We start from the raw sequence: 144,179 nt of genomic DNA, 5'->3' as shown, positions 1-144,179 counted from the left end.
CGTTTTTACCATAATGCTGTTTAAAGAGTAGATATACTACTATACAATGATACAATTTTCAGTGATAAACCTACCCTTACAACTGTTTTGTTAATAACTCTGTCAATCCGACTGTCCGAAGGAAGGGATACAAAAATGCGGAAGTATAATCTGCATTTTTCACGAAAACCCTGGAGCAAACGCATCATCCGGCAGACTTTTGCGGACACTTTAAGGTTTCAGGTTTCAATGTCCTAGTTCTAGGCTCCATTGGTATCTATCAGGACTGAAAAATCTCACATATAGCATATATTCCCAGCCTCTTTAGTCATCAGCTTTAACAAAGGCACAATGTTACTGTGTCTATCATCAACTACAAATCTAAAGGTAAAAATGCTAAAGGCACACCTGACAGGTGAGATGAGAGTGCAGATGAGCTCCAAACACTGGCTTTTGCACACATACAAACGACAGGTTAGCAGCAAGGCTTCTGACTGAAACCTCACCTCAAAAAGAGCAAAGGATTCCTCCAAAACAGGGAAATTATTTACTTGACAGAGCCCAAGATCTAAATAATTTTAATTCATTATTTACAAAAATTGTAAACAGAACAGAACTTTATTTAAAAGAAAAACTTTTGTCAATGATTGAAACATTATTGGGTTATTTTGGGAAAGATGTCCTGCATTTGTTCCACCCACATGCCCGTAGACAAACATCATAGTGAGGGTGGTAGATGAGCGCTTGCCCTTGTGTTTGTGTCCACACATAAGTGTGCTTGACTTACTTGAGAAGGTTCTCTGCTCCAGCTCTCATCCTCATCTGTTTGATGATTTGCTGGTTGAGAAGCGCTCTTTTATTCTGCAGTTTACTGCGGCCAGTCTGAGCAAATGGATTACATCCCTGTCAGAGAAAGAGATGGAGAGAAAAAGATTAACAACAACTTACATGGCTCTTGGGGCGAGGACTCCCTATTGACAGCTAATATAAAATGAATTTATTGGCTGTTTTTATACACTGTGAATATTTCACAGTCTTATAAACCACAACTGCAATGCATTCCATAATTCCTATAAAAGATAAACACACAAGCACATGCTAGCTGACTCATACACCTTGTCATGTCAGTAAGGTGTGGCATACACAGTACATGCTGTAAGGAGATCAATTTCCTACCCAGACATGCCTATAGAGAGTATCTATCTGTCATAAATGTGATAGCTGAGGGAGGAGGTCTGATTTATAGGAGGCTGGTATCAGTCTAGATGGATAAAAACACAAACTGGTTACTGCTCTTATCGTGACAAACATTCTATGAGATCCTACTGTGAAAATGTAATGTCTTTCTGAAAATACATAAACTAGCTATGACTGAGCACAGGAAAGAGCACCACCTTTCAATGGTGAAGTGATCTAACTTTTTATTTCATTATAGCCCAGTCCTAATGTATTAAGTTATACAAAACTGACTGACCGCTTGATGCATAGCTACTGATACTGACTGCTGTTTGTGTGAACAGCAGATATAGTTTATTTCAATCTTACGGTAATTTATGGTAGTTTAATGTTTAAAAGCGGCTACTGACATTCACACAGTCACTGTTTAGGATCGACAACTATACTAAAAGTGTGGTCACATTTTCCATTGTTAGCAAAATGTCACGTTCATAATCCAGTACCTTCAATAGAAATCTATGTGATCAGGAATTTCGAGTGAGGGCGAAAAATTTCCCAGCATAGATTTCACATCGGGTTCAAGTGGGTCATATGAAGTAGCCATGGAATGCTGTTTGGTTTGAAGGTGACCTCTGTTGAGTGGAGCTTCATGCATTGCTATACTATTAGAAATGGACAATGGACTGTTTGCTCACAAAATTTCACCCAAATCTCACTAATGTGACTCTTGAATTATGTTACAAAAACAGGTTGAATACCATCTGTAACCAAAGTCAATACCATTTTCTATTATTGTCATTATCTGAAAGTCTTATTTGACCATTTTTTTAATAATGATTACTATCGAGGTTTATCTATCAAATCTTAATTAGCAGACTTTGGCGTTACAATGCTTTATTTATAAGTGCAGATGAGTACAGCTCTGGTGGAAGAGAGACATTAAATGCATCTAAAAGTGTCAGATAACACACAGCTCATATCTCCGTCTCTACGAGTTACCAAAACCCCAAATGAAAAAAAAGAAAGAAAAAAAGAAAGCGCAACACACGTGAGATACGAACATGTGCAGTGCAGGCGTGCCTCTCGTATTGCATGACATGACAGACTAGCTGCCCCGTGAGGATTTGTTCGCACAATATAGGTTGGCCGAAATGCACAGGAAATTTAAGCTAGTCAATTTAATTATATAATTTGGTTGTCACATCTGACTAAATGTGAATGTAGCAACCTCAAACAAGAAAACCATAGTCTGCTGCAGTGTAAACGCTGTCTCTCAATAAATGCAACAGTGGTTGTCAAAGGGACCAGAGACGTGACCTCTGCACATTCTAGAATACTGACCAGGGCAATGTTTAGCGAAGCAGATCCAAAGAGCTGCCAGCACAACTGCGTTACACAATCACACAGCAATTACCCTGGACTAACAGTGCAGGCAGAGCAGAAACAAGGACCTAATCAACCAGGGCACAAATGAGACAGAAAACAGGGCCTCAACTGAGTTGTATAAGTGTTCAACATTTTGCAACTGTTATATATGGTGGGGTACCCGCACATATATGAGACTACGGTAACAAATGTTAATTTCTATTCTCAGCCTTGAGAATAGCCAATGACTATTCTGTCTCAAAGTTGGACTACACAGTAAACATTAAAGAATTAGGCAACAGGGAGTATACCATTCTGATGATTTTTTTCATTTTAGTTTAAGACGCACTCTTTCCTTCTTACTCATAGCTGATCGGTCACTTTACGTAATGCTATGAGATGTTCAGAAGCCATGTTATACTAATCCTAAATCACAGAACAGCTTCTCTTGCCTATGCCAGGACATGAGATGGGAGCATCTGTGTTTCATTAATGTTTGTGGTTTGGCTATCCACTGTCACTGGGCAGATGCAACACTAATAGGAGAAAACTGGGGGGAAAAATGCTGAATCTGCGATTCAGTTTCTCTAAGCAGTGCAGCCCAAGCAGGATCAGCTCAGGAGGAAATGGACCAAAACCACATCACCGGTCTGAACCAGCTCCCACCTGGTAACAGCCTGAAACCTTCTCGCTGCAGACGGCGACCACACTCATTTTCAAAAATTCATGTAATAAATGAAAATGAGAACATAGGAAATGTACTAAACAAACAAAAAACTGCATTTCCTCTAAAATCCAATCAGCTTTGCATTACCTAACCATATCTGCCCACACTGATTCAGAAAACCCAGTCTGTGATCCATTTAGCTTTTTTTTTTACTTCCCATTCGTGTGAAAGCGCCTTCAGACAAACATTCAGAGAGAAACTGTAGAAACCAGTCACTATGCAGGCCAGTTTTACATCAACCACTTTAATATCAATAAGAAGCCCTGAACAACAAAGCCCAATTGATACACTCTCAACACAAAGAGAGGTGAGCTCAACAGAGTTACACAATTTAACAATAGACCTCTTCAGCTGCCATTCACATTAACAAAACTAAATTCCATCCAGAGTCTATGATAAATGTCAGAAACCTGTCAAACATTAGGCTACTCTTCCAAAAGTCAACAAACACATATAGATGTACACACAAGATAATCAGAAGTATTGATATGTGTGAAGAGTAATATCGAATACTGTATAGGCCGCTGTCGGTAGCCTAAAAGAGGCCTAGAAATAGGGTTTCGTTCCACCAAGTGGAGCACTAATTTTTCTTTTGCTCAATATGTTCTACGTTAATAAAAGGTATCCAAGCAAAAAGTTCTCCACGCATTATCCTGCAGTTAATGAGAAATTGTAATTTATTGGCGCACTATATTGACTGCGTATTGAGACATATAAAACTGTTGAGCTAGATTTTCAACCAATCAGCATCGAAAATGTAAGTAGGTCACAGCCGAAATCAAGCCAATATCACTACGCACATGTAAACACGGAGGAGGACGTAAGCAGCGCATCTTCATCTGATAGCGGCGATCAAGCTCGATTAACACCCGTAAAGTGTATTCTTCATGTCGGAAAAGATGGTGGGAAAGGTCTGCAGCCCTTTACTGAAGTCCGATGGGAAAAAATCAAGCATAGGAATGGCTCAAAACGTCGGACACTACGGAGCTAACGTTAGCTATTGCTAATAAACATGTTGCCCTCCTGGACAAACCGGTCTCTGATGTCCCAACAACTACGGGTTTCACCTGGCCTGCTATCGGCGTTTTATAGACGCTTGACTTGTGTACATGTGCGTGATGGGTAGATTTAGGGGTCGGGTTAGTGCGTGTGTGTGTGTGTGTGAAAGAGAGAGAGAGAGAGAGAGAGAGAGAGAGAGAGAGAGAGAGATAGGCCGCTGTCGGTAGCCTAAAAGAGGCCTAGAAATAGTGTTTCGTTCCACCAAGTGGGGCACTACTTACTTTTTTAACATCAGAAATATATAGAGATTCCTTAGGAAAAAGTTCTCCACACACAACCTTGCAGTTTTTGAGAAAAATTATGCTAAAGGTGCCCATTTTGAAAAAAAGGGAAAACATAGGGAATTTTGCACTTTCAAACCTGTTTATCATATAAACCCAAAAATGCCGAATTACCACTTGAAGTACAAAATAAACCAGTTTGAAATGTGTGATATACCTGAATCTATAGGGACAGTCAACATGATACGATTATCAAGAAAACTTCTACTGTAGCATTAACATCCCAATTACTTCTCATTATGTTGTTCCAATTCAAAGGTAATATTTGAGGTAAAATCTGAATAACAAATAGAATTAAGCCAAAATATAATAAGAGCTGCCAACTCGCATGCATTCACCATGAGACACACGCAATTGACACTTTTCACACGCTCTCACGCCACACATCCATTTTATCACGCACAGAAAAATCGCGAAGCAAAGAGGACACGGAGACCAACAGACTTGACAGAGCAGGTTAGTTATGATATGAAAAAATCTCAGCTCTCAGATTCTGTCAATTTTATTACGAAATTCAAACAATAAATACCGTTTTGGTGTTTGTAATTGATCCCTAGCGGCACGTGACCCGATCATCTCTACTAGCTAATAGTAAATAAACACGAATGAACAATGTTGAAAGAAACAGTACAGCTTACCGAAATGTATATTCTTCATACATAATATCGATCAATCAATCAAACAAAGGGGTCAATAAAACAGCTGGAGAACAATTATGTCACATAACATTTACCTCAGGAAAGCCATTTAATGACCATAATATAGGCACGTTAGTTGGCTAGAAAAAGAGCTATATGAGAGTATTTTGCTAAATATGTGTACTAACATATAAAATATAATAAAAAACGCATTATATTTAATTTGAGTTATTTTTAACCTTAAATAATACTACCAGAGCTGATAGGGCTGTATGTAGCCTATGTATTTTTTTTTTCTTGAGAAAAATGAACGCCTATCTTGTGTACCTAATATTTATTCAAATGAGTCAATATTAAATCAAATCACAAGAATTGAATTGAAATCGTGAAATTTGTTTCAAGAAATCTGTAAAAAAAAAACTAGCTTACCAGAAATTGTACCATATAAACAACATTGTAACATGTTGTCACTAAACCTAATACAATTCAGTTTAGTTACTAAAATGTTTTGACAATCACAATACACTTATTGTGATGCACGTTTTTTTTTGCAAACCCCCCCCCCCCCCCCAAAGTATACAAAAAAAAAAACACTTTTAAAAATAACAAATTTAATGGTGAATTGTTAATTTGCATTCACGAGCAGTAACTGCACTACATGTACATATTCACAGGAATGATAATTGTAAACAAGATTTAATTTTGATTTATTTATTTACCTACCCACCTCTCTCTCTCTCTCTCTCTCTCTCACACACACTAACCCGACCCCTAAATCTACCCATCACGCACATGTACACAAGTCAAGCGTCTATAAAACGCCGATAGCAGGCCAGGTGAAACCCGTAGTTGTTGGGACATCAGAGACCGGTTTGGCCAGGAGGGCAACATGTTTATTAGCAATAGCTAACGTTAGCTCCGTAGTGTCCGACGTTTTGAGCCATTCCTATGCACATTGCTTGATTTTTTTTTTCCCATCGGACTTCAGTAAAGGGCTGCAGACCTTTCCCACCATCTTTTCCCACATGAAGAATACACTTTACGGGTGTTAATCGAGCTTGATCGCCGCTATCAGATGAAGATGCGCTGCTTACGTCCTCCTCCGTGTTTACATGTGCGTAGTGATATTGGCTTGATTTCGGCTGTGACCTACTTACATTTTCGATGCTGATTGGTTGAAAATCTAGCTCAACAGTTTTATATGTCTCAATACGCAGTCAATATAGTGCGCCAATAAATTACAATTTCTCATTAACTGCAGGATAATGCGTGGAGAACTTTTTGCTTGGATACCTTTTATTAACGTTGAACATATTGAGCAAAAGAAAAATTAGTGCTCCACTTGGTGGAACGAAACTGAACGATACAGCTCACGTACAGCGGCCTAGTAGTCACTCAATGGTTGATTTACAAACACACTGAGACAATTTCCCCATGATCACTGCAGAACCTGAATTTAAAGAAATCAAAGTTGTCCAAATAAAAAGACAAGAAAATGCCAAAAACAACTCTTTACACAACTTGCTTACAAATAATTCACAATAAATAACCACCATTTCCCCCAAAATATGATAGTTCTGCAAAATCATGACATATAATATGGGATTGTCTTCGGTCATGTTTACATTTATGACAGTGGTTCCTAATTAGAGACTCTATAAATGTGTATTGACTCTATAATAATTGATAACGAAAATAATCAACAATAAATTTTATTATAAATTAAACTTCAAAGACTTCATTGAACGAGTGCAACTGAATAGCAATGCAATTAGTTCAAAAAACATAGGCTACATTTTTCTAAATATTTCTTGTTAGGCATTAACTGCAAGTATAAAAAAAAGTATATATCTATATATTTTTGATAAGAGCAGTAACTCTGAATGTATTATTGTTATGGAGTAAAAATGTAATGCATTCAGATGAGTGAGATGTGTTCCTCCCTCATAACAGTTTCAGTTTTTCTTAAATAGCCTACATTCACTACGTTTCATTGCCTTCAAATGGTACATTGTTTGAAGCACAAAACTGGGCAGGATATAGAATAACAATTTTTGTAAATAATGAATTAAAATTACTTAGATAAAAAAATAATGCCAACTAGTAACTAATTAATTATCAAAACAATCATAGTTGCAGGCCCTCCTAATAACTATTTATTGCAGTAACACTACCTGGAGTATGATTTTAGCATGTTTTTTTTTGTTGTTTTTTTTTGTAAGGGACATTGATATCAAAATAATAATTAAGAAACCAAACGAATATGGTGACTAAGGTGAATAAAATACAGAAATCAGTAGTAATCCTTCAAATAAAAAGTGATATACATGGTTAATTGTTTCTGAGTCTAAACTGTCTTCGCTTGGCATTGTTTTGTTTGGGCAGCAGAGCAGATGTGTGTTCATCTCCAATAGATCCTGTTACAAACACCTTATGATGAAGAAAGGAGGCTAAGTGCCTCGTCCTTCACTTATTATCTACACTTCACGTCTTACAACTCATGAAAGAACATCAAAATAAGTCACGAATCTTTTCAAAATGACACTAGAAAACTGCAGTGATGCTACATACATCTGACCGTGACAAATAAAAGGTCTTGAGGAATTTAACGTCAGCCACGGAACCTTCGAGAAAAACAGAAATGAAACTTCGAGTCTCTCTTACCTTTTTGAAGTAGCCATTCTCCACCGGTCCGTTGGTCTTGCACCCATTGGGAATAAGAGTGTCCGACATTTCTGAATTCTCAACCGATGGCCTCGATGAAATTCAGAAAGCAGAAGTCGTAAGATGTTCCTGCAGCTCAACAGGTGTGTGTCTCCAATGAGATCTCAGATATCTATTGATGCTCCACTGTTGTCCAAACTCTCCTAATCACATTCAGCATTCGCTATTTGCTGCACTTCCCCGTCCCGCCCCGGATGCGTCAGAGTCAGCGGAGCTGCCCCTCAGTGGGCGGAGTCTGGGCGGAGTCTGTCTGATCTCACCTGCGCAATTGCCACGCCCCCGATTCGACTTGTTTATAAAGGCCCTGCATCAACGACGTTATATTTAGCTCAAACGCTGGTGACTTGACGGATAGTCCAAACGTACCAGCCGACAACTAATGCATATCATAGGTTTCAAATTACAACAGTGCTTTAAAGAGTTTGGATTTTGCTTTATTTTTTCCACTCAGTATAGGACAACTGAATCAGCTGTCAGCAACCACAGACGTGCGTTTTTCCAGTTGTACATTTATGTGTGTGTACTTAGGCTATATAAAATATGATTTCACTTATTTTTATTATCAGTTTATTTTATTATTATTATTATTATTTTTTTTTTTTTTTGCTTTGTGAAAGTATACTTGGCAACAATTTTCATTCTGATATATATATATATATATATATATATATATATATATATATATATATATATATATAGTATTCATAATAATTTTCATTCTGATTATGTAGGATAAAATTGCCAATGCTTTAGAGTAAAAGCGCCCTCTTGTGTCTAGATTCTAGATGTTAAATTCATGGAAATGTGGTCACGTTTGGCCTAAATCATATGGAGCAGGTTTATGGAATGTTTTCAGTGTGCCAGACACTCTGTAACAGAAACAAAGACACTGTCTTATGCATTGGGGACATTTTTGTATATGCTTTTAGAGCTTGTAAGTCAGCTTCTCTTTAGCCTAGGATTAGTACTTTTTATGGGGTGTGCTTAGCTGTTACAAATCTGTTACAAAACTGTTCTGATCTCACAGCCACTTAATTTCTGGGGGTTTATTTTTGTTCTTGCCCTTTCAGCCTGGAGAATAAATTATCTCATTACATACTGATACACACACACACACACACAGAGAGAGAGAGAGAGAGAGAGAGCGCTCATGTTAGCCATGTTTCCCCAACTGGATCGATACTGTAAGATAGCGTGTTGACACTGGGGCCAGTGATTAGAGGTCAAAGCTGTCGTAACTGGTCTCATGAAACACTGTAGCCCCCATATGAAACTTGTTTACTCATAAAAAACAATAAAAAATCCATTGGAATAAAGTGTGCCCCAAAAGTTCCCAAAACCTCCCTCCCTCAGCGATGTCCTCAACTTGGAGACAGTTCACTTGTACGAAAAATAATGGGAGAAATATGTATATTATGCTAAAGAAGCACAATTTATGATATTATTGTTGTCAGATTTGCTTAAATAACATATAACAAATATAACAAATGAGGGGGGCGTGTTTTACCTCAGACATAGCAATCGAGCTCAGAGTGGCAGTGCTGAAGCTTTGAGGCCACAGTGACAACTTGTGTGACCAAACAATACGCAAGGGGTTTTAAAAACATTTAATAAGGGTTTTTAAAACCTTATTAAATAGTAGGCTATATGCATCATCATGTAGCCTATAAGTTCTTAATTTTAACTGGTCAATTCAGTTAATAAGGCACTACTATAGGGTTGTTACACATTAAAATAAAATCAGTTTCAACAAAATCGCCATCTTCGCACTGCAGATGTGGGACGTGCAGACGCTGACTCTGAAGGCATTAGATATTATTTTCACAGACTGTTAATGCAGAGAGGAGCCATGGATGCATTTACACACAGCAATTACAATTGCATAAATAATGTTATGAGATTAATTTTTTAATATAACATTTTGAATTTGAAATATGAAATGATAGAATCGATGAAATTATATAGGCTACGTTTAAATATGAAACTAAAACAGCCAGTAGGTGGTGCCAAGCCACCGTTAATCATTAATTCAGACGATTCGTTAGGCTACTGATTCGTTCAGTGAGAAAACACCACGTGTTTAACTATTTTTTCTGAAGAAACAGCAAAAAAAGAAAGAAAAAGTATTTTTCAACACTTCTCCCGTCTAATAGGCTAGTATATCATATTATGTTAGCCTATAAAATTAACACATGCATAGGGTTTTTTACATCATTTTTAATTGGGGCATTTATTTATTAATTTTGTTGTTTGCAAGGTGGCGGAAGAATTTTTTTTTTTTTGAGAAATAAACCAATTTATATACAAAATAGGCATTGAACCAACAATAGGCTATTAACAATTTACAATTCTCAAAATGCAGACGTAGTTGCAAATTACAATAAATAACAGCAATGAAGTCTCAAATCATATTTACAACCATGAAAGGTAAGGAAAATAAAATAAATAAATTAATTAAAAATTAAATAATTGAAAGAACAACAGTAAGTTATTGCAAGGGCATAGCTCATTGAAGAAACTGGCTACTGTAATAGCTTTTTAATTTGAAAGAGAAGTAGCAAAAGCTTTAAGTTCATTATGAGGAAAGGACTGGGTTTTTCATTTATGAATGAAGTGTTTAGCAAGTTCAAAAAGGTCATTGACCAAATAGTGTTGTGAACAATCTTTCTTCAGTACATCAAACTTAATTTGTTTGTATTCAAGGTGATTCACATTATACAGGACCTTTTACTGCACAATTGAGACCAAAACAACTTTGAGTAATTACAATAAAAGAAAATATGCTCAATGGTTTCAATATCAATTTCACAAAATTGACAAAAGGTTTCTCCATTGTCATATTTTGATTTAAGGAATTCTTTAGATGGGTATATGTAATTTATTATTTTAAAATGAAGTTATTTCACTTTAGGGAGACTCATTTCCTTCACCTTTTTCAGGTTAAAATCTTTGAAAATATAGTAACGTTTAATTCTATATGGATGACGTCTTTCAATGAAGACACTTCTTCGTTGTTGCATTTATGGTCTATATTATGGTAGATAATTAACCCAGACAAGGAGAAGGGAGTGAGAATGTCACAGCTAGTGTGAAAGAATCCCTTTTACAGTAATGGCTATGTTTTTGGTATGGCATTTACAACTGTATAAAACTCATTAGGATGACATACAAATCAATGTTTTAAACAAAAAAATCATTGTAATTTAGAACTATCTAAAACTATCAGATCTGTTGAAGATGCTGTTTCTCTTCATGTGTGCTGCCAAGACATTTTAGAAATCCCGACCTTATTTGGAACAGTTTGTTTTCCATGTCCAGAATAAAGATGGTAACCCTATATACATACAGTTAAGGTGATATTAAATTACTTAAACCGTGATATAAGATTTTGGATATATTGCCCATCTTTAAAGGAGCCGTATGTAAGATTGTGGCCAAAACTGGTACTGCAATCACTTTCAAATTACTGTAGAGCAGTGTATCCCCTCCCCCTCCCCCCTGACTCGAGGTTGCCAGATAGGCTGCAGGATCCAGCAGGAACGTAGGCTGCTACAAGGAGCTTTAAACTAGAGCAGAGCTGGCAACCCGGATGCCGAAACACTACTGACTTCGTGATTGGCAGATAGGTGGAGGGTGGAGCATCAGGCCAAAACACAACATGACAACATCAGGGCTGCGTTCAGCCCCGACAAAACGTTGCACAACGTTTTTTAAACAGAAACGGTGATGCGTTGAACACACTGTTCTGATGACGCAAGAGTTGCAACTATGGCAGCTGAGAAGGCCATTCTTTGTGTTCTTTGTGAATAATTTTCGGAGCCTGATGAAGTCGGTATAAATATGTGTTTAATACTACAAAATATGCCCGATGTTAGAGTTACTAATTGCGCCCAGAACAAAAGAGAACATCCCAATCGAGTGAAGGGATTGCTGAAACTGAAATGGAAGCACACATCTTACCTAATTCAGACTAAAACACATCTATTTAGTCTCACATACTGACTTTATTTGTAGTTCATACTGTTTTAATACCCTGTATTTTCTTTCTCATTTTTAGGAAAAGCACTTAATTACCTTATTTCTATACCAAATGTCATACACTTGCAATGAAGCTAAAAATATAAACAACTACATCATTATGTTGATATCCTATATTTTTTACAATAAAACTTTCAACAAACATGTCTTCTAATATCCTCAGTTGTTGTGTATACCGAGCTGCACATAGACAGTGGAGCTGCATCAAACAAATTTGTAAATTACTTTCCAACCCATTGTGCGAGTTCACTTTAATACCACGTGCTTTATATACATGTTGCTGCTGATTGGACTGCAATTCTGACACACCCACCAAACAAGAGAAAACGTATCTCAAACCCCGTTGCACACCGTTTCCAGGAAACATGACCCAGCAAGCAATTTTGCATCTAATAGACGTCTAATAGCCGTCAAAACACAGCCCAGACGTCTAGGCTAAAACGAGGCTAATTTTGGGCTGTCAGTGAAAATCTAATAGACGTCTAAACATAGCCCAAGAATAGACAGCTATTGGATGACTACATATATACGTCTAATAGACGTCTAACCATAGCCCAAGAATAGACAATTAGACAGCTGTTGAATGACTATATTTATACGTCTAATAGACGTCTAATCATAGCCCAAGAATAGACTAGTCATCAATTAGACAGCTATTAAACGACTACATATATACGTCTAATATGGGTCTAGGCTAAAACAAGGCTGATTTTGGGCTGTCAGTGAAAATCTAATAGACGTCTAACCATAGCCCAAGAATAGACCTGTCATCAATTACACTATATACATGTAATAGACAACAAAATGAGGCATAAGGATTCTTTTCACTCAAATATAACAGGTTCTCATAAATGAAAATCCATCCAAACTAATTGAATATAAAGGATTTATTTAGAACAATTATATTAACAACTTAGACAACATTCAAACATAAAAATGAACAAATAAAATATTGGAAAATATACAAAAAATTAAGAATTAATTGTTAGCTTTATATCCATAACCACCACCTCCTGCTCTCCCTGGTGCTTGTTTAAAATGACCAGAAATTGCATTTTTTATTTCCCATTCAGTCGCCGAAGGAAAGTTGGTCATCACTGCGTCTGCCAAATGAGAAAAAGAAAAAAATTATTGCTCAAGAAAAGCATTGTTGACAATCATTTTTAACCAATTACAGTCATTCACTTTTGCTAGGATGCACACTAGAGGTGGCCAATATAGAGTTAACAGAATATAGATTGAGACTATATAATTTATATCAATATAGACAATTTATATCAATATTATTAATAAATTAATATCAATAATTGAAAATTTTTACCTGCATAATGGTGATGCACTAATTATATTATATACACACACATACATATATACATATATACATATATATATATATATATATATATATATATATATACACACATACATATATTTTAGGGGTGTAACGATACACGTATTGAACCATTCTGTACGAGGCTTTCGGTTCGATTTCAGTACGGATTTTTAAACAGAACTGTTCGTTAGACAATTTTTCCTGCTGACCAAAATTTTTTAATTACAAATGTAGGCACATCAAAAAGCGCGCTCAAATGTAAGAGAAATCATAACAAATCGTGACAACAATCGTGCTCTTTCAGGTAGTAAACATATAGACCTGCATTATATGACTGACTGACAGACTAGAACAGTTTGACCTAAAAATATCAAAATTGAAACTACTGCAGAAACAAAGACACCTACATCTTGGATGCCCTTGAGGAAAGCTAAAACATACCAAAATTTCAAAGTGAACTATCCATATAAATCATTCTTTATCACTTACTCATATAACTCTAATGAACATAAAAATATATTATACTTAATAGGGGTAGTTCACTTAAAAAAAAAAAATCATATAAGCATTTACTCACTTTCACTTGGTTCCAAACCTGTATGGCTTTCTTCTGTTGAACACACACAAAAAATATATATTTTGAAGAATGTTGGTAACAAGACATTTAATGGTAGTCATTGACAAGTGTTCTGTATATTCAATTGATGTACTTTGTTGACTGATTGCTGGATAATTTGCAATAAACAGTGTCTTTAAATCAAATAAAGTGGATTACATCACTCCAGTTCTGAGGTTTTTACACTGGCTATCTGTCTGTCAAAGAATTCATATCAAAATACTATAGCTGGTTATTAAATTAATTAACATTTTAAGGCCAAAGTAAATTTATAATCTGATGCATTATGAACCATCCAGAGCAGACCTCTCAGGTCATCTACAGTAGCCAGCTACTTTTATATCCCCAAAGTCAAAACAAAACATGGAGAAGCAGCATTCAGTTTTTATGCACCATATCTAAAACAAATTCACTGAAAACTTAATGTATGCTGCATATTTTAATTATTTTAAGACTTTACTGTTTGCCACTACCTTTTATTAATCAGAAAGGAAAAATATTTTTTTATAATTTCTTTTCATGTTGCACTATGTTGCTGTTAAGTTTTATGTAAAGTATACTTTGAAAATTTGCATTAAATCAAAAACTATTATTTCTTACTCTAATCTAAAAACAAAAATATATTGGTATCTTTAATAATAATAAAAAATATTAATGATAAGTTTCATAGTTTCATGCTTACCACCTTGAATTTAGATACATTTTAGATTAAGGGCACACAGTTGCAATAACACGTGCAGTAAACGTTAACTTGTTGGAGAAAAATAGTACTCTGCAATGGTAATGTTAAAATGTCACGGTTTCTACACATTATAACAACTAACTAATTTAAACAATGAACATAACAAAAATAACACGCATACTTACAAGATCGAAGAAGAAATTTGAAGGTTTTCAGAGTGTCGCTCACCCGTTGCTCTCCAACAGCTGCCTCGTGTCAAATAAAATTGAAAATAGCGGAAATGTGTATCGCGAGATCTGGCTAAAGTGATCAGTGTTTCGATTTTGCCATCTAGCGGTTGAGAAATGCCATTGCATTTGATTTAATTTGAAATGATAGACAGTCATATCGTAGATTGTGTATGAATGTTATGTTTATGTGTGACAGCAAACATTAAGCTGTAAATAAATGTGGAAATAAATAAATGCATAAATAAATAAATGGGGAAAAAATACAATTATACATAAATAAGGAAATAAAAGTATAAATACTCATTTATTTTTTATTTTTTTAAACATTTCTTCGGATATTTATGTATTTATTTATGTATTTTAGTTTTTTTTTACATTTCTTCACATATTTATTTATGTATTTATTTATTTATTATTAAGTCAGATCTGAGGGTTGTTCCATAAAACAAGATTAGAATACAAGCCAGGCTTATTTTGGTAAGTCAGACTTATTGCCGGTGGATTCTGTTTCATAAAGCAAACTTAAAATAGTTCAAACTCAGTTACCCTGGCAACTTATGCTGGGAAACTAGCCTGGTCCAGGGCAGGCTAACTGTCAGGCTAAGCCTCAGCTGTTACACAGATCCTCTAACACTGACCAATAGGAACACAATGATATTACCACTGAAACTCTCTCATACCATTATTGGACTTTATTAACCACTATTAGTCCAAAAATAAATACACAGTATACAGAAAATCAACTTAAATAAGGCTACAATGATAAATTAGACAATATATACATTATAGACATTATATATATATATATATATATATATATATATATATATATATATATATATATGTGTGTGTGTGTACTGTATTTATAGATATAGATATATAGATAGATAAATAATTGTTTTAAAGATTTATGAATACATTTCTCTCTGGTTTTGTTTGGCAGCTGTAGTATGTTGGTTATTAGAAGAACATTAGAACACAATCTAAAAAAAAGCTTTTTAAAGCAGAAGTTAAAATCACAAAATTAAAAATAAATAATTACAAAAGCACAGTATAAATTTTAACTGGTAAGATGAATCTGAGCTTAGTAATTGACAGTATATTAACCTACATTTACAGTTATTGCTATAATAAAAATACACTTGTAGGTTTAAAATTCTAAATAAGGGACATCTAATGTCCAAGTAACAAATATTGTAGCATATATATATATATATATATCATGTACTTTATTATGTCTTTCAATTCAAACACATTTAACGCAATTATACAAATGGACAGTTCCTTTAAAGACATCATATTTTCCCCCAATAAATATTCCTTATTTTTCCTTCTACTTTTTTTCTTTTGTGATAATACCCACCAACACATATTATTTAAGGGGGAAAAGACAAAAAACAATAAATAAATATTAATAAAAATGTAACATTCACATATTTATATCAAACTCTTATAATGACACATAATTCCTAATAGTTATTCAAGTAATATTATTTAAATATCAAATATTCAATATTAAATAAGTCAGTAAATAAAATAACAAATAACTAGAAATAAAAGGGAGGGTTATATAAAAATGTAGTTAATGTAGGCTAATATATATTCCTTTATTTTATGGAATATAAGAGTTGCACATATCTTTTCAAAATGTATACATTTGCTCTTAATTTCATGTTATCCTCTCCATAATGTACTTTAGAAACTAAATCTAACCACTCATTTAAAACTGGGGATTCTTGCTTTCTCCAAAACATTATTGCATTAAAAGCTGTAATTCTCAGCATTCTAAATAAGTATACATCACCTTTATTAAGTAGCATAGGTCCTATACCCAAAACTATATTTTGTATCTTTATATACTTAGTTTCTTAAAAAAAAATATTCCCTGAATTAGGCTACTTCTGTTCATCTTTTCATTTTTTTATTTATTAGAAGTATAAAATATATAGCCTAAGTGTAATGAGCTAGAAGTTCACTGCAACTTATCCAACATCCTAAAGATAAATTATTATAATTAGAAGATATTTCTGGTGTTATAAAATATCGCATATTAATTTGCCAAGCAAAATGTATATTTTAGTCAGAATTATTGCGCTCCTATTTGGCGCGCATGCGCGCAGCAGCGCTCGTTCAATATGAAGATTAGCAGCAAAATGGATACATTTGCATGACTTTCTAACATTTACAGATGCAGAATATAACTGTAAAATGTAAGTTTTGCACTGACGGAAAAAAAAACATGTCACAAACGCATAAAACAGCACAAAATATATGCTGTTTGATGGTGGATCGATTTGATCCACGATCGACCTCTAGGGCTGCTTCAGAAACGCGTGCACACGCAATTATCTAGACTAGATAAACCTGGATCAAATTAGTGAGATTGCGTGAACTTCAATTACCTTTTATGGAACCACTTTAGCCCCAATTTATTTGTTAGGCTCATTCAAGTCCGGTTTTGGAGTTTAATCCCCGCTTTTCTAAGCGTCTTTTATGGAACAACCCTCTGGCATTCCATAGGGGAGGGACCAAACTCAAATGGAGACGACAATAATGGCAATACGATCGACTACGCCACCCTGGAATACCAGGGAATAACAGCCCTAAGGGCACACAGGTTCCTATCAAAGAATGGGTGGATAGGTGGATTTAACCCACCCTGCTACAAAGTACACAACTTCCTTACTTGAGTGAAAGTACAGATACTACTGGTCAAATATTACTCTGTTACAAGTTGTAAAAGATCGATGTTTACTTAAATCTGCAGTCCGTATTTTTTCCTCTTTGTCGCCATCTCTGTTCGAAATCTGATATTGCATCAACTTTACGTGGGTTGTGCCCTATTTTTTACAGTCTATGGTTGTGCCTCGGCACGGCACAGCGCGGATGAATCCAATGATTTGAGGAGAATGTGCGGCTGTCAGTCACCGCGCCGGTGTGGAAACTGTCATTCGGAATCACAGATTCTACTTCTTAAAAGTATGACCAACATAAGAATTTTCACCGGAAAATGCCATCTGAACAAGTAAGTAACATCAGTTTTTGTTTTGACTAACTAAGGGAAAAATAGCATTGCAGTAAATTGCGCTGATTAAATCTAACGATTGCTTATCATAGCCTATCACGTCAAACCGTGCAAATTATACTTTGTTCTCAAATTGTTCATTTTAACAACGTCAGCATTGCGTGACTACATTTAATGCCCTTCCGATATTATCCTTGTTTTCGCATGGGCCCGGTTGCAGTCTCTTTTTTTCTGTAACGTTAGCCACTCTGAAGTCCGAAAGAAGTCTTTTGCATTTTACAACGGGTAAATTTCCAGTTGTCATTGGTGATTGTCGTTTGAACCTTTCTGGATCCGCCATCAAATTGATAAGTTTAATTATATCAAGTGCTGTGAGAAAAGGCTATAAATCTCCACCTCCAACATCCTCACACGCAATATAGCCTACTAGCCGAGACACCTTCTTTATGTGTACAGATGTGACGTAATGACGCAAAGACATGCTCGAATTTCCCGCGGAAATCCACCATTACCACTGGAATTAAAAACATTATTACAAGCTTACCGTTTTGAATCGAGCTAAGGCAAGCAGATAGTTTTGAACACTGGCTGGTTATGTACTTGCTCAGAAATGTATTTTGGATCATTTTTAACCCAAAAAAGTTGCAGCTTTAAGTAAAAGTACAGAAGTACTTGTTTTTAAAAGTTGTTTATCAAAAGTAAAAAGTGATTATTGTTGCATTGTTGTATGTAATACTTACAGTACCTTATGCCTCTGAATCTATGCCTGCCTACCCTCATATCAATATTACATTTATTTCTAGAACACAGTTCCAGTAGTGGGATTGAATGTGAGATTGAATAAGTGCACTCAATAATGTCCACATTGGTTTCGGACACCCGAATGGCTGTTCCCTCAAATAGTGCCCTATTTAAAGTTTTTTGGCTTTTAGTATGAATGTGTTAGCCTTACTGTTATCTATAAGCTAGTGTGCTCCAAAACAATGACAAAATTTGCATTTAGAAGACCAAACCCAACGTTGAAAATGAAAATCAGGTTGAGATCAGAATCCAACGCCAGATTGACATTAATCTCCAACGTTGGACAGACGTCAGGTTCTGACGTCAATCCGACTTTATTTTCCAACCAAAATGCAACCCCTGCAACCAAAATCATCCCCTGACTGACATTATTACTTTCTACTCAAAGACCTTGTACAGAATTGTAGTGGAGTAAAAAGTATAATATTTGTCTTTCAAATGTAGTGAAGTTAAAGTAAAAAGTTTCCAGAAAAAAATAATACTCAAAGTACAGATACTCAAAAAGTGTATTTAAATACAGTACTCAAGTAAATGTACTTTGTTACTGTCCACCTCTGCCTGCTACACACACAAACTCTGACCCATGCGTATGAACGTTTTGGAGACGGAGCCGTTTGGCGAAACCGATGGTGAGCAATATACATAGGCTATACAGAAAGATAATACAAATATAATTTCACTCACCAAGCCTAGCACTTGAAGCAAATATCCATCCCTTCTTAAATGTCACAGCGAGCGCGTAGTGAAACTGACAGATATATCCAAGGGCAAATGAAGTAAAACCGTAAATCTTCATTATGAGTTCTAATCATTAAAGGGTCATGAAACCCTAAACCAAATTTTCTGAGATTTTAACAGAGGTATGTGTGTTGAACACCATTGAAGACAATGTTAGCATCTGTTAGATTTAATAGTAGGGGGAAAATGGTTAAATTTTAGTTTTTTTCCGCTATTTTCGTCTTCCGGGTTTAAAATCTTCAACTGGGATTTCGCGTAGTAGATGAGAGAGGCAATAATGGGACGCGCGTTTGTTTTCGTGGTGCAAAAGTTCCAGTGCATCTTTCCCCGCGATTCTGCCAGGGCTAGACTCCGGCCATCAACCACGGACACATCTAAACTATGGGTGTGTAGCAACCATTCAACTGGAGAAAGGTGGACTTCGACCTTGTACACCAATGCAGGTTTTGGTCTTGCGAGTGATGCGGTCCCGAGGACTTTTCCTATCGCTTCAGAGGTGTGTGTGTGTGTGTGTGTCTAAAATGTAACCCTGACCGTTTTACTTGTCTTTTTTTAAATAATCACTCGTTATTAAAATTTAGATATGTCGATAATACCTCAATTGTATGGACCGTATGCTTAGTTTGTGCATTATGTTTATGTCATTGTCCATCTTTATTATGTGTGTTTAGGGGGCGCGTAGATCTAGGCTATGTACGGAACGTTTTTTTTTTTTAAGCGGAAAATTTATTATTTTCAAATATATGCATTTATAGTGTGTATATAAACAGATATATATTTTATAATGGCATAATTATACATGTACATTTATATGTTTTAAATAGAATTATGATTAGCCTACTGTAGTAGGCTAATAGCCTATGTGTAGCAGGGCATTCAGTTACTTTTGAAAGGACAAAAATAAGGTGTCAGTGTATTTCATTAGACTTTAACTTTGCCAGCTATAAAAAATCTAGCATTTCCTCACGTTTTACCACTGATTTTTAGTGACAGTCGATATGCATGGGCCACTTTGGGCTTTGACCACACCCACTCCCCTCCCTTCTTCTCACACCCACCACGCCCATTTAAAGGCACAATATGTAACTTTTTTGCTTTAAAATTAGCAAAAATCACTATATCTATGTTATATATTTTTTTTAGTTGTGTACTTACATTATCCCGACTGTTTCCAACAACTTTCAAACCAGGAGAAATTTTAATTTAATTTTTAGACACGGCACGTTTCTTTATTTCCGTTTTGTCGCAGTCAATGGCGTCATATCCGCGTTGTCCCTGGTTTCCGCCTATGGTTTCCGCTCGTTCTGCCATGGTAACCAGAGCTATGAGCAGAGCCCTCTGATTAACCAAAGCGACAGACGCAGACAACTGTGGAGTTCGCAATGTCTATTTGCACGCTGTTGTTGTTTCGTTCAAACATTATGGACCATGGCAATCAGACTTTGGATAAAAAAGGAGAACTAAAACGAGAATCAATATCAGCGCGGTGTTTTCGAGATGCCTAGAGCTCCCATAGACAGTATATAAACGAGAGCTCCACGTCCGAGACTTCGACCGCTTCTACATGTACTTTATTAAACAGGTGAGCACATTTACATAAAACTAATCAATGTTATATAGTTCAGCAATGATAAAATGTTAGAATTTGATCTGTATGTTATTCTAATGTTGATCTAGCTTACTGCTAGTCTCATACAGACAAACTAACACATACATTTCAACACATTTAAATGCAGTTTAGTGTGCTAGTGTAGGCTAATGTTAGACCAATGAAACAGCGCTGCGTTACCTCACAAGTTTAATTTGTCTAATAAACTGACCTGTGAGTAGTGATTCTGCGTGTAGTTCGGTAGAATGAAATGTCCATATTCCTTTTATATCCGCGGGATTCGCATCACGTGTGGAGCTGACAGCTGTCTCTTAGCAATCCCGAACTGCTTCATATCACAGTCATGATAAAAGCATCGATGTATTCAGTCAACCATAAACATTATTAGATCGGTCGGCTTGACGTTGACGACAACATCCATAATTCTTAGCATGTGTTGCGTCATCAAACTACGCCTTTGTTATTGTAAATAGGTTAGCGACCCCTAGTGGAGAAAAATTCCATACTGTGGCTTTAAGTTGCATTTTTCAAAAAGATTGTGAGCTAGACTTGAGCTGAAAGAGGGGGGTTTCATGACCCTTTAATACAGTGCATGTTCACAATAACTGTTTAAATAAATAAAATAATGATTTAAACTATGTTTTACTTCTGATATAAACATTTAGATTAAATATGGTATTCTTATTAATGGAGTTAAACACTTAAATTAGACTACATGAAATCATTACTGTGAAGTTACAACATTTTTTATATTCAATAAATAGAAATATTTGTTGTGGATGGGATGCTTTTGAACACTTTTCCTGTGGCATGCTGTGTTTTAATGTTTTAACTACAGAGAGAATTGCATATCATGATAATAGCAGATTGTCTGAGAAAATATTTTCGTGCAAGTAATGCACAACAAGGCCTATCTGTTTCCATTAGAAATGTAAATCAATTAAAAATACTATTTGGCCAGAGGAAAAGATTGAGAAAAACTTTCTCTGAAATGTATTTTATACTATTAGATTTTTTTATTCAAAAACAAGGCAAGGATAGGCTACTAAATGTTTTTTTATCAATGTAATGTGACGGCACATCCGTATCTCATATTTTCCTAATGCCTTGTACAGTAAAATGTGGTACCACGTGGATGAATAAGCATATGCAAATGGTATGCAGATGAGGATATGCATAGTAAAACTAGGCGTCGTAATCTCCATATATGGTTATTTCAGGGAGGAGACATGTGCGCACAATCTTCCTCTGACTGGGATTTATAATGGAATTTTGCGCAGGTTCTGGCGTACACACCATAGATATCATATAATAAAGGCTAGATGTCTCGTCCACGCTGCTGGCCAATGGAGGTCGACGTCCGCACACGGCGGCCATCTTACCACAGGGTACTCGCTCACTCGTAACATGGTGCATGTACTTTTAAATAACCATAACTTGCTCAATTTTCAACTGATTTTCAAACGGTTTGGTTTGTTATAAACGTCAGAGATGTAGTTATGACACTGCATACATATGAATAATTATAACAATGGACTTCCATATGAAAGAATTATAGCCACGTTAATAACGTTTGTAAGAAACCAAACAGTCAAGATTTCTGCGAGATAAGAGGATTTGTGTGCGTGCTGATCACTCACCTTAATTCACAGCTTCCCTGTGGCAAGATGGCCGCCGGTGATGCCGGAAGTGACTCCGCCGTAAGACATCTAGCCTTTATTATATGATATCTATGGTACACACGGTTTTATAAGTCTGAATATTTTTTGGCGTAGCAGAGCACAGGGCACAACCTAACGTGGGGTTAAATGTAACACAGACCTTTAACATAGTTAGTCAGGGTCAAGCAGGTTGTGTTTCCGCTCTTTTTCTCTCGCTGCCAGAAGACGGTCTCCAGCGGATTTGTGGAAAGTTTTGATAAGATTTCGTGAAGATAGTGGACAAAGTGTTTTGACACCATGCAAGTAAATTTTTTCATCATACGTTTTTTTCCGTTTCCGAGTTGTGTGTGTACGTCACCAAATCTAACTTTAGATTTCCTTAATCACCGTCTTGTTGGCTAAAACATAGCACATTTTGAAACATCAGCAACAACTGAAAGCTAGGCTTAAAATATTTTTTACACAGCGGGGTTAGTTGTAGCACAGTGTTACAACTAAGCCACAAGTGTACAACCATAATGAAATGAAAACAGGGAGCCACACAACTTTTCAGGTTTGAGTATTTATTTATATATTTATTTTGCCACATTTTTAACTTTGTTGGACTTTCACAGACAATGTTGGAATTTAAATGTCAAAGTATGATTTTTTTTTTTTCACATTTGTTAACTATGCATTGATCACTTGTTTTTTATTAAAAAGCCTGTTTTTCATGCAATAAACCCTTTAAAAATGTGCAAAAAATGCAAAAAAAACTCATTTTTATTATTATTACTGTTATTATTATTATTAATAATAATTTTGCATGCAGCTGCCACACACAAATATAATCAATATATAATCAACAAATTTAATAGCAATTACAATATTTGCTATTTATTTATTGCAAAACTGTGCAGCCCTTTCATATATCTCTATCCATGATATTGATCCATAATTGTTACGAAACTGTGGCCTCTGGTGGCTCTCGAAGGCACTCCAGCTGGTGACCTTTACAATAATAGAAGGATGTTTGGATGAGTATGGAGTGAAAACAGTCTCAAAACCTTCCACAAATGCACGCGAGAGATCCACATGCGTGCGCAGCAATCCACAAATGCACGCGAGAGATCCACATGTGCGCGCAGCAATCCACAAATGCACGCGAGAGATCCACATGTGCGCGCAGCAATCCACAAATGCACGCGAGAGATCCACATGTGCGCGCAGCAATCCACAAATGCACGCGAGAGATCCACACACGCAAAGCAATCCACAAATGCACGCGAGAGATCCACACACACAAAGCAATCCACAAATGCACGCGAGAGATTATCTCTCTCACACACAAACACAGCGATCCACGAATGCACGCGAGAGATCCACACACAGCGATCCACACACACGCAATCGTGCATTATTGTCCTTACTCGCATTGCTTTGCTCACAACACAATTCACAACTTTGCTTTATCTGTACCTGTAATTTCAGAGTATTTTGCATTGGTGTTCTGCCTTAAAAATGCCCCTGAATATGCGCTTTTGTATCTGTGGAATCTTTTGAGACTGTCGTTCCGCGGCCCTGATTCACAAATGCACACAAGCCTATCTGTCTCATAGACTGTGATCTGTCCCCATTACCTGCAAAGATGCTATATGGTGTCTTCCTCCAGAGGGCGCTAACCGGCCTTCGAGCTGAATCTCCCAAAGGGCTGGATTCATTTCGTTTTCGGACTTAGCGAGACAACTGAAGTCTAAACATTTTTCACTAAATATCATATACATACATGCAAAGGTAGAGTAAAACCAAACCCCTTTTTTATTCTTCAACGTGAAATCAGAATAGGCTATGTAACCTGTTAAGAAAACCATACCCCACAGATAACAGGAAAGCTTTAAAGTATTTCTGTAACTGTTGGCAAACTACAAGGCTGTACGTTTTCTTTTGTTTATATAATTGTAGTTCTGAATGTACTTTGTGTAATGTAATAACCCCTCCCCTCACACACATATATTAAATGGAAATTAATATATTTTCAGCAATTACCTGTATGTTTTGCTTTCCTTATTTTTAAAGAATGGATGAATGCTTCCACATAATTTAACCAACAAAGTAAAATATTTCTTTCAAAAGAATCCACAAGTATTACCCTCAAGTAAACAATTCTTATGCAAACCATTACATGGAAAAGTTGGAAAGTGAGATTTGCGTCAGTTGCTCCTTTTGTGCTGAATCAGATGAACCAGTTGTTCATCTTTTTTTGATCTGTTCATTTACTATAAAGCTTTAGCAAAAAAAAATCAAAGTTTATTAAGAGTTATATAATAAAAATGGGGGAAAAGTATATTATTTCAACCAACTAAATAATGAGACTGGATGATATACTCAATTCAAGGCAATATTTATTTGGCTGCAACCACAACACAAAAACCACTTTAAATTGAATGGTTCATTAATTGCCAAACATGTTTTTTCAATCTGCGAAAACAGGAATAGTTCACCCAAAAAATTAAAGTTCTGTCACCGTTTACTCATCCTTAAGTTGTTTCAAACCTGTATGAGTTTCTTTCTTCAGCTGAACACAAATGAAGATATTTTGAAGAATGTCAGAAACCAGACAGTTGACAGTAGCCATTGACTTGCATAGTATTATTTTTTTTTCTACTATGGAATTTAATGGGTTCCGTTAACCGTCTGGTTTCTGACATTCTTCAAAATATCTTCATTTGTCCACACAGCCAGGATAACCAAGGAGTGGCTCTGTAAGAAGCATATCAAGGTTCTGGCGTGGCCTAGCCAGTCTCCAGACCTAAACCCAATAGAGAATCTTTGGAGGGAGCTCAAACTCCGTGTTTCTCAGCGACAGCCCAGAAACCTGACTGATCTAGAGAAGATCTGTGTGGAGGAGTGGGCCAAAATCCCTCCTGCAGTGTGTGCAAACCTGGTGAAAAACTACAGGAAACGTTTGACCTCTGTAATTGCAAACAAATGCTACTGTACCAAATATTAACATTGATTTTATCAGGTGTGTAAATACTTATTTGCAGCTGTATCATACAAATAAATAGTTAAAAAATCATACATTGTGATTTCTGGATTTTTTTTTTTAGATTATGTCTCTCACAGTGGACATGCACCTACGATGACAATTTCAGACCCCTCCATGATTTGTAAGTGGGAGAACTTGCAAAATAGCAGGGTGTTCAAATACTTATTTTCCTCACTGTATATATGTGTGAGGGGAGGGGTTATTACATTACACAAAGTACATTCAGAACTACAATTATATAAACAAAAGAAAACGTACAGCCTTGTAGTTTGCCAACAGTTACAGAAATGCTTTAAAGCTTTCCTGTTATCTGTGGGGTATGGTTTTCTTAACAGGTTACATAGCCTATTCTGATTTCACGTTGAAGAATAAAAAAGGGGTTTGGTTTTACTCTACCTTTGCATGTATGTATATGATATTTAGTGAAAAATGTTTAGACTTCAGTTGTCTCGCTAAGTCCGAAAACGAAATGAATCCAGCCCTTTGGGAGATTCAGCTCGAAGGCCGGTTAGCGCCCTCTGGAGGAAGACACCATATAGCATCTTTGCAGGTAATGGGGACAGATCACAGTCTATGAGACAGATAGGCTTGTGTGCATTTGTGAATCAGGGCCGCGGAACGACAGTCTCAAAAGATTCCACAGATACAAAAGCGCATATTCAGGGGCATTTTTAAGGCAGAACACCAATGCAAAAGACTCTGAAATTACAGGTACAGATAAAGCAAAGTTGTGAATTGTGTTGTGTGCAAAGCAATGCGAGTAAGGACAATAATGCACGATTGTGTGTGGATCGCTGTGTGTGTGTGTGTGTGGATCTCTCGCGTGCATTCGTGGATCGCTGTGTGTGTGTGTGTGTGAGAGAGATAATCTCTCGCGTGCATTTGTGGATTGCTTTGTGTGTGTGAATCTCTCGCGTGCATTTGTGGATTGCTTTGCGTGTGTGGATCTCTCGCGTGCATTTGTGGATTGCTGCGCGCACATGTGGATCTCTCGCGTGCATTTGTGGATTGCTGCGCGCACATGTGGATCTCTCGCCGTGCATTTGTGGATTGCTTTGCACACATGTGGATCTCTCGCGTGCATTTGTGGATTGCTGCGCACACATGTGGATCTCTCGCGTGCATTTGTGGATTGCTGCGCGCACATGTGGATCTCTCGCGTGCATTTGTGGATTGCTGCGCACGCATGTGGATCTCTCGCGTGCATTTGTGGAAGGTTTTGAGACTGTTTTCACTCCATAGATGAGGGATGGATGTATGGATATCTATCTATACAGATGTACAAACAATATCAAACTGTACAGATAAAATAGTACTGAATTATGTGTGTTACACACAAGTGTTACAACTAACCCATATGTCTGTTACAATTAACCCTGCATATGGGGTAAGTTGTAAGATTTGCACTTCTGTCACTTTCAGTGCAACTGTACGGAAATGGTAGGTCCTAGAAAAAAACTTGAAGTGTTTATTTGTAGCAGAGATGTGTATGTTGCTTGTGTAAAAAAAAAAAAGATTAATCTAACTTAATTACTTTTTTAATAATTGAGCCAAAACCAAAACCTACTCCATTTTTGGCTTTTGGGCGCACGTACACTTTTAGTAAGGATCCTACGCAAAGTTTTATAAATGAGACCCCAGGTACCACATCAATACAACATAATTTCTGTCAAACACTTTTGTATATGCTTTTTAACTTTCATGAGTTCAAGTTTAACCATAAAAACAAAAGAAAATGAATAGAAGAATGCTTGATAAAACACTGAATAGGCATAAGATTTTGCAGCTTTGAAATATCGTTGTTCATGCTGTTCTTAAAACCACTCTGGGTAATCAAAATAGTGATAATTGGGACAGCCATGCCTGGCTCATGACTGAAAATGGCCTCACCACAGATGTCCACCATGCCCATGAACTTTAACTGCCTACATTCTCCATTTCTCAGGGAATAAGATTCATTACATGCCTGAATAAGATGAACATCTTTATTTAATGCTGCTGGTAGTTTCAACCTGGAAGATTTATTGTTGTTGCTGTCATGTGTGTGTATCACGTGGAACATTCCACAAACAAAGTCTAGCTTCAGGCCTGAGTCAGATGTGCTTTTCTTTCCATCCCATTCCACTAGATGGAGCAAAAGGTGTACAAAAGACTCAAGAATCATGGCACTCTCCAGTAAAAATGACTAAAATGTTAATTTGCTGTAAAATGTTAACCTATGATAATGCAAAGCATAAAGAAGCAAATATGACAATTTTTTTGCTCAAAATTAAGCAGCCAAAACGTGTTTGTGAGTGAGAGTGACTATCTGTCAACTTATTGTAAAGGAGGCCGGACTACTTTTAGAGAGAGGAGTTCCTCCTCTGAGCCTGAATGACTTTTACAACAACAGGTTTCCGCTCATTTCTCTCCTCTATTCGGCTAGGCACAAAGCTGAGTGCGAGGCAGTGCTTTTCCTGCTCTGAATGGGCTGAGAGTGAGAAATGTCATGTTAAACTGACCTTAGATCAGTGGAAACAGAGAAGCGCTCATGGCTGGTGCAGAGTTTAGTTGCTATGCAGCCATAGACCTCACCCCAAGAACTTTAGTTGCTCACTGGACAAATTATGTTTTGTGATCCATAATGGCAGACCATTCGAGGCAGTGACATGATCTGAGTAAAATTTCAAGAATTTATTTTTGTCTGTTAAAAATTTGTTTGTGTTTGTGAGAATGGGTGATAAAGGGGGTTGGCATAGAAAGTTGTGATTGTATAATTAATGTGTGCGTGCATGCGTGTCTGTGTGTATGGAAGTGAGCATGCATGGGTGAGAGTTTTTGTGTGTGAAAGACCACACCAGCTACATTGAACATTAGACAAAGTGATTGATGACAGAATCATTGGGTCCACCAGTCTCCCAAACACAGATGCATTCTGTACTGGCAATCTAGACTATTAGAGTTCAGGAAGTGTCTCAACCATTAAACAGCCTGTGTATATTCACTCCAAACTGCCAAGAAGACTGTAGTGCGGATGGAAAAGCCAAGAGGAAAAATGCATTCTGCCCCCCCCCCCCACCCCCCACCCATAACCATATCTGGAGATAGAGCTATTCGGTTTAGACGCCTGATAAAATTTTCCATGACGGTGGAATAAAGGTTTCCACTCTGTATGTCCAAATAGTTGTTCCTCTACTGGTGACACTATGAGGTTTTTTACAGTTTTTATAGAGTTTTATGAGATATAGAGTAAAATATAGTATATGATGTAATATATATTTGTACTATTATATAACATTTTTGTAAGATGTAGGCTATATATCACTATAGGCTCTATAGGTTTAATAAAGGAGAGAGAGCGAAGATCACTGTCCACACCAGGGGCGGAGCTTCTGTCCTCACAGACTCCCATGATGAGTTGGTAAAGTGTCTTCACATGCTGTGATGTATTTGTTTACAGGCTGACTACTCCTCTCCATCTACTCAGTGTCCTGTGTTTTCTTTTTCCTAATGTTCAACCAAGCATTAGTTTTCTTTATGGGCCTAAAAATGTCATTAAAAAAACTATTAGTATTCACTCAATTTGTGGAATATTCAAAGTTTACAATCAAAAGAATTTGCTAAACAATGTCAACATTCAGTAAGTATTTGAAGAATCAACTTTCAGTAAACAAGCAGCGCAGTATGTACAGTACTACTACATGTTATCATATGACGAACATTGAGTACTCAGCATTATTTTCTTGTTTATCATCAATATACTATAAAAAATAAATGCAAGCGTATATAAGAGGTTAGTATGAGAACAGTGCATTTCACTGTGCATATGTGTGCATAGTTTTTGCGCATGTTTGTGCAAACTCCACATTTGAGACATTGTTAACAAGCTTTCATCATTCTTTCTGTTCACAGTCTGTGATGTCACAACCCAGATAGAGTTAAAAGCTCCATCTGAAGGGAATGACTGGTTGTTCGTGTGTCAATGTACAGTGTACCCCCATAGCAGTCTGTATCACCTTACACAAGCAGTCACAAGAGGGCCACATCCACAATAAACAGAATCTGTTGGGATTTCTTCTGTTTTTCACTCGCTCACAAAGAAATGGTGTGATAGCAAATCAAGGCTATAAGTGAAGAGTGTTTGATGATGACTAATATTTATACTATTATAAAAAGATCACACTGTTTAGTGAAGAGAATGAGAGGAGGAGGGATGGAGTGAGTCAGTAAAACGCCCACACAGAATAGTGTGCACGAAACTCTTAAGCTGATTTTAATTGTCATGCACATAGTTCGCCACATCCCACACCTGAAATAATAATATGATTATACACTACCAGTCAAAAGTTTAGACACCAACTCATTTTTTAAAATGACAATTTTTCTTAATATATACAGCAACAAAAAAGTCCAAGACTTAAATTTCATTTTGTCATAACACAACAACTCGGTCACTCGTAACACCCATACAACCTCTCTTACCACATCAAACCTCCACAGACCGAGCAGAAAGAGTGGGTGGCACGCACCGTCAGCTAAAGTTTTTGCAATTTGCAACCTCGTGGCGCAGGTAAGTGTGTGCCAAGGCACAAGACAATTGTTAACCTGTTGATGTACATGGAGGCAGGCAGCATGAGTTTTGCGCATGCGTGAGCGCCCTGAGTCCTGCATCAACGCTATATGAGACCAAGCGCGGATACAGATGCCGTTTTCTTGAACAGCCGCACAAATGGATGGAACCGAAACGAACCGGAGAAACTGCGCGAAAACGGAGCAACAGAAGATGTTAGACTCCGGTGGAAACCAAAGTGGATCTAAGGATAGAGTGACTCTTAAAAAAGAAATTGGTCTCTTGAGCGCGTGCGCCATAATTATAGGTGAGATGTTTCCTCATTTTAACGTGCCAACGCGTGCGCTTTTTAACCAGCTTGAACTTTTATCACTTAGCATGTTTCTTTGTCTGTCATTTTATCACTGCCTGCTTCTCTGTAATCTATTCATCTTAATCTTCAGTCCTCACTCTTACATATCCTTTCGCTTTAATGATATCTTCTCTCCTAAATGTCGAGTAAAGTATTAAAAAGCTACATCTCAATCGTGTCCAAACTTATATCGTCACGGAGTACGTCTGTCTTCATTTGTTTGGACAACAGTCTGCGTGAAGACAAGCAGCATTGCATGATTTCCGCGGAGAAGACGTCTCGTGCCATGCCGCCACTTAAAGTAGTCTCCATCACACTATGTTCATCAGAGCGCAGATTGCATCATTGAGGAAGAGAATCAGGCTGAAACTGAACTCCGCGCTTACGTGGCTGCTGCAACCCGCTACACTGGGTCCTTCACATGTGCTGAACAAACCCACCATATAAGAGTCCATTGCTATATGCTGTGTAGTGTAATGTATATAATTAAAATAGGTAGACTTTAGAAAGTGAAGACTTTTTGTGTAAGATCGTTTTGCTCCCTTTAATGCTATTTTAAAGTTCTGGAGTAGCTAATGCATGTCCTGATCTGTAGGATTAAATACGTTACTTGATTTAAATGTTCATTGTAGGCTAGTTAATAAATCACGGACTAAGATTGAATAAATTCTGGACAGGAAAATACATCAAGATTAAAATGCACGTTTTCTATAGCATCCTCAAATGTAAGCATCATTTAAACAGACTTTATACTAGCCTTTTATAAACTCTTCTTTTTATCATTTGTGTGCTGGACACATCCATCTAATGAATAATCCTCCGTGCGTATAAATATATACAGAGCAGCACAAGCTATTGTGGTCACACTTTAGTTTAGGGTCCAATTCTCACTATTAACTAACTATTAACTATGACATTTGCCTCAATAAACAATGAATTACTGCTTATTAATAGTTTGTAACGTAGTTGTTAAGTTTAGGTATTGTGTAGGATTAAGGGATGTAGAATATGGTAATGCAGAATAAGGCTTTAATATGTGCTTTACAGGAATTAATAAACATCCAATAATATGCTTGCTAATAAGCAGCAATAGTGAGAATTGGACCCTAAACTAAAGTGTTACCGCTATTGTGTTACTCAGATGAAGGTCATCTAATGGAAGCCTTCGATAAGATTGACACTCTGCCTTTATATTTTGTTATTGTAATTTGTAATGTGTTGTGTCAGTGAAATTTCCTCCAGTGAATATTTCTCAGGCTCAGTCCTTTTAAGATACAAATGTTCATTTCTCAACTACAAATATATATATATATATATATATATATACACACACACACACACACACATCTGCATCACTTTATATTTATAAATAAAGATTTGTTTCTGAAAAGGACCTGATACTGTAATACTACTGAACACAGAAAGAACTGTGTATCTGTCTGCCTGCAGTAAACCTAACAGATTATTTTGTTAGACGTGAAATACTGAAACATGATGTGGCCTTATTTTAGTCTCACATGTGCAAGAGTTTAGATGTAACTATGTGGAGATTTTCTCAGGTTTATATATAACTGCTGAAACATATGACTAGTCTCTCTCTTCTTTATAGAGATTTTTTTAAACAAGAAGCAATGATAGGAAGTTAAGTTTAAGATACAATTAATGTTAACTGCTCGTCATGGCCGTGACCTTTACCCCAAATTGTATGGCTGTATAAGATTAAGTGAAAGTGGTTCAGTGTTTTGAGCTTGGTGTCCCAGTAGATCTTCAGCATATAGGTGCAGCTGTAGATTTCAGTTATGTTTATGGTTTAGTGGCTTTATGGGTAGTAAGCCAATTTTGTTCACAGCCCTTCACCATTCTAAATGTTTGACATAATTCTGACAAGCACCTTTAAGAAGAGTATAGGATTGCAGATTAGTCAAAGGATTTCATAGTCAAAATAACTGCTGTATTTTAACTGGTGACTTATTTACCTCCTGAACATGGGAAAGTTTTCCTTTGCTAGAATGTGCTCCTGATATTACTCAAGGTCAATGACAAATTTTATCTGTTACTTTACACTTTTCATCTGTTTTATCAGTTACTTCACAACTCTTTGCCCATGCAGTACTCAAGTTTATTTCTTTTTAATACTTTAAATAATATGGACACAATGTAACCTCATTCATCGCCATCATAACTTAATTAAAGTCTGGGCTTGTGGTTGACCATTTGTCAATAGCTGATGTAACCAATGGCTGATTTCTTGATGATATAAACTACAATTTAATAACAGCAAATGACATGAAACACTTTTTATTTACACAAGTTTTAAAACAGAAATGCTGTAATATCCATTGATAACGTTGTTGGTAAATTCTGGAACTAATACAAGGGGGAGTTCATACTTCTGTTAATCAGGCAAGCGGACATTGTTTTGTTTTGTTGTGAGTTGTACGACCAGTCAAAGTCAAGTGACCCTGTGAACTTCATTCAGGAACTTTGAATCTCATTTGATTGAGTGTTTTTGAGATGTGCTGGGTCTCGTCAACTTTAATGCCTTATCTTCTGTACAGGTCTGTGGCGCTGGGAGCAAACATTCACATCCACTATTGTGAGCACTCGCAGACAAAGAGAGAACCCAAAGGATTGCATAATGCTTCGGTCCATAACTGTAGCTGAGCCATGTATAATTGAAAGTCTTTTGTTTAAGTTTCCTGAGGCATAATCATTTAGGCACTGCACATGAGTGGTTTTACTAAGATATATATGCAATGAAGCAGAACATTTACCTTTTACTGAATACTGGACTCTCATCTCGATTTCGCAACTGATGTTGGCTCTAACATTGTTGATCTTATTTATCATGTCCATTTGCTTGGAACGTGCAGCTGCAAGGACACATTATCTTTGCACTGGGGAAAAAAAACAAAGATTTTCATTTAAACCATCATTTTGTTAAGACCGGTGTATTTCAAGTAGCAAGTGATATGAAAGCATGATATAGACAGCATAATTACATTTTTGCTTAACTTATTTACAATGCACCCATGCATTCAGTACAATTAAACTGTTTCAAATGCTCTAATCTGTACAACTTTGCAAAATCAGCTTTTGTATGTCTATATTTATTTCTAATACAGAATATCAAGCAAGCGTTATTTGGTGAAGACCTCATGATTCAGTCCAAATAGTTTATTTTAGATTATATGAACAATATATGAAGACTAAACAACCCATTGCGGTTTCTTTTGTTTCCTCAGGCAACATCATTGGCTCAGGGATCTTCATCTCTCCAAAGGGTGTTCTAGATCATGCTGGCAGTGTGGGGTTTTCACTCATCGTGTGGGTTCTCGGAGGAGGAATCTGTGCCCTAGGATCTCTTTGCTATGCCGAGCTGGGCGTCACCATCCCCAAATCAGGTGGAGACTACTCATACGTGACAGAGATCTTCGGGGGCCTGGTGGGGTAGGTCTATTTTTGAATGTTAGTCTCAGCATTCATATAGTTCAAACAGAGAACGCACTAACAATGCCAAGGTCATAGGTTTGATTGCCAGGAAATGCATGACCAGATCCAATATGTTGCTTTGGATGAAAGTGGCTTCCAAATGCATAAATATCAATATGGACGTCTCAGTTTGTGTGTGTGAAGCACACAAGGGAACTTCTCCTCAGGGAAATTCACATGTGTTTACTTGCTTGCTCAGTTACAACACTAACACCGCTCAGAATTCTGTGTTTGTTGTAAATTGGTGATGATAAAGATGGCCATTTGTTTACGTGTTTTTACAGGTTCTTGTTGCTGTGGAGCGCAGTGTTGATCATGTACCCAACAACTCTGGCTGTGATTGCGCTCACCTTCTCCAACTATGTGCTACAGCCTGCCTTCCCAAACTGCCTGCCTCCATACATCGCCACCCGCGTCCTCTCAACCGCCTGCGTCTGTGAGTACAGCACACACCATTAGTAATGAGGTTTTATATGACATTCTCAGGTCAGCTCTGATTTAGTGCTGCTGTCATGTGAGTGCCTACCTTTAATTTCACCAAGCTGATTGCTCACAAAAAAACCCCCACAGTCATCATGTTATCAGGCCATTTCAAGTGTGATTTTGATGTGACAAAGCGGTGATGAGTTGACTGAGTTATTTACTTACTTTTTAATTAGTATTCCCATTAAACACCATAATTTTGTTCATTCAAACCAATTTGTGAATGCACACAAAAACAAGAGGCAGGATTTATGGCACAAACCAATCATATCCAATCATAACCAATATCCAATCATGGCCCGATGGGGGCATTGCCTCCTCTCACGTGACTTCCCTTCATTCATTCTCAATTACTCCCCATCAAACCCACTGCACGCTTTAGGGCAGGGGTGGGCAAACTTTTTGGCTCAAGGGGCACACTGGGTTTTAAAATTTGACAGAGCGCCGGCCCAGTAGCAGATTATGAAACACGATCTCATGAAAGTGCGTATCTATACCACGAATTTTATTTCTCGTGCCATTTATATGCCAAAAATGTTTTTTTGCGTGCATATGCTTCGCACTGTAAACCCCTTGGTTAGGATTAGGGGTGTGGAGTGCGTACCTATTACACGCCATAAAGTGCGTATCATATGCACGCGAAAACTGCGTATCATAAGCACTACAAATACAATTCGTGGTTATTCGCACTTTCATGAGATCGGGCTGAGCAAACACATTCACGTTGTGGCAACGTCTGGGCGAAATTCAACAACTGAGAGACGACATTCTGACAATGCATTTTTTATGCTAGATATCCCTCATTTAGCATGTTATGTTGTTTTGAGGTTAATTTTTAATTAGTCAGATGTTAGATAATTATAGCCTATACTTTTTAAATATTGTTTATATTTAATGGGCCTAACAGTAAATTAGAAACAAAACACCTGCAAGTGTACACTTAGAAGAGTAAAAATGACAGAAGGTTACGTTAATTCAACTTTATTAAAACTGCATATTGCAATCAATTTGCACTTCCAAAAGTCATACATTTGTGTAAAAAAACGAAATAAACGAATATACAAATGTATTTTAAGAATAATAAAATAAAACATAAAAAAGCAAAGGCAGATCAGAACATTTAATGAACAAAACCGGGTTCTTAACGGTTCTTCCCCGGTTCTTACGGGGAGCGTAACGTTAGTCGAAAGCCGGGCGATAAAGGTCGGTAAACGGAATCAGTCAGGATACATCCACAAATCCAGAGGAGCAAAGAAATAGCAGACAAATCAAAGGAAAAACTAAACAGGTGTGCAAGCGGTTACCAAACTTTTTTTTTTCTGTGAGTTTCCAAAAAAGGAAAAAACATTAACATGCAACAAGTCTGTGCGCTTAAAGGCACAATATGTATTTTTTTTGCTTTAAAAATATAAAAAATCACTATATCTATGTTATATATTTTTTAAAGTTGTGTATTTACATTATCCCGACAGTTCCAATTAACTTCTAAATCCAGAGAAATTAATATTTTAATTCGAAGACACGGACCGTGTCTTTATTTCCGTTATGTCGCAGTCAATGGCGTCATATCCGCGTTGTCCCTGGTTTCCGCTCGTGCTGCCATGGTAACCAGAGCTATGAACCAGAGCCCTCTGATAGTAACCAAGACGACAGACGTGGACCACTGTTCGCAATGTCTATTTGCACGCTGTTGTTGTTTCGTTCAAACATTATGGACCATGGCAAGCAGACTTTGGATAAAAAAGGAGAACTAAAACGAGAATCAATATCAGCGCGGTGTTTTCGAGATGCCGAGAGCTCCACGTCCGAGACTTCGACTGCTCCTACATGTACTTTATTAAACAGGTGAGCACATTTACATAAAACTAATCAATGTTATATAGTTCAACAATGATAAAATGTCAGAATATGATCTGTATGTTATTCTAATGTTGATCTAGCTTAACGTTACTGCTAACGTTAGTCTCATACAGACAAACTAACACATAAGTTACATTTCAACACATTCAAATGCAGTTTAGTGTGCTAGTGTAATGTTAGACCAAGTGAAACAGCGCTGCGTTACCTCACAAGTTTAACTTGTCTAATAAACTGACCTGTGAGTAGTTATTCTGCGTGTAGTTCGGTAGAATGAAATGTCCATATTCCTTTTATATCCGCGGGACTCGCGTCGCGTTTGGAGCGGTTTGGAGCTGATAGCTGTCTCTTAGCAACCCCGAACTGCTTCATATCACAGTCATGATAAAAGCATCGATGTATTCAGTCATCCATAAACATTATTAGATCGGTCGGCTTGACGTTGACGACAACATCCATAATTCTTAGCAAATGTTGCGTCATCAAACTACGCCTTTGTTATTGTAAATAGGTTAGCGACCCCTAGTGGAGAAAAAATCCCATACTGTACGTTTAAGTCGCTGTCTGTTTGGTTTCCATGGTGACGCGTCATTGCTTGTTACGTGACACACCGCAGCCACAACAGCGCTGAATGAATGATGATCTGCTTTCATGTCATTTTTCCTTTTTTACATTTGTTAGCTATGGCATGAAATATCTGATATTCCGATTGTCAAATATATGCAACGCAATATATATATATATATATATATATATATATATATATATATATATATATATATATATATAACGCAAAGTATTGCAAGAAAAAGGCAAAATGAATGCGATCTTAAGACAATTTTTTAAATACTCGACGGGCCGGATTAAACAGCCTAACGGGCCGTATGTGGCCCGCGGGCCGTAGTTTGCCCACCCCTGCTTTAGGGGGTCTGTTAAAGGTACGGACTCCCTGTACCTTTACCTGCTGGTGTCGCTGTTGGACAGTGTTACTTTAGGAAAATTTGTGATTTATATACTATGTAATGTCACATTTTGTAATATTTGCATTGTTTTCTTTTTGTAATATAGATTATTTTCTCATTAATTTTTTTGAGGAGGCACTGCCTCCCTTGCCTCCTCAGAGGAATTCCCCCTGATCTCTAGGCCACAGAGAGTTAATTCTGACTACTAATAGATTCCGTCATGATGAATCTAGAGCCGCTGTTTTGTCTATCATTCAGTATTTTTCTCTTTCTCAATCGCCTTCTCTCTCTTGTGTCTATACCACTTTACAGTGCTTTAATCCTGGTTCTTAGTTCTTAACCCTGGTGGGTGCATGGCAGGATATTTTTGGAGCTGGTGGAGATGAACCAATCAAATGTACAGTATGTCTATGCATGCGTGTGTGTATGTGTTTGTTTCCAAAGAGCCCCGTGACTCGGCTGGTTTGGACCTGTCAGATCTGGACAGGGGCTCTCAGGGAGAAGTACTGGGGGTGTGTCAATGTGAGGGCAGTGGTCCTAATGACAGTGCTGGCTGAGTTGAGCCATCCATCCCTATTTTTGGCAGCAGAATCCAGAATCTGTCCTGAAGAACAGCCAACAAAAGCTTTGAGTCAGTCATACTCTAGAGAGCAGGGTGACAAAGGCCAAATGCTCTATTTAAGGAAGACACCTCATGTATGTGCCCTATCAAAGGATGCTAGAACTGCATCCCAAATCACTGTGCTCTCCTCCGATTAGGCCAATATTCAAGGAACGTATTTGTTTGGGTCCAGATCACAGGGTGGGGTTGGTATTGATGTCGTGGTATAAGGGCACCTGACCCTCACTCTGTGTGGCGTCAGACTCCGTAATGGTGCCAGGCTTTGAGCCGGCGGAACATGTGGGCGTGTCTTCTGTATTGTGTATTGTTTGGGGACCTTGCGGTTGTCCTGGCTACCCCAATGCTCTTTGATGGAGAAGAGCATGGAGGCGGGATTTTGTGAATTGCGCTAAAACTCCGCTTAAACCTGACAAATGAAGAGTGAATTATGATTTTTTAATAAGCTGTTTGGAGTGTGTGAGTCATGCTCAGGGTGGGCACAGTTGTAAAGCGTTCCCTCTCATCATCTGTCATTAACCTTTAGACCAAGCAAATAACCTAAACTGCGACATCCAAAGACCTCAGGGGAACATCTGAGGTCTTTACGCACAGATTTTTCACACATATTATACACACAGTTCCCACACAAATGCCAACAAAACATGTCCCTTGCACTCTAAAAAATGCATTGGATGCACAAATTTGACCTGCTTGTCGCATGTTCATGAACCTCCGTTGGGTCTTTCAGTGGTGTGGACTGAAGTAAGGTTGGACGAAATTCAGAGTTAAAGAAATGGCTCTCTTTCAGTCCATGAGATGGAATTTGAATTGAATTGGCCACGCCCATAGGAAGTTTGTTGTGAGTAAAATGACAGAAAGAGGAATTTACTGGATTGCAACTTAAAGAAATTTAACTGAAGACAAAAGTTATGTGACAAAACAATAACATTAACTTTTATGATATTTGTAACATAATCTTTAAAAGATTAGGCTTACTTCTCAAAACTAAGTTTAGAAAAATAAGCAATTAACACAGCCATTAAAACAGATTTAAATTTTAATAGACAGCACCACAAAACGTTACACTATCTGTAATAAGATTATAAAATATAAATAAATTAATATAAATGTATAAAAATGATATGAAAATGTATAAATAAATGATATCAAAATAAATACTGAAAAATGTTTGTAAATTGGTGGGAAATAAATTGTTCTTTCACCATGGTCCATAAAATTAATGATATTTTAATTGAAAATAATGCTATATGTACTGTATATCAAATACACTTTCTGTGGTATTTCAAACATTGATTACTAATGTCTACTGTATCTGTAATTGCCCCATATGTTGTGTGTATGATTACATTTCTACATCCTGTCTACTGCCGCAATTCTAATTTAATTCAAAAAAGGGTTTGGCTTCAAGCTGTCTGTACCTGTGTTGATGCACTGCAGTGTATATTTTTAGTGGTAAACTGATGCATGAACCCCTGTTTATGTGTGAGTGAATGTTCTTAGTTGCACTGTGTGAGAATTTGTCTATATTGCAGCATGTGTTACATTTGCCCTCCCCTTCTGAATGTTCTGAATGAATGTCACAAGCTCTGTCTGCTGAAGTCAGATTACAAAGAGACACACACACACACACACACACACTCTGCTGGACTGGACACACAAACCTTTGCTGAGATTTCAAATTTGACGTCAAAGAAAAGATGTGTCACCTTGCTTTTTTTACAACTGTGTGTGACGGGTTATTTACTGTACTAATGCTTTGTACTTTTTATAGGTTTATGAGTGTGTTGGAAGCTTCTCTCTTGTCTAAAACTAAAGGCCACACACTCTAGAGATTTGTTCATGTGACTCAACTAACTCTTGTTTCTCAGATTTATGTCTTCTGATGAAAGGGCTGACAGCATGTCTCTGAACAGCCATATAATTTGAAAAATATTAATTTATAAATGCATAAATCCTGTCAAATAAAAGTAAAGATACAATACCAGTCAAAATAACATCAAGATTAAGCAAAACAAAAGGACGTACGGTATATAAATTACGCAGTGACAAAAATATTCAATTGTGTTTTAGTGTCTTCAAAGTAGCCAACCTTTTGCCTAATTACAATTCTGCACAGTCTCTCAACCTGGTATCCACATGGGTTGCATTTTCAAACAATCTTGAAGAGGTTTTATTTATCAAATGTATTCATTAATGTCTTTCTTTAAATAAAACTTTTTAAAAAGCCTGCAATCTATAATACTGAGTAAACGTGAAAAATATAGTACTCATTTTAGGCCTTGGCCACAGAGAGTTGTAGCATTTTTGTGTATTTAGTGCATCTTTTGTTGGCTTTATTGGTCAATTAGCTGCAGAGGGATGTCCCTCTCAGGAGTTTGGAGTGAGTGGTTGTATTTTGGCAGATTTAAAGGCTGTTGGCACTTAATTAGAATTCTCCTCTCATTAGCTTTGTGTTCATTTAACTTCATTTGGCCACTCTTAGTCACTTCTGCGCTGTGATACAAAACAGAAGGAGCTGGAGTCAGATCCGTTAAAGCCAAACAAGAGCAAACAAAACCATGGCAAACACTGTAACTGTTGTGAACCTATATTATAAAATGCTTAATTGCACACGTGTCCACAACACATTCACATTCATTAATATTAATAATTTATGTTAAAGGGATAGTTCACTCAAAAATGAATATTCTATCATGTACTCACCATTCCCATTCTGTCGTTCTAAGCCTGTATGACTTTATTCTGAGAAAGATAAAACATGAAGAAAGAATGTCATTAGTAAGTAAATGATGACTAAATAAAATTTTTTTTTAGTGAACTAAGTTTTTAAATTTGAAGATGTTTTTATCATATTGTTATTGTTATAATTTTAAGGTGCCTAAGAGCACATAATACCTATGAAAATATTGCAGTGACTCTCAAGGTGCTGTCAGGGCATGGAGGTTCACAGGTGGTGTGTATTGAGCTCAGGATTACATGCGTGGATGAAGTTGAGCAGGTTAGCTGTTAGTTTGCAGGCTGTGAGCTACTCTTGTCGACCGCTTACTCTGGCCAAAAATTCAGCTGGCGTCTGGGCCGTTTTGTTGTGGGGCATCGGAAGCTGTTTGTCTAGGGGGTCTGACAGATGCCCTGCATGTGTTTTCGTGTGTGGGCGGGTAATTCCGGCCATTGATGGATGAGTGGGGGTAACCCGTCTCCCCTTTGCCCAGTGTCTCCCTCGGCATGCCTGGGTATACCGTGCCGTCAAGCCCTGGAGACGGACCTCTGTGTACCGGATCTACACCGGACCTGTTACACAATCCAGTTGAACACAGAAGCCACTAACCTCAACACAGATGTACAGACAAGCAGTGGCCCATAATGCCTGTACTTCTGTTTGTGAATGTATAGTTTTTTAACCTGCCAGCTTTAAGCTTTAGGATGCCCCTTGATAAACTACTCTTTTTTTTCTTTTTTCTTTTTTCTAAAGAACTCCCAATTGTGATGCATAAAGATAGATACCAAATACATCTACAAGGTAGATGAGGTAACCGTCTTACCCCCCATTTCCCACAACAGCATTTGAAGGCCTGACATTCCAAGTTTCTCTAAATTTAATTTCCATAAGGATTCCATAAGTATTAATTAATTGACTTTACTTTTATAGTCGATAAAATATTTTTACTCACAATTTCTACCTATATCATATGCAGGTATTCCAAGTCTGTGGGAACCCTGGTTCTTATAAAATAAGAAATCTTTAGTTTTTTAGTTGTTTTAGCAGATTTCAATGCTTATTTTTTTCTTTTAAAAGTCATTAAGTTATTTTGAGGCTCCCTTGGAAATTTGCTGAGTGGGCCCTGGCCCCTTGGTTGAGAACCACTTAGCCATGAATGGGTCAGTGTTTTGCCTGCAGCAGTAAAATAAGTTACATCTGATCTTTATTTCCCCTCATTAAGCTAATAAAAATGGACCATGTGACCAGATAGTGCTGCTCTGCCAACAAACCCACACTGCTTCCATTACTGAATCACAATCTGATTTGTCCTTATGACACTTATGATGGAGTTTTTCTCATGAAACAGCTCTTTGATAAGACATCCAAAAGAGTGTGACAGTTGTTCTTAATATGTAATGGTCTTTATTTATAAATTCCTTTTATGGATATTGCTAATGTTTTTCATAATATTTAAAGGAAACTATTCTCGTGAGTTTGGAATATGGGAATGAATAACTGTGTGTTCACTGCGTGTGTTTACAGTGTTCCTGACTTGGGTGAACTGCTCCAGTGTGCGCTGGGGGACACGGATCCAGGATGTTTTCACTGTGGGGAAGCTGCTGGCCCTTGTTCTCATCATTGTAGTGGGAATGGTCCAGATTGTCAAAGGTGTGTGTGTATGACTGTCAGGAGAATTTACACGTATGTTCTTGCCAGCCGTCGTCTTTCATGAAACATGCTATTCTCTCTCAAAAAAGAGTGTTTTTGTGCTGTAAAAAATCAGTGCAGTATGAAGTACTAAAGCAGGTCTATAAATGTACAGTAATGTTAATTATTAAACATTAGGGGTATAAAAATTTCTATACTGTATTGATTTTTCCCTTAGTTTCAGTTGTTAGGCCAAACTGTTGTACAGATAAGCAATGTAACACTTTCCTGAACAGTAACAGGATTTTGCTATAGTGTGTAAACCACTAAAGCAGAGAATGAAGTTAAGAGATTAAACGAGAGAAATAACGAGTAGGCAAAGGAGAGAAAGGAAAAGAGTATGATAACTCACACATCTGGTACTAATTCCCACAGTTAAATGCCATGAATCATCACATGAATGCCAGCTGCTGCCAGCCCTAACCTGTTATCTAATGAATAAAAAGCAAATGAATGACTTTGCATGGGTCCAGTCCACTGAAATAAGAAGAAGAAAAAAAAGGTAAAAAATGGGCTGTTTAAAAAAGGAGAGGAAATCATCTAAACTTTTATTATTTATTCACTCTCATGTTGTTTTTTCTTCTGCGGATTTTGGGAGGAACTACTTAATTCCAATTTTTTTCAATTTTTGTATTGTGAGTTACTTATAAGATTCTTTCTTATTCAAAGTGATTTACAATACATTTATTACAGGTATAGCCCCCTCAAAGAAACCTGCGGTTTTGTGCCTTGCTCAATTGCACAATGATGGGTTGGTTCATAAATCACCCCAACAAAAACAGTGAAATTTAAGGCTGGAATACGCTACACGACTTTTAAAATCTGAACAGATTTTAAAACAACACCACTAGGCATCATACATGTTCAGACTTTGTAAATGGTTACAGAATAAAACATCATAGACTAAACGACTACCACTACCAGACAACTCTCCAGAAGCGGTTTTAACATTACGTGACTTGGCACCTGACGCACAGAAACCAGTGGCACATGTCGCTATACTTATTGGCACATCCGGTGGCGCAGTCTGTGCGCATCATACACTATGCGATTTCCTGCGAAATCTGTCAGCTCTGACTGCCCAGAAAAATCTACAGACTGGCTTTTTTGTGAACAGACAGCGTCAACTCCAGACTGCAAATCAGGGAAAAAATCTGGGCAAAATGTAATTTATAAATAACTCACTATCACAACCTCTATTTTACAATAATTTAATAAGTTAGTTGAATCAGAGAATGTTAGGATATTTCTTTAAAGTAAAGCAGTACAGTATAGAGCTGACTCTTTTAGTTTAGGCAGTTCATAATAAACTAAGCTAAGACTGTAGCATATAATTGTGACACTAATGCAAAATATAAGCCTCCATTGCAGAAATGTTTTAACAATGTGAACTGTCTTTTACACAACTGAGTAATATTACAATAAAGCAGCAGGTTATGGCTGTGAATCGTTACGGGCAGACTTTTTTATTTATATTTTTATTTAGTGTGCTTGTCTGGAGGCGTTCCCTGAACTGACAAGAGAGAGAATTGAGTAAATTAGAGAACTGAGTAGTGCAGTTTCACTCTTGATTGACAGTAGAGAAAAAAGGCTTTTTGGAGGCTCTGCCTGTGTAGTGGAATAATGAAATCAAACTGATGACATTAGAGTGTCAGGATGAATGTGAAGATTGATCCAGTGTTTTATGAATTAAACAAAACAAAGAGCTCAAGATCTGACATTTGGTGAGTATTCCTTTTAGCCCAAACAGTAGAGCATAGCATAGCTATAGAGACACTGACTGAGGTCAGTGCCTTTGAAATGCAATGCAAGTCCCTTTGCATAAAAATCCTGTATGAATTAAACAGATATTTTCTATATATATATGTCTCTCTCTCTAGGACACTATGAAGCATTGGAGCCTCAGGCAGCTTTTAAGTTCATAAAGGATCCGTCAGTGGGGCAGATTGCTCTGGCTTTCCTGCAGGCCTCATTTGCATACAGTGGATGGAACTTCCTGAACTACGTCACTGAAGAGGTGGTTGAGCCTCGCAAGTGAGTCTTTATTAGTCTTTACCGTGTCAAAATCAGGGTCGGGCCATCCTACAGGCGATCGCCTGGGGCCCCCAATGTGCCTTCGGGGGCCTCGCGGGGAGATGTACATGGTTTAAGTGCAGTTACTGCCGAGTAAATATTCTTTGTTCTCCGTTAACAAAATGCAATCAGAACAATGGCTGCACAGCATAACACACAAACAGGCACAAGTACATAGACCTCCTTCAACACACAAACCACGTGATGGTAAGCCCAAGTAATTCTATGTAAAAAAAAAAAACTTTCAATAACCAAAGAAAACAAATAACAGATAAATAATTTAAATCAACAAGTGACAATAAATACAGCAACAGTATAAATAGAAGCAGCAAACGGTGAAACAAGCAAGCATCCATAATCTGCATAATTTATTCATGTCGCGTAGCATCGAGTACCGTATTCCAAACCCTCGTCAAAAGTCCTCAAGTTGTTGGAAATGCACAAACCAGGTCACAGAAAGGATTACTTTGCGGCTATTTGAGATGCTGTCTGTGTTTCAAGCACGTTTGGATGGCAGAAACAGCACTTCTGTTGCCAAAGGCTTGTCACATTTTCTCGAGAATAACTGTCAAGTGTCAACAAAAAGAAGCAAAAATAATAAAATAACCACATTAATTAGCCAAAAATTATGAATCCATTGATAATAAGCCTATTAAAATTATTTATTGTTCATTTTTTTCATTTTCACAGATTTTTAACATATTCACTTTTGCACATACAGTAGTTCTACCTCACTTTTTGTGTACACACTTTTTGTAAATCTTACAGAAAACGAGCCCAGCTCTCATACAGCGTATATTGTATGGTGTTTTATGGTTTCTGGTGTATCTGTCTAGGAATCTTCCACGTGCGATCTACATCTCCATCCCTCTGGTGACGCTCGTCTATACTCTCACCAACATTGCGTACTTCACCTCCATGTCCCCTCAAGAGCTACTAGATTCGAACGCTGTTGCTGTGGTGAGTTTCTCTGACCTCTTCTGCCTTATTCTGCGAAAACAACATACTATCTATCAGGTGCTTTGATAAATCGGTATTTGTTTTTGTGTGTTGTGTTGCAGACATTTGGTGAGAAGCTGCTGGGAATCTTCTCCTGGGTGATGCCCATCTCTGTAGCTCTTTCCACCTTTGGGGGGATTAACGGATACTTGTTTACCTCTTCTAGGTAAAGAAACAAAAGCACTGTCACACTGGCTTAATACAGCAACCCTGAAATCAGAGTATTTACCGCTTCATTGCACATCCTCCACAGGTTGTGTTTCTCAGGCGCCAGAGAGGGTCACCTGCCCTACCTGTTGGCTATGATCCACCTTAAGAGCTGCACACCAATCCCTGCCCTGCTTGTTTGTGTGAGAGAGAAAGAGCTATTCACACACAGCACATGCAACATAACACTGCTTTCAGTCAGCATTATTTGGTTTATCCAATTCACAGGGTTCCCACGGGTCCTTGAAAGAGTCATTCTAAGAATACAGTATAGGATGTACCGAATATTCTTCAGTTTTATGCAAATCAGAAATACGACAAATAGAATATCTGATATCTGAATCTCTGTCATATGGCCAAAATCAATGCCAAAAAAAGACGTTTTTTTGCATAGTTGTGTTTGACACATAAAAAACTGTAACAATGTATCTTACAAGGTAACATGATGTAACCTTGCTCTCACTTGAAATGTGTCCCCACATTAAGTCCTTGAATTTGAGGATATTGGACCTGGAAAGTTATTGAAAGGTCCTTGAATTTGAAACCAAGGTGTGGGAACCCTGAATTCAGGTCTAAATGGGGTCCAGAATGTTTTGTGAACAGATCACTCAAACCGCATTGAGAGGTAATCGAAAACTCATGTGATCACATTGGATTTTTTATAAACACTCGCTAATCTGTCCTGATGCGTTCTGGACAGAAGTGAAGGGCCTGTCAATTAACCACTGCACTAAAAAAGGGTGCAAACTTGGCTGTTTATGTGCCCCTTTTACAATAACTCTCACGTCACTTACAATTAAAATCCCTTAAATTAAATGAAACATTGGAAAAGACTGAACTTCACGGATTTGCTTGACATCGACTTTAAATGACACAGATCAAGTGAAGGTCAGTTAAAATTGCAGTTGGACTAAAAAAATGTCACAAAACATCTAATTTATGGTGAGATAACAATTTAACAGTACTTTTGGAAGCAAGAGTGTGCTGACTTGGTTTTCTTAACTTTTGTGATTAAAATTAGACAAGTGGTTCTCAACCAGGGGAGGCCTAGTAAACTTCCAAGGGGATCACTGGATGACTTCAATTTATGTATTGTATTAAAACTGAATCTAACTTAATTAAAATGCAAAAAATCTAAATCCAAACTTAGATCCATATTTTTCCCCTCAATAATTTTATTGAAGAACTAGATAATTAGAATCTTGAACATTCTAGAAGCACATTCTCTGAATCATTGTTAATTAATTTAATAAATAAACATTCCCAATTCATGTTAATTAAAAAGTTTGAGACAACAAGCAGTGCTGTCATTATTACAACATAAAATGCCAGAAGTGTCTTAGCCAATACACGGAGCCTTCAAGTCAAAAAGGTTAAGAATCGCTGTATTAGATCTTATACCAGGTGTCTTTCTCTCTTTATCTCCATAGTGTACGGCGACCATAGTGATCCTGTGTATCGGGGACACTCATAACTTGATAAACTACGTGTCTTTTATAAACTACCTCTCATATGGAGTCACTATAGCTGGGCTGTTGTACTACAGATGGAAGAAACCCAAACTATTCAGACCCATCAAGGTACTTAAGTTGCCACCTACAGACCTCATCAGGAAGTTGGATTGACATGTCAGTGTTTTAGTTTAATCACCTCCCTCTTCTTCTCTCCCTTTGTGCAGGTAAACTTGTTGGTCCCCTGCAGCTATCTAGTGTTCTGGGCGGTGTTGCTGGGCTTCAGTCTGTACTCGGAGCCTGTGGTGTGTGGTATGGGGCTGGTCATCATGCTCACTGGAGTCCCCATCTACTTCATTGGAGTGCAGTGGAAGAACAAACCATACTGGGTTTACAGTGCCGTGGGTGAGTAAGACCAGCCAAAACTTCTTTGCATTGTTTTGTTAACACTCTGCAACGAAAAACCGTCTGACGTCTGTAAATGTGCATGTGTTTCAGAGAAAGTCACCTATCTGGGACAGAAGTTGTGTTATGTGGTCTTCCCCCAGGAAGATCCTTTTGAAATACAGCCTCTTACAGAAAAATCTGAGCTGTGAGAGTCAGCACAGGACTTCTTGCACCCGTTTGGAATTGCAAAGACCTGTTTTCCATCCGTTATTGAGTGTTTTATTTGTCTGATGCTGTATGTGAGGAGATGCTCCCCAGAAGCTCCTCTGAAACTCAGTCATCACAGCAGAAGAAACAGAAGTTTTATGTTTTCTCGCTCAGACATCACATTTCTTAGTTGAAACAGTTCTCCCCCTCGCATATTTGTCCGGACATCACCTTGTAATTGAACGCACCCTCCTCCTGTCCTGTCGGAGGTGAATTCCTATGTCGTCGTCATGTTTTCTCTGGGAGTTCTTCATTTTTTGAGAACTGTTGGTGTATTTTCATGTGCCTTACAGGATCTCTCTCTGTATTTGAGGTTATATCTTTATTTTAAGTAGACTTTTTATTAGTAATCCCCTGTAAGTGAGTGAAGGGGACTTGTCGAAGCCTGTTTACCTCTTAACCCAGTCTTCTGAAATCTAAACTCCCATCTGTAAGTCTGAACTTTCTAGAGGATTAGGCCTTGACCTCTAGTCCTCTTAATAATTACTTACTCCCTCAAGCACAAAAAAACAAAACAACGCAATAATGTCTAGCTTCGCTCAACTGTCTATGCAAGAATAGTCTAGGCACTTTAATGTAGTTGCCTTTTTTTTAGCATATTGCACGCTAAATGTATTGCCATGCTTCCTGAATAAGCAACAATCTCCTGCCACTGTTTAACAGAGGCTCTACCCCAGCACTCATTAGCACTGCCAGTCTTTTAGCCTTATGCTGATGATAGGAACCATGAGATGTTCCAAGTTCATTCATCTTGAATAACGTTATTTACATAAAAGGTACTTTACATTTTAAAAAAATCCTGCTAGGCAGACACTTTCAACTGTTATCCAAAAGGAGATGTAGTTCTCCACCAATTAATGCCTTTAGATATTTTAGACATTTGTCTCTTTTGGGCACTAAACAACATGGACATTCTATTGAGCTATATGCAACAGTGATGATATCTATGTCTTCATTTGAAACTGACCACCGAACTGAAGTCTGTCAAACAGATTTTTGGATCTGAAGGAGTTGTTTTTGCACTTGAGTGCCCTCTTCAGGTCAGATCTTTCTAGACACGTGATCATACCCTGTAAGAAGTGCTCGTCTCTTTCCACGTGTCCAGCTCAGTGATGTCTGCCAAGACTAGCAGTGTTCATGCTCTCACTGCCCACAGTAGCGAAGGCACAATGAAAAGCACAGTACAGTGAAATCTTAATGTAAATATTACAATTTCAAATACATCAGGGATTCATTGTGAGATCACATTCCTGACATTAGTAAAGTGTGAAACGTATGTATTAAGCATACATATGTTTCATATTGTATGCACTATAGATATGTATGCTGATATACTTGTTTTGTAAAAATGTTAAAAGGTGTTTATCAATAACAATATTAGCACATTAAATTTAATTCTAAAAAAGGTTTCAAGTAGTAATTGTGTTACTCTGTGTGTGTGTATGAGTAAAGACACGCGGTTTCATTTCGAAGGTTGCATTTGTTGGTTACATGTCATTGAGGCTGCTTCGTTTCAGAATTTAAGAATTTCAGCTGCCTCCATTATATTGCAAAGAAAGAAATTACAATAAATTATGCTGCACAAGAAGTCAATTTTATGATTATTACTTTTCTGAAATCCATGACGTATGCGGCTGGCAAATTGCATTGAGACACAACTTACAGTATATTACAGAAACATACAAACTCTAGAATCTGTTTAGTAACTATAGTGAAGGTTAGGATCTTAAAGGAACACTCCACCGTTTTTTGAAATAGGGCTTATTCACCTTCTTTCCTACATTTAGATAGGTGGGCAAATGCATTTTTGTCTCAGTGCATGCATTGTTTTAGTTTGACAGGGTCAGCGCTAGCTTAGCTTAGCACAATGAATGGAATCCTTTGTTGCCAGCTAGCATGTCCTGAGTAAAAGTGATATAAAAAATAAAAAACCCACCTAATTACTTCTTGTGGCCTGACCCTGTCAAACTAAAACAATGCATGCACTGAGACAAAAATGCATTTGCCCACCTATCTAAATGTAGGAAAGAAGGTGAATAAGCCCTATTTAAAAAAACGGTGGAGTTTTCCTTTAACTTCTGACAGGAAGTTTCTGTAATATGACCCCTGGTCTATATGTGCTAAAGGGCTAATTGTGTTCTTCAGGGAAGATTATGTTTATGAATGACTCTATTCAGATAACACATAAATTAGTCGATATCTAATGGAGAAATGTGCGTTTAATGCAAGGTACAAGTAAACACAAAGTACTTTTCATCCATCCAGGAAATGAAATTCATCAAAACCAAACATGTAGCCACCTTGACCATTACCACACATACACAACCAGTTTGGAAGGGGGAAAACATTAAAATGTTAAAAATATTTACAAAAGGCAAATACAGACTGCAATGAAAAAAGAAGAGAGAAGTCAGTCCAGGGCAGTGGTTCTCAAACACAGGCCTCCAGTAAACTTCCAAGGGGGCCGACTTAAAAAATTATATTAATATAACTTAATTAAAAGGCTAAACACACACACAAAATCAAAATAATAATTATTTTCCCTTTATACATATTGTTGATATTAAAGTTCAACCAGTTCTTGAAACTTGTGGAAACACAAACTTAATCTTGATTAATTCAATATTTCAAGACCGCTAGTTTTTGTTATTAAAATGGGGGTCTTCAAATGTTGTGTTAGACAATGGATGGTCTCCGAGTCAAAAAGTTTGAGAACCACTGGTAAATAGGTTTCAAGCTGCTGGCCGAATAACCCCAAAGACTTTACTGTGGCTGTATCTGCTGCTTGATCTCTTCCATTGAATTTTATGTGAATTATTCAGGACATAAAGGACACTATTTAAAAAAAATGTCAAAGAAATAGTCACAGAAACTACAAGCAAGTGAAGTATTTTAGAAGTACTTTTTTAAAGCCATTTAATTGAACCCAGAAAATGCACGACTTCTCTAATGGCACTGAATCTAAATGTTTCACATTGTAATAAAACAAACTGTATAAAATCTGTCAATCTCTGAAATGGCACATTCTTGAACCTCTTGTGATCAGAGATCCTCCAGTCTGAGCATGGAGGATGGAGGAGATGTGTAAAATAACAGGCAGTCGGCCAGCAGAGAGAACATACTGACCCTTCAAAGATGGGACCAGCTTTTTAGTTTGATTAGTTCTTATTTCCGAGCTTGGAGCAGGACCAAGTGCGCTAAAGCAGCAAGTTTGACTTGCACAGTGTATGTGGCACTACATTTAAAAACACGGACATACATTCATGGAAAAGGCAGCGACGTAATCTTACTGGCAAAAAAGTCCCTCAAGAGCTAAATGCATGAATGCAAATGAAATTGAAAAACAAAGACAATAACTGGTGTGAGCTCAAACACAAATGTGATATTGAGTCATTTTCCAATGACTCTGTGATGTCCTGATGGCTTCAGAACTTCAGACTACAGCTTAACAAAGTAATCCATGTTAACTGCTTCTCTCTCTCATTAACCATTATACAATCCCTGAGTTCTGCTTCCCTTAAGAAAAGACATGAGGGGGGGGGGAAGCTTCTTAACATTAACTCGTGTCATTGCTGGACCTTCCATTATATTACAAAACAAACCTTAAAAGATGATACATATTATCGCTAAATCAGCACAATGCTCCAGTAGTCTTGAGGATATAAGATCTTACACTACCGTTCAAAAGTTTGGGGTCAGTATTACTTTTATTTAGCAAGGATGTATAAAAAACATTACTAATTACAGTTTTTACAACAGCCTTGGTGAGCATAAACTACATCTTTCAAAATCATTAAAAAAAACCTCACTGACCACAAACCTTTGAACGGTAGTATATATATATACTGTATATATATAAAAAACATAGAGCACAACCAACAAACATTTAGATCTGATTGTGTAAAGCATAATTTTGAGATAACTGTTTACTTCAGATAAAAATTAAACTAAAAATTTGGGGGGGGGAGGGATAGTGCTGTATTGTGACCCTTTGTAGGCGACACTGAATCTCTTATAAGGCGTTGGGGAGGTAAGAGGAGATCTCTGAAGTCTTTTCAGACTTTCTGAAGGTCAAAGTAGAATGTTATTGATGAGAAGTAGAGATTCTGGCATATGAAGTTCTGTGTTATTGATATGATATTCCATGAGGGATAGTATTTATGCACATATGTGTGCTTTAGTGTTGTAGCCACATTGATAATGTTTTTTGGTGATTTCTAGCATGTGAACAATCATACTGAATGCTGGAGCTGAACTGTGAGATCATCTAATCAAGTATGACCAAAGAAAAAAACTGCAGTGTCTGAGCTAAGGTCGACTCACTCATCGGTGTTCTACTCTGACGGCAAACATTCTGCAACTACAAGGCTCCAAATCTGCAAGTACACTACCATTCAAAAGTTTGGGGTTGCTGAGAGAAAGAAGTCTCTTCTGCTCACCAAGGCTGCATGTATTTTAACAAAAATACAGTAAATCAGTAATATTGTGAAATAGAATACTGAAACATCATCACAATTTTTAACTGTTTTCTATTGTAATATATTAAAAAAAATTATTCCTGTGATGACAAAGCTGTATTTTCTGATCCTTCAGAAATCATTCATATATGCTGATTTGCTGCTCAAGAAACACTTATTATTACCGTATTATTAATGTTGAAAACAGTTGTGCTGCTTAATATTTTAGTTTTTTTCATTCAATTCTAGAACAGCATTTATTTGAAATTTATGTAACAATGTAAAAGTCTTTATTGTCACTTTTGATCAATGTAATGCATCCTTGCTGAATAAAATATCAATTTCTTTAACAAACAAACAAATTCTAACCGATCCCAAACTTTTGAACGATACTGTATGTTTACATGCTCTTCAATTTCAGTCCAACTAAAGCAATACTTTGTCTTTTTCAAATGTCATGTAAATGCTTTAGCCTGACTGAAATAATACCAGTCTGTTATTTTGCAAAGTCAGACTAACAGACCCAGGCGTGACTGGCTGTCGGCTTCGTCCAGCATGTACACACGCTATCCAGACTTCAACTGGCCTTGTGACATTTTCCAAAAAACAGAAGTGACGCTCAACATGTCTTTAATCCTTCAAATATTTGCATTCAAATTGTGTTATATATACAGTCAGATGAAGTCTGTAGCTCGACTATGCAAAAAGCTTCATTATACTGCGCATGTAAACGTACTTTATGACTCTGGATGGAAGGCTGTTGGTTGAACCTGGTAAGGCTCACTGTGTTGGCACAAAATCAGAATAGGGAGGCTGATAAAGGCTTCTCAGTGCACTAACAGAATCTCATCCTCTTCCTCCTCACTAGTTGTGAGTCTGCAAAGCCTGACACAGTCACCAGGAACATCTTCCGTTCCTGATGATTTCCTGGAGTGTCCATGAGCATCTGTGAGCGAGTCTGTGTGTGGTTTTCTGAATGTAGGAAAGCTCCTCTGCTCCTCAGACTGACCGCTGGAGGACGTGGGTGACTCGGGGGAAGAAAGCGGCGAGATGCCCACAGAGGTGTAGCGTAGGAGAGAGACTCCTCTGAGCTCTGCAGCCAGTTCCTGCACCAGCCGTCTGGAGGATCTCGACCGGCTCGTTCTGCGTTTGGGGCTATCGGGGGGTCCGGGCGGACTATCGGCATCTTTTTGTTTTGGGGAAATGCCCTGTTTGGATCTCGCTCTCATCCCCTCTGAACATCTGTCATCTTCATCATCTTCGTCCTCCAGGGTGTCAGAGGTGGAGCGGGGCGAGCTGGGCGAGGGCAGAGAGAGAGGAGAGGCCGGAGACTCTCTGTCAGGTCGGCAGAGGGCCTCAGTGTGAGCCTGCAGCGCCAATCCCAGCGCCACCGTCGAACAGGACGGCGGAGTCTGTCCCACACTCTCTCGCGACTCCTCGCCGCCATCGTCCGCTGTGTTGTAGGTGTGGAGGCTCAGATCGGGGTGTGCGTTTGTGTGCGTGTGACCCGGAGGCGTGAGGAGAGGGATCTGACCCCGTAACCGAGAGCCACGATGGAACAGGCGATTCCACAGACGACCAAGACGCCGCCGTGACGAGGAACGACGAGAGGAGTGGCGGCGAATCTGCCTCCGCATAGCCGAACGGAGATTCTGCAGGACAGACGCCTGAGAGAATAGAGAAACAGACTCTATCAAATAACTGTCAGTCATTCAGTTGGACTCTCTACAGTTACTATGGAGACAGCGTTCGCCCGTTTAATCACATGATGCAAACTCCCGTACTTGCCGACAGGCCGTTGAATAATTGAAAAATAACGCTAACCACAGCTCAAGACATTGTTCAGATGTTTTATTTCAAGACATTTGTTTTATGTTCTTAAATACTCTAGTGTGAGTAGAACTCATTTCTTACGCATCTTATCTTAAGCCTCTGTTGCTAATTTGTAGAGCTAAAAATACGCAGTCCGTTAAAAAATGTCATATAGCTTTTCAGTTGAGAACAATTTTATCATGGAGACTCAGAATCAGACAATATTTAAAAAGTAATTTAATGGGGAAAACATGGAAATTGTTTGTCATTTTTATCATATTGTTTGCCATATTTGTTTGCTTAGTGTCTTTGTGGGTTTTGTGGAATCGTAACTGAACTGGCACAAAGGAAGTAGAATTCACTGAATTACAATTCAGACAAACAGGTAAAGTCATTCTGAGAAATTAAGCATTTTTTTCAATTTAGGTTTAAAATTGTATTCAATATAAAGAAGAAATAAGGAAATAAATTAAATACAAATTTGTTTTTCAAATAAACCAATCTGCAAATCTTTTTAAACTTTCAGATAAGACATTGTCAAGCCATTATTCAAACTTTGTCATCCTTTTCTAGTTAAAAATGACACTTATTAAAATTTCTTTTAATTTCAAATTTGAATTGCAATCCTGTATACTACTTCAATTCAAATTCAATGTCATATTCACACACCTGTGTGGGGTTGTAGACGGGAAAGTCATCCACGGGAGGTATGAGGCCTTGAGCTATCAGTTGACCATAGGAGGGCGGAGCCTCCCTCTGAACAAACTCCGCCTCTAGTCGGGTCATCTGGGTTTCAAAAGCTCTAATGAGAAAGAGGAACATACAAAGGCTTTTAAAAAAGGAAAGCTACTGAACACATGCAGGCAGGCAGGCTAGGATCTCCAGGCGCTGTTTTACTTTGACAGTTTGATGAAGTGCAAGTATTTTAGGTGCTGCTGTGTCTTTACAAGGCTAACTAGAGAAAAACAGCGCATCATCCCCCAAAGCAACAAATGGGCAGAAATTTACAGAAATAAATTAAATTTTAAAATAATATTTTGAATTGTAATAATATTTCACAATATTACAGCTTTTACTGTATTTTGATCAAATAAATGCAGCCTAGGTGAGTTCTTTCAAAAACATATATTTAAATACATTAAGCAAAAACAAAATTTAGTCAGAAAAAAGAAAATTGCAAATGGGTTAAGAAAGAAAAATAAATAAAAATAGAAAGAATTATCTTACATAATTTTTATTATCAAATATATAGATCTTGTTTTATTAAGAGAAAAATACAGATAAAAGAAAAAAAGAATCCAGGAATCACTATACAGTTCCTGATTTATTTTGCTATGAGTTTAAATGCAAACAGGAAACGGATGGAAATGACCTCACCTGTACTCTCTTGTCCTGAGCGAATAGAGTTTAAAGGCACAACCCAGTGCAATGACCAGCAGCAGCCCGCAGACCAAGCTGCCAATCAGAGCCGCTGTGATCACCTTCCTGGGCACAGACGCCAGACAGTCTCTTTCATCACTGCCGTCGAGACAGTCCTCTTGCCCGTCACACCGCCACGTCTCAAAGATGCACAGGTTGGTTCCGCAGTGGAAGTTTCCAGGCTGGCAGTCAAAACAGTTTTTCTCATCCGAGCCGTCGGGGCATTTCTTCTGGTTGTTACACCTCTCAGAAGCAGAGTAACACGCCCCACTGCCACCCTCGCAGGGATACTCTCCTGGCTGGCACAAGGGGCAGTCCTCCTCATCTCGCCCCCCAGGACAATGCCAGTAGCCATCGCAGCGCTGCAGCTCAGAGTAACAGCTCTCGTCTGTGCCACATGGATGCTCACCTGGAAAGCAGTATCCCTTAACCTGCAGAGAGAGGGGTGGAGGTTAAACACCATTAGTGTCACAGTGTCATAAACTGTAGTAAGCACAAATTATTTCACAGTTTTGCTTAAAGGAGAACTCCGGTCAATTTTAACATTGAGCTTATTTTTTTGTAAATTTGGAGTGCTGTCAATACAGAGAACAACGACAAAAATCGGTGTTGCCTACACCGTGTTATCCTCTTTTTAAAATTTGCACCCTGTTGACTTCAATGGGGCAAGTTTTAAACCTGCTTTTAGCTTCTTAACATCCTTGATGTGTCATTACCCAGCCACAAGTGCCCAGCCATGTGAGTGATTCCTTCGGAGTGAACACGGTGAATCTGACTGCAGTAGATGTGAAAGATATGAATAAAAGTGATGTTATTTCAGCCAGCGCACATACCTGTATTTACATCCTGTTTTCGGTCGAAGTCCAAAGTAGTCGATTGTCGAGTTCACGCGCGTGATCATAGGTAACTAAACAATGTTAAAATTGACCGGAGTTCTCCTTTAAGGATATCTAGTTAAAGCTGCATTGTGGAACGTTGGCCTCTCTATCGCCATTTGTGGTTAAAACATTTAACTGCAGGTTACTTGTGGAGTTTTTTTGTCAGTTGTGTTTCTGCAATACAAGAACTAATCATGTAAACCTCAAATTTCCTGCTAAATTTCACCCAACCACTTAAAATACATAACTTATTTTCAACTGATTATATCTGGGGTTGATAGACTTTTTTAAAAAGTGTTTTTGAAAGAAGTCTCTTATGCTCTCCAAGCCTGCATTCATTAGATCAAAACATTAATATTTTTAAATTAAGCAATAAGCCCCTTGAAGCCGTGTTTTACAGTGGATTTATAATAGCTAAGGGGCGTTGTTAGGCACGACGTGGAGCATAACGCTTTTATAAAATGGTTACTCCATAAAATATTCATTTTAATATTTATGTTATTCATAAAATAAACACCAGCAACAAAAAAAAAACGTTCCTACGCCAAGCAATGTAGTTCCAAAGAGGTTGCTAAGCAACATATGCAGCAACAAAGAATCACAAACGGCAGTTGCGCAGTAACACTAATGTAGTGCGGTCACAGGTGTATGTTTGTCGAGTAATTTACAATGGCTTCGAATGCGGCTCAACCAATCAGAATCAAGGACCGTTTTATATTATTACAATTTAAAATAACTGTTATAATATATTTTAAAATGTAATTTATTCCTGTGATGGTTTTCAGCAGTCATTAATTCCAGTTTTCAGTGTCACATGATCCTTCAGAAATCATTATAATATGTTGATTTGCTGTTCTACAGTTAAACAGTTGTGCTGCTTAAAATTTTTGAGGAAATCAGAATACAATATTACAGGATTTTTGATTAATAGAAAGTTCAAAAGAACAAAACTTAAAAATGTTTCAAACATCAAGCTTTTATAACTACTTCAAACATAAACTACTTCAAACTTCAACCTTTTTAAACTACTGCATAGGTTTGTCTTGACTTTTTTACAATCTATTTTGAAATCGAAATCTTTTGTAACATTGTCAATGTCTTTACTTGACTCCTTGCTGAAATAAAAGTAACTTCTGTGCCTCAAACAAACACTAAACATCATTCAAAGACTTGTTGCCATTAACTTGGGCAATTCTAGTGATTATTTAATCCTAAAAAGCACTTTGTTTACACAAGTAAAAACTACTTTGTTTCTAGGTGGAGTGATTAAAAAAAGGCTGTGTGCCCTAGCCCTTGTTGCATTTAGCCAAACAACAATAAGATTAGAGCTTGTCAGACGGAGGAAGTGTTTTCTAGCTTTGTGAATTTGTGTGCTGTCAGTGAATGGACTGTGGTGTGTGGCTAAGACAATACAGATGCATGCAAGCACAGAAAGACCAGACAATTCTACACTGTACTGATGCAAAGTATTCCAACAACATAGACAATGTCAATGAAAAATGGAGAGCATCATTTATCAGCAGGAAGCATACAAATGGTCATTAGCATCAGAGGGAATAAGAGACCTGGTAGGTGGCATTGAATCCATGTCCAGGGCTGTGTGGTTTAGCATGGTAGAAGAGGCTCATCTGTCCCTGGGAAGACTCCAGCAGAGCTCGTCTGTGGTTATTATGGTGAGAGAGACTCTGCAGAAGGCGTTCTGCACGCTCTCCCAAACCATCGTAAACACGCACAGAGTCTCCCACACCCAGCTGTAGGTCCACCTGCAGCACCAGTGGCTTTGGGTCCTGAAGCAAAGACAGTCACGAGGAACACTGTAAGTGATTTGATAATACTTGCAAATTCCAGACTGGCAAACAAAGTGACTGGGGGAATTTTTCTTACATATATTTCTTGAAATCATCAGAAAAGTATGATATTAGAAATAGAACTACATGCTGTTTGGGTAGCAACACTGTTTTGAAACAACACCAATGCCTATGGTAATTTCCTTAAATGTAAAATGACAACTTTACAGTTCAAATAACAAATGTTTTGACAAAGTTTTATAAAATGATGAACCACATGTCTGAACAAAAACGGCTTGAATGAAAATGCAAAATCACTCTTTCACAGTAGGTGGTGCTTATGGAAAAGCAGAAATACATACTGTAAGTTACCCATGTACACAAAGAACATTTGTTTTCATAATTGCAATCATTCAATGTCATAAAGACAAATTTTGCAGAAAGGCAACTCAAAATAAGAATGACTGAGATTCTTATCATACTTGTGTGTCCAGGAACCACGTGCAGTGAAGATCTGTGCCGCTGCTCCTGTTTGGACGGAAAAAATCAGGTGAGGCAAACGTCCCGTAGAAGTTGACTAAGCGTTTTCCACAGGACGTGTCGGGGCAGTGGGACTCGTCAGATCCGTCAGGGCAGTCCCGGGCTCCGTTACAGCGCAGAGACACCGGCAGACAGCGGGTAGATTGGATATCAGAGCACTGCAAGGTGCCTGGCGGACACAGACTCACCCGGGCGGATGTGGGTGGGGCGGCACAGATCCTTTCATCTGTATTGTCTCCACACTCATCCAATCCATTACAGCGCCAGGAACGTGGAACGCACTTACCGTTTCCACATAAATATTCGTCGTTCTCACAACTACTCTGACCCAGTCGACCTAACGAGAAAAAAACAGACAAGAGAGAAGAAGAGATTTGAGTATTTTGCACACGTAAACACTGACACTGTTCAAAAAAGCCAATCAAATCTACCCACTCTGCAGATGGTGTTTGCCTGTTGACAGCTTAACAAACACAGCCGTTCAGTATTATTGATTGAACTGCACCTCTAAGGAAAATGCACAAACACAGCATTTCACCCCCCCACACACACTCACTCACTCAATGACATGCACACATGCCCTGTGGAGCTGAGTAATGACAGCCCATTATCTCCTTCATCTTCATTAGCTACATATTAGATCTAATCAACAGTGGAGATCTATCTAAAACGCACTGAAAGTAGTGTTATCCAAATATGCACATCAGTTCTCATAGTACATTATGTAACATTAGCGTTTATCACGGCTCTATGGCCATACACTATTGATCTGCTAAGCCTGCATTTGCCTGGTCAATCTGTGCTTACGGTAAATCTATATGCGGCGGAAAGAGTCTTCGTGATTTAGCTGCTTTCTAACGCAGGAAGAGAACTAAATCTGATGAAAATGAATAAAGTATAATAAAACTATGCCAAATCATTTTGTATTAAACCCTAGAACACAAAAGTATAATATGGCATGACCACTTCTTCTGAACACTGTTTGAAGATTTAAAGTATTAGTTCACACACAAAAAAACGAAACATTTGTTTGCATTTGAATAATGCACACAACTTCTCTAAGGATTAGTGTTCAGTAAGGTTTTTGTTTTGTTTTTTGTTTTTAGCAAGGATGCATTAAAACAGTAAAGACATATATAATGTTACATTACAAATTCTCTTACATTTTACATTACATTTACATACATTTGCAATACGTTACATTTCTGTTTCAAATACAACTTGTATTCAATTCATCGAAGAAAAAGAATTAAGAAAAAATGTCATGGTTTTCACAAAAATATTAAGCATTTCTTGAGCAGCAAATCAGCATATTAGAATGATTTCTGAAGGATCATGTGACACTGGAGACTGGAGTAATGATGCTGAAAATGAGCTTTGCCATCAAAGGAATAAATTACATTTTAAAATATATTACAATATAAAGCAGTTATTTATACTGTAATAATATTTCACATTATTACTGTTTTTACTGTATTTTTGATCAGTTGCATGAAAAAAAATCATAGCGCCTGTCAATTGGTCACAAGACACACAATAACCAATAACATGACACCAGATTTGAATATAGGGCACGAGTTGCATTAACTATTGGATTCTTATTGTATAACACACCTTTATATATATATACAAATTTTTCTTTCATGCTCTGTTTATGTTTCATAGAAGAAAAACAGTTATATGGGTTTGGACCATAATGATTAAGTAAATGACTGCCCATGTTTGAGTGAATTATTCTTTGAATAGGCTCTCATGGAACATATGCACACTCTAAGCTCACTCACCTCGTATATAAGACAGTCTGAAGCCCTGTGCCTGTCCGGAGCTGTTGGCCTGAGAGTGGAAATAGACCAAGACTCGTCCTCTGGAGGAGATGAAGGGAGGAGGAAGAACTGAACCACAGAACCGATACTCAGCTTTCCATGTGGGGCCGAGCAGCAGCCAGTCCCCCCTGCAGTCCCCCGTGTCCTCCACATCAAAGCTGTGAAAACTGGACACGGTAAACACATGGTGCTTAATGTATGCGATGGAACTGCACACTTCCACTGTACAATAATGTACAAGAACACTTCCAGAACAATATCATCAAAAGAAGTATGAGAGCCACAATAAATGAGCTGCTAAAAATATTTACAGAAAATGAAAATACAGAACAGCTTTTACAGTATCACTGCATAGCAGTGATTTGTTTTCTTCTCTTTGAATAATATATTTTTTAAACCTTTTTCACAATAAATGGGTCAGTCTTACTTTGCAGCATGTCCCCATCACATTTGTTTTATATATTGTATAATATATTAAACTATTTTTAAAGATCAAATTATTTATGAAAAATCATATGATTTTATTATGAGGTGTGTGAGAGATAAAATCCAGTACCATTACAGAAGAATGGGCCTTTTGCAGCCACTAACTTGACAATGTTACACATCTATTGCCCTGTTCTCTTTCTCCTGCACACTCTCTCCAAATCCGCCAAGACTCTCCAAGTCTCCTCTACTGTTTTACAATCATCTGAAGATGTTTCAATGCAAACCTGCAGTCTGCAGAAGAGTAAATCAGTTTCATCTTGTTTAATTTATATGACATACATTACTGAACTGCACTATCATTGCAATCCCAGCAGTAGTCTGTATGTATATAGTCATTAAAATACAGACATTCAAACCTCCTCTGGCTGTCAATCACATACACATTATGCAAAGCCTCTGAATATTTCAGACAGGACTCAACAATAAGGATGACCTGATGACCTGGGGCTAGTGCCAGAGAGTTTTGACAGTTGGCAGAACCATCACTTCACTAGTGCTGCAGTGTCTTATATTTGGTGATCATAAACAAGTGTTTTTATCCCCCACAAACTTAAATGTTTAGTTTTCTGTGATATATTAACCATTGTTGTGAAAACTGCTGATGTGTGTCTGGCTGACACAGAAGAGGCTTTGTCGAAATTGCAACAATGACTTGTGATAGACTCAGAAATAGTTGAAAATTATAATAAAAAAAATTCTGAATACCATCAGTTTCCTTTCCAGCAATAATTAAATGTACATTAAAATAAAAAATAAATTATTAGATACTTAAAAAAAAAAAAGTTTAAATGTGACCCTGGACCATAAAACCAGTCTTATGGGTAATTTTTTTCAAATTGACATGTATACATCATCTGAAAGCTGAATACATAATCTTTCCATTGATGTATGGTTTGTTAGGATATGACAATATTTGGCCGAGATAAGGCCCTTTCACACTGGACGCGATTTTGACGCACGAATAATTTGCGCGATGGTTTTATTTTTTGATCAGCTGTTTGTGTAATGAGCGCTTCCACACCGAACGCGAATGTGCTGCGGCTTTTTTTTTTTACTTTTGCGACGACAGAAAAGGCTTCAGCCAATCATATACTACAAGGACAATGATTGTGTGGCGTAGCATTGCCAACCAACTCGGTTATCACGACTGTGAGTATGTTGTGTGATAGTTTTAGTCGTTGTATAGTCCTGTGCTGTGTAGGCTAGCAGGCTAAACTACATATGGGATAGAAAGCTATCGTCAAAGATAGAGATAGAGACCGTGTTTACGCGGCTCATGTGAATGGTTTTGACGCGAACTATTCGCACACGAACTATTCGCTTTTTCGTTACGCATCCGGTGTGAAAGGGCCTATACAACTATTTGAAAATCTGGAATCTGAGGGTACAGAAAAATCGGAATATTGAGAAAATCGCCTTTAAAGTTGTCCATTTCTATTGGCGATAGTGCTGCATCCATTCACAAAAATAAATGTTTTATATATTTAAGGTGGGAAATTTACAAAATATCTTCATGGAACATGATCTTTACTTAATATCCTAATGATTTTTGGCATAAAAGAAAAATCTATAATTTTGACCCATACAATGTTTTGTTGGCTATTGCCACAAATATACCCGTGCAACATAAGACTGGTTTTGTGATCCAGGGTCACAAATATCTAACAATACTTTACGTTTTTTGCTTTCTAACAAATCTTTATGCTGGTACTACAGAATGTCAGCAATCAACTGTCAAAAGTCAACTAGATCAGTGAAAGAAATCCTTAATTCCAATTCTCCATCTCATCTTAGTTTTAGTTGAGTGGGTTCAGATTTTCAGGCAATGTGAGAAATCTGTTTGATAGCACTTCTACTCAGCTTTTAGACAATGAGTAGTTAGCCAGAATGGATTCAAAGAAATGATCAGAACTATTATCCTTTTCCACCTTAGGGTTTCCTCCAAGAACAGATCTCTGAGGAGAATTGGGGGATGATGTCATGCTTTTAGATAAAATCATTACATTAAAGCAGAGTCAAAGCCCAAACACACACACACACACACACACACACACACTCACAGCAGTGGTATGAGAGGCGAGAAAAAGTACATTATAAAATCCCTGCAGTCAGCTCAAGCAATACAGCAGTCTAGGCGCTTTCAAACGGAAGACTACACAGACCAATATACATGCTGCGCACTTGCAAACAGGCTCATAAACATTGAAATGCACAAATCAGTTAATTAGTTTGAAAGAAACCTTACATTGTTTTTGGTCTGGAAATATCATACATTCAATTGACTAGTAAAAGCCATTAAGGGCCCTAACAGTGAAAAAGTTGTCATGACAAATGTGAAAGTTGTCATGACAATTTCTTGCAGAGAGGAGAAATGCTAATTCGTAAAACATTTCCAATATCAAGATACCATGAAAAGGACAGCTGCTGAACAGGCACTATAATCTTGTAATGTATCACGTTAATAGGAATAAACAAGACACTGCTCATATAAATCACCACAGCGAGAGTCTGCTTGTGTGCGTCTACCTTATTGTGATCACATCTCCACGGCTTCCCTGTATATTCCAGCTGCAGTTCACTCCGGCCGGGTAGTTGAGGGGCCATGATGGGCTGTAGATCACTCCTCTCCTCTCAGTGTGTAACTCCACCTTACCGCCACAGGCAGCTGAGGAACACACACAGAAGACATGGGCATTGTTTGTGTGTGACCACCGCTGTCACACTGTGATTGAGATGGCATCAGCACATCACATCAGCCTTTATGGATTCCTGAGTGCATGGTAGGTACCTGTATATATGATATCACTCAAGAAGGATCAGAGAGAGACACACAATACTCAATTTAGTGTGGAAGTGTGTGAGAGTGTGTGCTAATGATTACGCATTTGGGCAGAAACACAATAAGACAAGGAAGAAATAGTCTGGGAAGCAACAGAAATAGTCCAGGAAGAAACAGAAAGTGCAAAGGAGCGTATAACCATACACCGTTTTTCTTTCTTTCTCATACATCATCTTTTTCTCCTTTTATCTATGCTGAATCACTGTAAAGTCTATTTAAATAAAAAAGGATAGTACAGAACTGTGTGTATTTATGCATGCATAAATTTAACATCTGTAAAGAAAGAAGATTTAGGAAGTAAATGTTTATCAAAGGCAGGTTCAACAAACCTTGATAGATTTTTACTATATAACCATTTTAATGTTTGCATTTAATTTATTAGCAGTAGTAGTAGTAGTCAAACATAATAATAATACTTCAATTTTCAGTCATTTGTCATTACTGGGTTTTTAAATATTGTACATAATATATATATAAATATAAATTATTATTAATAATACTCATTTATTTAGGGCTGAACATAAAAACAAGAACATTTCTCAATAATATTTCCATGACTTTTTATCAGTAATAGTCTAGTAATAATATCACAATATTCAAATTCCCTTATATTTCCTCGTTTGGTGTGCAGTAAGATCCCTGAATATAAACGGCAGCACATCCCTAACACTTGTAAACGGCCATCTCTCATACACCCAACGACAGTTTTTACTCTACATAATATGATGATGTCTAGGGGCGGCTGAATGCCTTAGGCAAAGCTAGAAGAGCAGAAGCTAACACTCTGTTCTTTGTGTGAGAGAACAGGAAAGAGATCAGGGGAATCCCTGCAATACAAGTACAAATCATTTCTGAGTACTTTTAGATGTTGAGTCTCAAGGCTCATGATCACCTCACTGACATACTTTTACATCCCCAGATACAAAGAGCACACATAACCTGAACTCAGATCAGTCTTACCTATATTCTTTCTGTATCTTTTGGCTGCTGAAAATTTTCTGCTTGGTTTCTCTCCTCCAAAATGACATTCTAGCAAATCACCTCTACACATAAATGAGAACATTTTGTTGTTATTGTGATGACTGGCACAGTTTTTTTTTTTTTCAGAACTACTGCAAACAATTACAGTAGATGAACATCTTTATTGTCTTAATTTACCAGACTGAACATTCTCTAAAAGGAAAATGTGTCAATATCAGTGATACACACATTTAGTAGGAATAAGATGCCTGGTTACAGGATATCTGTAGTCAAAGAGAACGGCTTGTATGTGTGTGGATGAGAATGATAAAGAAAGAGAGAAGAAGGTCCCTTTGTCTGTCTGTGTGTGAGGAAGAAGAGCTCTAGGTGTCACTGGTCCTATCAACACACCCCCACCCCCAACCAAACCCTCATTTGTCACCACCCCTTCACTGGATACCACCACCTCCAACAAAACACACACATTCATCCTCTTTCTGTGCTTCTGTCTCTGATATGAGAGGATCTGCTAGGTAAAAGCAGATGTCTCTTTCTCACATATTCTCTCTCTTCTAGCTGTGATTGTTTGTCGAGTGTTTAGCTGACATCAACAAACCATGTGTTTCTTAAGCAAGCCTAGAGTGCTGTCTGGGAATAGACTGAGGGTGAGATCAGATCCCCAATACTTGGCAGACTGTGAAACCGTTGCTTTAGCTTTAGTCTAGTTGTGGACATAAGAATTTATCCTCAAAACTGATGCTCAGAATGCTGAGGAAGTAGAAAAGGTCACTGTGCACTAGTCATCACTATGTTATCAGATTATCTGATCATAATAGTATTCGAAAATATATATTTTTTCCTCTACAACAAGTTTGTTGGACTTGGATGCTGGAGCTCAGCAAGTTTAAATGGTCTCTCAGTTTGACCTGCCGAAAAGTGTCACAAACCCCTTTAAAACTACTAAACAGACCAGACTGGGAGAGCAGCAAACCATTTTAAAAGAGTTGAAACTCTTTTTTTCAATGAAGTGGTAACCGATATGTGGTGTCAATTATAACAAGGTGTGTAGAACTGCACGTAAACAACTTAATTTGCTTTTTATCCATGAAAGACTGCACAATAACACAAATTTGTCAAAACAATTCACAATCTGCCAGTCGGTCTTCGAGGAGATCAGACTGATAAGGCCCTGTTTATAACTGTCATGGCAACAAGCCAAACGCTGATCTGTCCTCCTGGATTTTCCCTGTACGAACGCTGCAACACCTGCGCGCGCCGCTTAACCTTTCTTTGTCATCGGTGCCATTCCCATACTCCAACCTATAATCACCTGCATCAGGTCTTAGGAGTGAAATAATATTTAATATCATTCTGACACGTGGGTGAAAAAGGTCAAATGTAATAAAAAGTGATTAGACCTTCTGATGTAAATATACCGCACACCTCACTCTTTTGTTCTATACAATATATAACAATTGTGTGTGTGTGTGTGTGTATGATAATATCACAATCCCTAAAAAGTCTACTTACCCACACAAACCCAAGCCCAACGCAGACAAATCCATTTCATAAGGTAAAGCCGAATCGAACCGATTCTCTCCATCATCACCGTCATCTTCTTGTTGTTCACAGCTCAAGTCATTTCCTCATAATCCAAATCCAGATATATATATATTTTACCACGTATCTCATGTCGGTTTCACGCTTACGGTCGATTTAACTTCTTGCGCGAGCATCAAAAGCGACGTCTCTCCCTGTTTTCGAGCGGCTCCTCATTGCGCTGTATGGAGGGAACGGCAGAGAGACGTTCAGGGGAGAGACGGGATTGGAGGTTCAGGAGGGACAACATAGAATAGGACACACACTGATTCTTGAGGCGAACACTACACCTTTGACATTTACTAACTTAATCACTATCTTATCTTTGAGTAATAATATCGTTCCACTACCTCTATAGTGGTACTTGGTGCCAAATTGTCAATTATGTAATAAGCCCTGATGCATGGTGAAGTAATCGCGGCAATGCAGCTCAGTGGACTCCTGTCCATCACAGACTACTGAGCGCATCACATGCGAAACAACACTGCAACACCAAGATAAAATGATGCTGATCAAACGTTAAACGCCAAAATGGTCAACTGAAATGCAACGTCTTAAGAATCGACCGAGGGTACTCTTGTGAGACATTCTGCTGTATGCTAATAATGTACACTGACATTTTTTCCTGAAATTTGCCTTGGTTTGTTTTCATGGTTTGTCTGGGGGAGACTCGCTCGCCAGCTGTGAGGTCTGTGGCAGTGAAAGCCTGCACTCTCGTGGACGGAGGGATGCATCGTTGCAAAGCATGGCGTGCGCACCATTTTCTTATTTACATGCTTGCTGAACAATATACCATATCATATGAGAGCCATTTTAAATATTTCTGCACAGATTGGTTTCAAAATACAAAAAATGTTGCTCTGCTTCTGCAACGTAGGCTATATACGACTTGAATATTTTGCCATATATTTACAGTTTAATTAGTCCATTTTAAATGTTTTGTTTTATAGCATATGTTATTGTTTTATACAGCGTTTTGTACCTGAATGTAGCGTCATGCCTGCATGGTACAAAAGGCACCGCTGGGATTCGAACCCAGGATCTCCTGTTTACTAGACAGGCGCTTTAACCAACTAAGCCACGGCGCCGCTATTTGATTGGTCGTTACTTTAGGTATTTGTACTGCGGTATAGACACACTGCGTGTCTGTAAAAATTACGAGAGGATATTCAACGTGCGAGCATGCATGCAGAGGCGATTCTAGGATTTCCATATTAGGGTCCCCAGTCCCCAGTGAGGGATTGATATTTCATATTTTGGTATACTAAGGTAAGCAGAACAATTTAGTCTACGCTACCCTACCAGTCAATCCCTGAATACTGATGTCATTTCAAATCATTAACTATCGAGCTAGTATTCATTAAGTCTAGATTTATCTTGTCTAGGTCGGCAATGTTTAATCTATTAATCTTTCTTTTTTTTTCTTTTTTTGGTTTTCTATTTATTAAAAAACAACGGCACAATCTATCAATTTTCAAAGTGAAACCAAAACTACAAATACCTTTACTCCAAGGCTAATAAATGTGTCAAAGTCAGCTGCTGATTTCCATTCAGTAGCCATTTCCACACCCTTTTCTTTTCAGGAGTTTTGCTTTTGGAATTATTATAAAATTCCTATAATAACATAAAAAATAAATAAATATATATATATAATATTTATTTTATATATAATCATACTTAATATATTGTAATTAAGTATGAAGAATAGCAAGTGTAGGAAAGACACAAAGTCTCATGCCATTTAGTGCCATAGTGCTTGACATTAACTTTTTTGCTCACCGGCCACTGTGACTAGTGGTTTTCCAAAGTTACTATCCACTCAGCATTTTCACTGGCCACAATTTTGACATCGATACCATGGGAGGGAAAGTGCCACTTGGATATTTTTAATATTATCTCATAATTTGGCGGCCGGTATATTAGGCTGCTGTCACTTTAAGACCTGATGCATGGATCCATTACACTTAAAACATAACTGACTGTGTTTACATAAATACTCGGCAATTTGACATTATTGTGTATGTATTGGAATGTTTAAGCACTATAAGCAGCGAAAAACAACACAATTTAGGTGTAAGCATAACATCTATGGGAATTAGTCAAATTAATCCCAAGCTGAAATTTAAGACCTGTTACACCAACAATATTCATCCGGAGCAAATTAAACAAGTGCGTGAGGGGAGGTGTGTTGGAGAGATCATTATGAGAGAGCGAGAAAGCGCAGCTGATATTGTGCATCTATTCTGGCCTATTATACAGTTACAATTCAAACCTGCCAAAGTGCCTAAGAGTGACTGCGTTACACGTCACCGCTGAAATCCACCCTTATTTAGCTGGAGGCCCCCCTAAAATGTAACCACCATTATTATTGTTTTTACTGTGTTTCCAAAGATAGACTAACTTGCACACATACAACACCAAAAAGTATCACAATATTAAACATTTTTGGACATGTACCATGGTATAAAGAATCAAACAATCAAATGAAACATCAGACAAACTAACATTTTCAACATTAATCAAAATCCCTAGTTAAAATGTTAACAAATTAGCCTATTTTTATCCAATTTTATTTACAAGGTAAAAGGGACCCTTATATTTAAACAAGCAAATGTGACAGAAATAAACCTGCCTTCACATGCACTCATAAATGGATGTATAACAGTGGGAGAAAAAAAAACAAGAACAATTCTTAAAGTTAAAGGGACAAATCAACATGTAAACTCATGTCTCAAACAGTTCATAAGTAGGTACGGTTCTGCTCCACAGTTGATTGCAGGTTTTAAGTTTCACCTGAGTCTTCCCATCTGAGCTTTCCTCCTTTGGTTCATTCCTTCATCGTAATTGCTTTTATAGTAACATGAATCTTAACAGAATATGGTCAAATTACTGTTGCATTACAACAAGGTTAATGTAGTTTGATCACATTGTGTTTGTTGACATTTCGTTACAATACAATTTTTTATTTTTTTACATTTTTATTAAAAATATCTGCAATCATAACATTAGGTACACTTATGTAAATAAATGTACACACACACACACACACACACACACACTATTCACTGTATTATCTTGACGTTTCCGTAAGACAACTTCCTCACTCTCAATTCTTCTATCTCTTATTCCTGATGTTTTTTAACCTAAGCCAGAGAGAGAGAGAGAGAGAGAGAGAGAGAGAGAGAGAGAGAGAGAGAGAGAAATCATCTTTCAAGCCGTTAAATTCAAAATAATGTATACAAAGATACAGTACCATTAAAAAGATGCATTATAAAATCCTATATGATTGGAAATATGAGCTCTGACCTCTGAAGCAGTTCACTAGTAGACACAACTCTATTTTCATCTTCACTGTTAGAGTCAGTGTCGTCTGAGCTGCTATTGGACTCCTCCACCCTCTTCTTCTGTTTCCCTTTATGCTTATGTTTCTTGTTCTTTTTCTTCTGAGAAAAGAAACAATGTCATTTCTAGTTTTGCAAAGAAGTCTGGCACTCAGACCGAATAAATCTGTTCCAGAAAAACTGTACCTTTTTCTCTTTCTTGTGTTTCTTGGCTCTGTGTTTCTCTTTCTCTTTTTTCTTCTGTTTCTTCAGCTGCGGTGAGCGTGCAGGTGGCACAAGCCCTGATGAAGAGAGGAACAATGTAAAACTTGATGTTAGTAGAAAAGAAAAAAAATTCTGGATGAAAGAGAAAGAGTAATAAAGCTAAAATTGCTGCACCTGTATATTACCATATATTACCCAGTATATATTCTTGTAAAGAAACTATGTCTTGTGAGACTGAGCTGAAATCATCATTATTATTATTATTTAATGAAATAAGTTAGTATTATTGCTTCAACACAGTGGTTCCCAAACCTGTCCTGCCGGCACCCCAACACTGCACATTTTCTTTGTCTCCCTAATCAAACACACCTGATTCAACTCATCAGCTCATTATCACATGGGTTAATGAGCTGATGAGTTGAATCAGGTGTGTTTGATTAGGGAGACAAAGAAAATGTGCAGTGTTGGGGTGCCGGCAGGACAGGTTTGGGAACCACTGGTTCAACACATAGTCACAGTGTTTACATGATAAATTGAGGGTGGTGGTAACGGTAGTGGTTACAGTGACTGACCAGGGGGTGGCAGTCTGGGGCCAAACTCCTCTTCATCCAGGCCTTGTGATTTAGCAGGAGCATTATCGGAGGACTGAGTATTTTGTGCTGCAGTTCCAGCAGATGGCATGCTCAGGGCTGTAAGGTGCTTCACATCTGAGGGGGAGAGAAAATAAAGTCAATAGATGATTGATTATGACAATGACATCTGAATCATTGAAAGAGGTTTTTAATGGAACTTCTCATATAAAGCATACCCGTCACATTGCTGATGTCAGGAACAGGAGTGATCGGAGCTGAGATAAGAGGGTTCACTGTCCCTGCACCGCTTTGGATTGGTTCAGATGTTGGAAGAGCCACCTCGTCCTCTTCCTCGCTACAATCTTCAGATGACGATGAGCTCTTCTCATCTGACGAGCTGGCAAAGATGGCTTTAAAGAGATCCATTGGAGGCCTTACCTCTTCTTCATCCTCTTCCTTCTCCTCCTCTTCAGTCTTTTGTTCAATCTGCTGCCCATCAGACAGTGCCACTTTTACCTGCACAGAAATGTGATCATTAAATCACCTTCAAGTTAGGTGAAAACTTTCTGAATTTATTCTTCAGGGGTGAAGAATACCTCTGGAGTGACAGAAGCATGTGGAGATTCTGTCTGGGTCTTGACCCCAGCTTCATTTTGCTGGGCCGCTGAAACCTCACTGCGAGTTTCACTGAGGAATGCACTGAGTGGGTCTTTAGTTTCAGATGCCTGCCCTGGTACATCCCACCTGGATCTCTTATTTGAGACTTCTGGAGTCAAACAGGGAAGGGTTGTGCTGGAGCTGGGAGTTTTGGGAGCACTCGGGGCCTCCCTGCTGTCCGTTATGGTCAGGAAGTTAAAGACTGAGTACTTATCTCTCTTTATTTTAGGCATTCCCACTACACTAGACCTGGAAAACAGAAAAAAGATAAATGAAAGAGAAATTTGTTACAAACCTTTCCTAATGCTGAAGCAATAATAATAATAATAATAATAATAATAATAATTTAAACTTAAATGTAATCATTTTAGTTACATTTGTATCTTTCCATTAATTTAAAGGTTGGTGGAAAATACCTTCCATAAAAAAAAAGTTGAATTGCACTAATAAAAAAAAAAACCAGACATTGCATTAACAGTAATTGTATTTTTTGAGGCTGCAATTTAATATGATTGTAAATTATTATTATTTTTTTCCTCAATTAGGGCAATTCAACTTTTTTTTTTTTGTATTAAAGACCTTTGTCCTTAATTTAGTAAAGAAATGTCTTCAGATACAGCATATGATTTGATCCACAAGTCTGCGTCTTACCCTGGATAAGGGTTTGGAACATTGAATCTTTTACACAATAGTTTATCAGGGTGCCACTCAAATGTTTCTCTGGTCAGTTTCCCAAACATCTTCATCTTTACAGCGGCCTGCTTGTCATCCACATCATTCTAAAGAGAGTGAATATTAAGGTACCATAAATAAAACAAGTATAAAACAGGTATAATAAAAACAAGTTGCTTAACAGTGGACAATACTGGAAATATCACCAAACGAATTTCCTGAACTTATGTCAAAGATGTCAAAGAGCTCCTAACCTCTTGATCCCGTGTGACCTCCACATTGTCTGTGTCATCCTCTTGTTTGCTACGTGTGAAGCGTGAGGAGAGAGAAGAGTTGCTGGGCTTATAGAGTAATGCAGCGCGTACAAATTCGTCCCTTTCTCTCCCTCTCTCCCACTCCGTCATGGAGGAGTCCAGACTCGAGTCCAGGGCGTCTACAAATAGTGCGGAAATCAGGTATTTAGCTAAGCACAGATTAGGAAAATCCAGGATAAATCAGACCAAACATAAAATGTTCAAATTCACCTTTATTGCCCTGTTTGAGTTTGTTGATGTACAGATCGTAGCGGGCCTGCTTCTGAGGATTGTTTGAAAATGGTTTAAAGGTTTTGCTAGCATCTGCAGTGGGAGCAGACCAGGCATTCAAAGCCATCTGGGTCTCAGAGGATGCCTGAGGTTGGATTGGAGAGGTCATGCTCTGAGTGTGGGAATCAGGCTGTGGAGTGTTTGACTTGAAACGGCTGGACAGGGCCTGCAGAGCGGCGGCTTTAGCCGAAGCCACCACGGCAGCTCGATCCGCAGCTGAGGAAAGGTTTCCCGCTGGCTTATTCCGCCCCTCGGCCGCTCTGCGGAACTCATTCAGACGCTCTCTGTCCTTACTGTCAAGCAACTCAAACACAGAACTAGGGCCTATGGAACATAAACAAAAGTTTGGGTTATAAAATGTATTAAAAGGAGTAATAAAGTGCATTTTTTTTATCTTATAATGTTCTTTGAGGTCCACTTATAATGTTAGCAAGTTTTTTACATCAAAAAACACCCTAATTTAGAAGGAACAGGCTATTTTCTATCATGTTTTTGTACACTGCTAACAGTTTTGCATTTTAAAATAATTTTCGACATCCCCACCATTACCATGAGGATTTTTTTTTTGTGTGAAAACTTACGATGTTCGCCATACATGTTTGAAAAATCTACACCTCAAATACGAAGGATACTCCAGCATGGTAATTATAGGTGCTCTAAGCGATGTTGGGTGACGTCACTTCTTGTTGACGTTCGAAGTATTGTCAAATAAAACGGAGGCTAGCTCGACCCTCCCTCCTCCTCATCCCGTCCCCTCCCTCTCCCCCTTTTGGGAGCTTGGTTTCAATAAACACTGTTTTTGGACTAACAAGGAAGTTATGAGATCTGAGACGTACTCTCTCTCCACCTCCCTACACTCAGATTTTGAGTGTTTCTTTGGCCAAAAAAAGAGAAAACACAAAATAAATGTAAAGATAAATTTGACTGATAGCATTATTTTTTTTTTCAAAGTTTCTATAAATATCGTGATCATATCATTATTGTGAATTGTTTTTGTTCGTGTAATGAAAATGTGACAGCTCTGATTTGAATCTACCTGCAATCACAAATCTATAATTCAAATCACTCTTAAAACAGCCACAACACATACACAGAGACATCCTTACCCTCTAGAGGCTTTTCTCCCAGCATGTCACGTCTCTGAGCAGAGTCTAAATTGTGACGACCCTGCTGTGGTACATCCTGTGATAGGTGTCCACGTGAAGCCTGCAGTGCCTGGGCAACAATAGGACTGACGGAGGATGGATCAACCACAGGACGGAAGTAATGTACAGGCCGATAATCACGGGGCAGATCAGGGGGAGGATAGACCTAGAAACAAAACCAGTGAGCCTAATTTAACAGCACAACTTTTTCACACCAAATAAAGTAATAAAGGAAATGCCTAGTGCTGTACATTACAGTTTTAATTTCTGCGGCTTGGGAGGCCAGTGTAAACCCCTCCAGAATCCTGCCCGAATACGCCACATCTCTTTTTGAGTCTGGAACAAAAAACGTATACATTTGTCAGAGGAGCCATCTTTCCTGCTAAGCCTACAATTTGACACGAAACAGTATGGTCACATTACAAAAGACACTCAAAGAGCACCCAGTTCTGACATCCTGATGCAACATAAATGCATCATGACATTATGAGGACACAGCCAAGGACTTCATGTCACCAACCGTTCTTCTTCCTGGTATACTGCTGGGGAGCAGTCCATCCATAGAGCCCATCCCCTGGCTCTTCTCCTCCCAGCACAGCATCATAGTTGGACATGGAGTCCTTATGATAAATATCGGTATCTTCCTCCTCCATTGCACCAACTCCAAAAGCCTACTCACATATACACTGATGTCAGCATGTTTCTTCTAATGGGAGTGTTTTAGTTTTAGTAGCAAATTTAGTTTTCTAGGCCATTACTGATCAGCACGTTGGCGTTACCTGTCCTCCAATCCCGCCCCTGCGTTGCTGTCCTGACTTTTTTTTGTCTCCAAATAAGCTGGTTGCTCTATCAGAGTGAATCGTGAAGAGGTTTATATGTCCTGACCCTGATCCGCCCTCCAAGGCCTGTAGAGGGTTCAGCCCTCGGTAACCCAGACCATGGGAGTCCACTTTAGGGGTGAAGTCCACTGGGATCACATCTTTGGGGGCAAAGGTCACATTCTCTGGAGCAAATTCATCATCATCATCCTGAACAAAAATAAAAAGTTTTTCAGTATGACTAAAATCTGTCCATTCTTCACATAGTAATCACATAGGCTGCATCTGAATAAGCATACTCATATGTGAAACGAGTAGTATGTCCGAATTCACAGTATTCATAAAACAGTAGGTAAAAGGACTTAGATTCTGAGGGGCACATCTGATGGACACTTTACAATCCAATGAGCCCACTGGAGAAATTAGTGAATAGCAGTGAAGCAAAGCAACTGACCCTGGTAGGTCACATGACTATGACAACATGATGAATGTAGTACTTCCAGACAACAATCATACTATAACATCCTTTTCACTGGTTGCGAAGTAAGTACCAAATCAAAAGGAGTACCTACTCAGAGAATATACAATTTTGGATGCAGCCATTATAAATTTCAAATTAATCTGATCAGAACCCCAAACATTAAACAATATCCACCTCGGACTCCTCAGATCCATTGGGCGGCAAAACACAGCCATAAACTCTAACCGCATCTGAAAGACGAGAGAGAGCAAAGCTAAGCTTCTTGAAATGTTAACATTGTGCTCAGCACATCATATCATACTTTCCAGACCTAAAACCTAAAAATGGCACTTCAGCTAAAACAAAACATCTGTTATATCTTCTCTCATCACCAGTGTTTTGCTTGGGTTGCTTTCTCTTCAGTCTTGGTCCGACTCCCTGGCCATCTTTCCAGCCCATTTTTCTCAGCAGCTCCACACCAATAGATGACCTAGCAATCACACAATGACATGTAATAAGTTTAGCTTTCAGTTACATTAGAGCTAGCCCATATTAGTTAGAGTGATGCTTACCGTGCAGGGGCAATAAGCTCCTCCAGCAGTCCAGTGTCTCCAGGTATCAGAGCAGCAATCGAGCTGACGGCTCGAGCTTTGTCTTTTAACTGATCCTTCCTCTCCGATGCAAAATCATCTGTAGTGACAATCTCTCTAGGGGCAATACCATGCTCACCAAAATCCTTTTACAAAACATATTATGTATTAGAAAAAAAAGTACACGCCAACAACTTTACAGGTATCAAGGCACAGAAGTGTTGACGTGTGAGAACCAAGGATTCACACACTAACCTCCTCATCCATAAAGTCCTCTGGTCTAGCATTCTGCCTCTCTGCCTTTTGCTGTCGAGTTGATAAAAATGTTGATGGTGCCCAGCCTAAAGGACATAGCAGATTAGTTAAACTACAAGACCCGGTTAACAGAATCAAAAGCATTACTGCACTGAGCAAGGTTGGCATTGACCTTCTTTGGTGCCCACTGTGTTAAAGTAACCAGCGGAGAAGCCACCAGTAAAAGCTCCGTGAAATCTCTTGTAGCGCCCCTTCTCATCTTTAACCGTCTGCTCGTGCACGGGGACTGGCTTTCTGCTGGGTTCATCTGAAATACACATATACGAACAACGTGGAATTCACGTTTTCATTAAATATTCACAGCTCTTATGCATCAAAAACCTGCACATTCAAGCAAATAACAACTACAGTGTACATGTAACGTTAGTACCTTCTTCTAGAGGCTCTAAAGGAGTTCCGTAAGACACGAAATCCTCATCGCTATCTTCGTCGGACGCCATGTTTACAATAAGTACGGTGGCCGCGTGAGCTCTTGCTACGTCCAATTCGTAAACCAATCGTTCTTTTGACTCGGACCTTTCCAACGAATCAATTCAGCGGAATCGTCCACAAAACCGAAAGTGCATATTAAGTGTGCCATTTGGGACTGGGCCCATGAATCGGCCTGAGCGGTTCTCGAGTCAATTCACCAACATAAACGATTCATAATGGTTCCGATTGTCAGATCCATTAATTCATAGTAGCCTTGGGCATTTGGAGTGATAAAATGATCGACAGATGGTGCGAAATAACACTTTTTTAAAACGTTGTATTTTTCAATGCAACCACAAATTATACAGAGTTTCTGTATAACCGTTTTGTACTCAAGTGTATAAAGGCTACAACAAACCGAACTGGAAAAAAAATAAATTACAATGAAAACAATGTAGAATTCTCGGAACGCTTTGAATTATGTAATAGCAAAGACTTTGTAATAACCTGTTCCCTGCGTGATGTTAGGAAGACGTGATGATGACCCAATACCTGAAATAATTCACTCAGATTTCGAACCACTAAGATTTTTAAGCTTTGCCAACTGACAGACGGTTTTCGTGTTAACTAGTTTGTTTCAGTGACATTAATAATAACAAATAGCAAAAAACTCTGAATTACAAACAACTTTTATTGCCAACACATATTCTTATAGATTTTAACTCTGGAGTGAAAGTAAATAAAATCTCAGCCAACCATGACACATTAGCCTGTGACTCTTTTATGTTAAACTAGTGCAGCCTTTAGTCGCATAAAAGTACTTTTAAAAACAACAAAAAGCATCATGTCATAGGCATAAACATTTCATAAATGCTTCCTATTATATATGTAAAAGTCAGCTTAAGGTGAACAAATATCAACACTTTAATATTCATTATGTGTTCAGCAATTTACTTTAAAAATACATACACCGTATGCATCTAAAATAAGACCACGGCATTACAAATGAGGATATCAAAATCCACAATCAAATAAAACTCAAATTTTCCAACAGAAAAATAAGGGTTATTTAAAAATAGCAGAAACAATGTTTTTCTTCAAAATGGCCGTTTCCTTTTGAGCTGCCATTGCTTCTTCATAAATTGCAGAGAGAGGTTAGAGTCCTATTTGGGAGGTTGACCCCCACACACTTTGGATTATCTCCTGGCACTGAGGCCTATGTGCAATCTTGATGATTAATGTTGATATGAAATGCTCTCCACTCCCATCTCTTCAAGGTGCTATTGGATATGAGGCCGCGGTTTCAGGATAAGTTTCCCCGTCTAGCATACGAGGGGGGGAAAATACAAATGAATGCACAAGAAAAGTTGCCTTGGATTTTTAAATCAGTGAAATTGATAGATCACAAAGGGCAATAATTCAAATGACACAAGTACTCACATCATCACAGGACATGTTATATTCTGCTAGTACTGTCCGGCAGCGAGCTGCAATACTGCAACAAGTGGTTAAGAAGAGATCTGGTAGTCTCTGACAATCTGCAGTTTTGGGATTGTTAAAGCAACACTATGGAACTTTTCCTCTGCGGTCCCCCTACAGGTTGGAAGCGGAATTGTCCATTACCGCTGTCGTAAATCATTTAGCCTACCGCAGCCTACTGTCGCACACACGCCCACTGAACGATGTCCACAGACAAGGTAGAGCATCATTTTATGAAAGTATGATGTATTGCGACATCAGAAACGAAGAAAAACAAAATAATGACTATTGTAACGCTTGCCGTAAAGCAAGTAAAATTTGTAGTTTTCTTATGTCTCATTCGAACTACAGAAACGTGACCCGATCTGGCAATCTTACATAGTGTGGTTGTAGCAGATAAAGGACCGCAACGCGGAGGCATAAGTGCCTTTCACCCTGTTACGACTTGATGAACCACTGAAACGATTTTGGAAACATTATTTTAAGGTAAAAAATGTTACATAGTGTTGCTTTAATACTCAAGAGAATGGCTGAGCACACCGAACACCACTGCAAATTTCCAGCATTGAGAAGGATACATAGATGGCGCCACAACCCGTTTATGTATTCCAGCAAAGAAAAGGCCAATGAGAGTCACACAGCTGATAGTGAAAAACGGATGATTCCATAAAGATGAGAAGAAAGAAACCTGTGGAAAGAGATGACATAACAATGCATACAAGGGAAATGTGACATCAGATGCTAATCTGACCTCATTTGTAACATCTCTTAATTTCACATACTTTCTGAGTGTCTGGATCTATAAGCCAGTTCCACGCTCCTGTGGCTGTGCACACAGACACCACGATCAAAATCACTGCAAAAAGAAGACAGAATTCATGAATTAAAATGAGACAGTGTATTGCACAATAAGCTCAATCCTTGTGGATATATAAGAGTTATGAACACTCAGTAAGTGTGTACACTTCGTGGCTCAGAGCACAGTCCAGGTTTTAAAATGCTTGAGACAGATTCAGTAAAGATTAGACCAGACAAGCTGGACTGACTTACTGCGCCAACGACCTGTAGCCGGCTGCAAACAAGACACATACTCTGTCAGTCTCCTCTCAAATGCCTTCAGGTCTACGGATGAGGAAAAAATTGTATCAGCACAGCACAGCAACAGTGAGGTAATCTATTTTCCGATCTCTCTCTTTTTAAAATACTGAGGCAGAAACCCAAACACAGTTTACAGTTTTTTATTTCCAAAGAATTCAACCATTTAAAGGACAAGTTTGCATGCTTCCAACCAGCTTTGTATTGTTACAATGTTGGTAGTGGGCATATACTTTTTTTTTTTTGACAGCGCCAGGCTTTGTTAAAACTACATATCTTACTTCCGCATTTTTGCATTCCCGCCCACAGACAGTCGGATCGAGCCCAGAGCATTATGGGTGTTGGAGTTTCCCTACCTTTCTGGCAAACTCAACAACACAGATCTTTATAGTCATATAACACCACTTTCAAAAACATTTTACCTTTCTACTACTTTTAGTTATGTATTAAAAGTGCATATTGCCAGTGGCGAATTACTCCTTTAAGTCACTATACTGTAGTTTCACACATCACTCTGAAAAATGCATTATAAACAAGAGCTAAACATACAGATAGGCAAATACACTGGTATGAATGGACTAAATTACATTGTTTATAGGTACAGAAATATCAGCTGTACCAGGCATATCAAGGCATTGACAGCTTTATGGCTTCAAAATTTACTGAAATGTAGTGGAAAATGTACACTAATTGGCATGTATTATACGTCAGTGTCTGGTATAGTGGAGTTATGACAGGCCAACACAATGTTTAAAACCAAGACCCGGACTTTACTATGACAGAAGAGCTGCACTCTTTGTTGAGGTATCAGTTTTTTCGAGATCTCGGTGGTAACTGCTGAAAGGTCTTAAGGGTCTTAGCTTAGATGCTAGCAGCCCAGTGTTAACATAATACATCTAACATGCCATAACAAACACGTGGACGCTTTGCTAATATATGAATATGACACTCGGAGATGAGTGCACTAAACTAATATTCTACTGAAAAGTACCTTCGGCTTGTTCTAATGAATTCATTGCTTTTCCCACCAGTGCTGTGGACGCTCAGTTCAGGCCTGCAAACACACGCAACTACCGTCAGCGGGCACCAGCCAATCGCGGAAGCTCTCTTCTCATTGGCTAGAAGAGAGGAGTGCGTCATCTTAAAGAAATATGTTAGATTCTTTTAGACGCTTATTTGTTAAATGCTTAGATGTTTAGTTCTTTGTTATTATTTAATTTTCCCCTTAAATAAATTTAGTAAGAACACCCTAGACCTTTTTTGAAAACAAAAACAAACAGGTTGTCCAAGCAATTTTAACTAGTAGGCTAGCCTACCCAGGGGGCAAAACACCTGTTTTTTTAGGAAATCAGACATGGGCTGCTGTAAAAGGTTGTCATATAAAAATGAAATCTATGATGTCTGAGGATCACAGCCTGGGTGGACAACCCGGTCAACAAGCTGCTGGAAACTTGTAATTAGGGTCAAAACAATGCTACCTCAAATTCTGCTTTAACTCCCCGGAATCACCCAAACATGCTAAAAAGGTTTAATTATATTCATGGATCCTGAGCCATATATTTATGCTATACTTTATGCTAGAAACAAACTGAGCACACCTTTCAAAAGAGTGGAAGATAAGCTTTCATCTGATGCCTTGATTGTACATGAAATTAGAATGTAAGAGTTAACAATGCCTCTTAATTCATAGGCAAAAAAAATAATTGAACATTCCATTTGTAATCGGTAGCATTCTTTTCCCTTTGTTGTTGTTAAAATAAACAAATTACCATGTGAAGTTAACTTTTACTAGATGAAATCATATTTTGATCATTTTCACTAACCAGACAGTCCTCATGGCCCATAACACATTAAGAGGGAATTCAATTTCAAGCCTATAATAGCCTGTCAATTCAAACAAGGTCCAAGAAAGTAGTTTACCATTAACTGATGTTAATTGTATACTGCTCTGTTTCTGTACAGTATATCATTTGCATATTTATACAATATCTATTATTTGTATTGCAATGTCTAGTATTTCTATTATTCTTTCACAAGTGGGATAGCTTTATTTATTCTATCGAAATAAAAAAAAAGGATTTGAGGATTTTGGGTTAGGCTGGTTCCTGTTCAATCCAGGTGTTTGGAGTGTGAGACAATACTGACAACTAAATGTTGAAAGACTAAAACACACAGGAGTCATGTGTGGAGTAGGATTAAAAGTATTTACTGATTAAAACTGTTACATTAAGTAGCAATTTGTACCAAAAAAAAAAAAAAAAAACGATTAATGAAACAGACAAACAGATTACAATTCAGGGTGATAACTAATTTCTGTAATAATGTTTATACAATTTGTTTAGCTGTTTTCGGAGTCACTGCTGCTGTCGCTGCTCTCTAGTGTTTCAGCATGCTGTATCCTACTACATTTGGTTGCCAACCCCTGGCAACGGCATCCTATGTAGCATGGAGCAGTTCTTCTGACAACCTTTAACCAGAGATGGGCACAAATACATCAACAAGTATTTAATTACAAATAACAAATACTTACTCATCAAATGTATTTAAATAAAATACAAAATACTGCTGTGAAAAAAGTAATTTGAAATTTGAAAATACAAAAATACAAAACAAAATAGTCTTCTGTAGTGTAAGTGTGGCGTTAGATACATGTAAGAGTCTAGAATATTGCAATATCATTGTTTAGTGCAGAAGATGCACTTTTAACGTACATGTTGCCACATACTGTCATAATAAAAGATAATTATAACACTATATTTGTATTATATTACACAAAAACTAGTTAACGCTGCTGTGAGGGTGTTTCTAGCACGGCTGTGACAAAGTTGACAACTTTCTCTCTTCCGACTGCCATCACGTGATTTACTTGCCAAAAGTTGTGATAGGCAATTTGGTAGTCCTATTTGTATTTTATGTCTATGGTCCTAGGGATAGTTCACCCAAAAATGAAAATTACCCCATGATTTACTCACCCTGACGTCATCCTAGGTGTATATGACTTTCTTCTTTCAGAAGAATACAATCAGAGTTATATTAAAAAGTGTCCTGGCTCTTCCAAGCTTTATAATGACAGTAAATGGGTATATTTTTCATCTAGGCTAAGTGCCTCTATCCATCATAAAAGTGCATTTATCCATCATAAAAGTGCATCTATCCATCATTTAAATTTTATTTAAATACATTTGATGAGTAAGTATTTGTTATTTGTAATTAAATACTTGTTGATGTATTTGTGCCCATCTCTGGTTAAAGGTTGTCAGAAGAACTGCTCCATGCTACATAGGATGCCGTTGCCAGGGGTTGGCAACCAAATGTAGTAGGATACAGCATGCTGAAACACTAGAGAGCAGCGACAGCAGCAGTGACTCCGAAAACAGCTAAACAAATTGTATAAACATTATTACAGAAATTAGTTATCACCCTGAATTGTAATCTGTTTGTCTGTTTCATTAATCGTTTTTTTTTTTTTTTTTTGGTACAAATTGCTACTTAATGTAACAGTTTTAATCAGTAAATACTTTTAATCCTACTCCACACATGACTCCTGTGTGTTTTAGTCTTTCAACATTTAGTTGTCAGTATTGTCTCACACTCCAAACACCTGGATTGAACAGGAACCAGCCTAACCCAAAATCCTCAAATCCTTTTTTGTTATTTCGATAGAATAAATAAAGCTATCCCACTTGTGAAAGAATATTAGAAATACTAGACATTGCAATACAAATAATAGATATTGTATAAATATGCAAATGATATACTGTACAGAAACAGAGCAGTATACAATTAACATCAGTTAATGGTAAACTACTTTCTTGGACCTTGTTTGAATTGACAGGCTATTATAGGCTTGAAATTGAATTCCCTTAATGTGTTATGGGCCATGAGGACTGTCTGGTTAGTGAAATCGATCAAAATATGATTTCATCTAGTAAAAGTTAACTTCACATGGTAATTTGTTTATTTTAACAACAACAAAGGGAAAAGAATGCTACCGATTACAAATGGAATGTTCAATTATTTTTTTTGCCTATGAATTAAGAGGCATTGTTAACTCTTACATTCTAATTTCATGTACAATCAAGGCATCAGATGAAAGCTTATCTTCCACTCTTTTGAAAGGTGTGCTCAGTTTGTTTCTAGCATAAAGTATAGCATAAAGATATGGCTCAGGATCCATGAATATAATTAAACCTTTTTAGCATGTTTGTTTGGGTGATTCCGGGGAGTTAAGGCAGAATTTGAGGTAGCATTGTTTTGACCCTAATTACAAGTTTCCAGCAGCTTGTTGACCGGGTTGTCCACCCAGGCTGTGATCCTCAGACATCATAGATTTCATTTTTATATGACAACCTTTTACAGCAGCCCATGTCTGCTAAACCCCCTTTGCCCCCTGGGTATAGGCTATACATCAAATTCCAAAGCTGTCAAGACTTTTAAAGCTTACTTTTATACTTTAAGCTCATCAAAAATTTCAATGAGTTGAAACGACAGACAATTTAATTACACATAAAAGCAACTAAGACAGCAACTGAAATTATGTTTTTAAGAAACTATTTTTTATTTATTTATTTATTCATCCATTATTTTATATATAATTGTTTTTTTTATTTTTTTATAATTGTTTATATATATATATATATATATATATATATATATATACAGTATATATATATATATATATATATATATATATATATATATATATATCCAGTCTTTTTACTAGACCTCTCTCCATCATTAAATACCAGATGTGGTCATTTGTAATGGGCCGTTATTGTGGCAGCAATATATGATACTTTTTTTTTTTTTTTTTACATAATATAGGCTAGGCTATAGTTTGGATTATTTTTTATAATATCCCATTAATCCTAATAAATGCAATTTCCACTATTTATGAAGTGATTATTTTATAAAGAAAACCGCTTTCTCACATAACGCAGAAAAGCAGCCCCTGCATGAGTGAATATTGATTCTCGAGCCATCGATATTAACCAATTCAGCGCCATCGCCACGGACAGCACCCGGTAACGTCGCACGTAAGAAGGTATATCTTGAGCAACTTGCTAAGGTAGCCTATGGTTCGGTAGCCTGGGAAAACCCAGACAACTTCCGGCAAATTTATATTTGCTCTGCAAGTAGTCTGGCAAAGAGCTCATTCAAGCCCATTTATAATCCGTCGAAATCGCGGCACCAATCAGAAACGTTGGGGCGGGCTTTACACGATGACGATCGCTCTGATTGGTTTTAGGTCTATCCAATTGCGCCCAGAGGCATTTGAGCAACGTCCGTTGGTGACGCCCCTTTGGAAATGAGTTATTAATGAAGCTTTGCAAATTGCCAGACCATAACTCAGTTATTACTGAGAATGGTCTGGTTTTAACCAGGCTAATGGTTCGGGGAACATTCCTAGAAATGGTAAACGCAGCCCTGCTTAGTTTGAAGAGAGAGTGCGTGCGCGAGGGAGCGGCTCTCTGCTCGTTCTCTCTGTTAACATGCGGCCTATCACAAGCGCAGCAGTCATTTACATCACTCATAATAAATCACAATAACTGATCAAATAAGGCTTTGGCGGGACAAAACGGGCCGCCAACAAAAATTCAATGCAGGAAAAACCCTGGACTAAGGGAAAAAAACCTGACTCATGATAATGCAAGAACATATACAAGTATTAGGATTTTTCTATAAAGATATTTTTATGATGTAGTTATTATTGTACTAATTTTGACAATTAGGCAATTTAGAAAATATAGTTTTGGTAAATCTTTTAAGTATTTAAGTCATTTTAAGATAAAACAATAACACATGGTCGTAATGTATGCTTTAAATTTAACTAAAATAAATGTAGGCCTATATTATGTGCACACAAATTACAATGAGGTGGTTGTTTTGCAACAAGGTGGAGACATGTAGATGAAAAACTGACAGGTACAAGAAAATTTGTGCAAAAAGTAAACACACACACACACACAAGTGAGAGACAGAGAGAGAGAGATATCAGGGAAAATGAACAGAATGAAAAGGAAAATGGAAGTGAAGGTCTAGAACCTTTAATTATTTTGCACGCCCCAAGGATTTAAACCTTTTTCATGTGATGGTGATTGCCATACAAAAAATTGGGTTTTCCGTGGTTTCAAAATTTGTTGTTGGTGTATGCCTGGATGAGTGTGAGATTTCCCGGCCTGAAATTTTGTCCCAGTCCGCCCCTGTGACAGTTAACATTTTTTCAAGTATTAAAACTCTTTTACCAGCCCAAGAGAAAGGCAGATGAATACAGGCGGAAAAGACCAGAAAGCAGCAGACAAAGTAATGGTAAAAAATATGGAGAGTTTATTGAATAATTGTGTCCTTCTCAAAGCTTAGTCTGACTTCATCTGACCAGTAAAAATCCATCAACTATTATTATGCCAAGAAAATGCAATGGAAAATGATTGCTTCAAATCATCCAGTGACAAAGTAATGAAAGAGAGAAAGAATACAAGATACAGTTTTCATCTTAATATTGAAACAGAACACACTGAGTACTTAAGTATTAGATGAGTAGTAGCTGAGTACTAGATGCAATAATCAGCTTTGTTGTTTTTAGGTGTGAATTTATTAACTAACACCAGGTTAAACTTTTCCTTTAGTAAAGCCTCTATCTCACTATCTGGGATTTCTTTCATGTCCACCGAGTCTGCGTCCTCTTTGAATGTGACTTCACTGTACGTCCAACCAATCAGAGCTCTGAAGCCTGTGTGCGTCTGAAGGGAGCAAATGGATTTGAGCATGAACAGAGAATCTGGATTAGTCTGCAGGGACTCTGATGTCTCCAGGAAATGATCTGCATCACAGGGTGTTAATGTAAAGGAGTACATTGTTTTGGTGAGCCTTTTGTCAATGAGGCTAGAATTAGCAAAGGCCTTATCTTGGACCACTTGCTTCCTTCCAGTCTTCTCGAGAACCCACTTCACCCCGTTATTTATGAGGCGGAACACACCCGGAGGCTGTGGCTGGTCTTTACATGAGATCAACTCTAAGGGATGCCACATTTGGTACGACACTCCAAAACTCACATCAGCAATGTACGGCTTCCCATCAATCTCCACCAGATTGATGAGATGACAGTCATTGGGGAAGAACTCCTTATCGAGCGAGTTAAACACTTTGGCGCCCAGTATGGTAAATTTGTATCCCATCTCCCTCAGAACCCACGAGAACAAGAGGTTGTTTTCACAACACCAGCCTCCCCGATTGCTCTTCACTATTTTATCATAGATGATGTGCAGATCCATAGTGTTCTTCTCCCCACTGTGGACGCTGAGATTCTCAAATGGAATATTCATGACATGCAGCTTGTGGATGGCGAACAAATTCTCCAGGCTGGCTTTGTCATATTGGCCAGTAAATCCAATCCTGTTTAAATACTCTCTCAGATCCATTATATCACTACGAGAAACAATGCACAAACAATTTTAACAGAATTTGTGTAGCCATTTTACATTGTTATAATGTATAAGAATAAACAATTTCAGGACTTCAAATTTCATGTGATAAAACATATTAACCATTTTATCATTATATGGAACTCAAATGATAAAGAATCACATAAGTTTATATCAAAATCCCAGCAATGGAGAACAAAAAAGAAAGATTTAGGAAAATCAGAATGTGGGAGAAGATGAAACCTATGCACAGACAGAGGAAGATACCCATATGGCAAAAAAAAGTAGGAAATGATTTGTGTGCATATCTTTCAAGTGCTAAAATATACTTCAAGGAGCAATAGAATATATTTCTCTAATCTTAAAATACATGAATGATAACTGTATAAATATTGTGCAATGTATTGTAAATATAGGCTATTTAAAAAAAAAATGATATAATCAGTTTTGACATTTTTGTATATTTTTAAATGCATTAAAAAATAAATATGAAAATATTTGTTTTTGCCACATGGGTAAGGGGACATTTTGTTTCAGGTTCTCTGTTAAGACATAACATACATTAAAGAACATGATTACAAATTCCTCTAATTTACAACAATCAGGAAAAGAACTGTAAAAGTTATTATTTTCATACTATAAAAAAATCCTACCATTAAGATGAATCCAGTGAGAGTTGACGGATAAGTAATACTCAGAGAATGAGTGCAAAATGAAGGACTTCATTGAGTAACACAAGAACCCTTGAACCTTAGAGTTGTGTCATTAGTTGTAATAAATTAACTATGAATGATAAACACAGGGCAAAATCCACAAAGCTAACGTTTCTGAACGACTCAACACAGCATTCATTACTGCATTTCAAACTATCATGTGACAGATCACAAAACTAGTGTTTCACAGAATAGCACGTGATGGAAATCGAAACAAATGCTTGTTCAGTTGCTGACCATAATAAAACATGCTTCTTGTCTTATGACTGTTGCTAAAATTAGTAGGCAGATACAGTTTGAGCCCTACTGTAATGTCTCTGCTAGAACTGACTGAGAATACATCGTAAGGGTATTTCTACAGCTCTCTTAACAGGCTTATTATGCCATAATATTCCAGAAATTAAATTAATCAGATAACAATCTGTGAGGAATATATGGTTACTTCAAATTTTGTCGTATTATTGTTAAACATAATAACATGCAAACTCATGATACCTAAATTATAAACTTAATTAAGGTACTTACGCACACTTACTAATGGCTCGTTTCCACTGAGCAGTGCGGTACGGTACAGTACGGTTCGGGTCTGTTATGATCTGGCTAGCGTTTCCACTGCCAACAGTACCCTTACTTTATAGGCGTGGCGTTTCGATCGACGTCATTTTCGCGCGAAGAAGAACATAGTAAACTACAATGGATGACATACAGCAGATCTTGTTCTTGCTCCTCGGCATGTTTGTCACAAGAAGACAAGCGCCGACATTAGGCTTTTCTCAATATCAAGTACGCAAAGTTTGTAGGCCTACTTGCCATGTGCAAATGGTACAGCGCGTTCTTAAAAGCGTCACTCAGCTCGCTCTGCTACTCCGGTTATCTCTGTTACTCTGTATGTACATTAAGCAACAATAAAACGAAATATGTTATAAAACACCACTCTGTCTCTTTTCGTTTTCATTTAATTTAATTAAACATTATAGGGACACAAATGTGGTTCATGCGCAACGCATATTGATTCACTGCACGTTATACGTTATTCTATAACAAAACGACATTTAAAACACAACCGTTACCTCTTTTCGTTTAAATAAAAAAAAAATGAAACACATTCCAGACATCAGTGATAATCTTGTAATAAAAAAATGACAAGAAACCATATTTCTTTTTGTAAAATTTCAGTTTTATCAATAATAGCCAATATAAAAGTTTAAGTAAAAGGTACAAGAAGCTATACAATAAGAAATAAAGCAAACAATTCAGTCAAATATCCAAATGCAGCGCTCTAGTCTAACATTACAACAGTAAAGTTAAATACAAATAGCCTATAATATGAAACTAAACTTAGCCCTCAGCCAAAACGATTGACAGGGAACGAATTATATATTCACGAGACCAAAGATCGCCCGTTAGGTCTACACAAGACGAATTATACCTCATGTTTAACCACTACCGTCGGAGTCAGCGGCGAACGTCAGAAGAACTAGCCGAGGAAAGGCTCATCCAGCCGGGAAACATGAGCGCCGAGCGCCCGCTGATCCCATGGATCACAACCGGGGAAAAAAAATATCATCTTTATAAATAAACCACAGATTTTAGCTTTTAACAACTACATTCTCGCCTGAAAAACTCTTAAAATTACATTTCGTGACACAGTAACAGTAGTATTATATTAAACTCTATATTAAAAAATGGCTTCTTATGTTGTCATTCCCCTTGTAGCACGCGCAAGTGACGATTCTCTGTCAACCAATCAACGTCCTGCAGTGAGTCTAGCTCCACCTTTTAGTACCGTACCACTGTGCTAGGTACCCCAATGGAAGGGTACCTAAAAAGTGGTACGGTACGGTTCGGCATTTTGGTACCATTCACAACTTTTGATAGTGGAAACGCAAATAAATGCGTACCGTACCGTACCGCTCAGTGGAAACGAGCCAAAAGTGTATAGGGCCAGGGTACGTTTACACGACAACGATATGATTAAAACTGAGAAGTTTTTCCTTCAAGTTTTCCGCTTACATTGTCCAAAACGATCCCCATTTACACAGACAGATTGTAGTACCCCAGTATTCTCTTGCCAGGCCGTTAGATGGCGATGAAACCCTATGGCCTGAATACGTAATACGCATGTGCATGACGCCATCGTCTTCAGAGATTCGTCTCAGAGATTTGTTGTTTATACGGAGACCGTTTTCAAAAACTTGCACTTTGAAACGCGTTTACGTTTTTAGTTGAAATAATAAAGCTCAAATCAGGAACCTTTTTAAAATGGTTTAACAGCGTCCTCAAGTGGTCAAATCAAGCTAATGTTTTAGATTCAGAATCAGTTTTATTTGCTAAATTTTATTTTGCTTTTATTTATCTAAATGTCTCTGTTTCCAACAGAGAGATACTCCTGCGTGTGGGACACTGCAATTTAATCACATTCAGACTACTGATTGTGCAACATAATGTGTGTGTTTCAGATTGTCTGGGTGCACACAGAGAAAAAAAGGTGTAAAAGTAGTACTTTTAATCACTAGTAAAATGTCACCATAGGCTGCCATTTAAATTCAATTGTTGATATCAACAATTGTTGATATCTTGCCGGAGACATTGGTGTCCGTGCCGGAGACGGTGGTGTCCGTGCCAGAGACAGTGGTGTCTGTGCACTTGTCCATGTCGGAGACTGCTGAGACGTGCCAGAGACGGTGGTGTCCGTGCCGGAGACGGCGGAGACGTGCCAGAGACGTTGGTGTCCGTGCCGGAGACGGTGGTGTCCTTACCGGAGACGTTGGTGTCTGTGCCGGAGTTGTTGGTGTCTGTTAGGGAGACGTTGGTGTCCGTGCCGGAGACGGCTGAGACGTGCCAGAGACGTTGGTGTCCGTGCCGGAGACGGTGGTGTCCTTACCGGAGACGTTGGTGTCTGTGCCGGAGTTGTTGGTGTCTGTTAGGGAGACGTTGGTGTCCGTGCCGGAGACGGCTGAGACGTGCCAGAGACGTTGGTGTCCGTGCCGGAGTCGTTGGTATCTGTTCTGGAGACGTTGGTGTCCGTGCTGGAGACGTTGGTGTCCGTGCCAGAGTCGTTGGTATCTGTTCTGGAGACGTTGGCGTCCGTGCTCGGAGATGGTGGTGTCCGTGAATGAGATGGTGGTGTCCGTGCCGGAGATGGTGGTGTCCTTTCCGGAGATGGTGGTGTCCATTCCGGAGACGTTGGTGTCCGTGCCGGAGACAGTGGTGTCCGTGCCGGAGTCGTTGGTATCTGTTCTGGAGAGGTTGGTGTCGGTGACAGAAGGGGGTACGCGAACAAAATGTTGAGTTTTGCGTTCAATTAATTCTACTCCACCTTAAAATAACATTGAAACTGAGCATGTATTTCTAGCAGGTAAAATGCTGTAAATACATGACATCCTATCCAATTACCTCATCTTTTGCAGTCAAAACTGACTGCATTCACTCAACAATGCTGCCTTGGCTAATCGCGCTATAGCCTACTGCCGTTCTCGACCATGTAGCCTACCTTTGTAAAATTGGGGATTTAGCACTTACTAGCATGAAGAACAAATATAGACACAGACTGTGCATAGAGATCGATTTAAGATTTAAACTCTCTTCGATACAAAAACATACCCTGTGTGAGTTCCTGTTTACTGTTGATCACATTAATCGAATATCCACACGATTGCAAATGTGACATTGATTTTATACAACAGTTCAACAAACGAAAGGTATTAATATTAAGTTTTTTTTCAACAAAATAATAGCTCCATGAAAGCCACAGCAGAACAGCAGAACAGCAGCACACAGCAGTGTTCATGAATGAATCTGCGGCTTTAAACAAATCGTGAGAGTCAATACTTCAATGATTCATTCATAATTACAGTCACTTGCTTCGTTACTGAATGAATGAATGACTCGATGACTCACTCATAAAGACAGTGACTTGCCACCACCTAATGGTGGTTTTAATTTCATATTTTGAAATCACTTTGTTTTTCTTACCATCATTGCATATTTCTCTATTGAACTTTTTATTTTATTTAAAGCATTATTTATATTATAAAGGAATTTGTAATATAAATGCACTGGAAAAATCGATTTAAGGGGGCAAATGTTACCCCTTAGGCCTACTGAAAAAGGTGTGACTGCAGAAAGGGGGTAGGAAGGATGTTAAAAGCCTTAGGGGGTACGATACTCTAAAAAGTTTGAGAACCTAACTGTACAAATGGTAGCTAATGTTTACAAAAATGTTTTATTTTTTGTTTTGGTTGTATTGTGTTTTCATTTGATGCATTAGAACAAAGTGTGAAGAAAACAAAAATGTTCGTTTTGAAGACAAAAACGAGAACACAAATTATCTGACCTGGGCTACGTTCATCCCAGACAAAAAGTTTCAAAACGTATTTTAAACGGAAACGGTGGTGCGTTGAACACCCTGTTCTGATGACGCATGAATTGCAACTATGGCAGCTGAGAAGGCCATTCTTTGTGTTCTTTTTGAAGAATTTTCGGAGCCTGATGAAATCGGTATAAATACATGTTTAATACTGCAAAATACGCTCGATGTTGCTGTCACTGCCCTTGCCATCCAGAATAAAAGGGAACATCCCAATCGAGTGAAGGGATTTGTGGAAACTGACAAAACTAAAACAAACAAACTAATAAATAAATAAACAAGGAGGCGTTTCTCTGACTGGATGTTCTTCCTCCATTTTTGGCCTATACTGGCGCTAAAAGAGGAGTATGGGAAATCCAGTTCTCATTAATAGGCTATTCATAAACTCATTACCATAGCTATTCTTAAAAAAAATTACATTTCTAGATATCTGTAATACTATTTTCACTAGTTAAAATGCTAATTCTTGATATCAACAATTGAATTTCAACTAGTAAAAACGAACTCGGTTACTAACGTAACCTCGGTTCCCTGAGAGTAGGGAACGAGTATTGCGACGCAGTGGGGAAACTCCTTTCCTCGAGAATATTGAAGCCTATATTTAAAACGCAGTGCAGCTGCCCAGCAAGTACCATAAGAGCAGCTAGCTCACCGATTGGCTGTGCTGCAGCAAATGCACATCCTATGGTGAAGCGGGTGTGACACGTGAACCAATGAGACCCGAGCGCGTCAGAGCCCGCCAGAATGGGCGTGGCTTATAGCTATAAAAGCCCATCATTTTGCCACAAAATCAGGTTAAATCGACTGAAGCAAACACCTGACAGATTGCAATAGTGCAGCAGGCTACGCAATACTCGTTCCCTACTATCAGGGAACCGAGGTTACGTCAGTAACCGAGTACGTTCCCTTTCGAGATCGGTCACTTCGTATTGCGCAGCTATACGCAGTGGGAACGCAATGTAAAACGCCGCACAATGGCAACTGACTCTGCTGTGAACTGGAGCCTAGGGCATAAGCCCGAGAGTCACAGTACAACATGAGCCACTAATTCAACATTTTCGAAGGGTAAACACAATGGGGACCAGATATGAATCGGGGCCTTATGATACAATATGCGAGTGGGAGCCGACCGGTCCCCATACACACTAATGAACACTTACTTATTGGACAATATGTGCTTATGACAGTAAAGTGTATAAAAAGTGTATATTTCCTCTTGGAGGAAAGTGAGTACGACTGGTAGTTCACTTGAATGGGGTTCAAAGTTCTTAGCTGCAAACCAGCTGGAGAACACTGACCATTTCAGGGCGTAGAGGTGCCTGGTGGAGGGTGCTCTGGCCTCAGTAATAGTATCTAGGACTCTCTCTGGGAGGTCCCCGGATACCCGTTGAGGGGCCACACATGGAGGGCCCACAGGTCTGGCCAAGGGTGCCAAATCGCCATGTTCGCCTGCATCTGTGCCAGCTCTGGGAACCAGACCTGGTTCTTCCAGAGGGGGGCAACCAGAAGGACCGAGCATCTGCTCATTCTGATCCGCTCGATGACCTGTGGTAACATCGAGACCGGAGGAAATGCATAAAGCGGGAGCTTGGGCCAAGCATGAGCCAGCGCATCCCTGTTCTTCAAGAAGAACACTGGGCAGTGAGTGTTGTTCTCTGAGGTGAAGAGGTCGACCTCTGCCCTCCTGAACACAGTCCAGATCAGACAGACAGTCTGAGAGTTGAGAGACCATTCCCCGGGGGGAGTGTTGTCTCTGGATAGCATGTCCACCCCCAGATTTTGGATGCCCAGAACATGGGCACGTGCCCAAAGGAAGAGGTTTCTGGCCATGACATACAGGTTGCCTGACCTGAGGCCGCCCTGGCGATTTATGTAGGATACCACTGACATGTTGTCTGTTCGGACTAAGGTGTGGTGTCAGGTCTGGCAGAAACGCTTTGAGAGCTAAACAGGCCGCTCTCATTTCGAGGTAGTTGATGTGTAACTCCTTCTCCGGGCCCGACCAGAGGCTGGAAACAGGCTTACTCTCGTACAGTGCTCCCCAACCTAGGTTGGAAGCATATGTGAATATCACCTTCCTCCTGGGGGCCACGCCCATGGTTATGCCGGACTGGTACCAGTTTGGAGCCTTCCAAGGAGCCAGGGCTCTTATGCAGCCGTGGTTCACTTTGATGAGCAGGTGCCCTAAGCGCCATGCATGGGCTGGCACACGGAGCTTGAGCCAATGTTGTGATGGGCGCATATGAAGCAAGCCTAATTGGAGAACTGGTGATGCTGCAGCCATAAGGCCCAAGGCTCTCTGAAATTTCCTGAGGGGCGAGTGAACACCCGCCCTGAAAGATGCTACCAGTCGCTGGATAGAGAGCGCGCGCTCGGGAGTGACCCGAGCTCTCATCCGCGTTGAATCGATAACTGTACCCAGAAAGGTGACGTTCTGGCTGGGTGACAGTTTGCTTTTGGAGATATTGATCCTGAGCCCTAGACGTTCCAAATGGCTCAGAAGCCAGGACCTGTGAGTCAATAACTCTGTCTTCCACTGAGCTAGAATGAGCCAGTCGTCGAGATAGTTCAGCACGCGCACTCCCCGCTGTCTCAAATAGCGACTGTAAAACCCCGACTGGCTTAGTGCCGGGGGAACTTTCTCTATGGCCCCCTCTGCTAGTAAGCTTATCAATTCAGCGAAGCATGTGAGCCACGTCGCCTCTTACCGAAGTCTCGATGACTGCCTGAAAGCGTGGGGGTCTGCGAGTGAATTGGAGTGAGTAGCCTCGCTTTATAGTGTTTAAAACCCAACTCGACAACTCGGGGATGGCATGCCAGGCCTGGGTCCGTTTAGGGGTTGAATGACAAACGGTGGTGGGCCGCCTAACATAGGGGGACCTGAAACCTGTGTGTTGTGTTTTATGCACATATTTATATCGGGGCTGGCTTGCCAGGCCTCGGCCCGATTGGAGAGAGGTAGAGTGACAACTGGGGATGGGACCTAGTGAAGGGGGACCGGTTACCCGGGTGTTATGTGCTTGAAAACATACTCTTTTTTTGCTTTATTTGGGTCACTGTAAAAACAGTGTTTGTTTGCAGGGGCGTGTGCAGTGCAACGGACCCCTTGACAACAGCAGAAAAAATCTCCAGCCGCCTGAGCTGAACAGGGAGCTGGGAGATTCAAGCGAGCTCTCTTCGAGGGTGGTCCCTTCACAAAAAAATCCCTTCACAGCCGGGCTGAAGAGATCGGTGCAGGAGACTGGGGAGTCGAGAAACACCGTCCTGTCCACCTCTTTGATGTCCGTAAGGTTCAGCCAAAGATGGCGCTCGAGCACGATGAGGTTAGCCATGCTTCTGCCAATGGCCTGAGCCGTGGACTTTGTGGCATGCAGTGGTAAGTCCGTCGCGCTATGCAGGCCTCTGAACGAAGGCTCTGCGGCGCCGTCGACAGAAGAGAGCGTAGCTTAAGCAGAATAACTTGTGCACGCTGAGTAGGGGGCGCGCCACGACTTTGTGAGCTCGGCATGGACTTCCGGAAAGAAGGGTGCTGGTTTGTGACGGGGGGTCTGCTGGCGCCTGGGCAGAAACCATCAATCCAGCCGACTCTTGGTAGGTTCTTCGGGCGAGGCCTACTCGAGCCCGAGGATATGCCACAGCCGCAGTCAAAATGCGGAGCATTTCAGAGTCAGAATTGGTCCCAGTCACAGTGGCACCAGACTAGGAGAGAGGGGCGGGGTCCACCGAGGCCGACCACTCTACTTCCAACGCAGCAATGGAGAGGCTGTCGTCTTGTTCTCCCTCGTCCGATCCGCCGAATGAGACGAGACCCGCCACTCGCTGGGAGGGGCGCTGGTCTGCCTGAGTAAACAGGACCGACAGGACAGGGGGATTGCGAAGAAGAAAACGAGATGCGTCGTGCAGAAGGACTCCACACGAGGTGCAGGGAGAGTGAGGCATTTGCAACAACGCTCACTGCTCACTGAGAAATTTGCTCTTTCGAATAAAGCTGAGTGTCGCGACGGCGAGCACACAGCATCAGAAAGGATATGCGTGTTCGCCGGATGGCCACAGGAGAACAGCCAGGAAGAGATGCGGCTTCTGATGAAGAAGAAGGCGCTAGTCCGCTGTGAAAATGCTCGTTCCAGCTGAAGGGCTTGGTTTTCTGGCGAGGCTTCGAAGAGGCAGAGACGTGAAGGTCGCTGAAAGAGATTAAATCTGATTTTATGGCGAAATTATGGGCTTTTATAGCTACACTCTCAGAAAATAAAGTACATAATTGTACCTTTAGGGGTACAATGGCTTGTCACTGGGGATGTAGCTCACCTAGCTCGTCTGGGCCTTCGGGTCAACTAAGAGAAGAGCAAACTCTGCTCCGTGCAGAGGATCTCTTTTCTCGGTATGGAAATCGACTCGGTCGCCATGTGCGCGCAGCTTACGAGTGAACGCGCGCAGTCACTGCTGACTTGCCTTCGTCAGTTTGAGGGCAAGAGTGCGGTTCCACTGAAACTATTTCAGAGGGTCCTGGGGCATATGGCATCTGCAGCCGCAGTAACGCTGCTCGGTTTGCTTCATATGAGACCGCTTCAGCTTTGGCTTTGCGATCGAGTCCCGAGGTGGGCATGGCAACACGGCATGCTCCGAGTCCCAGTGACTTCGACCTGCCATCAGACCTTCACCGCGTGGACGAACCTCAGTTTTCTACGGGCTGGAGTGCCCATAGGACTAGTTTCCCGGCATGTTGTTGTATCAACAGATGCCTCCACAATGGGCTGGGGCGCCATGTGCAATGGACATGCTGCCGCAGGCTCCTGGACAAGACCCCAGCGCCCTTGGCATGTCAATTGCCTCGAGTTGCAGGCTGTACGTCTTGCCCTGCACCGCTTCTGTGCGTTGCTCAGGGGTCAGCACGTATTAGTCCGATCAGACAATACCACGACAGTAGCGTACATCAACCGACAAGGTGGTCTACGCTCCCGCCGTATGTCGCAACTCGCCCGCCACCTCCTCATATGGAGTCAGAAGCATCTGAGGTCGCTTCGAGCCATTTATATCCCGGGAGACCTGAACCGTGCAGCCGATCTGTCTCGGTTTCGGCCTCTTGCTGGAGAATGGAGACTCCATCCCCAGTCGGTTCAGCTGATTTGGGATCAGTTCGGGGACGCACAGGTAGGTCTGTTTGCCTCCCACGACTCGTCCCACTGTTTTATTCTCTGACTGAGGACACGCTCGGCACGGATGCACTGGCGCACAGCTGGCCGCGGGGCCTCTGCAAGTATGTGTTTCCCCCAGTGAGCCTTCTTACGCAGACTTTGCGCAAGATCAGGGAGGATGAGGAGCAGGTAATTTTGGTTGCCCCGTATTGGCACAACCGCACCTGGTTCCCAGAACTAGTACTCCTCACGACAGCACCTCCCTGGCCAATTCCTCTGAGAAAGAACCTGCTTTCTCAGGGATGGGGCACCCTATGGCACTCTCGTCCCGATCTTTGGAACCTCCATGTGTGGTTCGTGGACGGGACAAGGCAGGTTTGAGTACCCTACCACCAGCGGTGGTGGCTACCATCACTTCCGCTAGAGCATCGTCCACGCGACATGCCTATACGTTGAAGTGGAACCTCTTCGTCAACTGGTGTTCTTTTAAACTTCAGGAACCCACGAAAGGCCCGATCAGTGTCGTGCTTTCCTTCCTGCAAGAAGGGTTGGAGCGAAGGCCGTCTCCCTCCATCTGAAAGTGTATGTTGCCGCCATTGCCGCACATCACGACGCAGTTGAAGGTAAGTCCATTGGAAAGCACGACCTGATCATCAGGTTCCTGAGAGGAGCGAGGAGACTGAATCCTCCTCGCCCTCCTCTCGTTCCCTCTTGGGACCTCTCAGTGGTTTTAACTGCCCTGCAGAGTGCTCCCTTTGAGCCTCTGCAATCAGTGGAGCTTAAGTTCCTGTCAATGAAGACAGCGCTCCTGGTTGCATTGGCCTCCATCAAGAGGGTAGGGGACCTGCAGGCATTTTCGGTTGACGAAGCGTGCCTGGAATTCGGACCGGCTAACTCTCACGTGATCCTGAGACCCCGGCCTGGATATGTGCCCAAGGTTCCCACCACGCCCTTTCGAGACCAGGTGGTGAACCTGCAAGCGCTGCCCTCGGAGGAGGCAGACCCAGCCTTGGCACTGCTCTGTCCAGTACGCGCCCTCCGTGCTTACGTAGACAGAACGCAGTGTTTCAGGACTTCAGACCAGCTCTTTGTCTGTCATGGTGGGAAGATGAAGGGAAAGGCTCTCTCCAAGCAAAGGTTGTCTCACTGGATAGTGGACGCCATTGCTTTGGCTCACCAGCAGCAAGGTCGACCATGGCCCCTTGGTGTGACGGCCCACTCCACCCGGAGTGTGGCATCCTCTTGGGCTCTAGCGCATGGCGCCTCGCTAACAGACATCTGTAGAGCTGGAGGCTGGGCGACACCTAACACATTTGCGAGATTTTACAATCTCCGAGTGGAGCCAGTTTCTTCTCATGTACTCGCTTCAACTAGCCGGTACTAGATTCCGCTCAGGTGTCTTTGCTTGCTCGCCATTCCTCTCCACGGACGGGATACATGCAATATTCTCCTCAGGTGAGCCTCTCCGCAGGCCCTGAGTTCCTCCAGCACTGTTGACGTCAATGCCAGAGTTATGCCACCGGCAGCTTTCACGCTCTGGGCGACCCCCACGTGTATATTCCACTGTAGGCCTTTCTGAGCATGTGTATTTCCCTCGGCAAGCCACCTTGCCACCCCTGGGGTTGAAATATTCCACCTGCGGCTGGACACCCCAGTGATTCTCCATATGCAGCCCCCTGGGGTCATGTGTATTCCAAGTCCCCCCCTTCGCACTGGGCATAATTGCATATTTCCACTGAGATATGCTTCCCAGTGTACCTTGGTACCTTGGCATAATTCCAGCAGCCATTAAAAACTGTCCCTTTCATGTTAATGTTTTTTTTCCATTATTTACATGTTTAAATATTCTGAGAATGCATAGTTTAGTTCTAATGTTTAATGTTTAAACTGCAATAAATGCATTAAAACGTTTTTTTTTTTTTTTTTCAGCCATATTGTTTATGCCAAAACAGTGATGTTTACAACTTGTTATACAGCAGAAATGGATTCAGCACCTAAAAATCATATAGAAACAACACTTGAAGTACTTTTCCTCAAAAATGCCTACCGCATCTTATCCAGGGCTATTTATCTATTTTAGGACTCGACTATTCAGTACATATGCACCCCTAAATATGCACCCCTAAAAGGTGCATATCTTCTGGCTGCTACAAAGATTACCACAACCTTTATCTATCAATTTATAACTTTATGGTCTTATTAATCATAATTTCATTTCACGGATACAGCTAGCCTACATCAGTCTGAATCCTACATCAGTTAATACAGTATTATATTGAAGAGTAGGCTATATTCTATTCTATTTCTAGATCGCTTTGTCTGCATTTCATATATGCCCGGCCCATCTGTACGTTATTGTTGTCTGTCTGTATGTTGTCCTGCACTATTTTTGCCTTCTGTCACCTGCAGCCTTGTAATAAGAATTTCAATGCCCAGCGTAACAAAATAAACTACTTGAACTTAAATATATTTATATGATGTAGGCTACAGTAGTACAAATATACAGTATTTACACACCATGTACAGCAGTTTTAATTATTTTGGCTTCTTCTTTGGATTGATAATAGCTATCTGAAACATATATTTAAGTTAATCAAGCACTAATCAAAGTATGGAGTGGAAAAGAGGTGAGAGACAGTTCTTGACACTAGAACTCGTAGGGCAGTTTTTATTTTGAGACTGATTTATCATGTTCTGTCATATGACTCCCGGCTGAAGAAAAACAGAAAGAGCGAGTGAGAGTTTCACATGGTTTGGTCAGTAGACACAGAGCTGTTGTTGTGGAAAAGTATGCATCACTGAGCAAACTCCAAAGCTTGTGTCTCTGAAACACTTGTTTCAAGAATCAGGAGACAAACATACTGTATCAAGAGTAAGCCACAAAAGTAAGGAGGAAATTCCTTTTTACTGTGTTCTTTGCATAGCAAAATGAGAAGTTTTAAGTCATGCAAGGTATTTTCTGTTAAATTTTTTCTCTTTGAAATATGGTCTGTTCTTGGCTTAAAAAAAATATTTTGTTTAACTTTATATCAATTTGACGATGTTATACTAATAATGTTTAATGATGAGTTAAATACTTTGTTTTGGAAGTTTAACATGTATAGTACCCTATATTAATATTTACATTTTAATATTCAGAAGAATTAAGAAAATGTTTTTTCTGTTTATATGAAGCCTTAAATTAATATATGTATGCCTATAATACACACACACACACACACACACACACACACACACACACACACACACACACACCTATGCTATGGACTGCCCAGTCAAACAGCATCTTTGTATGAAAGCGCCTTATAAGGAATCTGGTTTCAGACAGGCACCCACGGTGTAAAATGTTGTCTAATCATTTAGAACAAATTGTGATTTTTAGTCATAAACAAGCAAATATATGTTGGCCACCATGCTTTTTTTCTGGACATTTCTAAAAATAATTTACTTAGGCATTGAAGGATGCCTCAAAACGATAAAATAAAGTCATTTTAGACAGGATGTCAAGGAGACAGGATGTTACGCAAATACTGTATGGGATTATTGTGTACATGCTTTGATGTCTACCGGAGCCTATGCTGTTTTGTTTCCCACTTTTTTTCCATTTATGTACTGCTAAGTTGTAACAGTTCCTCATTTTGGAAAATATTCATTCCAATTTGCACTTCTAGGTTCTTGGTTTAGTTAAAGGTTCAGTCAACTTTTTTATATAACTTTCATTTGGTCACGGTCATTTAATCCTATCTGATTCGCGGATGCTGTTATTTTGAATCGGTGCTAATCAGTGAATCTTTCGAACGTATTCGCAAAAGGAACCGACCCAACCTTTAGATTTTCCGTTTGAAGGAGAATTTGAGTTAAATTAAATACTTAAGAGCTCTCTGAATCAAACTCTAGCCTACCGATCTCGAATGAACTGAAAATCGCTGTTTGATGAATAACATGGCAAAAACGAATGACATGATGATGCCGACAACGCTTGCGCATGAGATTCGTTGGCGAATCGTATAACAGAAAAGGTAATCAGTGATGAACAAACATGCACAACATAATTTGTTTTTGTAGTGCAATAATAAACAACAGAAGTTTAATAATAAAAAAAAACCATGAGCAATCATTTATAATTAAAATAAGAAATGTATAAAAAATATTGATATGCTACTTTATAGGCTATATATAAATGCTATTGGTATTAAGCATGCTGCTAAAGCATCACTTATCTACATGAGTGAATGTTGGTGATTATTGATACCAAGTTATGTACTATACTTAGAGCTTAATGGTCTGAATACTTAAACTGAATTTGTTTTTATTTTGCTTCTGCTACAGTTTCCCATGTTCAGTCTGGACAGAGATGCTCCCTGTTGTGCTCCAGTTCAATACGAAGGTAATCAGCTACACAAAATTATTCAGAACTTGTGAATGTGTTGATGAACGTCACCATGAAATCCATTTAGAAACTAGATACAAAAGTTAGTCAAGACCAACTTTGATGTTGGCTTGAGAAAGCCTAGCCTGAAAGTTTAAAAAAAAGTTGTAATAGCTGAAACAGTTTGAATGTTTTGAAAGTAGAACGTTTTTTGGGTGGTTGCTAGGGTGTTGCCGCGGTATTCTGGATGGTTACTATGGTGTTGCTTGATAGTTGCTAGGCAGTTGCTAGGTGTTTGTGTGGTTGCTATGGCATTGCTATGTGGTTGATAGGTGTCAGTTGCTAGGGATTTTCTATGGTATCAGTACACTGCCCAAGTCAATAGAGGCCAACCTAAGTTACTACAATGTTCTGGTGCTAAGAAATGACATTGCATGTTCCTATACGGTTGCTAGGGTTATATGGATGGTTGCTATGGTGAGCTAAGGACTCATCAGGGTTAAACTTATAGACTGGTTGCCCACCCTCATCAATAGAGCCAACCCTCACAGGGTTTTTCCTGGGTCAAAATTGGTCTTCGGTGGTGGCTCACCGACATGGTCATCCACACACAGCAAAGAGTACCCTAGTACCCACATGATCCGCAAGCCCAATATTGACAATACATGTTAAATTTAAAATAAATACAAAGAAACAGTTTGTGATTTTTTTTCTTATCCTATTTATTCATGAAAAAACTATCACTGTCAGGCTAGATAGTAAAAGAAAGCGATTACAACTTATTTTATATCTATACCTTGATGTTTGTTTCTTTTGTTCCTTGTTGTTAATATTTGGTTGTTCATTCTTTTTATTTTATTTTTTTGGGGGGCCATCATTTTCTTCCAGACTGTGGCTGATAATTATTCAATTTTAAACCTCTTCCAAATTATATATAGACTATGCAATTATCAGACACAGATATTACCTGTCACTCTCACTGTCATCCTTTCTTGCCCTCTTTGCAAAAAAAGCTGTGATTTTTCCACGACTGGCTTTCATTGTTTTGAAAGATGGTGGGCGATATGGCAAAAATATCATATAAAGATTTTTTTCAGGAAAATCACGATTCACGATTTTATCACGATTCTTTTTATGTTGGTTTTACTATTTTGTGACTTAGCATTACAGCCAAACTAATGTCCATATTTTAAAAACAAAGCCTTAGGTAACAAAATATAAAAATAAAAAAAAGGCAGACAGGGGCAAAGATAAAAATATTTGTCATTATTTTCTTTGTTATTAAATATTAAGATCAAAGATACACATTACACATACACAACTTAATATACAAATTAAATAAACAGTGCTTTGTTTTCAGCTATAGGTGTATTTAACAGTAGCATTGAAGAAAGTAATTAAATGAACAAATATGAAAATAAAACAAAACATAGACTTCACTGTATAAATTAAACATTGATACTTATTAAAGCTACTATTAAAGTTATCAGTCAAGAGCATTGAGTGATTTTCTCTTTGCATTTTGTTGTCTTATTAACATTAAAGGGATAGTTCTCCTAAAAATTCAAATTATCATAATTTACTCTCTCAAGTTGTTTTAAACTCGAATAAGTTTCTTTCTTCTGTTGAAAATAAAAGTTATTTGGAAGATTGTGGGTGACCAAACAGTTGATGTACCCCAGTGACTTCCATAGTATATTCTCCTGTAGGATGGTATCGAAGTCAATGGGGACTAGCTACTTTTTGGATAGCCACATTTTTCAAAATATTAATATTAGAAAAATATTAGAAAATATTAGAAGGAAATTAATAGAGGATTGGAACAACATTAGAGTGCGTAAATGATGAGATAATTTTAATTTTTGGGTGAACTATCCCTTTAAGGACAAGCGGCAGCGTGTTTACTATAACTACTGTCTCTTTAAGAGTTGCGCGCGACGCGTCTAATATACACGCATTTGACAAGCAGATTTTCTCTCAATTTTCTCAAGTTTGCTTTCACTTTAGACATAACCGACTTTATGTAAACCTTGTGTGTAGTATAAGCACAATAAGACTCGAAAGATAACTTAGTCCAGTATCCAGGCGCTGGTAGACAGGCTTTAGTGCATGTGAGCTTCACATACGCGCTGAGAAACGCACACGTTAGAACAGCGCATCAGCACGCGAATTAAATGTTTAACCGACAAGGCATTAAAGCACATGCAAATTATGAACTGCAGTGTCCCGTTCCGTTGTTAACATTTTATGTGAATATACGTCGCGTTGTTGGGACAGAGGCGCCAGAACAGATATAATGCTCGATTCTACGATATTTTTTCAAAAGCAGTGTAGACATTTTAATCGTCCACGATCAAAAATCGTCATATCGCACACCCCTAAACCACTTCAAACTGGATAGATTTATTTATTTATTTTTGCGTTTATTTAAAGTTATGTCAGCTGCATGTGCGGAATGCCTGTCACATAATGTTGTAAGAGAAGATAAGGCAACTTTTTTTTTACTGCAATTCACACACAGCGCTAATTCAGCAAAAATATTCTCCGAGTGCACCACGTGAAACATGGATTCGGTCTTCCGACCTTTAGGATCAGTTGATTTTGATGCGAGGGAGAGAGCAAAGACAGAACTGAAGACGGAGAGTGCGCGCGCGGGGGTGGGGCGCTGTGATCGTTCTCTCCGTCACTCCGCTTCACTCACAAAACCCAATTACAGATCAAATAAGGCTTTGGCGGGACAAAAAATCGTTTTGGCGGCCGCCAAAAAAATTTCAATGTAGGAAAAACCCTGCCTCATAAATTTACAATGTTCTGGTGCTGAAATATGGCTTATTCATGCTGCCACACGGTTGCTAGGTTCCTCTAAATGGTTGCTAATGTGCAGCTAGACAGTTACCATGGTGATACTAATAGACTAGGGCTGGGTTTGCCGAAACCTCCTTAACGCTACGTCGTTCTTAAGTTACACCTTAAGCTATCGTTAATACGTGTTTCCCGAAACGTTCTTAGTTAAAGCTACACTGTGTAGGATTTTCTCCCATCTAGCAGTGAAATTGTTTATGACTACCAACTGAATATTACTTTCTAGCCCCTCCCATTCCGAGGGCTTTTTAACTCCTATGGTGGCCGTATATTTCAAATCTGCCGGCAGTTGCGACTGGGGGACAGATTTTTCCCCCTCGCATTCGTCACGGTGCCACTGAGTGTAAAAACGCGAAAGGCGAAGCTTGAATTTCCAGATATGTCCCTCTTTGGCTAATGTATTTTCAAGATGGAGTCGCAACATGGCTGTTGCCATTCGAGCGACTCGCTCGTATGTATTCTAAATGGCAGATTCTAAGCTTACGAGAATACTTGATTAGTTGGTAGAAGTAATTACACATTAATGAGCACATATCATTTTGAAAGAACAAAGTGTTTTTTGCTAAGAATCAACTTAAAAAATTACACAGTGTAGCTTTAAGTATACCTTCTGTAAGTCATACGTTCGTAAGGTTGGTCTGGACCACTCTTAGCTTTACCTTATCACTGTTGTAGGTCTATACGAATATAATTCTGAAGTTTTAATACACCCAGACACTATTCAATTAGGCTAATTCAAGTGTTTCCATGCAAAGAATAAAATTGTCATTACACTGATTGTTGTTAGATTTTTAATTATATTATTATACAATATTATTAATTTAATTAAAGAGCGCTTTTAAAGGCCAGTGAAAGCATAGGCTACTGTCAGTTAAGTCCTATTCGGACACTAATATTGTTTCTCATGGGCTCGTACGGTATTTTAAACATTTACAGGGGTAAGTCGGTGATTTTTAGTGCCGTCCGAATCCATAATATCAGTGTTTTTTCTCACCCAACCCGTGTAAAAATACCTGGCCAAATTAGTAGGCCTACCTACTGTTTTTTGACAAACAGGTCGTGTGGTTCCACATCTCTGAGTTTACAAGAAGAGATTCAAAATCCACTGTTTAAATCCTTTTTGATCACTGCCGAGCACCGTACGTAAGATGTACACTTTTATTACTGAAATGCTGGAAGGTATTTACAAGAACAATATTTCATCGCAGCTCCACCTCAGTGAACACAAATGGGAAAGAGAAGAAAGCAGATAAAAATTTGAAATGGTTATTATGGCAGCAATATATGATACAATTTAAAAATATGTAGGCTAGGCTATTATAGGCTATTATAGTTTGGATTATTTTTTAGAATATCCCATGAAAATAAATGCAATTTCAACTATTTCTGAAGTGCTTCTTTTATAAAGAACACCGCTTTCTCACATAAACAGCCCCTGCACGAGAGAATAATTTATTCTCGAGCCATCGATATCAACCAATTCAGCACCATCCCCACGGACAGCACCGGGTAACGTCGCACGTAAGAAGGTATATCTTAAGCAGCTTTCTAAGGTATGGTTCGGGGAACACGCCTAGAAATGGTATACCAGTTAATTTATACCTTAAGAGTCTTCGTAGCGCGCTAAGAGACAACGTTATCGGGAAACCCAGCCTAGAACTAGATGTTTGACCAGATCAAAAGAGCTAAACTCTGGGTTTCTGTGATGTTCTGTTGCTAATATATTTAAAGACTACTTGCCAGTCCAAAGAGGCCACTCACTTGTCTCTACGATGTTCTGATTCACAGATATCCCTCCCACTTTTTTTTCAATGGAATCTATGGGGTGGTTGCTAGGGTGCTGTAACTGGTTGCTAGGGCAACATTCTAATCCGGAGATATGATCACAAAGTTCTGTCCAACGTTAAATCAATGGGATTTATCCCATCGTATGCCCAATCAATTTAAAAGTCATAGCACACATCTCCTCAATAAGCCGTACAATTTGATACCTCATTCATGGTTAAGTGGCCACTAAGGTTTTGCTTCCCTTAGGAAAAAGAAATATACTTTTTTCTTCTTTTTTTTTATAAGTTCATTTTATGAAGTATACTTAAGTAATGTTCAAGTATATTTTTAAGTATACTTATGTAGTAAGTATACTAATATCAATGTGTACTTGTAGTAAACTTGTAAGTGTACTATTTCAATACTGCTTGGGACTAAATTGGCCCACTTTTAGTATATAAAAGTATATGTTTAAGTGTACTATAAGTGTAACAGTATTAAACATTAAGTACACAACTAGGTTTCTCATTTGTAAATCATCTGTACTACAAGTGAACTTATAAGTATACTAGTAGTTTACTATTTTAATACAAGTAGTAATTTTTTTATGTTTATGTTTATGAAAGTACACACTGAAGTGTACTCCGTAAACTACTAGTTTAGTAGTTTATACGGCAAGTATACTTGTAAGTTTTCAAGTGAATATAACATTATACTTATAGTTTACTATTTATATATTATTTTTGCTCTTGCAGTATACTACTATGTTCAAATGTAGATATAATTTTTTATACTTGAAAAATACCTTTAACTGTACTTTAATTTTAAAAACATTTTATTAGCTTCATGCACCCTTTTTTAATCAACACTTGAATTTCGGTAAGTTTCATAAAGAAAGGCAACATTTTAAACAAAAAAGTTGAGAAAATCACATTTTTGTCAAAGACTTCGCCTTGATCAGATTCAGAACGATGATCAAAACACAGATGGAGTAGATAGAGTCCAACACCCCCAAAGCTTCACAGTCGTTTTCTCTTCATGGGTTACGCTTCATTTCATTTGGTAATATTAAGCAGTTTTGATTTACACGCTGTTTAATGTTTGATGATCACGTTATTTTACATCTGAGTGAGCAATCTTCTATCCCTTTGTTTCAGCTTCTTCTTCTCCTGTGTTTTGATCCAGAGATTCTGTACTAGAAGATGTGTCATATAGCGCCCCCTACCGTATAACAGTGAAAACATGGATAGCTGGAAAATTCAGTCAATGGTGGGGAAAAGAAGAATTAGAGTAAATTCCTATACACTACCAGTGGACTAGCCTACACAAAAAATTCAGATATGCAGAATTAGAAACATATCTGTTTTATATCAATATTCTAATCAATATTTTCAAACAATGTAAGATTCATAAGACTGTATATGAAAAACTATGTAAAAAAAAGTATATTTAATAGGCTACTCGATCAAAAGAGTTAACACAACTACAAGCCAAGTATACTTTGAATACATATAAGTATATATTATACTTTTAAGTATATCTCGATCAAAAGATTGAGTACAAGTACAGGCCAAATATACTTTTCTCTCAGTATAAGTCAAGTACAATTAAGTGTAATTTTAAGTATATTTATGAGAAGTACATAAAGTATATTTTTGAGAAGTATATAAAATGTAGGCTGAAAGTATACTTTCTTATTTTTAGTTTAAAAGAAATTTACTAATAGAACACTTGAATAAACTTCTTTTTCATAAGGGTTGGCAGTTGCAATGCAATCACTAGGGAACTCTAGATGGTTGCTCAGGTGTTCTGGATGGTTGCTAGGAAGTTGCTATGGTACTCTGTGTGATTGCTAAGGTGTTGCTAGGGTATTTCTGGGTGGTTTCTTGGCAGTAGTTATGTGGTTGCTAGGGTACTCTGGATGGTTACTAGGCTGTTGCTAAGGTGTTCTGGGTGGTTGCTATGCAGTTTGCTTGGGTAATCTGGGTGACTGCTACACAGTTGCTGGGAAGTTCTGGGTGGTAGCTAGGCAGTTGCTAGGGTGTTGTTAGGTGTCATAGATGGTTACTATGGAGTTGCTATAGAGTTTTTATGGTAACAGTACACTGCCCCAAGTCAACAGAGGCCAACCCCAAGTTATTACAATGTTCTCTGAAGCGAGAGAAAGCCTAGCTACGTTCTACACCGAGGACTGCTTACCAAGGAGTTTAGAAAGGAACCTGACCACTCGATACTGCTATCCAGGTGGAGCTCTGGGAAACCGAGGCCTCAGCAGGATGACTCTCTAAAGCGAGGGAAGACCTAGGAATGCCCACCTTGAAGACAGTTAACCAGGGAGTCTAAAAAAGAGCCTACAGCCCAGTCCACTGCCTCCACGGAGCTCTCAGAGCGGGGGCTTCAGCATAACGACCCTCTATAGCGAGAGCAAACTTAACTACGCTCAATACTAAGGACTGCTTATGAAGGAGGCTCACAGAAGCCTGACAACTTGATACTGCTATCCAAGTGGAGCTCTGGGAAACGGAGGCCTCAGCAGGATGACTGTCTAGAGGAGGCCTAACATCACTCCACCTTAAAGACCATTCCACCAAGGAGGCTCACAGAGAACCATACCACTCAATGTCACTGTCTATAGCGGAATGATGCTGAAGTCAGAACGAGCTCATTACAGGGAGCGGAGGACCTTGCCCATAACCGAGAAGGTTCTACTCCATGCTCATCCTAAATGACAAATGGGAGCTAACAGCGAAGGGTAGCTACAACCATTGTAAAACCTGTAATATGAATTGGTCTCTAGACTCCAGTGCCCGGTTGTATAAAGCACCTTAAGTGTAATTTTCCACTAAGAACGCCCTTAGGTTTCCCTTAAACTTATGGGTGTTGCAAAAAATTACCCTTAAGGGTTTCTTTAGTTGAAACGTCAAACACCCTAAGAATTTCCCTAAAGTAATCTCTTAAAAACAATAAGTGTTGCATAAAGCCCCTTAACTGTAATTTTCCTAAGTATTACATAAGGTTTGGAAAACTTCACCTTTAAGTGTTACACGGAGTGAGCAGGTTCAATCCAAGTCTTCTAATGAGATACGATTGGCCGCTTTACATGATAAACATGTAAAACATGTAAAATTTTGCAGTTTTTTTCACATATAAACACATAAAGCACATCTTAAATGGTTAACAGAAGCTCAAACGTGCGTTCGTCATGCACAAGGATAAATCTTAAAAACAGCCTCAATCATATGGATAACTTTTATGTCTTTCAATAAATGGACAGAAATGATGAGCGAATATTAAAAATATCTTTATTTGTTTCTAAAGATGAATGAAAGTTTTATTGGTTTAGACCGACAGGAGGGTGAGTATGATGACAGAATTTTAATTTTGAATAAACTATCAATTTGAGTTTCTGTCTTGTCTTGTCCTTCTTTTTCATATTTGGTTTTCTTTTTTGTTTTCCTTATCCATGTTATGCTGTTTTCTGTGAAATGTACCGCTATCTGTATTAACAAATAACGTGTCCATGGCAGCAATCAAATTGTATAACGGCAAAACCTGGGTCGCTGTTGTGAAACACTTAACACTTACAAACCCTTACCTAAGAGAACCATTTAAGGGATTATATGCAACACCCTTAAGTCATTCCCTTAGCTGAGGGGAAATCACGCTTTAAGGGAAAAACTTAAGGTGCTTTATGCAACCGGGCACTACACTCTCAGAGTTGCCATACAGCAGGAGAGGTTTGCTCAAGGCGAACAGACCACTTCCTGTTGGAGTCCAGAGACCAGAAGATGCAGAGCCTTCCTTTGTTGCAGATCACAAGAAAGTATAAGGGGGCTAGGCAAAGTGCTAGCCACACCATTATAAATGCTCAACTGAGACTCCAGCAACAAACCAAGCTTTCTCATAGGGAGTCAGGAATCCCACTATTAAGGATTCCTTTTACACTCAACAACCATGAAAACATTGCTATCAAGGGGAGCCAGCTGAATGCTAGCTGCGACCACTCAGAAACAAATGTCTTCGTAGGATCTCAAGACTCCAGACACTCCCGAAGGTGCCTTACGACAAAGAAGGGTTTGCATTCCTGTCAGGTTCTCGAGATCGAAAGAGCTCATCCCAGGGACTGGAGGACCCTGCTTCAAGACCCGACTCAAGGGGAGGGTTCTGCGCTTCAGTCAAACCCGAGGAAAAACAGGCTCTCTACACTTCAACACTCACTAAGGTGCCTACAACTAGGAAGGGTTCACAACTAGGATGAAAAATTGCTTCCTGTCAAGTTCCAGAAATCGCCACCACTCTGCTATTGTGTGGGCCAGCGGAGGAGGCAGATCTAAAAATAACACCTGCCTTCACTCTCTCTGCATCCAATTACACAGAATCAGGCCTCACGCATCAGTAGGCTAAAGGGAAAGAATTTCATAAGACTCTTCCTTTGCTCCGCCCACCACCTCCGCGATCGAACCTGCCTGTCGCTCTTTTTCACATGTACATAAACAAATGGATCCTGAAGACAAGAAAGAGGATGACATGTACTACAGGCGCCCTATTTATACTCTGGTCGCACTAGCAGTGATGTCATATGCTGTTGCAGACCAATGTTATTGTTACTAGCATGTTTTGGGGAAAATGCTAATATGTTTAGCATTATGCCAACATTGTAATCATGTCATTAACATGATGTTTTTATGTTTGACTGATTGTTGCTAGCATGTGTTAGCATGTTTTAGCACATAGCTAGGTGATGCTAACATGATTTAGCATGTTGTTAGCATGATTCTAGCACATTTTGACTTGTTTTTATCATGTTTTAATAATTAGTTAGGATTTTTTAGCACTAATCTAATTTAACGCTATTAGCATGTACTTATTTACTACTAGCATGTGACAATCAGTTTACATACTCTTGATTCTTGATAGTGTGTGTTACCTGGATTTTTGTTTTGTGATGGTTGTTGAGTCCCTTGTTTGTTCTGAGCAGTTAAACTTCACAATGTTCTTCAGAAGAATCCTACAGGTCCTGCAAATTCAGTTTTCCAGCATCTTTCGCATATATTTGAACCCTTTCCAGCAGTGACTGTATGATTTTGAGATCCATCTTTTCACACTGAGGACAATTGAGGGACTCAAACACAACCATTAAAAATGGTTCAAACATTCACTGATGCTCCAGAAGGAATGGAGCCGGGGGTTAAAACTTGGCAAATTGTACTTAATTTTGTCTTCCGGGAAACATGCAAGTATCTTCTGTTGCTTCTGAAGGGCAGTAATAAAATAAAAAAAAATCATATTTAAACAAAATAAGAAAAATTTGGACATTATTCTTCATCCTGTTCAAAAGTTTTGATAGTATTTTATTTACAGTGTGTAAATCATAATTGTAACTTAATGACATAGAGCATGATCAAGTTAACAGGATGGTAAACTTTGCTAACTGTCATGTCAACAAAACTGACTCATCAGAAATATGTGTTCATAGGTCAGAAGAGCTTTAAAGCAGCATTGACCTGACTGAAGTCAGGTGCCCCATTACCTACTGAGAAGTTATGATGGTTAATATATATAGACAAACAGGACAGACCTCACAGCATTAAGAAATCTCTAACTGATTAAAAAAAACTTTAAAGTTCATTAAGTTGGAAAGGTTGCTATAGAAATATATTTTACAGCAACTAATGCCTGCTTTTTCTGTTATTAAATGATTGCCCTGGAAAATTATTTGCCCTTGTGATCTTTTTGTTACTGAGAGAAATAAAAGTCTGGCAACTTGATGTTAAAATTTGCATTTGTTGAAACGAACTCATTTTGACTTAAATGTGAACTCATAATATAGTGACTGACACTCAGTGCTCAACATAACATCTACATGAACAGTAGTATCAGAGGTGAAAGAACCTATTTGCGCCTTTGCCTTTTCACCCAGAACCTCATAACCTCAGTTTCCTCAGCTGTTATAAAGTTGGTTTATTTCACAGGTTGAACAAAAGATTTGCAGCATCCAACAGGTGGTGACAGGGAGAGAGACAGAGGAGGAGTTTCAAAGACCTCTGCTTTTGGTAACCTTTGAGCCTGGTAAAATAGTGATGTAACTCAATGACAGGATTTTGAAGCACATTGCTGCTATTAAGTTGCTGTATTAAGGCTTTCATGGTTAGCCTGACAACAACATTGACCAGTACAGAGACAAAGACAACTGGTAGACGGTAAGGCACTTAACATCTCACTATTGTTACCATTTACAACCTGAAGGCTACTGATTTTTATTTATTTGTTTATTCATTTATTTATTTTAAATGTTATATTTAATAATTCATGTTCATGTAAAGATCTTTATTAATAACTTACAGGAACTGCTGAAAAAATGAGGAACTTGTCATCCTCCACAGACAAACAGAATGTGAAAGGAGTTTCTTTCGTAAGTGAGATGCTGACTGCATATTTTACTTTTCTTCTGTCACAACATTTGTCCTTTTATGAGATATTTTATGACTCATTTTCTATTGTCTCACAGTTCCTTTTATTTTATGATATTTATCATTGTGTTTTTCCATATCTATCTCATTGTGCAGAAACAAAGAAGAGACAGTGCTATGGGGACACCAGCATTACCTTCTGTCATGAGTGCCTTTCCTGAAGGTCCTCCAGTTCTAGATTACAGGGAACCAGAACCTCCTCCTAAGAAGCACAAGTACCAGCAAAGCTTGAAAACCCTCATTCCACTACGTTTTGGCTCACAGTAAGACAGATTTCGCAGCATATTATAAGCATATATTTTTGATTTCAGTAATGAAAGTGATCTGTCCATTTCATCAAGAGATCTGAGAAAAACCAAAAGAACCTTTGTTTTCATGATTGTTAATGCTCCGTTTTTTTTCAACAAGTCTGTCATTCACGTGACATTTCTGAATCTCCAAATGTCTGATAAATTCATAATGTAATGTCAAATGTACATTTTCTAACTCTGCACAGCTCACACCCAGTTGATGATGCTGGTTTCTTCTCCTTCACATCATTTGCATGGATGACACCCATGATGTGGAGGCTCTTTAGGAATCGGTTAAATGAGGACTTTCCCTCTCTCTCACATCATGATGGAGCCCACATCAATGGAGAGAGGTATTCTTCATAATCTTTTCATTTAAATCTTAGCTTAGTTCAAGAAGTCTCGACAGAGTGAGGGACGATATGTCCGAAATGGAAAAATGTATCTCTACTGTTGACCTGCCATCCTTAACTGAAGAAAATAGTCATAGTTTGGATAGACCATTCTCCACTACAGAACTAAATGAAGCAATACAGTCATTACCATCTAATAAATCTCCAGGAGAGGATGGCTTCCCCCCTGAGTTTTATAAAACATTTAAAGATATGCTCACACCATATTTAATGGATGTTTTAGACCAAGCTAGGAATGACGGGTGCTTCCCGGAGTCATTTTCTAATGCTATCATTTCAGTTATTTACAAAAAGGGGAAAGACCCATTACAGTGTGGTTCTTATAGACCAGTGGTTCTCAACCTTTTTTGGGCCAGCGCCCCCTATCCAATATCCAAATCCCTGAACGCCCCCCACCCGTAAACTAATGAGCGCCCAGGTACGAGTGAGAGTTAACAGATGAAATAAGTGCAAAATTGTCTTTTATTAATACAGTTGAACTATACTACACAGTGATTCATTCCCCAAAAAAAAAAAAAAAGCTATAAACTGCATTGGCATAGCAATACCAGTGTTTCTCACAAGATTTTTGGTAAATCTGTGGTGAGTGGACCTCGGGCCTTCTAGGGGGGTTCAGGGGCATGCCCCCGTAAGAAAATGTTGTGCATTTTAATGTTAAATTCACTAAATCTGATGCACTTTGAGAGTTCAAAATTAAAAGTGCCAAACCATATTCAGTGTGCAAATTATATTAAACAAAGAAAAAATTCAAACCTCTTTTAGTTGTGTCTGTCTACATTACACTACTACATAATAATAGTTATAATATTAATCCCATATAAATGTAAAACAAATGCACTGAAAAATAAAGTACGGTCATTAAAGCGGTAATGTTTGCACTTAGGTTTTATTACGCATTTAGAAGAGTATTGCAAGAAGCTGCTTACATTAACCTTACTTTCGAAAAATAAATAAATACAATCATGATTTTTCATGAAAAATTATGTTAGAATTGTAGGCCTAAAATACCTTGGTATCAGCTTGTTTTCATCAATGGTATAATTAATACAATTAGCCTACAATTAATTTTGTTTGTCTTGATTAATTTGTGTTCATAATCAGTAAAAAAACGTATGTTTAAAAATGTATTATTAATTATTTTTATCTTGAAACTACCCAAGCAGCGTTTCGTGCTCAGATGTGACGGCGGAATGAATACATTACCAAAATGCGATTGCAGAATATATTTAAATTATCCATCAAATTGTATTTCTCCTTACTGTCTTGCGAGTTAACAATAATGATTGACCAGTAAATTACTCAGTGAACAAGAAAACATTTTGACATTAGGGATTGGAATTAGTTAATGCCTATAAATGTAAAAGTTTTACCTTATAAATAGAATATAGTTTAATTAATTTTAAAATTCGTCGCCAGAGTGAATGGGAACATGATTTATTGAAAATATTTGAAAAAATCTAAGTGTTTCTTAAGTCAATAATTTTTAATGGCTTGTCAACTTTCCATTCCTCTTCTGCATGATTTTAGTCAGCGGCACCACCGGATTGTTGTCAGCGCGAAACGCATTTTTGAGCACGTGAATGCTGATTCTTGTCAGCGCTGGATTCTAGTCAGTGCTGAGCGCTGGTCTACGACTGGAAAAATAATAGAGTCATTGCAAAAGTAACGATAGGCTACATGTCGAATTAATCTGGAAGATTTTAGAATGTTAGACATTCTAAACTTTTGAATAAGAAATAATATCAAGTCGTCAAAATACAACTCAAAACTCTGCGAATCACAAGCGCACGCGGTGAGAACACTCACAGCACATACCCGAACTTTACTGCACATCATATTTTTGACATTATTGATACTGCTTTTAATCGTAATGCAATAGAAATGAACACAAAAAACCTGCCTAGCGCCTACCTACAACACTGACAGTGGACTTGCAGTCAGGAGTAGAGCGGCTGTGGACGATTTTTTTTTTTTTTTTTGAGCGCTGCTGACGTATTCTTTCACGCACATGCGTGTGCACACACAATATGATATCACACTCTGCGCATATGTTTTCTAACATAATTTAACAAAAACATAGTCCTAACACTTTTTAAATAGCCCACTTAAAGTGTTTATTACAACTAAATTACTAAATGCTTAAAATGAATAAAAGTAAATGAACAAAAATTTGCGTTACATATTTAAACTCGTGAACGCCCCCCATTAACACCTGAACGCCCCCCGTTGTTCTCTGAACGCCCCCTGGGGGGCGGTGCCACCCCCGTTGAGAACCACTATTATAGACCAATATCTCTTCTTAATACGGATTACAAAATAGTAACTAAAATGATAACCAGGAGACTAGAAAATTATTTACCTTTGCTTGTGAAACCAGATCAAACAGGTTTTATACGTAATAGATTATCCTCAGATAACTTAAGACGATTCTTTAATATAATACACTTTGCTAATACCAATCGGACACCTGGAGTTGCCATCTCTCTTGATGCCGAAAAGGCATTTGACCGCGTTGAATGGTCGTACTTATTTTGTGTGCTTGGAAAATTTGGATTTGGTGAACAATTTTTTAATTTGATTCAATCTCTCTATAAATCTCCCAGAGCTAAAATTATTACAAATGGAGTAATCTCTGCCCCATTTCCTCTGTCTAGAGGATGCAGGCAGGGCTGCCCACTTAGCCCAGCCCTCTTTGTATTAGCAATTGAACCACTGGCGGAAGCCATTAGAACTAGTTCTAATATTAAAGGATTTGATATTGGCTCTGAAATACATAAAATATCACTCTTTGCTGATGATATTCTCTTATTTTTAACCAACCCGACAGATTCTCTTACACATCTGCAAAAACTTTTACATTCATACAGTCAATTCTCTGGTTATAAGGTCAACTTTGATAAAAGTGAAATATGGCCTTTATCTACATTTGAATATGAAACCGTCAGTGACAAACTTCCCTTTAAATTTTCACCTGCTGGCATTAAATATCTTGGCATTTATGTAGATGGGGACTTGAAAAATCTTTATAAGCTTAACTTACTTAAAACCTTGGAGAAAGTGAGGGGTGATCTGGATCATTGGATGGACCTGCCTCTTACATTACTGGGGAGGATTAATGTCATTAAGATGAATATCTTGCCTAAATTCTTATATATATTTCAATCTCTCCCAATCCATATTCCACAAACTTTTTTTTCTTCCCTTAATAGTTTGATCAGACGTTTTATATGGCGTGGTAAAACACCCAGATTAAGTCTTGATAAATTGACTTTAGAGTATAATCAAGGGGGATTAAAATGACCAAACTTTAAAATGTACTGGTGGGCAGCACATTCAAGATATCTGGCCCAAATATTTGGAAGTGAGCCCACCCCCTCATGGCTTAAAATAGAATTATGTGAATTAAAAGAGGAAGACCCCACAGATATTTTATATAAATGGGATGAGAAATTGATTAAAAAAAAATCAGAAACCCAATGATTATTCATACAGTCAGTTTGTGGGTAAGGATGCAACAGACATTTGGACAGAAAGGGATTCTTTCCCCTAAGACACCATTATGGAGCAATAGATTGCTCCCAAAATGTTTCCAGGATAAGCATTTTAAACTATGGGCTGATAATGGAATTTCTCATCTACAACAGTGTTTTGAGGATGAAATACTGATGTCTTTTGAGCAGCTTAAATCCAAATACAATTTAAATAATAAAGAGTTTTTTAGGTACTTGCAATTGCGAGACTTTCTAAGAGTTAAAACCCAACTGAAACTACCTAGTTTAACACAACTGGAGCAATATGTCTACTCAAGTCAACCGCTATACAAAATAATCTCTAGAATATATAAATCTCTTATGATAAATAAACCACTGCCTGAATTAGATAAATCTAAAGTGAGATGGGAACAAGACTTGGACATTAGCATTGAAGGAGAAACATGGGGTGAACTGTGTCAAAATGGTGTTACATCATACTTGAACTCTAGATATAGAATGATTCAGTTTAACTTCCTTCATCAGATGTATATCACACCATCTAAGCTTTATAAGTTTAACAAAAAAAATTCACCTCTTTGCTTTCGATGTGGTGTGGAGGAAGGAACTTTTTTGCATTCCACATGGACTTGCCCTCTCATTCAGGGATTTTGGCAAAAAATATGTCATTTTATTTCTGATATCCATGGAGTAAGTTTTCCACCAGACCCAGAAGTATGTTTATTGGGTAATTACACCAATTCCAATATTACACAAGATTATGCCATAAGACTCACAGAAATTCTGCTAATAATTGCTAAGAAGTGCATTGCAATTAAGTGGAAATCTGATACTGTTATTCCTATAAATGTATGGTTATCTGAGGTTAATAACTGTGTACCACTGGAAAAAATAACATACTGGTTAAGAAAAAAAAGTAAAGTATTTAATAAAATTTGGCAACACTTTTTCCGCTATATGGAAGAAACTTCAATAGACCGGTTGGATTCTCTTCTCGAGTGAGGCTTTATACCGTATATTTACGATATCCTGTATCATCCCATTGTACTGTATAGTGTGTATTTTTATTTTATTTATTTATTTATTTTTGACGTTTGGTTGTTTTGTTTGGACTAATCTCTGTCTTATTTTGTGCAATAAGCTGTGTGAGTTTTTTGTCTGTTTTCTTTTGTTTATGTAACAGTTCAAAAGCTAAAATAAAATTTTCCAAGAAGTCTCGACAGAATGAGTAGCTGCAGTGTAGCACTTGGCGAACAAAAAAACACTACTAACTCGTTGTCTGAGGTCTTAAGAATGTTTTTCTGAATCCAGGATGAGTCTTGGAGAATGCACAGTATTTGTGGGCAAAACAACTATCTTCAAAAAATGAAAACGGGCTGTGATTTTTGTTGTGTTCAGGTTCCAGAGACTGTGGGACGATGAAGTTGCCCGTGTGGGCTTAGAGAAGGCATCTCTTCCTGCTGTGGTCATTCGTTTTCAGAAGACAAGATTAATAGTGTCATTCTTGGCTTCAGTCCTCTTTACTTTTGCTGTATTTATTGGGCCGGTATGTAAAATGACTTAGCAGTACAAAATAAGAAAAATATTAAGCATGATATTATAAAGGCATGTTATTTCCTTAGTTAAATAATTTATATTGTCAATGTACAAAAAACTAATTTATGTAAAATATTTTTTACATTTGGTCTGTCTTCTAGTCAATTCTAGTGTATGAAATCCTGAACTACGTCGAACATCCTGAGACATCCACAGTGTTGCATGGCGTTGGTGTGTGCGTGGCTCTGTTCACAACTGAATTCAGCAAGGCATTTTTTGCATCGCTCATGTGGGCTCTGAATTTGCGTACCGCTGTGAGAGTGAAGGGAGCCTTCAACATGCTTGCTTTCAAGAAAATCATCTCTCTCAGGAATCTTACCAGCATCAGTGTAGGAGAGGTAAACTATTGATTGTTGATTTGACAGTGAATACTGCCACTTTACTGTCTGTATAATCTATTTATTGGTTCTTGATAAGGAATTTGTATTTATTTACTCTAGTACTCCAACCACTTTTTAATTACTTAAATTATATATAATACAAATAGTGTTTGTCATAAACTGTTGTGTGCATTATTTCTATCTTTTGTTTCTCTGTGGTGTAGACTATAAACGTGTTGACGAGTGATGGTTATCGGATGTTTGAGGCGGTCCTGTTTGGAACGTTTCTGCTGTGTGTTCCTTTACTGCTTATCATATGTATCATATATGCCTGCTTTATTCTGGGATACACGGCACTAATAGGAATTTTGGTCTACCTGGTGTTCCTACCAATACAGGTGTGATGGTCTTTTCTGTTTTGTGTAACACATTTTCAAGATCTACATTTAATATTTACCCGTCTCAGTAATATTTTGTATTTTCCCTGTCTGTTTGTATGTGCGCGCTGTAGTTCTCAATTGCCAGGCTGATTAGTGTGTTCAGAAGGCGGGCTATATCTGTGACAGACAGACGTGTTCGCACAATGAATGAGGTTCTGACCTGCATCAAGCTCATTAAGATGTATGCGTGGGAGGAGTCTTTTGAGAAAACTATCACAGGTTGCCTATCCATCCATCCATCCATCCTATTGTGTTTTACTCATGACTCTGTGAAATGCTGTGTTTTCTCTCCTTTCTCTCACCCATTCTTTCCTTATTTTTTTCGGATATAGATATTAGGAAAAATGAGAAGTTGCTATTACAAAAGGCTGGTTATGTTCAGAGTTTAAACTCTTCCTTAACAACGATAGTCCCCACACTGGCAACCATCCTCACCTTCATTGTCCACACTGCACTGAAACTGCCTCTTCAACCTTCTACTGTAAGTGCAAAAAAAGGCTTATAATTTGCTAGATGGATAAGTTTACACTACTATTCAAAAGTTAGGGATCAAAAAGAAATTAATACTTTTCTTTTTCAAATAAATGCTCTTCTTTGGAACTTTCTATTCATCAATGAATCCTAAAAAAATGTGCATCACAGTTTCTACAAAAATATTAAGCAGTATAACTGTTTTCAACACTGATGATAATAAGAAATCAGCACATTAGAATGATATCTGAACCTGCTTTGCCATCACAGCAATAAATTACATTTTAAAATATTAAAATAAAAAACAGCTATTTTAAATTGTAACGATATTTCACAATATTATTGTTTTTCTGTTTTTTTGATCAAATAAATGCAGCCCTTGTCAGCATAAGTGACTTCTTTCAAAACCATTAAAAATCTTACTAACCAAAACATTTGAATGGTAGTGTAAATGTGTAAAACCTCATTACTTATACATTGATTGATCGATTTATTGTTTTTATTTTGTATTTGACTAATTCTGTTCAAAGCACTGTTCTGTCCTAACTGTTGTAATTCCCTAAATCACGTAAACTGGCAAATGACTCTGATGTACTTGAAACTTTGATAAAGTTAGAGATGAGTTTTCTCTAACCATCTGATTATTTCCTCACAGGCGTACACTATCATCGCTGTATTTAACTGCATGAGGATGTCTATGGGCTTGTTGCCATTCTCTGTTAAAGCCATTGCTGAGGCTAAAGTGGCTCTTGCGAGACTCAAGGTTGGACTGATTCATGGGTTTCTCTCAATCAAAATCAAAGATAATTTTCTCTCATTTATACCTTATTGTCAAAAAGAGTTCCTCCTTTTCCCTATGAATTTGTACCTTTGGCCCCATGATCTGCTCTAATTTGTTTGGTTAAGGACATACTGAGATAGATGTAAATATTGTTCATAACATAACATGTGTAACTAAAAGATAAGTGTGTGGAAAATATATTTTCACATGCTGTAACTTGATACTCTAAAATGCATCAGTCACGTCTTTTACATTGAATTCCTGATTTTCCTCTGCAGTATGATGCAAATAACAGAATATTTAATGATTGCATCTCTACAGAAACTTATGTTGGTACAGAACCCCAAAGGTTATCTTACCCAGGATAAAAATATGGATTTGGCGCTGGTCATGGAAAAGGCCTCATTCTCTTGGAGCCTGCCAGATGACATGAACGCCACTGAAAAACCACAAGATCCCTCTCAAAGCGCCACACACCAGTCAGACTCCCGACCTTCAATCAGAAGCATCAGCTTCACCCTTTCAAAGGTGTGATATGAATATATCATAATGTGAGGCACTATAACATTCCAGTAGTCGATAGACAGGATGTGTTCTGACACTACAAGAGACTAATGAATCTCTCTTTTCAATTATAGGGAAGTCTGCTTGGGGTGTGTGGCAATGTTGGAAGTGGAAAAACCTCTTTGATATCAAGCATTCTTGAGCAGGTGTGGCACCACCTTCCTTTTTTACGTCCAAGACACATGATATGATGAGGTGTGACTGACAGTATAATCATTTATTCCTGCAGATGCATCTTGTGAGTGGGTCTGTATCAGCTAATGGAACATTTGCATATGTTTCCCAGCAAGCCTGGATATTCCACGGGACTGTAAGGGACAATATCCTCATGGGAGAACCATTTGACCAAACCAGGTAAAACTAGAGAACACCAAAAACAAAACTGGTCAAAGAATGTGCGTCAACAGTTACATATTTGTTTTTTGAAAAGTGTCAGGAGAGTTCACTTCTGCACAGCAAAATGATTACCAAAATGTATAATCAAAAACAGGCAGTGCGGTTGCCAGAGTTTTACTTATAAACCCACATTTGAAGTTACTGTATGACATTTTACTGGAGGCCAAATGCCAACACAAAGTCTATCATATTATCATCTTTATTGGCCAAAAGAGGAGAGCTTAATGGAGAACAGTGGATGATTTAGAGTGATAAACAGCACTAAACTGAACGAAGAAGAGAACGTACAGTCATGTCCTAAAGCAATGCAATTACACATGACCTTTTTTTTAGCTACAATAGATCTTGATAAATCTTCTACAGCCTGACCTACGTAAAAAGGTAAAAGGAAAACTTTCATGAAGATGAAATTTAAAAATAAAAAAATAATAAAATCTCATATGTGTAACAAATTTAGCTGATGAATAAATGTATCTCACAGTTAATGTGGTCACATTAAAGTCCATGGTCTATTGTCAACAGTGTAGTGATGTGTGAGCTGTGCTTCATACAGAAGTCAAGCTTTTTGTTGGTCAATGTGGCGAAATCTGAAATGACCCGCAAAAAATTAGTCAAACAACTGTATGTGACCGATCCTTTAGCCTCTCTGATAGATGTAAATATGATCTAAATATTAAGCAGATCAATATAATATTAGAGTGTAAAAGAGTAGTTTTGTATGAAACTTGACATTATTTCCCCATGGTAAGTGCGAATTTAGTGAGCAAGGACTCAGAACAAAACAATTTAGAGACTACTAACCCATTCGTCTTGAAATAGCAAGTTTTAATTTACCTCAGTGTCAGTCCTACCATGCTCCTAGGAAGCTGTCCCTCACCTTTCAAACACTTGTAATCTACCAGATCCTGTTTTATAGCCTGTAAACCACTTTATGGTGTGGATTTTTATAGCTTGTAATGGCTTTTATTGGAAGGGGTAAATTTCTGGCTCTGGTCACAGTCTCAATTGCTTTATAATCTGTCAAATTGTTGTTGAACATTGATCCTTTGTACTGAGATGAACTGCTGCATCCTAAAAAAAAGTGGTTATGTGCTTGCTGTGTTTTAGATATGACAGTGTTATTTATGCCTGCTGTCTGAAACCTGATCTGGCAATACTTCCATATGGAGACCAGACAGAGGTTTGTTTCCACGTTCACCAACACTCTGATTAGATACTAATATATATATTTTTTTAATTGAACCATTAAATGTTTATAATACTAAGGAAGACAGTTGAAAGGAATACATATAACGTATGAGGATAATAATATTGCTTGTGTGTGTGTGTGTTTGTGTTAAGATTGGAGAGCGAGGTATTAATCTTTCAGGTGGTCAGAAGCAGAGAGTCAGTTTAGCCAGGGCAGTGTATTCTAACAGAGACATTTTCCTTTTGGATGATCCTCTGTCTGCTGTCGATGCACACGTTGGGAAGCACATTTTTGAGGAATGCATCAAGAAAGAGCTGAAGGGCAAATCAGTCATTCTGGTCACTCATCAGCTGCTGGTAATTCACTCTAACAACATAATCCATAATGTCAATTATGTTTATTTGCTTTGCAGGCTTCTTTTCTGTTTGAGTTGGTGGAATAAATATTTGCTCATACCAGATAACATCTATAGATATGTGTTTCCCAGTAGCTTCTGAAAAACTAAAAATATCAGGTAATTTTAAATGATGTTAATGACAAAGTTCAGAAGGAGCACATTCAGATTATCTGCCCAGTCAGCGAGAGGAGGCCGATTTAAAAATAGCCGACTCACCTCAGTCCCATGACAGTTTTCCAGCATCCCTCTTCCACCCCAACTCCTCACTCTAAATCTGTTCCTATCCCAGCCAGGGAGACAGGGGGTGTACTCTGGGTTCGGTCCACATACAGAGCTCAGAAATGGTGTTTGTAAAAAGTCATGGACATAATGCAAAAGTCAGGCCAGTTTCTATAATGATATAGATTCAAGGCCGCATTAATGCACGGGCTTACCTGGGCTGAAGCCCAGGGGCCTCCCAAGTTCAGGTTCATGATGAGCTGAAAAGGTCATATTGTTTTAACTTGTCAGATTTTGTCGCTGTATGTCGCTAGTCGCTTGTGGACGTTGCTGTCGCTATAATGTTATTGTTATGGTGCGTTCACACCAAACGCGAATAGAGCGTCTGGCGCGAGTGATTTCAATGTTAAGTCAATGTAAAGACGCGTTTACGCGCGTCTAGAGGTCCCGCGGCGCGAATGAGGCGGACGGTGCGTGTCCACTACAGCGGCAAAAGTCCGCTCAGTGCCGCTGGCAACGCTGTAACGTCTCCGTCTCCGCTTTGGGGTGTGTCTGTTGCGAGTGTGTTTAATCTAAGTTTTTTTCAACACACGGACAGTATAATCAGCAGCGATGCACGCGATTACATTTAGAAATAGACAAGCTTTGTTTCCAAATGCACCAAGCAATGATCCTTTCAATTTTATAAACTTTTACAAACCCAGCCAATATAATCACAATGAACACATCCAAAATAAAATCTTTAACGTATATAACAACTGCAAAGCGTCTAATTTGTAAACAAAATGATTTACGCACTAAATCCAGCATAAACTCACTGAGACTGTCGACAGTTTCTTTTCCATGCATCATTTTATTATATCCATGTTTGTGATTAGTTACATATAAAACAGTGAAATCGCCCTCGAACTCTTCTGTCTCCTGCACTCGAGACAGTGACGGGAGCTGAGCTCAACTGAAAGGCTTCTTTCCTATTGGTTGTCGCTCGCGAAAATCGCTTCTCATTTTATAAAGTTGAAATTTAGTTGCTGTGTGTGGTTGTTAAATAAAGTGTCTTGTGTTTATGTGCTCAGTGATATGTTAATAACAATATTAAAATTGAAAACAATATAAAAAAACTCACTGTTGTAGGTCTCGAAAGAAATTAATGCATTCTGTGATGTAGATTTCCTAGATATTACACTTTTTTAAAATGAGACTCTATAAATCGAGGGGATGGGGGGCCTACAAAACCTCTCAGCCCCAGGGCCTAACATTAGGTTAAGGCGGCTCTGTATAGATTATTCTAGTTCTGAGATTTCAATTTTAAATGTTTAAAAGATATTGCTCTTGTGAAAGCTGCTCGAAAAATGACTTTCATACTCACCCTCAAGTTGTTTCAAACCTGTATGAATTTCTTTCTTCTGCTAAACACAAAATACTATGGAAGTCAATGGGGTATATCAACTGTTTTGTTTCCGACATTCTTTAAAATATCTTCCTTTGTGTTCAGTAAAAAAAAAAAAAAAAACTCTTGAAACAACTTGAGGGTGAGTAAATTATGACAGAAATTTTTTACATTTTTAAGTAAACTGATCCTTTAAGATAAATAGCTTAACTCTGGAGGGATTGCTGATTTATAAGATTTATAAGCTTTTTGTCAACAGATGTTTCTCTCCAATATTAAGGGATCACAGTTGTACGTGAAGTTAATATATAACAGTGTCTTGGAGGAAGATATAAAACTTGTATATACATGTACACAAACCTAATGTTGACAGTTTCATGAAGTATCAGTAATGATTAATTTGTATTTTTGTAACGCATTTAATGAATAACCTCCTTAGGGTAATCTAAGCCTGACTCACTATTATGTAATGGCAGGAACATATAATGTACATCACGTGCATTTACAAAATTCTCCATCAGAGAAACCACACACAAACCTTGTCACACAGCACGTCTGTGTCAGTCAGTGTGACTCAGCAAAACAGTTGTCTTTTAATGCGTAACTTTACATAAGGATCTTAAAATTGCAGCTTTTCGCCATTGATTCTCAGTTTTTTTGTGTGCTCAGCTCAACTGATGTCCTCATTTGCTCCGCTCTGTTGTGTTTGCAGTATTTGGAGTTTTGTGATGAGGTGTTGTTGTTGGATAATGGGGAGATAAAGGAGGCAGGCACTCACAGTGATTTGATGAAAGCTAAAGGCCACTACACTCATCTTATTAACAACGTCCAGATGGAACAGAGCAACGTAACCAATCTCAATTACTTTACACATGAAATGAGCCATTAAAATACTGCAACTTATTTACTCTGTTGACATGTTTTGGCTTCCAATACTAAACTAAATGAAACATAATTTCCTCTTAATTTTCACTTTTGGATCATATAGGAAAATATAGAAGCTGATTCCAAAACACATACTGAACACAATGACTCTAAGCAGACCAATGCAGATGAGCCCAAAGTCAACGGCATAGATAACCCAGGTTAGTGGATGAGTATGTTATCTCATGGTGCATTTTTGCACCAAGACTCTAGAATCTTAGAATCTACGTTTCTTTAATTTTGGATCTCTTTAGGAGACCTCCCCCCTTCCAAAAAAAGAACAAGAAAACACTGACCAAGTGTAAACATTTTCAAGCAGTCCTTTTAAATAAATGATTATTTTTCAAATGTAAAAATTTGCTTTAAAATGATTTAAAAAAAAATGTTTTCATTATGAACTATAGTGACTCTTTTGATATTTTCCTGACATTATTTTATTTTGTAATAAATTAAAAAAAGAAAAGATTCTTCGAAGAAATATCACAATTATTTAATATAATTAAATAATAGCTGAACATAATTAATAATAGAATTATAAAAGAAAGGTTTATCAAAGCAAAGCATGATGGCTTCCATAGAAGTTCTATAAACGCCTTTACGTTTAGCATGAACATTTTAAGTACATCATTAAGGATTTTTGTATTATATATGTGAGACAAATTTGTTTTCACATAACTTGATAGCCTTTGGAGGAATTACAGTTTAAATATGCAATCTCTACATCTTCTAAATATTATTAAATGTAATGTTCATGCATTCATAAGCAATTTATCCTCTTAATTGTGCACTTTTGGTGAGACAAACATCTGCTAACAGACATCTCTCTTTCTTTTATCTTTCTAGCTTTTGAAATGTCTGATGAGAAACATGTAACAAATGAATTACCCAAAGACTCCACAGAAACAAAAGGTAGATGTATAAACATCTTCACAGTATATTATTATTATTATGAATAAGTCCATTATGTTCACACAGTATATCCAGTTTAATCTGATTTATAGAATGGTGTGTATGTGTGATTCAGGGAAAAAGGATCAGTTGGTAACACAGGAAGTGTCCCTTGAAGGCTCAGTTACGCGGAGGACTTACCACCAATACTGCAAAGCTGCTGGAGGTTTTTGTTCTTTGTTGTAAAGTTTTTTTCTTCTCTCTCCATCTCGGTCTCTCTGTCTGTACATTGTAAATGCTGTAACATGTATATCTCTGTAGGGTATATTCTGCTGGCAGTTGTTTTACTTGTCTTCACTCTTCTTGTGGGATCGACTGCTTTCAGCAATTGGTGGCTCAGTCACTGGTTAGAACAGGGATCAGGGGTAAACAAACACACACACACACACACACACACACACACACACACACACACACACACACACACACACATATCTGACTCATCAAGACCTTACCATAACTTTTCAAACTGTTTTCTCTCTGTGTGTTCTTGTAGAACAGTTCCAGTTCTAATCTAACAGCAAACAGCGGTAATATCTCAGATAATCCAGACCTGCCATTCTACCAAATGATTTATGGCATTATTATTGTTGCCATGGTACTGCTGAGTATCATCAAGGGCTACACCTTCACTAAAGTCACTCTGCGTGCCTCTTCCAAACTCCATGACAAAATGTTCAAACGGGTAAGATTAGCAGATTTACACTTCCTGAATTTTTGGTTTTAGATCATTTTATTCACAACCCTTTTGACTCGAAGGCCCCCGCAATGTCTAAAATAAGAACAAAAATCAATTTAATAGACATTAGTATCAGTACTGATCAGTAATCATTCATAGTGCATAGTAAAAAGATGCCATTAAAACAAATATTTAAAATATACCATCCTTATGTTTTTTCTACATTATTTTGGAGATTCAATGTTAAAGTATTACAATATAAAAATATGTTAAAAACTGTTATGTTAGGTAGGATTAAACTCAATTAATTACAGAAAAATGTGTGGTTAAATAATCTTTTTTAAATCATTTGATGTATTGACATACATATACATATATATATACATATATATATATATATATATATATATATATATATATATATATAATTTTTTTTTCCAGATATGTACATGGTGTATTTTTTAATGTTTATTTTATTTGAGCTTTTTTTTACAGTATTTTTGGTGTAATTATGACAAAGCTGCTTGTTTTTTAACAGAAACTAGGAGTGAGTGTATTATTATTATTATTATTATTATTAATATATTAGTGATATATTAGATTAACCATGATTAATTTTGTGATTCCAGCTTTAATAAAATCAATAGTTATCTTAATTTTATGTTGTTGTTTTTTTAGAATTTTAATTTAGATTAGAGATAGATTGTTGTTTTACTATATTAATAATAATTTATTAATTTAAATACTTTTTAGTCATCCTGCAGCCTCTTGTTTGATCTAAACCCTCCCCATAGCACACAAACTCCTTTTTTTAATGTAAGTGAACAAGTTTAATAGGACAAAGTTAGTTCAGTAATGGAATGTAAGCATTGTGCTACTATTTGTTCAGTAAAATGAAAACTATTTGAGAAGAATTTTGAATTGCCATTTGACTATATTTTTCATCAGATCCTTGGCAGCCCAATGAGTTTTTTTGACACAACTCCAACTGGCCGCCTGGTGAACCGCTTCAGTAAAGACCAAGATGAGGTTGATGCAGTTTTGCCGTTCAACATGGAGAACTTTTTGCAGTTCTGTCTGATCGTTACTTTCACCATTCTCATCATCTGCATAGTATTCCCATACCTCCTGATCGCCGTAGTAGTTCTCGGAGTCATCTTTGCCACAATCCTATAGTAAGACACAAACATTGCACCTTAACATCATACGATGTGTTTTTATTCAGAAGTAGAATTATAAAGATTGCAATCACAGATTCATGTTTTAATGCCATGAAATGTACAAACCATCCGTTTTCTTTTGCCCTAGTGTTTTCCAAAGGAGCATTCGTCAGATGAAGAGGATGGAGAATGTGAGTCGTTCTCCCTGGATCTCTCTCACCACCTCTACCATACAGGGACTCAGCACCATCCATGCCTATGACAAAAGAAAGCAGTACATTGAACGGTAAGATATTACTGACAATATATTTGGATCTATGACAATATAATTTTATATTCGAAAATATTTAAGAAAGACATACAGTGCAGGGCAACATGCTGTGTTACTTGAAATGAGTGACCCTCATGAATCATACCCCAGTAATTATCCAGCATACCTAAGCTATGACACACAAGCAAAAGTGTTAATATTTAGACCAACAATACAATTACGAGTGTGATATTGCTTCTATGCAACGGTCTAATAAAAAGTTAATATTGAAACTGAAATTGAATTGCAACAAAATAAAACACAATTCTTTGTTTTCCTCCACCAATGGAGCCAAAACAGAATTAACTGTTGTGAAGGATTTTGTTCCTGAATGAAACTATTTTTGAAAGAATCAGTTGAATCACTACTGGTGTAATGTTGTAACCTGCAAAAAGAGTGCCAGTGCTGTTTGACCATATACTGCCATTCAAGGATCAGAACTAACTGTTGTATCGTTTTAAATTAAATTTAGGCCATACAAAGTGTGGCTTTTAAAGAGAACTCGGTACTAAAAGTCAAAAACAAAAAAGTTTTTTATCTTCACGCAAAGCCAACACTAATAGCTCAGAGCCTATGTTGCGGCCACAAATAACATCCAATGAATTCAAAGACTCATATTGTTTGTGTTTCCAATAACAGGTTTAAGATGCTGAGTGACATCAACTCAAACCACTTCCTGCTGTTTAATTGTGGGACTCGCTGGCTGTCATTTTGGTTAGACTTCCTGTCTGCTACTGTTACTCTAATGGTGGCACTGTTCGTAGTGCTCAGCCCCAATGATGCCATAAACCCTTCTCTAAAGGGCCTGACCTTATCTTACACGATACAGGTAACTCTCACAGCTAGACTAAAACAGTAGGTTAACAACTGAAAGATATCTGAGCACTTTGTGGTTATGCCATTTCAGTTGACTGGAATCCTTCAGTTTGTGGTGAGATTGTCCACTGAGCTGGAGGCGAAGTTCACCAGTGTAGAGAGACTGCTGGAGTATATTACGGTAAGAGACAAACATTAGGTTAACCTTCGGGTTATCATGCATTCATATTCAGTTTAGCCAGTTCAGACAATCATGAATATAGCAGATTGAATATAGTTTTAATTTATCACTGCTTAATTGTGTGCTGCAGAGTTGTGTATCAGAGGGTCCACGAAGTGTCAAGGGTGCTCACATCCCCGCCGGCTGGCCACAGGAGGGCGCCATTACCTTTAAAAACTACAGTATGAGATATAGGGACAACATGCCTGTAGTCCTCAGTAATCTCCACATAAATATTAAACCTGGGGAAAAGCTTGGCATTGTGGGACGCACTGGTTCTGGTGAGAGAGAACGTATAATGTTATATTCAAAGCTTAATTTGATGTTTTTAAACGTTAAGATTCATTTCCTCTTATTGTTATAAGTTCAGATTGACGTAGTGCATAATGGGTTAAATTAAGAAATGGAATCTATGTTAAAGTCGTCATTCTAAAGTATTCTTTAACAAATGTGGCTGCCATCATACAAATGCATAAAGTAGCTAGTGCATTTCAGTAAAGTCATGTAATATAAATGAGGATTTTCTGTCTCTGTTTCTCGTGGTTTTGTTCATTGCCGCCCTCTTTCTGATTCAGGGAAGTCCTCTCTGGGTGTGGCATTGTTCCGTTTGGCAGAGCCGGCTGAGGGCACTATTTTGATAGATGATGTGGACATCTGCAAGCTGGGGCTGAAAGATCTTCGCAGCCAACTCTCCGTCATCCCACAGGATCCTGTACTCTTCATCGGCACTGTCAGGTGACCTCTCACCTACCAACTCTACACTTCTATTCATTTTACTTTATTCCTATTTTATTCACAATAAGTACTTATTCTAGCAGTGAATCACCTTGTCTTATTCATTGAATTGTTTTTGTCAGAAAATGAAATAAGGCAACATTCATTGTGTGATATCGAAAAATAAAATGCCAATTATCCTCGATACTTATAACCTTAATCTGTGTACATTTTTGTGTATTGTATTCTTGTACATGTTGTAATGTGCAGATTGAGGAATGGTGACTTTAATGTGTTTGTTTGTATGATTACTGTGTGTAGATATAACCTGGACCCGTTTAACAACTACAAAGATGAGGAGCTCTGGCTGGCATTAGAAAAGACCTACATGAAGGACACGGTAAAGACTTACTCTATACAAGGCCCGCAAGCAATACTGGATATAGTTTTGATTATGTTTCAAGTACATACGTTTCTAGATCTTGTGTCAGAGGGGTTCTCCAAATATGTTCCTCATTTTTCAAATAGTAGAACACAGCCTGAATGCTCACACTTTTCAGCTACAGGTTTCAAACTTGATAAACATTACCTGTTTAAGTAGTCTATATTTGATCAAACTTGCATTGTGTGTATGCACTTCTACTTATTTCACTGTTTCTATGATAAAGTTTGCTTTTCAGGTGATCAGTGGGGTGCCATGATTTCATTGTTATTTCAACAGTCATGGTTTCTACTAGGAGCAGCTCAAACAAGTTAATCTAGCCTTTTATGTGAGGATATAATTTATTGAGAGAGCAAAAAAACAACAAAAAAAACAATATAAGAGTGGGCATGTTACTGTGAGCTGCACTATAGTGATGAAACATAGATGTAACATCTGCTTAAATTCCTTTCACACTTTGGTCCACGGTAACATAAAATAGAAAGGAGAAACAGCAATCGAATATAATAGTCATAGAATTTAAAAGAAACACTCAAGCATTCAGCTGTTAAGTCATCCGCACTTCTCTTTCTCTTTCCTGCAGATTGCTAAGCTGCCAGGGAAGTTACACTCTCCAGTAGTGGAGAATGGAGAGAATTTCTCAGTTGGAGAGCGGCAGCTCATGTGTATGGCCAGAGCACTGCTCCGTAATTCCAAAGTAAGAATACAAAACACACACCAGAATTCCTTGCTCTTAACAGGGTCTAATAAAGTTGTGTTCATAGATCATTCTGTTGGATGAGGCGACGGCGTCTATAGACTCGGAGACTGACAGCATGATCCAGCACACCATCAGAGATGGTTTCCAGCACTGCACAATGCTCACAATCGCCCACAGGATTAACACTGTGTTGGAGAGTGACCGCATACTCGTCATGGATCAGGGCAAGGTAATCCACTACTTTTTAATATATAAATTGACATTACATTAAACTAAATACAGTACATTATTGTCCGATAGCATTATTGAAGTACTCTATTCCCCTTATGTAGCAACGCATAAGCTATTTTCTATGATTTTGTGGGCACTTCCGATTCATTTGCCACTATAGGTAAATAACCGGAAGAATAAAAGAATGCTGTAAATGGTAAAATTATTACGATTATAAATGAACAAATATCAGTTTGCAATATCAAGCAGCATAACGGGCAGTTTTTGTACAGTAGCTAAAATAAATGGAAGTGGATGAGAACGGAAGCCTCGACACAATCAAGTTACAATCGCTCTTACATTAAGAGTAAGGTGAATATAAGCCCTCTTTTATGTTTCCTCCCAGGTGGTTGAGTTTGATCCGCCGCAGGACCTGATACAGAGGCCGAACTCTCTATTTGCCTCTCTTCTAGCAGCAGCTAATCAAGTGAACTCGTGAAGCACTCTGAAACATTCTCACACTGCATGTTGTTGCAGAATTTGACAGATATTTACAGGAAGACGTACATGACTCTTGCAGAATATGTGTATGACCTTATACATCAATCTTTACATATAAACTATCACTAAAATGAAGAATACACCATAGCACGCTGCCACACTTCTTTTCAACATTACATTTATAGGTAAAAGCACATGGATTTGCACTTTTTTTTCTTCCAGTCAGCATAGGTTTTGTAATTTTTCTTTTAAAGATTCAGAGGGCTCTGCACATTTTTGTTCATGTGCGTTAAATATCTATCTTCATATTTTGTTATTTAGAGACAGCAGTTATGGCTCGTTTCCACTGAGCGGTACGGTATGGTACGGTACGGAACGGTACGCATTTATTTGCGTTTCCACTATCAAAAGTTGTGAATGGTACCAAAATGCCGAACCGTACTGTACCACTTTTTAGGTACCCTTCCATTGGGGTACCTAGCACAGTGGTACGGTACTAAAAGGTGGAGCTAGACTCACTGCAGGACGTTGATTGGTTGACAGAGAATCGTCACTTGCGCGTGCCACAAGGGGAATGACAACATAAGAAGCGCCATTTTTTAATATAGAGTTTAATATAATACTACTGTTACTGTGTCACGAAATGTAATTTTAAGAGTTTTTCAGGCGAGAATGTAGTTGTTAAAAGCTAAAATCTGTGGTTTATTTATAAAGATGATATTTTTTTTTCCCCGGTTGTGATCCATGGGATCAGCGGGCGCTCGGCGCTCATGTTTCCCGGCTGGATGAGCCTTTCCTCGGCTAGTTCTTCTGACGTTCGCTGCTGACTCCGACGGTAGTGGTTAAACATGAGGTATAATTCGTCTTGTGTAGACCTAATATATATAATATTGTGAATATATAATTCGTTCCCTGTCAATCGTTTTGGCTGAGGGCTAAGTTTAGTTTCATATTATAGGCTATTTGTATTTAACTTTACTGTTGTAATGTTAGACTAGAGCGCTGCATTTGGATATTTGACTGAATTGTTTGCTTTATTTCTTATTGTATAGCTTCTTGTACCTTTTACTTAAACTTTTATATTGGCTATTATTGATAAAACTGAAATTTTACAAAAAGAAATATGGTTTCTTGTCATTTTTTTATTACAAGATTATCACTTATGTTTATTGCAACATTTGTCTGGAATATGTTTAATTTTTTTAACCTCTTACAATAACAAAGGCGTAGGTTGATGACGCATAAGCGGAATTATGGAACTTGCCGTCATGCCGAAGGATCTAATAATGTTTATGGATGAGTGAATACATTGATGTTTTTAACATGACTGTGGTATGAAGCAGGGCACGATTGCTAATGAGAGACAGATATCAGCGCCACGCGCGAGTCCCGCGGATATAAAGGAATGAAGACATTTTATTCTACCGAACTAACTTACCCGCAAGTGCTGAATTACTACTCACACAGGTCAGTTTATTAGACGAATTAAACTTGTGAGGTAACGCAGCGCTGTTTCACTTGGTCTACACTATCACACTAAACTGCATTTGAGTGTGTTGAAAGTTATGTTATTCTATGTGTTAGTTTATCTTTATGGGACTAGCAGTAAGTTAGATCAACATTAGAATAACATACTGATCATATTCTAACATTTCATCATGTTGAGCTATATAACATTGATTAGTTTTATGTACATTTGCTCACCTCTACATTTGCGCGTCTCTGTCAAGTTGAAGTTTGTCATGGACGTGGAGCTCTCGGCATCTCGAAAACGCCACGCTTTTATTGATCCTCGTTTTAGTTCTCCTTTTGTCCCAAAGTCTGCTTGCCATGATCCATAATGTTTGAACGAAACAACAACAGCGTGAGCGTGCCACTAGACGAAGTGCAGTTGTCCACGTCTGTCGCCATGGTTACTATGGCAGTACGAGTGGAAACCAGGGATAACGCGGATATCACGTCATTGACAGAGCGACAAGTGGGACAGGGCGATGCGAGGGACGAGCCATTATTTAAAAGAGTCTCTGAAATTAAAAATCTTTGGGAATTTTGGGGATATTGTAAGTACACAACTGCAGGAAATATATCACACTGTGCAAGTGATTTTTGGATATTTTATTACAAAAATCTTACATATTGTAGCTTTAAATGTTCTCAGTTTTCATAGATTCATCAGATATGTATTTAAAATATTTATTTTGATTATTATGTGTGAAACAGATATATAATATCAAAGCACAATATATGAACAAATAAAGTCTCGTTTCTGTCTTGTACGCTTTGTAGCATAAGACTTATATAGTACATTTAAAGGATGCTTCTAAGAACATTCTAGGTGAGTCAGTTTCTCATCTTGGACGCTAGGTGTCTCTCTCCTCCTCCAGTACCAGAGCTTATTGGGCCACGGTTGCATCAGTGGAGACACTAACTGATGAAATGTGTTGAAATTTCAGCATCAGCGTGCATCTCAGACTGATGAGGGATTGAGGGAATTATTTTAACTCAGTGAAGAGACAGCGTGAAAGACATTAATCAGATATCAGTGAATTTTTACTGCTAGTGTCCTTCAACTTATACAGTGACGCTCATTCACCCAAAAGATGCATCATTTTGAAAATACAGAGACTTTCTTTCGAAGACGCTTGTATTTTAAAAAGTTTTTTTTGTTTGTTTTTTTTTTAAAATAATTTTAAGAGGTGCAACATCTTATCTAAACACTTATCCAGTACCTTATAACACACACACGCACGCATGGCACTTCTTGTTTTTTATTGTAATGTCATCGTGCTCTGTCAGTCTGTCGTGAGAATGAACCTATCCCCTTGACTTCCTGTCACAGTCTTTTCCCGTCATTATCTACAGCATTAGTCATGATTTAAACTTTAGCCGCAGGTTACTCAATGAACAAACTGTAGCCTACTCTAAGAACATGGAAACATGCACACCAATACAGTGACGTTCATTCAATGCCACAACCTGTCAGTCAGTATCATATTAGTCATCAAATCAAAAATATTCCTTAACGTGATGCCGGAGTCTCAATCCCTTAAACCTAGAATCCAGAATATGTTGTTGTATGAATATCTGAACATGCATTATATCAAATGCTTAAAAATAATAATAATTTGATCAAACATTTTGAGCAAAAAGACTGTATGGCTACACCTGGATCGGATTCAGAACGATGATCAAAAAAAGATCGAGGCAATCAACAAAGCAACACAGTCCTAGCTCGTCCTGAGTCGACATTTCATTCAGTAACATTAGGCAGTTTTGATTTATATGTTGTTTAATACTGATGATCGTATTATTTTATGCATATGATTACATACTATCGGCTATCGCTTGTTTCTGCTTCGGCTGTGATTTGATCTGGAGATTCATGGTGCGTTCAAGTCCTCCTGGGAAGTTCGTATTTACTAGGTGGGAAGTCGTGTTTACGACGGCTGTGTAATGATCACAATAGATACTCATTACAGGCTGGTGCGTTCAAGTCACTTTCCTCGGAGTAAGATGGCAGAGTACTTTCTCTTAATTAATTACACAATAATACAGTAAGGTTCTTAAACTCTTGTTCTGGAAAATGAAGAACAAAGAAATGTGCATCAGGGTTTTTTTATGTTTTTAATTAATTTATGAAGCCACTGCCAACTTTATCGTTACATGTTGCATTGTTATATTATAATGCCATCATATTCTGTGCAGGCAATTAGCTTACTGCGCTGTAAATAGAAAAGCCTGACAATATCACTGCTAAATACCTTTAAGTATTGTGGTATTCCGCCATGTTTCTCAGTGACACACCCCCAACTCGTAAAGATCGGGCTTAGAGAAAATCCCGAGCTCCCCACTGGTATTTACGACATTGTAGTGGCGTTCATGTGCGTTCAACTTGTAAATACAATCTATACGAGATGACTTGAACGCACCATCAGTACTCTTTCAGGGGATGTGTCATAGCACCGCCTATAACAGTTCCAACACTGAAAGCGCCATTTGTCTTTTAAAGAAAGATACTTTTCAAGATACTTTTTGTTTACTTTTAAATTATAAAATAATTTATATAGGCTACAGTAAAAAAAATAAAAAGCATTTCAACACTTTCATGTTTTCAAACTTAGTGGAACATGTCCATAGCTAATAGTTTGCAGATGCCACTTATTTTGATATTTTAATTGTGACTCAGTGTTCTAATAGGCTACATTTAGATCCATTGTAGATACTGTACGTACAAGCAAGCTGGGATAATCATATAAATCTGTACCTTAGTCTGCATCAGAGAAGTGGTTATTTGGTGTTAAGCGATCCAGCTGAGAGGAAATATGATCACCAGCCTGAATGCCAAGACTTACTAATGATGTAAAGATCTGCAGTTGTTTTACAAAGTTTGTTGGTTTCATCAAGGCCCCATTTTCTCTCTCTCTCTCTCTCTCTCTCTCTCTCTCTCTCTCTCTCTCTCTCACTCTCTCTCTCACACACACACACACACACACACATCCGGTTAGTAAGAACAATAAATCATTGACAAATGTGAACTCTATTCTTAGCCTTGTATTACAGTTGGCCCTAACTAGTTATTTCCTAACACTGTTGGACAAAGCTGAACGCATTGTTTCTGATCAATGAAAGGGATCTTTTGATCAGGCCAGGGCTTAATTGAAGATGATAAAGACAGTAAGCAGACATGCTCAGTGAGGCCAGATGTGCCTGTAATAGTCCCCAAAGCTTTGCACATGCAGAACAATTATTAATTGTATTTTCCTTTTTGGAGAGTTTGCCATGTGATGTTAGTAAAGGAAGTCTTCAATCACTCAGCAATGAAGCTATTCCTCAATAGGAAAAAAGAAGAAGAATCATTACTCCTCTCAGTCTGTTTGTGAAGTCTTACTGTGATCTGTCAGTTTTGGCATGATTTAAAATGTAATGAAACGTTTTGGGCTCAGCTGAACTCTGGAATCAAGTGTATTTTAAACTATAGAATTGAGACTGATGATTGTAAAGGACAGTTTTTTAGGCAAGCACTAAAATCTGTTGAACAGCTGATTGACTGATTTAGTTAGCTTACTGTTGCACTATAGACCATTTCATGGATGTAAACAATAACAAATGCGTTGGAATGCTACTGTGCATGTCTGGTCCTGAACTATTTCCAGTGGCGCCATTTTTAAATCTCAGTTCCCAATTCTGTGTCCCAATTCAGAGGCTGCATTCTTCGAAAGGCCGGTGGTGACTACAGGATTTTTTGTTTGAAATTGTCGGATCACACTTTTAAATGTAAGTATTGGGTTCTACTTGCTTGAATAATCTAATGTATCTACACAAATGTAAAAACTAAATATAAAGCAGTTTAAATGTTGACATATCTTACCAAGATGTGATTTTATATAGTTTATGGGTACAACGGGGCTAAAGGCACACCTAAAGAAAAAATGTGCTTTTCATTCCTCCCATAGTGTATGATTGCAGAAAAGATATATGTTTGTATTGAGCATTTATGGAGCAAAAGATTTTGTGTGAAAATAAATCATAAAAGTGGTTTATTAAACAACACCCTGTCGCGGCCTTCGAATGATGCAGCCTTTGAATTGGGACACAGCTGACAAGCGTGCACTTTTTAAGTCAACTGAATGTGTTCGGTTTTTGGATTCTGCACCAACACATTCCATGCATTTAGTTTATTATTTCTTGTAACATGTAAAACTGTAATTTCTTAATTACTATTTACTAATTTAATAACTGATGATCTTTACAATGGAACTGAATCAACACTGAACTGACTTCAGCTGAACAATGACACTATTTTCTTTTAGAGCATTTAATCATTTTCCTGTTATCACTGTAAAGCTGCGTTGAAACATTCTGCATTGTATAAAGCGCTATACAGTGGCGGACTGGGACAATAATTCAGGCCGGGAATTTGACTCCACTGCCAGGCCACCTCTGCTGCTGCAGTCACCACCACCCTATTCATGTAATCTACTGGACTGATAAACTTGTAGGCTAACCCTATTAATGTAACAGGTTATAGCATAATTGCCTAAGTCATTTTTGTTTCTTCTTGTTTTCCAAAGACACTGAAATATGACTTAGGCAATTATGCTATGAGGCTAACGATATCTTAAATAATTTTGTAGACATAGAGATGCACCGATTACAATTTTCTAGGCTGATTCCGTTTTTTCATTGAGTTTGACCTGCCGATTCCGATTTTTTTTCTAACCACTTTACAGCACACACAAATAATTATTTTTGATCTTTTCTTGACTTTAACCCTTTCACGCGTAAGTTTAAAATATTCTAACTGACACCCCCACCCCCAGAGTGAGTTTTTTCAAGGCGAACGTTCCCTTTAATGTTTCCATGGCGACGCGTCACGCGATACGCGATATTATATTTGAAAAGATTGTTATGGCTGCTTCCACAGACGGTGTGTATTTTACAAACTCCAAATGTATTGTTTTACTCGTGCTTATGTGTATTTATCTGAAACCTAAAATAAACATTATGAGGTTGAAAACACTGCTTAGTTGTGATATATGACAGCGCTGTATGCGTCCGACTCTGGCTCAGCGCCAGCCAACGCGCGAAAGCACAGTTTGAATCTGGCAGTTATGCGACGTCTCAAATCGGTAAAATTAAATATGTAAAATTATAGACGTAATGAGTGGCACATAACGTGAAGTAACATGGCATTTTATTTTGTTTGAAATTTAACTTGTCCAGTGGGACAACTAATTTTATATTCCACTTGACCTACAAAAAAATCCACTTGTCCCGGACAAGCGGACAAGCCTTAATGTCGAGCCCTGCACTAACACTATTCGGTCTACTTTTTATTCATTTTTTTTTATTTATTATATAAAAAATATGCTACATGTAGACGAAACGAGACTTGACACAGCACAGCAGCACTTACATATTGTTGCTCGTTTGTTGGTTTAATTTTATTTATTGTGATTATCTAAGTGATTTGGATGAAAGCGTTCGTCTGCCAAATTATTATAAATATAATGTAAATGTAATCTTGACCGACCTGTTCCCTTACTGGCGAACATGGCTGGGATTTTGCAGCAGCTTGCTGCGTCTGTGGCCAGGGCTTTTTTCCTTTTTATACGCTCCCTCTCTGCTCCTCCTTTGCGTTTTTACGCTCCATTTTTTGAACGATTTAGTCAGATATACCCTGTTTTTGGATATAGCAGCCAGATATTAGGCAGTGCGTCGCTGACGTTGGGTGGGAGTGTCATTTTCACTCCGCCATTGCCTGATTCGTCGATTGAGAGATCCGTCAATTAATTCGTAGTTGCACACCAGCCTATCACATGCCAGGCTGATCGTCTGCACAGCGGCAGCCGGCAGGCCAGAACGACCGTCAGGCCACCGGGAAATGTCCCGGTGCTCCCGATGGCCAGTCCGCCCCTGGCGCTATATAAATAAAGGTGACTTGACTTTCTACTGTATAGGCAGCCAAGTTTTATTGAAAGCCCATTTTGTCAGCGGTGAAGTACCTGTTTAAGAAAATCTACAGGTAAACTTACAAAATTATTTTAACTCAAAATTAAAAAAGTATTTATTTATTTATTTATTCCACTAGTGAGTGTGTGAGTATAGCTGTGTAAAAGACTGGATAATGCACAGTCATCTCTTACTTATTCCTCTAATTAAGAAATTACTCTTTTTCAAGTTGTTGTTTTCACACAGTGTTGGTCTTACTGGTCATAATTATATGCAACAAAGTGTTGTAAAATCACTACTTACTTAAGTGTTTACTTGCACTAAATAAAGTCAGCTAATCACACTGCAGAATCCAAAACCTGAACACATTCAGTTTGTCTCTGCTCAGTTATTCACATTAAACAAATGTTGTGCAGCTAGATTCGTGATAATCAGGGTTGCTGTTATTACTAAATTTCTTCTAAAAACCAAGAATAAAATATTCAAGTTAGATGTTACCATCACAGACATACGCAGTGCACAATAATATACAAATAAACACACAGACATCCACATGTCCAGGCTTATTTGTTCATGACTGTTCAAAAGAATAGGATAATGAAAAATAGCACACATCTAGAATTATCAAGCATTTAAAATCTGTTTAAATGGGAGCAGACATTTTGTTTAGCTCAGTTGAGTTTTACATCAGCATGGTTTTCTCTTCTCATAAACACCCTCAAACTGTCTCCTTTCAAAATAAGCTCTCTCTCTCTCTCTCTCTCTCTCTCTCTCTCTCTCTCTCTCTCTCTCTCTCTCTCTCTCACACACACACACACACACACACACACACACACACACACACACACACACACACACACACACACACACACACACACATATTAGAGTCGGCCTGAAACGGAAGTTGCTATAGTATGGATTGGATCTTTGGATGGTTGTGGTTTGCTAGTGTGAGTGTGATCAGTGTGCTATTTCATGTGAGTGACAGATTGTCCCGCTGAAAAACACATAATCAGAGAAGAGAAGAAATGTTGTTGCATGAGGCATTGAGGCATTGACATGAGGCATTGTTGCATTGAATTTTATGAAAGATTATGAGTGCACATGAATAAATAAAAAAAATCACGATGTGCACGGATAAATCATAATAAATACTGAAAAATAAAAAAATAGGAATGGTTGATTTTGAATGATTTCATGGTGACTCTAACATGGACACAATAACAGCCTAAAAGGTACATCTCTCCCATCTCTGTCAACTAGTTGTGTAGGCGATAATGACGTGGTTTCACAGGAAAAAAGTCCCAAATTGTGATTTATGCTCATAAATCACCAGCCCTGGTTTAAATACCTTTCAGCCATTTGAATATGCACAGAGCTAAACTGGGTGTGGTATGTGTGGAATATATTAAGGTGGATTATAAAAGTATGAAATCAAATTCTGTGTCATGACTCTACAGCAGCAGAATGTACTTGTGGTAACACGGCATTTCCTGTCTCACCCTCGAAAGAACACAGAAAGAATTCCCAATCTGAGTCAGCTAAATCAGGTATATCTGGAACCTGGCTGTTTACCTGCTACATCAGGGACATATTTAAACACCAGATATCAGATTTAAATGTTCCATATTTTTATAACAACATTTTGAGAGGTTTCAAGACCGTGACCAAAAATAGCATTTTTAAGAGGTCTTGCCACCACATTCAGCTATGTATGATCTACACCTGTTAATCCTCACAAATGTTTCCAAGAACACCTAACTCAAACCCAACCTCGCTCTCATTTTTGCTCTCTGTGGATAAGATATGGTAGTCAGTGAGCTGTAAAACTGGCCTATTGAACCTAACAGGGACTGAGATTGTTCTGTGGACTTTATACACAAAGGACATTCTTTTACCCCGTCTTTATCTCTTCTTTCCCGTGGTCAAACTCAAAGTTTGATAGTGATAATATATCACCAGCTATTATGCTGAGTATGTGTCTGATAAAGCAAACCCACTGATATTCTTCTGCTGTCAAACAGACTGGCCTTCCTGGATTTAGCTGGATCTTTAGTATCTAAATGGCAAAGGTACAAAAACACAAGCATGTTTTTGCACCACCGCCATTTGAAAGCGCAATCCTGCTGGCAGCAAGTGTGGAAGTGCACCTGAAGTTAATGCCGTCACTGCTGCCATAAATCCAGCACAGCATCTCGCCTTCTGTGAGGCTGATCTTATGCACAAGCTGTCCCAGGTTCCCTTAACGGATTAGTTCACCCAAAGAAATGAAATTTTTGTCATTATTTCATCACCATCCAAATATGATAGAACATGAAAGGAGAAATTCTGATGACTATTGGTCACTCTTTTCCATACAATTGCAATGGGGGCTGAAGCTTTTTAGGTCCAAAAAAAGGATGCAAAACACCGTAAAAGTATCATAAAGTCTTTAACTTTAAAGTCATCCTTACCATAGTATACAGACATAAAAAGGCATCCAAGCACATATAAATCTAATGTTTGATTCAATTAAAAGAGTCATTTAATTCATAAATGTCAATTTTTCTTCACTTTGACTCAACCAAGAAATTTGGATTGTAATCACGAAGTATTTGTTTGGTCTAAAGCTTACTCAAATTTATTCTAGGCCATTAGACATGAAGACATGGTGCCTTGGAAGTCTGTCTGAAAACAGTTACTTACAAGTCGCCTTTATGCAAAAAATATGGCCTGCAAAGATTTCGGACATAGCATTTGTAATCGAGAGTCTGATGAGATCCTTTCACCTACCCAAGCCTTTTAAATTGCAACATTTGATGACATATTGGTCCCATTAACAGTGTGAAGTGATTGGCTACAATGCAATAACCTTTTCCCTACTGAGACCCTCCATCTGACCAGATAAGCTGTGTAAATCACCCTAGAGTGAATGCAGATGTATGCTAATCTCAAGCTCCCAGGCAACCTTTCTGTTAGGTGAAGGCCCAACAAGTGGAGCTATACCTGCATTATATTCTCTGCCTGGAACCAGATCTGATCTCTTGTGCCAGTTCGCAAAATTAGTACACTTTTTGGGATAGATTAATAAAACCACATAATAATAAAAAAAACATGTGCGAGTCGTATTATGTGCCATTTATAATGTATTTTTATTAAACATTTTGCACATTGTGTTGGTAAATGTGACTCATTTGTAAGTTGAAAAGTTCATTGGTGTGCGAATGTATTCCTGCAGAATATAAAACGGATAACCAAAGAGAAACATACAAAATTGATTATTAATTTTAGGGTTATTAAACGCGATAGCTGCTGATAATACTGAAAGAGCTTATATATGTACACTGATCGGCGTCGTATTAGACGTGGATCAGCTGAGAGTCAGCTGATGCGAGCTTGACTAACGTGACCTGCCAGAACTGACGCTACACTTGATATAGTACTAGGAAAACAAAATATTATAGGCTAGTTTGGAAAATACACACTAAGGAAGCGCCAATAATAATCCTTAAAAACATATTTTAACGACGTGTTTTAAATATTTCAGATATATAGTGAATGGTATTATAAAGTTATTATTATTACAGTTTTTTTCCATTGCTAAATGACAGTGGGCACAACTGGAGTCACATGTGCAAAACTCTAACTACAGTCTGCACAGCAGCAGTTCATGTGGACCAAACTCTAGTTCGTTTTTCATTGCTTGAACACAGTTTTCAAAACTCTACACACTTATCCCATGACTTTAACCACAACCTGCACAACACTGTGGATTTACAGCACTTTGTTCAAATGCTAACACACTGCTGTCAAAACTGTGAACCACACATTCAAAACAGAATAGATTTCAGCCTTGTGCCTTTCAAACACTGCTGATTGCAATTTCAGCTGAAAGGCTAAGCAGGTGTCTTGTTTTAGACTTGTTAGTGAACACACACACACACATACATATATATATATATATATATATATATATATATATATATATACATATACATATACATATATATATATATATATATATATTACTGTAATTCCGTAAATTACTACAGACTATTAAAGCAAACTGCTAATTTTCATTTACCTTAAAGAATTGTTATGTTCTAAAAATGTAAATAAATCATGTGAAAGAATGTCACTCTTTTCTTTGAAGAAAATATTACTTTGTATGAAGTCACTGAAATTGTTCAAACTGTAAAGATGAAAAGTTTGTATTTTCTGTATTGGTGTTTGATGCTAGTGTTTTTACTCTCAGTGTGTTCTGAGTGACAGTGTGTGTTATCTCAGTGAGGGTTGTGCATAGTGTTTGGCTGCACTGAGCCTGTTTTGAGCCATGTGTTAAGAGTTGTGTTGCTTGGAATGAGTTTTGCAGGTGATGTGAACTGTTTAGCTCAGGTGACTGTTGGTAGTGCAGACTGTAGTTAGAGTTTTGCACATGTAGCTCCAGTTGTGCTCACTGTCATTTAGCAATCGAAAAAAACTGTATTATAAACTATTTTCCCAGTTCACCAGGCACTTTCGTGTCTTTCGCAAGAATGGATGAATTTACGTGTTGTAAATCCGACAACTCGGATTGTGAATTCGCCCGTTATAGATCAACTATAGGTCTGAATTTATAGGTCTGGACAAAATTTATCTTTACTTACATGTATTTGAGAATTGGAATATCAGATAGGCTATTTCATGAAAAAGTTACCAAGTTTGGGAATGTTTCTAATAAAAAGCCAATAGGCTACATCCGTCATACTGCGTTGTCACGTGACAAGCAACAGGTGTCACCATGGAAAAATGTTATAAAAATGTGTGACGATCACTGGCCATGCCTCCTCCACCCCACTGGTGTCCCCTCAAAAATACTAACTGCATGACGCCCCTTTATGCATCAGCCTGTCACAGAGTCAGCCACACCATCACAACACCAATCATCACCCAATCACCTGATTATTGACTCGCTGCACCTGCACTCCCTCATCACCACTCACTACTTATACACACATCACCTTTACTTCAGTGTCTGGTCTCTGCCTATAATAAAACCTGGTTACTTTAATTCACCTGTCTGTTCCCTTCTGTACCATGACAGAGCCATGCCCAAAAGATATTTAGCAGATTAAATATCTTGACCTGTCTGTGATCCAAATCCTAGCGTGAATGTGATGACAGTCGTTCGTAGGGGTGGCATAAGTTGCCTCGGATGTCAAAGACGTAAGCAAATGGATCAAACTAAAATGTTAATGTGTCCTATATCGGAATCTTTATTAGAGACTAAATTAATTATTTTTTAGTGTGAGACTGAATTGGTCGT

At 38.2% G+C, this 144,179-nt stretch overlaps 7 protein-coding genes and 2 long non-coding RNA genes across 12 annotated transcripts in view; 3 read left to right on the top strand and 6 right to left on the bottom strand.

Annotated features, from left to right (window-relative positions):
* rhpn2 (rhophilin, Rho GTPase binding protein 2) overlaps positions 1–8,136 on the bottom strand; it is a 27,817-nt gene extending 19,681 nt beyond the window's left edge. For both annotated transcript variants that reach the window (XM_084109221.1, XM_084109222.1), the window contains exons 1-2: positions 7,890–8,136; positions 767–882 (exon numbers count right to left, since the gene is read on the bottom strand). In XM_084109221.1, the coding sequence (XP_083965347.1) occupies positions 767–882; positions 7,890–7,958 (185 nt within the window). In that variant the 5' untranslated portion in view covers positions 7,959–8,136. The remainder of the gene's footprint in view (positions 1–766; positions 883–7,889) is intronic.
* A 4,773-nt stretch (positions 8,137–12,909) lies between these two features.
* Positions 12,910–14,871, bottom strand: LOC311078777. The gene is made up of 3 exons (XR_014605268.1): positions 14,804–14,871; positions 13,898–13,930; positions 12,910–13,090 (listed from the first exon to the last, which is right to left on the bottom strand). It is a non-coding gene; the product is annotated as an uncharacterized lncRNA (long non-coding RNA).
* Positions 14,872–30,228: 15,357 nt separating this feature from the next.
* Positions 30,229–49,225, top strand: slc7a10a (solute carrier family 7 member 10a). The gene is made up of 11 exons (XM_084107845.1): positions 30,229–30,566; positions 33,857–34,061; positions 34,388–34,539; positions 42,268–42,393; positions 44,313–44,466; positions 45,342–45,465; positions 45,567–45,670; positions 45,758–45,854; positions 47,142–47,291; positions 47,390–47,567; positions 47,661–49,225. Exons 1-11 carry the CDS (start codon positions 30,419–30,421, stop codon positions 47,756–47,758), a joined length of 1,536 nt encoding a protein of 511 aa, XP_083963971.1. The 5' UTR covers positions 30,229–30,418; the 3' UTR covers positions 47,759–49,225.
* A 3,661-nt stretch (positions 49,226–52,886) lies between these two features.
* On the bottom strand, positions 52,887–67,104 carry lrp3 (low density lipoprotein receptor-related protein 3). Its single transcript, XM_084107844.1, has 8 exons — positions 66,351–67,104; positions 63,548–63,686; positions 60,494–60,699; positions 58,652–59,046; positions 57,948–58,169; positions 55,463–55,935; positions 54,755–54,887; positions 52,887–53,940 (listed from the first exon to the last, which is right to left on the bottom strand). The coding sequence occupies exons 1-8, from the start codon at positions 66,433–66,435 to the stop codon at positions 53,101–53,103; spliced, it is 2,493 nt and encodes an 830-aa protein (XP_083963970.1). The 5' UTR covers positions 66,436–67,104; the 3' UTR covers positions 52,887–53,100.
* Positions 58,119–58,759, top strand: LOC311078838. Its single transcript, XR_014605290.1, has 3 exons — positions 58,119–58,198; positions 58,498–58,532; positions 58,664–58,759. It is a non-coding gene; the product is annotated as an uncharacterized lncRNA (long non-coding RNA).
* Positions 67,105–68,972: 1,868 nt separating the features above from the next.
* Positions 68,973–76,299, bottom strand: gpatch1 (G patch domain containing 1). Of its 2 annotated transcripts, none has more exons than XM_084108586.1 (19): positions 76,148–76,299; positions 75,890–76,024; positions 75,718–75,803; positions 75,445–75,608; positions 75,265–75,362; positions 75,068–75,123; positions 74,374–74,622; positions 74,115–74,265; positions 73,851–73,930; positions 73,556–73,760; positions 72,390–72,773; positions 72,120–72,298; positions 71,845–71,972; positions 71,133–71,442; positions 70,773–71,052; positions 70,537–70,671; positions 69,947–70,041; positions 69,726–69,862; positions 68,973–69,562 (listed from the first exon to the last, which is right to left on the bottom strand). In XM_084108586.1, exons 1-19 carry the CDS (start codon positions 76,215–76,217, stop codon positions 69,535–69,537), a joined length of 2,970 nt encoding a protein of 989 aa, XP_083964712.1. In that variant the 5' UTR covers positions 76,218–76,299; the 3' UTR covers positions 68,973–69,534. The 2 variants fall into 2 exon arrangements, with proteins under 2 accessions (XP_083964712.1, XP_083964713.1); XM_084108587.1 differs by having other exon boundaries at positions 69,726–69,859.
* A 560-nt stretch (positions 76,300–76,859) lies between these two features.
* cnep1r1 (CTD nuclear envelope phosphatase 1 regulatory subunit 1) lies at positions 76,860–79,878 on the bottom strand. Its single transcript, XM_084109679.1, has 6 exons — positions 79,754–79,878; positions 78,718–78,789; positions 78,450–78,523; positions 78,246–78,355; positions 77,629–77,683; positions 76,860–77,510 (listed from the first exon to the last, which is right to left on the bottom strand). The coding sequence occupies exons 1-6, from the start codon at positions 79,776–79,778 to the stop codon at positions 77,469–77,471; spliced, it is 378 nt and encodes a 125-aa protein (XP_083965805.1). The 5' UTR covers positions 79,779–79,878; the 3' UTR covers positions 76,860–77,468.
* Positions 79,879–85,066: 5,188 nt separating this feature from the next.
* Positions 85,067–87,051, bottom strand: LOC311078515 (arylamine N-acetyltransferase, pineal gland isozyme NAT-10-like). The gene is made up of 2 exons (XM_084107347.1): positions 86,837–87,051; positions 85,067–86,187 (listed from the first exon to the last, which is right to left on the bottom strand). Exon 2 carries the CDS (start codon positions 86,178–86,180, stop codon positions 85,314–85,316), a length of 867 nt encoding a protein of 288 aa, XP_083963473.1. The 5' UTR covers positions 86,181–86,187; positions 86,837–87,051; the 3' UTR covers positions 85,067–85,313.
* A 12,194-nt stretch (positions 87,052–99,245) lies between these two features.
* On the top strand, positions 99,246–132,556 carry abcc12 (ATP-binding cassette, sub-family C (CFTR/MRP), member 12). 2 transcript variants are annotated; one of them, XM_084107484.1, is made up of 33 exons: positions 99,246–99,349; positions 100,727–100,784; positions 111,368–111,595; positions 111,740–111,807; positions 111,962–112,128; positions 112,362–112,508; positions 117,458–117,605; positions 117,757–117,993; positions 118,200–118,373; positions 118,487–118,634; positions 118,748–118,896; positions 119,542–119,649; positions 119,989–120,195; positions 120,306–120,377; positions 120,461–120,585; positions 121,735–121,807; positions 121,969–122,172; positions 124,532–124,666; positions 124,808–124,904; positions 125,587–125,652; positions 125,768–125,857; positions 125,953–126,056; positions 126,188–126,376; positions 127,319–127,545; positions 127,679–127,816; positions 128,480–128,669; positions 128,748–128,837; positions 128,968–129,157; positions 129,452–129,611; positions 129,912–129,990; positions 130,616–130,729; positions 130,797–130,961; positions 131,349–132,556. In XM_084107484.1, exons 4-33 carry the CDS (start codon positions 111,754–111,756, stop codon positions 131,439–131,441), a joined length of 4,140 nt encoding a protein of 1,379 aa, XP_083963610.1. In that variant the 5' UTR covers positions 99,246–99,349; positions 100,727–100,784; positions 111,368–111,595; positions 111,740–111,753; the 3' UTR covers positions 131,442–132,556. The 2 variants fall into 2 exon arrangements, with proteins under 2 accessions (XP_083963610.1, XP_083963609.1); XM_084107483.1 differs by lacking the exon at positions 99,246–99,349 and adding an exon at positions 99,919–100,416.
* The last annotated feature ends 11,623 nt before the right edge of the window (positions 132,557–144,179 follow it).

The sequence above is a fragment of the Abramis brama genome, assembly GCF_963993115.1.
Source record: "Abramis brama genome assembly, chromosome: 3".
NCBI classification, from domain to species: domain Eukaryota; kingdom Metazoa; phylum Chordata; class Actinopteri; order Cypriniformes; family Leuciscidae; genus Abramis; species Abramis brama.
This window is presented reverse-complemented; position numbering and strand designations above follow the sequence as displayed.

Coding starts and splice junctions, on each gene's coding strand:
- slc7a10a (XM_084107845.1), top strand. CDS start 30,419: ATGGATGGAACCGAAACGAACCGGAGAAACTGCGCGAAAACGGAGCAA. Junction 34,540..42,267: donor CCTCTCAACCGCCTGCGTCT/GTGAGTACAGCA, acceptor GTGTGTTTACAG/TGTTCCTGACTTGGGTGAAC. Junction 45,671..45,757: donor TACTTGTTTACCTCTTCTAG/GTAAAGAAACAA, acceptor CATCCTCCACAG/GTTGTGTTTCTCAGGCGCCA.
- lrp3 (XM_084107844.1), bottom strand. CDS start 66,435: ATGACGGTGATGATGGAGAGAATCGGTTCGATTCGGCTTTACCTTATG. Junction 63,687..66,350: donor TTGGGCTTGGGTTTGTGTGG/GTAAGTAGACTT, acceptor TGTGTTCCTCAG/CTGCCTGTGGCGGTAAGGTG. Junction 55,936..57,947: donor GATTCAATGCCACCTACCAG/GTCTCTTATTCC, acceptor CTCTCTCTGCAG/GTTAAGGGATACTGCTTTCC.
- gpatch1 (XM_084108586.1), bottom strand. CDS start 76,217: ATGGCGTCCGACGAAGATAGCGATGAGGATTTCGTGTCTTACGGAACT. Junction 75,804..75,889: donor CACAGTGGGCACCAAAGAAG/GTCAATGCCAAC, acceptor TATGTCCTTTAG/GCTGGGCACCATCAACATTT. Junction 70,672..70,772: donor TGACATCAGCAATGTGACGG/GTATGCTTTATA, acceptor TCTCCCCCTCAG/ATGTGAAGCACCTTACAGCC.
- cnep1r1 (XM_084109679.1), bottom strand. CDS start 79,778: ATGAATTCATTAGAACAAGCCGAAG. Junction 77,684..78,245: donor CGGGTTGTGGCGCCATCTAT/GTATCCTTCTCA, acceptor CACTTGTTGCAG/TATTGCAGCTCGCTGCCGGA. Junction 77,511..77,628: donor ATAACATGTCCTGTGATGAT/GTGAGTACTTGT, acceptor CTCGTATGCTAG/ACGGGGAAACTTATCCTGAA.
- LOC311078515 (XM_084107347.1), bottom strand. CDS start 86,180: ATGGATCTGAGAGAGTATTTAAACAGGATTGGATTTACTGGCCAATAT.
- abcc12 (XM_084107484.1), top strand. CDS start 111,754: ATGAGGAACTTGTCATCCTCCACAGACAAACAGAATGTGAAAGGAGTT. Junction 124,905..125,586: donor CAACGGCATAGATAACCCAG/GTTAGTGGATGA, acceptor TTATCTTTCTAG/CTTTTGAAATGTCTGATGAG. Junction 130,730..130,796: donor CACTGCTCCGTAATTCCAAA/GTAAGAATACAA, acceptor TTGTGTTCATAG/ATCATTCTGTTGGATGAGGC.